At 34.9% G+C, this 121,260-nt stretch overlaps 5 protein-coding genes, 4 long non-coding RNA genes and 1 pseudogene across 10 annotated transcripts; 6 read left to right on the top strand and 4 right to left on the bottom strand.

Moving 5' to 3' along the window:
- Positions 1-2,400: 2,400 nt before the first annotated feature.
- On the top strand, positions 2,401-3,149 carry LOC146730100 (uncharacterized). The gene is made up of 2 exons (XR_014927940.1): positions 2,401-2,477; positions 2,778-3,149. It is a non-coding gene; the product is annotated as an uncharacterized LOC146730100 (long non-coding RNA).
- Positions 3,150-13,792: 10,643 nt separating this feature from the next.
- Positions 13,793-20,891, top strand: LOC100368662 (cytochrome P450 2C11-like). Its single transcript, XM_085494423.1, has 4 exons — positions 13,793-14,002; positions 15,622-16,036; positions 16,812-17,771; positions 20,483-20,891. Exons 1-4 carry the CDS (start codon positions 13,793-13,795, stop codon positions 20,653-20,655), a joined length of 1,758 nt encoding a protein of 585 aa, XP_085350549.1. The 3' UTR covers positions 20,656-20,891.
- Positions 20,892-25,526: 4,635 nt separating this feature from the next.
- Positions 25,527-26,283, top strand: LOC144359877 (uncharacterized). Its single transcript, XR_013422096.2, has 2 exons — positions 25,527-25,623; positions 25,953-26,283. It is a non-coding gene; the product is annotated as an uncharacterized LOC144359877 (long non-coding RNA).
- Positions 26,284-28,460: 2,177 nt separating this feature from the next.
- On the top strand, positions 28,461-31,913 carry LOC146730099 (cytochrome P450 2C8-like; annotated as a pseudogene). Its single transcript, XR_014927879.1, has 2 exons — positions 28,461-29,463; positions 30,901-31,913. The product of XR_014927879.1 is annotated as a cytochrome P450 2C8-like (transcript).
- A 3,510-nt stretch (positions 31,914-35,423) lies between these two features.
- On the top strand, positions 35,424-36,600 carry LOC144353290 (uncharacterized). The gene is made up of 3 exons (XR_013420771.2): positions 35,424-35,488; positions 35,855-35,945; positions 36,228-36,600. It is a non-coding gene; the product is annotated as an uncharacterized LOC144353290 (long non-coding RNA).
- Positions 36,601-38,354: 1,754 nt separating this feature from the next.
- Positions 38,355-55,266, top strand: LOC100368819 (uncharacterized). Its single transcript, XM_085494422.1, has 7 exons — positions 38,355-38,721; positions 39,998-40,975; positions 42,255-42,426; positions 46,049-46,090; positions 46,648-46,795; positions 49,852-49,949; positions 54,255-55,266. Exons 1-7 carry the CDS (start codon positions 38,355-38,357, stop codon positions 55,264-55,266), a joined length of 2,817 nt encoding a protein of 938 aa, XP_085350548.1.
- An 8,361-nt stretch (positions 55,267-63,627) lies between these two features.
- On the bottom strand, positions 63,628-72,710 carry LOC100368429 (cytochrome P450 2C20-like). Its single transcript, XM_002736216.1, has 5 exons — positions 72,589-72,710; positions 71,190-71,641; positions 69,778-70,755; positions 69,121-69,240; positions 63,628-63,770 (listed from the first exon to the last, which is right to left on the bottom strand). Exons 1-5 carry the CDS (start codon positions 72,708-72,710, stop codon positions 63,628-63,630), a joined length of 1,815 nt encoding a protein of 604 aa, XP_002736262.1.
- Positions 72,711-73,245: 535 nt separating this feature from the next.
- Positions 73,246-74,001, bottom strand: LOC144355122 (uncharacterized). Its single transcript, XR_013421144.2, has 2 exons — positions 73,896-74,001; positions 73,246-73,586 (listed from the first exon to the last, which is right to left on the bottom strand). It is a non-coding gene; the product is annotated as an uncharacterized LOC144355122 (long non-coding RNA).
- Positions 74,002-79,896: 5,895 nt separating this feature from the next.
- LOC100367527 (3-hydroxyisobutyryl-CoA hydrolase, mitochondrial-like) lies at positions 79,897-104,883 on the bottom strand. Its single transcript, XM_002736211.4, has 9 exons — positions 104,775-104,883; positions 101,761-101,941; positions 100,658-100,742; positions 98,334-98,467; positions 97,188-97,412; positions 96,179-96,265; positions 94,147-94,287; positions 92,168-92,287; positions 79,897-81,152 (listed from the first exon to the last, which is right to left on the bottom strand). The coding sequence occupies exons 1-9, from the start codon at positions 104,798-104,800 to the stop codon at positions 80,997-80,999; spliced, it is 1,155 nt and encodes a 384-aa protein (XP_002736257.1). The 5' UTR covers positions 104,801-104,883; the 3' UTR covers positions 79,897-80,996.
- A 5,563-nt stretch (positions 104,884-110,446) lies between these two features.
- LOC100368285 (cartilage intermediate layer protein 1-like) lies at positions 110,447-117,837 on the bottom strand. The gene is made up of 7 exons (XM_085494421.1): positions 117,657-117,837; positions 117,011-117,145; positions 115,166-115,327; positions 114,322-114,642; positions 114,069-114,177; positions 113,632-113,789; positions 110,447-113,101 (listed from the first exon to the last, which is right to left on the bottom strand). Exons 1-7 carry the CDS (start codon positions 117,835-117,837, stop codon positions 110,829-110,831), a joined length of 3,339 nt encoding a protein of 1,112 aa, XP_085350547.1. The 3' UTR covers positions 110,447-110,828.
- Positions 117,838-121,260: the final 3,423 nt, after the last annotated feature.

The raw sequence follows: 121,260 nt of genomic DNA, 5'->3' as shown, positions 1-121,260 counted from the left end.
ATACACCATAAAAGGGCTTCCCCAGAAGCATCCATCTGAGTTCACATGATTCACATTTATGAAAATGATCGACGAGTAACTGCAAATGTGTAGTTGTGTGGCTGTACATAATATAAGATGATAAACTATAAACAAGAATGATCACAAAAGAGCAAGTGTAGACGTACTGGAACATAAAACTCGTAATTATTTTAACTATTTGATATAGTAATAAGTGGACCTCTGATATTTGCGTTAAAAGGGAAGTGACTATATTCTTCAAGATGTGTAATTGGTAATTATGGCTGTGAGCAGTGTGAATTGTAAGCATATTAAAAGGTAGTTCACAAAGACATATACACTAACAATAGGTAGACAATGTTAGGTCAATTATATAACGTAACAATAACAATATATCAAGAGCAAATACAATTCCTGTATTTTGAAAGCAAAACGAAATATACCCCAGTATACTACTGATGCTAATATGTATTAATAATTAAAAAATATATGTAGTCTCATTAATCGCAAATGACTGCCGTGGTATGCTTGTGAACGAGGTCTACATAACTTGGTTTAGGCCCTCAAATGGTGTCCTATTCCTTGATGTCATTGAGTCAACTGTTTCGCTGATTCGTGTTATGGATTTGAAACAGTGGCCCGATGACACAAGAGAATGAAACTCTAGTGGAGAGGACAAAAACAAGTTTTTCAAGTCTGTCAAGAATTCTCGTTAACCACTTGTATCCAGGGTCTTTTCAAATAAAACTTCCCACGCAATTGTAGCATATACTTTGCCTGGTGTGATTAGATTTTGGGATATTGCTTTGCAAAGGCCACAGTCTAGTAAAAGTTAAATATAAAATTATCAAAGTTTTGCAAAGCTCTTTGGCCAAAAATATTTGCCAAAAACTGAAAGCCAATGTCAAGTGAAGGTCATATTTGTAATGTGCCCAACTTAATATAGACGATTCAAGCATGAATGCATGGTGACAAAGAATGATCAACAATAATGTAATGTAAGCTCAAGGCAGCGTCATAAGATGGACCTCTACTAGTAAGTTGTTGTTTTACATGTCAAAATCTGTTTACAATTAAACGTTTTAGTATTGACCAACAATAAAAGAAAGCATGTAAGGTCGTATACAGTGTCTGGCACCTTGGTGAACATAGTAGTAGTACACTTTTTACACAAATGACTCAACCCTGATTATTCCAAAATTTCACCTCAATACGATAACGTTTATTTTGTTTTAAACGTGATATCTAAAAATACACGCAAAAAGGTGACTTAAATATTGATACATGTATATATATGTAAATTCACCATATTTGAAAAAAGTTCCTACGAATAAACTTTACAAAAGCTAGTTTCTGTATGTATGTGACCTGTGCATTTATATAAGTAGTTCATAGGCGTAATGAACTATTTAGATATAAGGAATTGTTTTGGGCAGCAAAATCATAGATTCGACCAACATTTTACGGAGTGAACTCAGTTGGTGATTTTTCTCATGGATACATCATGTTGTTTCGTATAATATGTCAATGGTCTATTGTCCAATACAAACCGCAGACAACCACCCACATCTAGCAAAATCTGCTGTATCACTTTGTTAAATTACGCCATCTTAGACGCTAACGGTAGTTAACCGGCCTGGTTGAGGTCGAGGTTCCAGTACCCTTAGTATTCTCGTAGCTGTCCTTCAACTACCAGTTAAAATGTTATTATGGTTAAATATGGAACATCGTGTGCAAACACCTAAGCCCTTTACAAATTAAGTCGTAAATTTATTGAACTTTATTTTTGATTATCAAAATTATCATAATTTCAAAGAGGTGAAGATAAAAACATGTGCCCTTAACCATATTTCACAAACACAGGAAGTCATTTAACAACATTTTATAAAACGTCGCATTCCACGCGTTCCAATTAATGGATATTTCAACCCATCACGTACTGTAAAACATGTCTTTTTCGCGAGCATGTCTTTTTTCCGAATTTAGCGAGAGAACTGATTCGCTAATTCAAGATGTCGCTAATGACTTTATTATAAATTCAAAATGGCCGCCAAACAAAGAAATCAACAATGACATTAGAGATTCGCTAAATCAACATTTCGCTATTACGTCATTTTACCACAATTCGCTAAAATTGCATGCCGCTTTTTCAACATGTTTTACAGTATGTTTGTTGTGTGAGGATGAAATAATCAAAAAGCAGAAATTGCAGTTCATTTGATTTCCCAACCTAGCACATATGTCACGTATTTATGTTCCATATTGACGCAATGACATACTCCGAAATTGTAAATTACTCTATACGACTTTTTGTCTAAAGAGTATGTTATTTCCACATCTCTCTGTCATTGAGATAACCACCTGATGAATAAAACATGTCGACCATTAACATAATCCTGATTATCCAAGACGTATTTATAGCAACAACGTACCACACCATACCATTTTCTGTAATTTCAATCGCAATACAATAACAGGTAAGGCTGAATATTTCCGTTTTTTAAATAAAATACAATAGAAATGCTTCAGGTATTGTATTCAAGTAATATTCACTGTGAATAGCACTTTGAATATATATAAAGGTGTTATATAATGAACAGTAGTTCAATTAGATTAACTTGTTCCAATATCCCAGTATGAAGATTCCTGGGGTAATAAATCCTACTGTGAAAATTTTAATCACATCAATGTTTGATCAAATATCGGTTAACATCTCATTGCATTCCATTTTTTTGAAAGTTGGTGAATATGTTCAGCGTATTTCTTTCTATCAACAGTGAGTATTGATATATACCGTGTATTACCACGTAGAAATGGCAACAACTCGACTAGTAATGTTGCTGGTCTTGATAACACTGTCAATGAAACAAATACATATGGTAGTCGGAGGGCTTCTTAAGGAAATTGGAAGAGACACGATAGATTATGATCATGCGATCAAGAAACAGAATCAAGATAAAACCGAGAATTCCTCGGAAAAACGATTGGGTATCCCGGGATTAAAATGAAAATGAAGTAGTAATAGATGTCATGAACAACCATCATGGATGTCTCCCTTATAGACTGAGTTGTCTATGTATGAGTTAGCATATACACATTATCAATGTAGTAGTCTATATGATAAACTCAATAAATATAATAAAACACTATACTGATGTTTGTTGTTGTACTGAATTATGTTCTAGCTAAAAGATCCCCTAACTTATTTCGTCAAATCAGATGCAGAAAGTTAGCTTCATGTACAAGTTAGAATAAGAAAAATAATAATATATTTTTTTATCAGCTTTGAAAAAGTAGCTACATATGCCTTTGCATACACCAAAAAGGGCTTCCCCAGAAGCATCCATCTGAGTTCACATGAATGACCCTTGAACTTATAAAAATGATCGATGAGTAACTGCAAATGTGTAGTTGTGTGACTGTACAAAATATAAGATGATAAACTATAAACAAGACTGACCACAAAAGAGCAAGTGTAGACGTACTGGAACATAAACGTTACCGGTTACCTGAAAACTCGTAATTGGTATTTTAAATATTTGAAATAGTAATAAATGAACCTCTGATATTTGCGTTAAAGGGGAAGTGGCTATATTCTTCAAGATGAGTAATTGGTATTTATGGCTGTGAGCAGTGTGAATTGTAAGCATATTAAAAGGTAGTTCACAAAGACATATACACTAACAATAGGTAGACTATGTTAGGTCAATTATATAACGTAACAATAACAATATATCAAGAGCAAATACAATTCCTGTATTTTGAAAGCAAAACGAAATATACCCCAGTATACTACTGATGCTAATATGTATTAATAATTAAAAAATATATGTAGTCTCATTAATCGCAAATGACTGCCATGGTATGCTTGTGAACGAGGTCTACATAACTTGGTTTATGCCCATAAATGGTGTCCAATTACCTGATGTCATTGAGTCAACTGTTTCGCTGATTTATATTATGGATTTGAAACAGTGGCGCGATGACGCAGGAGAATCAAATTCTAATGGAGAGGACAGAAACAAGTCTTTCTCTTCAAGAATTCTCGTTAACCACTTGTATCCAAGGTCTTTTCAAATAAAACTTCCCACGCAATTGTATCATATACTTTGCCTGGTGTGATTAGATTTTGAGATATTGCTTTGCAAAGGCCACCGTCTAGTAAAAGTTAAATTTAAAATTATGAAAGTTTTGCAAAGCTCTTTGGCCAAAAATATTTGCCAAAAACTAAAAGCCAATGTCAAGTGAAGGTCATATTTGTAATGTGCCCGACTTAATATAGACGATTCAAGCATGAATGTATGGTGACAAAGAATGACCAACAATATTGTTAATGTAAGCTCAAGACAGCGTCATAAGATGGACGTCTACTAGTAAGTTGTTGTTGTTTTACATGTCAAAATCTGTTTACAATTAAACGTGTTAGTATTGACCAACAATAAAGGAACTTTTTTCGGTTAAAAATGGCATCATCTCGACTTGTAATTTTGCTGGTCAACCAGAGCGACGTATTCGGTTGACTGAGGTGCTGGTATGCCACACAGTTTTGTTAATGAAAGCAAATACATAGGATAAATATAACATCGAAATTCGTGATCCGGTTTACGATCAACTCACTATATCATTTCTGGAGAAGAAAGTTACAGCCTGATATATCTTGCTCGTAAAGCTGCTTGTTTTGATTCAAGTGGTAGCATGGGACATGGATTCGATGGAATAAATTTTCAAAGAAACATAGCGATGCCAATGACAGATAAATTTCTTCTTATTTTTCTGGATTTTAAATTTCTTTACTTTTTATACCTACCTTATACGCAAACATTGTTGTTTTGTTCATATATATAACTGTATGATATTTGTAAGAATGATTTGTGTTTAAAACCCAAATGGCACATTGGTGAACATAGTACACTATTTACACAAATGACTCAATTCTGATTATTCCAGAATTTCACCTAAATACTATGACGTTTATTTTGTTTTAAACGTGATATCTAAAATTAAACGCAAAAAGATGACTTAAATATTGATACATATATATATATATATATGTAAATTCACCATATTTGAAAAAAGTTCCTACGAATAAACTTTACAAAAGCTAGTTTCTGTATGTATGTGATCTGTGCATTTATATAAGTAGATCATAGGTGCAATAAACTATTTAGATATAAGCCATTGTTTTGGGCAGCAAAATCATAGATTCGACCAACATTTTACGGAGTGAACTAAGCTGGTGATTTTTATCTTGAATACATCATGTTGTTTTGTATGATATGTCAATGGTCTATTGTCCAACACACACTGCAGACAACCACCCACATCTAGCAAAATCTGATGTATCACTATGTTAAATTACGGCATTTTGGACGCTAGCGGTAGTTAACCGGCCTGGTTGAGGTCGAGGTTCCAGTACCCTTAGTATTATCGTAGCTGTCCTTCAACTACCAGTTAAAATGTTATTATTGTTAAATATGGAACATGCGTGTGCAAAGCCCTTTACTTACAAATTAAGTCGTTAAATTCATTGAACTTTATTTTTGATTATCAAAATTATGATAATTTCAAAGAGGTGAAAATATAAACAGGTGCCCTTAAACACATTTCACAAACACAGGAAGTCTTTAACAACATTTTTTATAGCGTAGCGTTCCAATTAATTGACATTTCAACCCATCAAGTATGCTTGTTGTGCGAGGATGAAATAATCAAAAAGCAGAAATCGCAGTTCATTTGATTTTCCAACCTAGCAGATATGTCACGTATTTATGTCCCATATTGACGTACGGACATACTCCGGAATTGTAAATAACCATATACGACTTTTTGTCTAAAGAGTATGATATTTCCACATCTCTCTGTCATTGAGATAACCACCTGATGAATAAAACATGTCGACTATTAACATAATCCTGATTATCCAAGACGTATTTATAGCAACAACGAACCATACCATACCATTTTCTGTAATTTCAATCGCAAAACAATAACAGGTAAGGCTGAATATTTCCGTTTTTTTAATAAAATACAATAGAAATGCTTCAGGTGTTGTATTCAAGTGATATTCACTGTGAATAACATTATGTACATAACGGTGTTATAGAATGAACAATAGTCCAATTAGATTAACTTGTTCCAATATAGCAGTATGAAGATTCCTGAGGAAATATTTCCTACTGTGAAAATTTTAATCACATCAATATTCGATCAAATATCGGTTAACATCTCGTTGAATTCCATTTTTATAAAAGTTAGTGAATATGTTCAGCGTATTTTTTTTTATCAGCAGTGAGTCTTGACATATACCGGGTAATTACACGAAGACATGGCATCAAGTCGAATTGTAATGTTGCTGGTCTTGATAATACTGTCTGTGATACAAGTACATATAGTAGTCGGAGGGCTTCTTAAAGAAATTGGCAGAGACATGAAAGATGGTGATAATGTGATCAAGAAACAGAATGAAGATAAAACCGAGAATTCATCGGAAAAACGATGGGGTATCCCGGGATTAAAATGAAAATGAAGTAGTAATAGACATCATGAACAATCATCATGTATTGTCACCCTAGTGGACTGCATTGTCTATGTATGAGTTAGCATATACACCTTATCTCTGTAGTAGTCTATATGATAAACTCAATAAATATAATAAAACACTGTACTGATGTTTGTTGTTGTACTGAATTATGTTCTAGATATAACACCCCCCTAAGTTATTTTGTCAAATCAGATGCAGAAATATAGCTTCATGTACAAGTTAAAGAAAATTAATAATATATTTTTATCAGCTTTGAAAAGGTAGCCACATATGCCTTTGCATAAACCAAAAAAGGGCTTCCCCAGAAGCTTCATCTGAGTTCACATGATTCACATTTATGAAAATGATCGACGAGTAACTGCAAATGTGTAGTTGTGTGGCTGTACATAATATAAGATGATAAACTATAAACAAGAATGATCACAAAAGAGCAAGTGTAGACGTACTGGAACATAAAACTCGTAATTATTTTAACTATTTGATATAGTAATAAGTGGACCTCTGATATTTGCGTTAAAGGGGAAGTGACTATATTCTTCAAGATGTGTAATTGGTAATTATGGCTGTGAGCAGTGTGAATTGTAAGTATATTAAAAGGTAGTCCACAAAGACATATACACTAACAATAGGTAGACTATGTTAGGTCAATTATATAACTTAACAATAACAATATATCAATAGCAAATACAATTCCTGTATTTTGAAAGCAAAACGAAATATACCCCAGTATACTACTGATGCTAATATGTATTAATAATTAAAAAGAATATGTAGTCTCATTAATCGCAAATGACTGCCATGGTATGCTTGTGAACGAGGTCTACATAACTTGGTTTAGGCCCTCAAATGGTGTCCAATTCCCTGATGTCATTGAGTCAACTGTTTCGCTGATTCGTGTTATGGATTTGAAACAGTGGCCCGATGACACAAGAGAATCAAACTCTAGTGGAGAGGACAAAAACAAGTCTTTCAAGTCTGTCAAGAATTCTCGTTAACCACTTGTATCCAGGGTTCTTTCAAATAAAACTTCCCAAGCAATTGTAGTATATTCTTTGGCTGATGTGATTAGATTTTGGTATATTGCTATTTCAAGGCCACAGTCTAGAAAAAGTTAAATTTAAAATTATCAAAGTATTGCAAAACTCTTTGGCTAAAAATATTTGCCAAAAACTAAAAGCCAATGTCAAGTGAAGGTCATATTTGTAATGTGCCCAACTCAATGTAGACGATTCAAGCATGAATGTATGGTGACAAAGAATGACCAACAATAATGTTAATGTAAGCTCAAGGTCGCGTCATAGGTTGGATTTCTACTAATAAGTTTTAATTTTACATGTCGAAATCTGTTTACGATTAATCGTTTTAGTATTGATCAATTGTAAAGGAACTTTTTTCGGTTGAGAAATGGCATCAACTCGACTTGTAATTTTGCTGGTCAACCAGAACGACTTATTCGGTTGACTATGGTGCTGGTATGTCATACAGATTTGTTAATGAAAGCAGATAAAAGGGATAAATATAGCATCAAAATTCGTGATCCGCGAAATTCGGTTTACGATCAACTCACTATATCATTTCTGGAGAAAAAAGTTACAGCCTGATATATCTTGCTCGTGAAGCTGCTTGATTCAAGTGACAGCACGGGACATACATTCCATGGAATAAATTTAAAAAAAAATGTAATTATGACAATGACATATAAATTTCATATATATATACGACACACAAATACAAATGCAGAAAATTTTTACATACCTTTACACACAACTGACCTCTGACCTAGGCTTACCCATACCTGCCACTAGAGGCGATGTTTGTTCACCGGGTTAAACTAATAATTACATACATAAAGTACACTAACTATTTTTGTGGCGATTAAACACAGTCTTAATAACAAACATAAATAACAATAAATAAATCTACATTTTGGCCATAACAAATATGGCTTTACATACAGCAGTTGAACCCTGCAGTAAAAATAATCTTGCCATGCCAAGCTCAATAGTTTGGTATTTAAAGTTTACACAAATTCGATGAAAAAGATAATTAATATATTGAACACAAATCAACAAGAAAGCAAAAACCGACGACATATATTTGAACGGTTACATTCACGGGACATTGAAAATGACACGGGAAATGATGACTGTTCAAAATTGACCTTGCAATCGCAATAAAAAACAGAGTAAGTAGCTGTATTTTCTCAAATTCGTCAACCTTATTTCAGCTATACTGTAGATTTGTCTAGGTTTTAGTTTCTTTGCATGCAATGTGATGAAAAAATGCTTCATTTTCTTGCAGTTATCCCTTCTACGATTTATTCCACAACATTGTAATATTGACTGCTGCATTCCAGCTGGCATGTTACATAACCCAGTACTATGATTTTTCTTGCAGTGTGAACTACTACTAGATTTTCTATCTCTGTGATGTTTGTAATAATCCTGAGAACCAACAACTATTTCAGACAGCAACAAATATTTAGATCAGTCACATGATTTGGTCGACATATTGGAAGTTGCGCAATTGTTTTTCATGAGTGCTTTAAGCAATCGTCTTGAAATTGTGCATGTAGTATATATAGCAAAAACATCTTTCGACAATATGTATGTGTATGTTCGTGCCGCTTGAGTTTAGCATAAAGCACTGACAATACTTGCTTGAACCACTGAACGTCATATTCCAAACTTGCAGCATTCCTACACTTATTGACTTCGGCTGTCATTTTGAACCTTGTCATATTATATTATAGACTATATAGATGATATAGATGATTTTACAAATAAAAATGGATTTTAAAAATTAAACGTATATTTAAAACTTGTATTCTGTATAGCGCCCTCTTGAGGTCTGGATTACATATGTGCAAACATTTGACAACTCCTGGGTACAAAATAAATAATTTTTTTTAATATCTGGATTTTAAATTTCTTTACTTTATATACCTACCTAATACGCAAACATTGTTGTTTTGTTCATATATATAACTGTATGATATTTGTTGTCACAAGAATGATTTGTGTTTAAAACCCAGATGGCACATTGGTGAACATAGTACACAATTTACACAAATAACTCAACCCTGATTATTGCATTTGTATAAGTAGTTCATAGGCGCAATAAACTATTTAGAATATAAGCCATTGTTTTGGGCAGCACAATCATAGATACGACCAACATTTTACGGAGTGAACTAAGCTGGTGATTTGTTTGATGGTTACATCATGTTGTTTTGTATGATATGTCAATGGTCTATTGTCTAACACACACCGCAGACAACCACCCACATCTCGCAAAATGTACTGTATCACTTTGTTAAATTACGGCATCTTGGACGCTAACGGTAGTTAACCGGCCTGGTTTAGGTCGAGGTCCCAGTACCCTTAGTATTCTCGTAGCTGTTCTTCAAGTACCAGTTAAAATGTTATTATGGTTAAATATGGAACATACGTGTGCAAACACCTAAGCCCTTTACTTACAAATTAAGTCGTTAAATTCATTGAACTTTATTTTTGATAATCAAAATTATGATAATTTCAAAGAGATGAATATAAAAACAGGTGCTTTTAACCATATTTCTCAAACACAGGAAGTCGTTTAATAACATTTTTATAAAACGCAGCGTTCCAATTAATGGATATTTCAACCCATCACATATGTTTGTTGTGCGAGGATGAAATAATCAAAAAGCAGAAATCGCAGTTCATTTGATTTCCCAACCTAGCAGATATGTCACGTATTTATGTTCCATATTGACGCACTGACACACTCCGGAATTGTAAATTGCCCTATACGACTTTTTGTCTGAAGAGTATGTTATTTCCCCATCCATATGTCATTGAGATAACCACCTGATGAATAAAACATGTCGACAATTAACATAATCCTGTTTATCCAAGACGTATTTATAGCAACAACGTACCATACCATACCATTTTCAGTAATTTCAATCACAATACAATAACAGGTAAGGCTGAATATTTCCGTTTTTTTAATAAAATAGAATAGAAATGCTTCAGGTATTGTATTCAAGTGATATTCGCTGTGAATAGCATTATATACATAACGGTGTTATAGAATGAACAATAGTCCAATTAGATTAACTTGTTCCAATATCGCAGTATGAAGATTCCTGGGGTAATAAATCCTACTGTGAAAATTGTAATCATATTAATGTTCGATCAAATATCGGTTAACATCTCGTTTAATTCCATTTTTATGAAAGTTGGTGAATATGTTCAGCGTATTTCTTTCTATCAACAGTGAGTATTGATGTATACCGAGTATTTCCACGTAGAAATGGCATCAACTCGACTTGTAATGTTGCTGGTATTGATATCACTGTCAGTGATATAAGTACATATGGTAGTCGGAGGGCTTCTTAAGAAAATTGGAAGAGACACGATAGATTATGATAATGCAATCAAGAAACAGAATCAAGATAAAACCGAGAATTCATCGGAAAAACGATGGGGTATCCCGGGATTAAAATGAAAATGAAGTAGTAATAGACATCATGAACAATCATCATGGATTGTCTCCCTTATAGACTGCATTGTCTATGTATGAGTTAGCATCTACACCATATCAATGTAGTAGCCTATATGATAAACTCAATAAATATAATAAAACACTATACTGATGTTTGTTGTTGTACTGAATTATGTTCTAGCTAAAACATCCCGTAAGTTATTTTGTCAAATCAGATGCAGCAAGTTAGCATCATGTACAAGTTAAAATAAGAAAAATAATAATATAAAGTTTTTATCAGCTTTGACAAAGTAGTTACATATGACTTTGCATACACCAAAACGGGTGATACAAGTACAGAAATTCCTAAAGTAAGCGACATAGGCAATGGAGATGGTGATAGTGTGATCAAAAACAGAATGAATATAAACCGTGAATGCATTGGAAAACGAGTGTGTGTTTTGGGTTACATTTTAAATTAAGTAGCCATCACGAATTGTCCTCCTGGTTGACTGCATTGTTAGTTAGTTAGTTAGTTAGTTAGTTAGTTAGTTAGAGTTAGTTTACCCACCCTAACACTGTGATAGTCCATATGAGAAAAGCAATAAATATAATTTGTTCGTTGTTGTATTAAATTGTGTTCCAGCTAAATGAACCACTGAACCCATTTTGTCAAAGCAGATGCACCATGGGTAATGTCTTGTTATGTTTTGTCATACTACCTTGTGTCTCATCTCTATTGTTCTAATAGTCCGTTAACTGATAGTTAAAGTATAGCTATGAGAACAATATTTAACAGTAGTCAGCCAAAACCCCAAACAACACCATCAATTGACGAGTTGCCGCACTTTACTTAAGGTAGAGATGCAGGTTTGTGGGCACTTGGGAGTGAATTTTTTTTTTTAGCTTTTTATTATCCAAACAGTCTTGGCTATAGACTGTTAACATTTCGTAGAATTGTGAATAGTGGAACATACTCAAAAAACGATTTTAAAATATAGATAACAGGTGCAAACATTATCTCTTTTGAATGCTTAGCAAGATTTAGCAAGGCTGTACATAAATAATAAAAAAGAAACATGGTGAAAAAAAGAAATGACGGGATCTCCATATTATGCACAATATTTAACTTTTAACAAAACGATAATACATTCAAATTTGGAGCTGTTGCAGCCGTTTTAATTATGAGCATTAGCAAACTTTTTACTGAGTGAATTGTTATGCAAATTAGCAATTATCTCAGCTTCTTTTTAGTGCACATCCCAGAACTTTAAAAAAAATAGCTCCTAGACGCTTTGACCTTTTGTTTTGAAATTTTCACAAATGATTGGCAATGTGTTTATCTTCAAAACGCCGTCGGGGCATTGTTTTTGGTTGAACAGTGTTAGAGCAATCGTACAGACAACTAGCCTGGGTGTTAATTTATGCATAAACTTGAAGTAGTGAAATTTTAGCTGCTGCCCTGCAAAATTGACAACTGGTAGACAGTTTTCAAGACGGCACTTTCTTCATAGTAAACAGATGTACCCATAAACCAATTTTGACAGGAAACAGAAGCATGGTTTAGAAGCTAATTTTTTTTAAATCACTTTTGACCAAAAAGCACATTTTTGTGCGTATTTCAGACTACAGTGTCCATAAAAAAAAATACTAACAAAATTGTAAAATTCATACAATAAGCTTTCCGAAAATATATAGTTTTGTGGACAAGGGAGGTCATCTTGGTGTCCTAATTAACTAATTAAAATACCTGTCACGTAAACTGCATCTCTAACTTAAGTAATACTGCGAGTTTCATAGGTGTTTTGTTTGCAGTTGTGATGTCACAGTTTACACGTGTTACGTAACTTTTTATACAGAAGAACAATGGGCCAAATGACCTGTAGTAATCGCAACCGACTCATAGTAAATTATATGTTGTTTTCAATCACAAAATATCTGCTAAACTTATTCGGTAGACTGACTGTGAATTCACACCTTGTCGGACCAGCGAAATTCGTTGTCTGTCTGTCTGTCTGTCAAAATGACTATTTTGAACTGTAGGCATTAATCTGCGGTTCAGCCAATGACGGAGAGAGAAATCTAGGTCAGGGGAAGCCCCATGACATCAAGATTTCCCCGTTACGTCACGAACCACGTGACCGCCGAGGTAATGAGGCGGCGCCATATTGCTCCCAAATCACTCTCGTTTTTCTTCGTACTGAGTGAGGTGCTCGATAAAAATGGTGTGATCAGTCATCAGATTTTTTCCTGTCCGAGTTTTTGGTCTGACTAGCTGTCACCTGCGTGGCAGCCGACGCTGTGGCTGGTAGGATAAGTCTTTCTTATTTTTTACCCTGTGTCGCCTTTTTGTGTGCATTGCCTTACAAGAAAGAAAAAAACTCGGGTGACGATGGCCACGATGTTGGATTCCTTTGTGTCAGCTTTTTAACTGTAATTCGTTCCTCTCATGCATGTCTTTTTCATTTTGTACCAACGTGTTTTTAGTAATGGATAGCAAGAAGGGTAACACGCCTGAGGCTCTTCACCTCCTTTTTTTGCCCAAATTGAGGCGATCGTTCGGTAGTTGCCACCAGGAATTACCAGCTTGCAACCCACATAGCAATGCTATTTGTGTTTAGACTGTGTGCGGGGCTTGGGGTTTTGCCTAGTGATTTTTTGGTAACAACTGGGGTTCCGAGGCCTGGGATGCTTTCCAAGGCCGCGTGCAAATTACCAAGACTGACCGCATCGCTCTAGTTTGTAGCAGTCGTGCGTACAGTAATGTGAGTGGTGTGTAGCATGCGCAGAAAGTCCTCCTACTTGTCTACTGGTGCCTCGTGTACCGTGGCGACGAGTGAGAGGCCCGACAGTGGATGTCCCGAGATTTCTCGCCCCCCTGCTGATCGGAGGGCTTCATCGCAGTCTGCTCCTGCAGGCAGCGGTTTGCCCGATCATACGTGCAAGGACGGGTCCACAGAGGGACCCGCAATGGGCCCCCCCCAGACTCCGGTCAGTCAAAATGACTATTTTGAACTGTAGGCATTAATCGATTCAGCCAATGACGGAGAAAGAAATCTAGGTCAGGGGAAGCCCCATGACCTCAAGATGTTCCCCTTACGTCACGAACCACGTGACCGAGGTAATGAGGTAATAAGTTTGTGTCAAACACAACCCCAGATTGGGCTGCAGTTCCGTTAGTGTTCACGTAGCTGTCTTTCAGTTATCATTTACAATGTGTAAATAGATTATGGTTAAACATGCGTATTCAAACACCTGACCCGCAGAATTGATATTTTATTTCCGTTTTATCTAAAGATTAAGTGGTTAAATATTCATTGAACCGTATTTATGGTTATTAAATATGGTAATTTAAATTTAAAGAAGAGAAAAAGTACCAACATTTTCCCGGACACATTTGCTAAAACGTAGCATTCAAAATAATTGATATTTCAACCAATACAATCACATATGTTATGTGGTTATATCCAATATTGCGGGGATGAATTAATCATTTGATCTTTCAACCCAGTACGTATGTATGTCTCTTATTAACGCACTGACATAGTCCGGCTAGTTAGATTGATGTTCATCGAGTTATATATTGCCCTATCCGTTTGTTGTCTAAAGATCTACATATAGTATGTTATTTCCACATCCCTCTGTCATTGAGATATCGACCTGATGAATAAAACATGACGACCATTACCATACTACAGATTAACGTGTTTATAGTAGCAACATAATCATACCATGACATTTTGCTAACAAATGTTTTGGTATTTTACATACATGTAAGGCCATGAATTTGCTTTTCTTTCTAAATTGAAATGCAATAAAAAGCCTTCAGCTAATGTGTTCAATTGATTATTCATTCTGAATCGCATTATGTACATAAACGTGTTATGAAAGAGAGCGTTAACGTGTCCCAGTATCGCGTTATGAAAATTCGGAATGCAATAATTCCGAGCATGAAAATTATAATTACATCAATGTTCGATCAGATATCGGTTTTTATCATCTCCTTGCTTTTCATTATTTATGAAAGTTAGTGAATATGCTCATCATAGTTCTTTCTATCAACAATTGTTGTAATTCGACATAGAAATGACATCAACTCGACTTGTAATTTTGCTCGTCAACCAGAATGACGTATTCGGTTGACTAAGGTGCTGATATGTCACACAGTTTTGTTAACGACAGCAATGGGATAATGTAAAATCGAAATTCGTGATCCGCGAAATTCGGTATACGGTCAACTCAGTCATTTTGATTGATAATTGTTAGAAAAGTCAGAACACACTTAGTAATATCACACTGAGAGTATAAAAATAATATATTATGTTAAGAATACAATATAAATATATGATGAATATTCATTACTGTCATTTGATATAAAGATAACCCTAATGTGTAAATAAATAAAACATATTTTTCCCATGACACCATAATCTTTTGATCGACACTATTTTGATTTGATCTTTTTTTACAAAGAAAATAAATCCGTTCTATAAATAATTTTCCCATGATACGGTAGTTTTTTTTCGATCGACCGTCTGTCACTACCACTTTAATCATGTGTGCCTTACGATACTCGTCTTGCTAGGGCAGTTAAGAAGAACATGTGTTAGTCATTCCGGCGTCTACAAATTGCTGCTACCATGAGTACAGTTAATATTGATGTTACAACCATCGTTCTAGGCATCACTATTTTTGTTCTCCTCTCCTGGATTATGCGACATTGTGGACCGGGGTCAAATTATCGATGTGGCAAAATACTACCACCTCGTCCACCTGTCCTGCCAATCATCGGAAACCTGCACATGATATGGAGTCGAAACCCTTGGCAGGACATGATGAACATTGCTAAAAGATACGGTAACGTGTACAGACTAAAGCTAGGGACAAAAGAAGTGGTTGTGCTGAATGGTTATGTTGCAATTAAACAAGCTCTGCTGAGACAGAACGAGAGTTTCAATGAAAGATCCGTCAACATTCAGATTGAGATTCTGGACAACCAAGGAAGAGGAGAAAAACATCTTACGGGCATTAAACATTGTTCTCAAATTCATCTTTCGACAAACTTATATTTAAAATTCGCCTATTTGCATGGAAAACTTTGAGAACCGTATTTTCGAGAGAAAAACAATTCAACTAACTTAATTATTAGGAGAAGGAGCGTGGAACAACTGGAAATTACAATTTTGAGTTACCGACCAAAGTGCAAAAATTTTACCAGCCAAATTTAAGAGAGACAGATTGTGGCGTTCAAAAGTACACCAATCACGTACTGCTCTAGATCTACTTTTCAAATTAACTAATTGAAAATGAATAGCGGTACCGGGGAAGCATATTGTCGGTTAAGTCAATGTGATGGAATACACCTGTCACGTTTTATATATATCCTTTATCATTATTTTCATTTCGTGCGCTTAATTCCCTAAATATCCGTGTTAACAAATTATTTTGACATAATTACTTGATTCTTTAAAATTGAGCAGAGTTATTATGTTCCAGAAATAACAATTCTTGGGATTCACAATAAATCAATAAAAATGGGGAAAAAATAATTTGGTATGAACTTTTTGTCGCGAGCGTGCGTTGTCCCAATTTGATATGTTTCGAGCTCTGAACTACCTACTATGGTTATGCCACTTTCAATATGACAAAAAGTTATAAAATCGCTGTATATATATTGTCGACTATTGCTCTATATTGACCTGGACAAGTAAGAAAAACGTGGAGAATGTGTTTCATATAATGGTTTGAGTGTATATAATGAAAGCTAATTATCTTTTTATAGGAATAGCCTATGCTAGAGGTGTACACTGGCAGGAGCATAGGAAGTTTACTAGAGTTTTAATCCGTGAGTTTGGTTGGGGAAAAACTGATGACTATTACAAGATGATTCAAACTGAGGTAAAATGTGTGATGAAGGAATTGATTGATACGAAAAAAGGCGAATCCTTTGATCCTGATATTCTCTACCACCATGCTGTCTGTAACATCCAGTGTCAATTTATTCTTGGTAAAAGATTCGACTATAATGACAAAAAGGCTATACAATTCTTTGACGCATTAGAAGGATTCTCCTTGGATACCAACCCAGCTGTCGTGATGACCATTTTTCCCTTATTTGCTAAAATCACATTTGGAAGCACTAAACGGGTACTCAGCCATATATTTGTAGCACGTACATTTATCAAAGATCAAATTGAGAACAGACTTGCACTGCGGAAGAAACTTGGAAACTGTTACAAACCAGCCAGGAAAAACTATATCGACTGTTATTTGGATGAGATTGAAGCGAGGTGTGATCAGCCCGAGTTAGAGTTCAGCAATGACTCTTTAATATTAGCCCTACTCGACATATTTTTCGGCAACCAGACAGTTGGTGATGTACTCACATGGACAACATTAATGATGGTGTATCACCCAGAAGTGCAGAAGAAGGTTAAAATAGAACTTGATCGTGTAATTGGTCCTGATAGAGATTCAGACGTTAATGACAGATACAACCTCCATTACCTAAATGCAGTTCTACTTGAATCTACTCGTATTCGCCCCATCTCACCATTCGGTATCCCTCGTATGACCAATGAAGACACATCGATCTGTGGTTATTTTATTCCCAAGAAAACTTATGTAGTGCCAAACTTGTGGTCCGTGCAGGGAGACGAAAAACACTGGCCCAATCCAATGAAGTTCGACCCTGAGAGAAATCTGGATAATAATGGAGTTTTCACTCCACAAAGCCGTGTTTACTTGCCATTTGGAATAGGTAAGTACACATATACACAACTAAAACAATTTCTTAAAGATTATGAACATTTCTGTTCTGTTCGAGGCTCTATAAATACATTTGGAAATCATGTGCGAGTGGGACATATTCTTTATCAATAGGAATTTCGAAATTCCCAAAAGAGACAAGCAGTTCAAAAAAAATGTAACATAGCAAATACTGAATATTATATCACCGTAACGCCATAAATTACAGAGTGTACCGGAATTTTGCGGTATTTTACGGGATATTTTTATTCTAACATAGAAGGAAATGCGAATTCCAAATATGGAATAATTACCCGCCTAAGCGTCCTCTAATAATAAAAACAAACATAGCTGCCACCAGAGTTTGAACGGATTCCACACAAAGTACTTTGCTGACTCTGTTCTGAACTTTTTTGATTCCGACATTCCCATGATGTATACCTCAAGGTATGCACGCAGACAGTAGGCTGCTGCGCGTCGGTCGATACTTCGCTGAACTGTCTTCATGCATACTTTGAGGTATCTTCGTAATAACCTCATATTGGCAATCCGCTCCGCTAGGATTGCCCTTATAATCACTTTTGTGGGTTTGTGTAATTTTCAGTGTTTTCGCGTATTATTTCTTCTGTTTTTTTTTTGGCTTTGCCGATTTCGATCAAACATGGCAGGTAGGTCACACCTTCACCCTAGTTATTAGGTTAGGAAAAATCTGAAAACAAATTTTGGTCCATCGTATTACCAACACAAGTTTGAACTTTGAATGAACTGTAAATGCTGCCTTCATTCTGGAAAATACTATCACAAAATAATAAATGTAACTGCAGAATACGTCCTAGTAATAAATGAGTGACCTATAAAGACTGAATGGTTTTTGCGAACTTCGTATACGGGGCCCATTTAGTTATAGACCGACGTTGGCTTCACGTTCATGTCCTACCATGGAAACATCCAAACACATTTCACTTGTTATTGAGCGGAGCGGATCGCCAACCAGCCTACTGGCTTGTTATTATTAACAATAGCCTCACAAAAGTAGTATATGTGTGACCTCTAGCATATTGGCATAATGGGAGACCAAGAAATAGCATATTCAATCGTGAATCATGTAGCGAATTTCCATTGAAAAAAATGATGTAAACACAACACAATGTACATAGACCACGGGGTATACATACAAAGAGTGACAGGTGTTTCGAAGTGAGTGGACATAAACTGTTTCTCGTGTGGAAAATTATGTTTTCTGCCAGCATAGTTATCATATTGTTTAATGTTTCGTACCTTTGTGCATAGTAAATGTTTTCACAATTTATATGGACAAGATGACTTTCTTTTTCATTAAAATACACTGTTTTAATTAAAAACACACTGTTTAAATTTAAAACATGTGTATTATATTCTAAAACATCTGTATTTTCTATCAAAACATAAGTGTGCAAAAGATCAGATACTCGACAATAACTTTGATACAAACTTCAATAACCAATCATTCAATCAGATACATCAATGACGCTTACCCGAAAAAGGCAAAATCCCTGTATATAAGACTTTATCTGATTGGTTTATTGATCTAAATTGAGCTAAATTTACCATCTATACAGATTGAGGGTTGTACCATTGTGCCAACAACATCTGCTCGTGATCTTGGCATTGAGTTCGACAAGCATATGACCATGGAAAATCGTGTGAATAGTATTTGTAAATCATCATACTTTCATATACGCAATATTAGTTCCATCAGGAAGTACCTAACTAATGTAACCACAAAACATTTAGTACATTCATTTGTTCAAGGATTGACCATGGAAACAGTCTCCTCTTCGGCATTGCCCAGACGAACATTCGTAAGCTCCAACTCGTTCAAAATACTGCGGCACGCCTCATTACAAGGACCAAGAAATTTGACCATATCACTGAAGTTCTTTACAACTTACACTGGCTTCCTGTTCAACAACGCATTAATTTCAAGATCATGTTAATCGCCTTTCGTGCAATTCACAACACCCTACCATCATACATTTGTGAACTGTTTGCATCTTACAAACCTACCCGCAGTCTACGCTCCACTAATAATCTTCTCCTCAACGTTCCGAAAATTAATACTAAATCTTACGGTCCACGCGCCATCTGCCATGCTGCACCTGCCTTATGGAATGAACTACCTTTACATATCAAACTATCTGACAATATTGACATTTTTAAGAAGAAACTTAAAACTCATCTTTTTAAACAGACTTTTGAAACTCAGTAGTTTTTCTTTGTTGTTGCTATTAATGTTTTATTCATGAATTAATATTTTTATTATTTTTTGTCTTGTAAAGCGCCTATGAACATTTATTTTGGATATATGGCGCTATATAAGTGCATACTTATTATTATTATTTATCTAGTTATGTGTAATCCTACGTATGGATAATTTATTTGGATTGTTCAGATCTTCAGGTTTTCGTAGTCATAAAATTAAGAAAAGAAAGTGAAACGACTGAAAGAATAAAAAAAAGAAAAAGCCCAGTAAGATTTGATATTTAAGTAAGTTGATAGATAGTAGTTATCCACTGCTTGGGACGTTTTAGTAAATATAATAGCAATTTGAAAATGAAAAGTAAACATAAAGAAAAGTTAGGTTGTGGCAACCACTGGTTACCATAAGTATATTGGTGAAAAACAGAGCGATCAGCGTGTTCGAAAAACTGATAATGCATTTATTTATGTATTCATTTATTACAGGTCCACGTGCCTGTCTCGGTCAACAGTTAGCTAAAATGGAGTTGTTTATTTTATTTTCAAATTTACTGCAGCGTTACAATATCCATCTCATCAAGGACGCTGACATGAAACAGTCACTTGGTATGACGAAAACCATGCCTTTCTACATCCGATTTGAGAAGCGAAAAGATTAGTGTTGAATATAAGACTGTCAGAGATGGTTTTAATGGAATCATGCAATGTTTTTCATTGTTATGTTCTAGAGTATTTTAGTCTGTGTTGGTTAATTGTAAGTGTCGGTGTTTAGAGATATATTATGTAAACCAGAGACTAAATGTGTTATATAATTATGGGAAATGTGGTATAAATAGTTACGTACATTAAATGTAACATGGTTATCACTAAGATCAAAAGAAAGAAAGAAATAGTTTGTAATTTGTATTCACTGGTTTTGGAAGCATGGAGACACAGGTCTTAAGGAGATATAGATTCTTTGCATTTAAAAATCAAATGCCACTGCATACACGTGGAGTAATAGAAACAATAATCAATAAACATAATCGTTGACAAATAAATAATAATGTGGTTTGTTTGAGTTGATTTTATAGCAACTTTGTAAGTCAGTAACGCTGCAGAATAATACCATAACGACGTCTTGTCATTTCAAAAGATCCAATTATATGCAGATAAACAAAACATATTCTAGATATTTCAAGATGGATTGTTACCCTCACAAATACACTGACGAATACTGATCTTGCAATGTAAATCGAAATTGATTATCATTCAATTATTCATACAATTTCTACTTATGTTTTTGTCCAGAATGGCTTAATTACCTGGTTAGTCTCTCACTGCAACTTTTGTTTGATTTCAAAAACATGTTTTCGACACTTTGGGCGATAAAGTTTATAATGCGTTTCAAACAGGTTTATTATATTGATCCATATTTGTTTGAAAATAAATGCGTGTAAAATGCATTTTACTATGCAAGGCTTAGTGTAAATGATTTTTAAGCGTATTTATAAAAAAAGCGTTTAAAATGCATCTATAAATAGATGCGTTTAAAATGAATTTCTCTAGGTATCGCTTAGTGTAAATACATTTTGAACATAATCATCATCAGTCACTGGATTGTGATTTAGAATCAAAGGTATCTGAAAATAATGAACATACATTGCTAAAAAAAAGCGTTATTCCCAGTCCGCTGTATTACAAATTAAATATTATTATAAAAATAAATGAGTTTATTAAAAATTAAATTGTTGTCGTGTCATAAACGCGCTGGGTGTATAAGTACAGCCATATCCTATGAAGCACAAAATCAAAAACATAAACGTATACAGTGAAACAGTAAACATATTTCAAGCCTCCCAAAATCTTCTCGATCAATCGGTGGTTATGGTATATCATGTCCATTGTGTAAATACAAAAAAGTCACTGGATTGTGATTGAGAATCAAAGATTTCTGCAAATAATGAACATACATTGCTAAAAAAAACATTATTCACAATACGCTTTCTTACAAATTTAAAATTATTATAAAAATAAATGAGTTTATTACAAACTAAATTGTTGTCGTGTCATAAACGCGCTGGGTGTATAAGTACAGCCATATCCTATGAAGCACAAAATCAAAAACATAAACGTATACAGTGAAACAGTAAACATATTTCAAGCCTCCCAAAATCTTCTCGATCAATCGGTGGTTATGGTATATCATGTCCATTGTGTAAATACAAAAAAGTCACTGGATTGTGATTGAGAATCAAAGATTTCTGCAAATAATGAACATACATTGCTAAAAAAAACATTATTCACAATACGCTTTCTTACAAATTTAAAATTATTATAAAAATAAATGAGTTTATTACAAACTAAATTGTTGTCTTGTCATAAATGCACTGGGTGTATAAGTACAGCCATATCGTATGAAGCACAAACTCAAAGTATCAACAATTGGTAGTAAAAAACATGAAACACTAAACATATTTTAAGCCTCCCAAAATCTGACTTGTCGATCAATCGGTGGTTATGGTATATCATGTCCATTGTGTAAATACAAGAAACAAAAACGGGAATATTTTTTCCACTGCCATACTAAATTACATTATTATTGTTTATGTATACGACATAATGTAGTTAAAGAATCTTTTATTTTATAATCTAAGTACTTTCCAACGTCTCCATCGCCTCTACAAATAAAAACGTACATACAGTCAGCTATTGATGGTGTTTATAATTGAACAGTCGCTCATCTGAAATATTTTCTCAGAAAAGCGATAGGCAATTGTCTCAATGACCCACCCCTTGGTGCTCTTCAATGTTCACTGCCCAGTTTCAATGAAGTATTTTCTTTAAATATTGTTCCTCGAAAAAAGTGTCCCCACAATTCCAAAGATTATTAGCCCTGCTTATAATTTGTTGTGCATACTATTGCTGTGTATACTGTCCATTGTTTCCCATTTATTAGATTTTCTTACAGGAATTCTACAAAGAAAACAAATATAGTCCTATCAATACAAACATTTGCCCAACATGGCAGAAACAAATATTTTTAATTAAGGACAAAGAAAAAACACATGAACTCATTATTCTTCAAGCACCATGACTAATCACTTAGGTAATTAGTAATTTAAGTTCACAATTTAAAAATGTATTTGCATTAAAAATGGCAGTGATTTTAGCCATATGTATTTCTTCAATAAAACAAAAAAATTATCGATAAATTCTTTCCCATTTAATGAGTATTTTACACACCTTGTTGAAAACAGTGTAGCACAAATAACATTCTAATGCATTCATACAATACTATGAACAGTGTAGCGAACTATGAACAAACTCCAAAATTCCTGTGGTCCAATATAAGTGTCATGTGACTCATGAAAATGATCACTGCTACTAGAATGTCAGCTGAGAATCTCTCGCCAATGTGTTCCTTGCCAACGGATGAAACAAATCAATATACACAAATATTACTTGCAACTAATTTATTACAGTCCCAATATCGCCTGACAAGCAACGATTGACTGCAAACAAACAAAAATAAAAGGAAAAATTGCTGTACACAATAATTCATACAGTAAAATACAGCACACGATAAACTACATGACATGGGAAACAGCGCCCCCGAGAGGGTAAATTCACATTCACTGAATTCTTGCAGTAAATATTCACGCAGAGCTATAATCTAACAGAAACAAAACAGCGAATTGCAAGAAATAATATTCTCACCGTATTTATAGATTGACCCAGCAAACACAATTATGTGGTTTTCAATCAGTCAGGATTAGAAGTGCTGGACGGCAGTAATGCAGACAACTTTTACATACTTTACACACAACTGACCTCTTACCTAGGCTTACTCAAACCTGTCATTAGAGGCGCTGTTTGTTCACCAGGTTAAATTAATAATTACATATATATGCATGCTGTATAATAAAGTACACTAACTATTTTTTTAGGCGATTAAACATAGTCTCAATAACAAACATAAATAACAATAAATAAGTCTACATTTTGTCCATAACAAATATGACTTGACTTACAGCAGTTGAACCCTATAGCTTAGTAATTACAGTTTACACAAATTCAAAGTTTCGATGAAAATGATAATTAATATATTGAACACAAAATAACAAGAAAGCAAAACCGGTGACAAATATTTGAACGGTTACATTCACGGAACAAATGACAAGGGAAATAGTGACTGTTCTAAATCGACTTCGCAATCGCGATAAAAAACAGAGTTAGTAACTGTATTTTCTCAAATTCGTCAACCTTATTTTCAGCTATACTGTAGATTTGTATACGTTTAGGTTTTCATAGTTAAGCATAAAAACACTGTCAATACTTTCTTTAACAACTGTACATCATACTTCCAAACTTGCAACATCCCTGTACTTATTGACTTCGGCTGTCATTTTGAACCTTGTCATATTATATTATAGTCTATGTAGATGATTTTACAAATAATAACGTCAGCGGTTACGTGCCTCTTCTAGCCATATTGGATTTAAAAATTAAACGTATATTTGATACTTTTATTCAGTATAGCGCCCTCTTGAGGTCTGGGTTACCAATGTGCAAACATTTGACAACTTCTGGATACAAAATATCTGGATTTAAAATTTCTTCACTTTTTATATTTTTTATACGCAAACTGAATACATATAACTGAATAATATTTGTTGTCACGAGAAAGATTTCTGGCACCTTGGTGAACATAGTACACTATTTACACAAATGATTCAACCCTGATTATTCCAGAATTTCACCTCAATACGATGACATTTTTATTTTGTTTTAAATGTGATATCTAAAAATACACGCAAAATGGTGACTTAAATATTGATACATGTATATATATATATATATGTAAATTCACCATATTTGAAAAAAAGGTTCCCACGAATGAACTTTACATCATGGATACATCATGTTGTTTCGTATGATATATCATTGGTCTATTGTCCAACACACACCGCAGACAACCGCCTACATCTCGCAAAATCTGCTGTAATAATTACGGCATCTTGGACGCTAACGGTAGTTTACCGGCCTGGTTGAGGTCGAGGTTCCAGTACCCTTAGTATTATCGTAGCTGTCCTTCAACTACCAGTTAATCTGTTATTATTGTTAAATATGGAACATGCGTGTGCAAAGCCCTTTACTTACAAATTAAGTCGTTAAATTCATTGAACTTTATTTTTGATTATCAAAATTATATTAATTTCAAAGAGGTGAAGATAAAAACAGGTGCTTTTAACCATATTTCTCAAACACAGGAAGTCGTTTAATAACATTTTTATAAAACGCAGCGTTCCAATTAATGGATATTTCAACCCATCACATATGTTTGTTGTGCGAGGATGAAATAATCAAAAAGCAGAAATCGCAGTTCATTTGATTTCCCAACCTAGCAGATATGTCACGTATTTATGTTCCATATTGACGCACTGACATACTCCGGAATTGTAAATTGCCCTATACGACTTTTTGTCTGAAGAGTATGTTATTTCCACATCCCTCTGTCATTAAGATAACCACCATCTGATGAATAAACATGCCGACCTTTAACATAATCCTGATTATCCAAGACGTATTTATAGCAACAACGTACCATACCATTTCCAGTAATTTCAGTCGCAATACAATAACAGGTAAGGCTGAATATTTCCGTTTTTTTAATAAAATACAATAGAAAGGCTTCAGGTATTGTATTCAAGTGATATTCAATGTGACTAACATTATGTACATAACGGTGTTATAGAATGAACAATAGTCCAAATAGATTAACTTGTTCCAATATCGCAGTATGAAGATTCCTGAAGAAATAATTCCTACTGTGAAAATTTTAATCGCATCAATGTTTGTTCAAATATCGGTTAACATCTCTTTGAATTTCATTTTTTTGAATGTTGGTGAATATGTTCAGCGTATTTTTGTTATGAGCTGTGAGTATTGATATATACTGTGTATTTTCACGTAGAAATGGCATCAACTCGACTTGTAATGTTGCTGTTCTTGGCAACACTGTCAGTGATACAAGTACATAGAGTATTCGGAGTCCTTCTTAAAGAAATTGGAAGAGAGATGAAAGATGATGATAATGCGATCAAGAAACAGAATGAAGATAAAACCGAGAATTCCTCGGAAAAACGATTCGGTATTGAGGGATTAAAATGAAAATGAAGTATTAATAGACGTCATAAACAACCACCATGGATTGTCTCCCTGCATTGTATATGTATGAGTTAGCATCTACACATTATCAATGTAGTAACCTATATGATAAACTCAATAAATATAATAAAACACTATACTGATGTTTGTTGTCGTACTGAATTATGTTCTAGCTAAAACATCCCTAAATTATTTTGTCTAATCAGATGCAGCAAGTTAGCTTCATGTACAAGTTAAAATAAGAAAAATAATAATATATTTTTTATCAAATTTTACAAAGTAGTTACATATGCCTTTGCATACACCAAAAAAGGGCTTTCCCAGATTCACACACAGGAAACGATGAGCAGATTTATGAAAATGATCGATGAGTAAATGCAAAATTTTTAATGTGTAGTTGTGTGACTGTACATAATATAAGATGATAAACTATAAACAAGAGTGACCACAAAAGAACAAGTGTAGACGTACTGGAACATAAACGTTACATTTTACCTAAAAACTCGTAATTGGTATTTTAAATATTTGAAATAGTAATAAATGAGCCTCTGATATTTGGGTTGAAGAGGAAGTGACTATATTATTCAAGATGTGTAATTGGTATTTATGGCTGTGAGCAGTGTGAATTGTAAGCATATTAAAAGGTTGTTCACAAAGACATAAACACTAACAATGGGTAGGCTATGTTAGGTTAATTATATAACGTAACAATAACAATATATCAAGAGCAAATACAAGTCCTGTATTTTGAAAGCAAAACGAAATATACCCCAGTATACTACTGATGCTAATATGTATTAATAATTAAACAATATATGGAGTATCATTAATCGCAAATGACTGCCATGATATGCTTGCGAACGAGGTCTACAGAACTTGGTTCATGCCCACAAATGGTGTCCAATTTCCTGATGTCATTGAGTCAACTGTTTCGCTGATTTATATTATGGATTTGAAACAGTGCCGGGATGACGCAGGGGAATCAAACTCTAATGAAGAGAACAAAAAAACAAGTCTTTCTCTTCAAGAATTCTCGTTAACCACTTGTATCCTGGGTCTTTTCAAATAAAACTTCCCACGCTATTGTAACATATACTTTGCCTGGTGTGATTAGATTTTGAGATATTGCTTTGCAAAGGCCACAGTCTAGTAAAAGTTAAATTCAAAATTATGAAAATTGCCAAAAACTAAAAGCCAATGTCAAGTAAAGGTCATATTTGTAATGTGTCCAACTTAATAAAGACGATTCAAGCATGAATGTATGGTGACAAAGAATGACCAACAATATTGTTATATAAGCTCAAGGCAGCGTCATAAGATGGACTTCTACTAGTGAGTTGTTGTTTTACATGTCAATATCTGTTTACAATTAAACGTTTTAGTATTGACCAACAATATAGAAACTTTTCGGTTAAAAATTGGATCAACTCGACTTGTAATTTTTGACAACCAAGGGAGAGGTGAGAAACATCTTACAGGCATTAAATATTGTTCTCAAATTCATCTTTCGACAAACTTATATTTAAAATTCGCCTATTTGCATGGAAAACTTTGAGAACCGTATTTGCGAGAGAAAAACAATTCAACTAACCTAATTATTAGGAGAAGGAGCGTGGAACAACTGGAAATTACAATTTTGAGTTACCGACCAAAGTGCAAAATTTTACCAACCAAATTTAAGAGAGACAGATTGTGGCGTTCAAAAGTACACCAATCACGTATTGCTCTAGATCTACTTTTCAAATTAACTAATTGAAAATGAATAGCGGTACCGGGGAAGCATATTGTCGGTTAAGTCAATGTGATGGAATACACCTGTCACGTTTTATATATACTCTTCATCATTATTTTCATTTCGTGTGCCTAGTTCCCTAAATATCCGTGTTAACAAATTATTATAATAGTAATGAGCATTATTTTGACATAATTACTCGATTCTTTGAAATTGAGCAGATTTATTGTTCCAGAAATAACAATTCTCAGGATTCATAATAAATCAATGAAAAAGGGAAAAAAGTAATTTGGTATGAACTTTTTGTCGCTAGCGTGCGTTGTCCCAATTTGATGTGTTTCGAGCTCTGAACAACCTACTATCATAATGGTTATGCCACTTTCAATATTACGAAACGTTACAAAATCGCTGTATATATATATATATATATATATATATATATATATATATATATATATATATATATATATATATATATATATATATATATATATATATATTGGCAACTATTGCTCTAAATCGACCTGGACAAGTAGGGAAAACGTGGAGAATGTGTTTCATATAACGGGTTGAGTGTATATAATGAAAGCTAATTATCTTTTTATAGGAATAGCTTACGCTAGAGGTGTACACTGGCAGGAGCATAGGAAGTTTACTAGAGTTTTAATCCGTGAGTTTGGTTGGGGAAAAACGGATGACTATTACAAGATAATTCAAACAGAGGTAAAATGTGTGATTAGGGAATTGATTGGTACTAAAAAAGGCGAATCCTTTGATCCTGATATATTCTACCATCATGCTGTCTGTAACATCCAGTGTCAATTTATTTTTGGTAAAAGATTCGACTATAATGACAAAAAGGCTATACAATTTTTTGATGCATTAGAAGGATTCTCCTTGGATACCAACCCAGCTGTCGTGATGACCATTTTTCCCTTATTGACCAAAATCCCATTTGGAAGCACTAAACGGGTACTCAGCCATATATTTGTAGAACGTACATAAATCAAAAATCAAATTGAGAACAGACTTGCACTGCGGAAGAAACTTGGAAACTCTTACAAACTAGCCAGGAAAAACTATATCGACTGCTATTTGGATGAGATTGAAGCGAGGCGTGATCAGCCCGAGTTGGAGTTCAACAATGACTCTTTAATATTAGCCCTACTCGACATGATTTTCGGCAACCAGACAGTTGGTGATGTACTCACATGGACAACATTAATGATGGTGTATCACCCAGAAGTGCAGAAGAAGGTGAAAATAGAACTTGATCGTGTAATTGGTCCTGATAGAGATTCAGATGTAAATGACAGATATAACCTCCATTACCTAAATGCAGTTCTACTTGAATCTACTCGTATTCGCCCCATCTCACCATTCGGCATCCCTCGTATAACCAATGAAGACACATCGATCTGTGGTTATTTTATTCGCAAGAAAACTTATGTAGTGCCAAACTTGTGGTCCGTGCAGGGAGACGAAAAATACTGGCCCAATCCAATAAAATTCGATCCTGAGAGAAATCTGGATAATAATGGAGTTTACACTCCACAAAGCCGTGTTTACTTGCTATTTGGAATAGGTAAGTACATATATACATAACTAAAACAGTTGCAAGTGGGACATATTCTTTATCAATAGGAATTTCGAAATTACCAAAAGAGACAAGCAGTTCAAAAAGAATGTAACATAGCAAATACTGAATATTATATCACCGTAACGCCATAAATTACAGAGTGTCCCGGAATTTTGCGGTATTTTACGGGATATTTTCTTCCTATCATAGAAGGAAATGTGAATTCCAAATATGGAATAATTACGCGCCTAAGCGTCGTTTAATAATAAAAAAACAAACATAGTTGCCACCAGAGTCTGAACGGATTCGACAAAAATTAGTTTGCTGATTCTGCTCTAAACTTTTTTGATTTCGACATTCCCATAATGTATCCTTGGAAGGAAAAGATGTATAATAATAATGTTATTTCGAGGATACCTCAAAGTATGCACGCAGACAGTACGCTGCTGTGCGTCGATCGATTCTCCGCTGTACTGTCTTCCTGCATACTTTGATGTATCCTCGTAATTACCTCACATTATTATTAAGAATAACCTCACAAAAGTACTAGATGCGTGACCTCTAACATATTGGCATAATCGGCGACCCAGAAATAGCATTTTCAATCATAGATCATCAAGCAAATTTCCATTGAAAAAATAAATGTAAACACAACACAATATACATAGACCACGGAGTATACATACAATGGCTGTCGGGTGTTTCGAAGTGAGTGGACATAAACTGTTTCACATTTGGAATATTATGTTTCTGCCAGCATAGTTATCATATTAATTAATGTTTCGTACCTTTGTGCATAGTAAATGTTTTCATAATTTATATAAACAAGATGACTTTCGTTTTTTTATTAAAATACACTGTTTCAATTAAAAGCACACTGTTTAAATTAAAAACATGTGTATTATATTCTAAAACATCTGTATTTTCTATCAAATCATTAGTGTGACAAATACACAGATACACCACAATACCTTCAAACTTCAATAACCAATCACCCAAACATATACATGAAGGACGCTTACCCGAAAAAGGCAAAATTCCTGTATACAAGACTTTCTCTGATTGGTTTATTGATATAGCATGTGTAATGCTGCATACGGATAATTTATTTGGGTTGTTCAGATTTTCAGGTTTTCGTAGTCAGAAAATTAAGAAAAGAAAGTGAAACGACTGAAAGAATAAAAAAAAAGAAAAAGCCCAGTAAGATTTGATATTTAAGTAAGTTGATAGATAATAGTTATCCACTGCTTGGGGCGTTTTAGTAAATATGATAGCAAGCTAAGAGCAATTTGAAAATGTGAATGTCAACTAAAATGAAAAGTAAACATAAGGTAGGTTATGGCAACCATTGATTACCATAAGTATATTGGTGAAAAACAGAGCGATCAGCGTGTTCGAAAAACTGATAATGTATTTATTTATTTATGTATTCATCTATTACAGGTCCACGTGCCTGTCTCGGTCAACAGTTAGCGAAAATGGAGTTGTTTATTTTCTTTGCAAATTTACTACAGCGTTACAATATCCATATCGTCAATGACACTAACATCAAGCAGACCATTGGTATGACGAAAATCATGCCTTTCTTCATCCGATTTGAGAAGCGAAAAAGATTAGTGTTGAATATGTGACTGTCAGAGATGGTTTTAATGGAATCATGCAATGTTTTTCATTGTTATGTTCTAGAGTATTTTAGTCTGTGTTGGTTAATTGTAAGTGTCGGTGTTTAGAGATATATTATGTAAACAAGAGACTAAATGTGTTATATGATTATGGGAAATGTGGTATAAATAGTTAGGTACATTAAATGCAACATGGTTATCACTAATATCAAAAAAAGAAAAAAATATTTTGTAATTTGGAGTGTGAAAATTCGTCTTGTATTCACTGTTTTTGGAAGTATGGAGACACAAGTCAAGAGATAGACTTGTTGCTAAACATCAAATGCCACTCCTTGCACGTGGAGTAATATAACAAATAATCAATAAACATAAACGTTGACAAACAAATAACAATTGTATATTAAACAAAAAATGTGGTTAGTTCAAATTGACTTTATAGCAAATTTGAAAGTCAGTTTCGCTGTAAAATAATACAATATCTCGCTCAACATAATATTCATTATTCATGGAATACATGTACTCTTTTATTGGCTTTTATTCTTTTACCTAAATGAAGAGTTCTGTGTGAAACTTTAAAAAAACAATAGAAGCAAAATCATGCAATTCTCCGGAAGGTTCATTCATTCATATTTGATTATTATTATATTATTCATACAATTTCGTTTTTGCCCAGAATGCTAGTTAGTCTCTCACTGCAACTTTAGTTTGACTTCAAAAGCATAACATTAAACTGCCATGTTCTCAACATTTGGGGCAATAAAGTTTAAAATTCGTTTTAAACATGTTTATTATATTGAACCATATTTGTTTGAAAATAAATGCGCGTAAAATGCATTTTACTATGTATGGCTTTGTGTAAATGCTTTTTAAGCGTATTTATAAAAAAAAAAGCGTTTAAAATGCATCTATAAATAAATGCGTTTAAAATGCATTTCTCTAGGTATGGCTTAGTGTAAGTACTTTTTGAACAGAATCACCATCAGTCACTGGATTGTGAGTATAAATATATATTTAAAAAAAACAATGAACATACATTGCTAAAAAAACATTATTCACAATCCACTTCATTCCAAATTAAAATTATTATAAAAATAAATGAGTTTATTAAAAATTAAATTGTTGTCTTGTCATAAAAGCACTGGGTGTACAAGTACAGCCATATCCCATGAAGCACAAAATCAAAGTATCAAAAATTGGTAGTAAAAAACATAAAACGTATAAAGTATGAAACACTAAACATATTTCAAGCCTCCCAAAATCTTCTCGATCAATCGGTGGTTATGGTATATCATGTCCATTGTGTAAACACAAGAAAAAAAAAAGGAATATTTTTTCCACTGCCATACTAAATTACATTATTATTATTTTTAAAAAATGTGTTGCTTACAAGTATACGACATAATGAAGTCAAAGAATCTTTAATTTTATAATCTATGTTGTTTCTAAGGTCTCCATTACCTCTACAAATAAAAACGTACATACAGTCAGCTATTGATGATGTTTATAATTGAACAGTCGCTCATCTGAATTTTTTTCTCTGAAAAGCGACAGGCAATTGCCTCAATGTCCCACCCATTGGCGCTCTTTAATGTTCACTGCACAGTTTCAATAAAGTATTCTCTTTAAATATTGTTCTTCGAAAAAAAGCGCCCTCACAGTTCCAAAAGATCATTAGCCCTGCTTATAATTCGGCATGCATACTATTGCTGTGTATAATGTCCATTGTTTCCCATTTATCAGATTTTCTTACAGGAATTCTATAAAGAAAACAAATATAGTCCTATCAATACAAACGTTTACCCAACATGGTAGAAACAAATATTTTTAATTAAGGACAAAGAAAAACACGTGAACTCATTATTCTTCAAACACCCTGACTAATCACTTAGATAATTAGTAATTTAAGTTCACAATTTAAAAATGTATTTGCATTAAAAATGGCAGTGATTTTAGCCATATGTATATTAATTTAAATAAAGCAACAAATTTACCGATAACTTCTCTCCCATCTAATGAGTATTTTACACACCTTGTTGAAACCAGTGTAGCAAAAATAACATTCTAATGCATTCGTACAATACCATGAACAGTGTAGAGAACAATGAACAAACTCCAAAATTCCTAGGGTCCAATATAAGTGTCATGTGACCCATGAACATGCTCACTGCTACTAGAATGTCAGCTGAGAGTCTCTTGCCAATGCGTCCCCTGCCAACGGATGAAAGAAGGTAAATTCACATTCACTGAATTCTTACTGTTAATATTCATGCAGAGCTATAATCTGATATACACAACACAGCGAATTGCAAGAAATAATATTCTCACCGTATTTATAGATTGACCCAGCAAGCACAATTATTTGGTTTTCAATCAGTTAGGATTACGAGTGCTCCAAGGCAGTAATGCAGACAACTTTTACATACCTTTACACACAACTGACCTCTGATCTAGGCTTACTCTAATCTGCCACTAGAGGCGCTGTTTGTCTATCAGGTTAAACTAATAATTACGTACATGTGCATGCTGTATAATAAAAAACACAAACTTTTTTTGTGACGATTAAACATAGTCTCAATAACTAACATAAATAAAAATAAATAAATCTAAATTTCGTTCATAACAAATATGGCTCGACATACAGCAGCTGAACCCTGAAGTCAAATACAAATTTGTACCATACAAAAGTCACTACAGAGCTGTACAAGTATTCAAAATATTCAAGAGTACAACATCGTCAGATACAATGTTGCAGTTATAACGTACTGAATTTCACTTAACGTAGCACTCCAATTCCGGAAGGATATAACAGTTGATGATTCCAAGTTATTGTATCAATGTTATACATTCCCTTATTTGTCGAAAAGTGTTCATAATTCTCCTGAACCACTCAAGATAATCAATTGATTTCCACACAAGTTATTGGTAGTAACACGCAGGCGACATTATTGCAGTGCTGGACTAGTTGTCTGTAACATGAACTGACGGCCCGTCACGTGATGCTTACTCATTTACATAGAGTCATAGGTCAAATGTAGACTCGACAGTTCAACTGTAATGGGGTTTCTACGTTTATGCCTTGTAGATAAACAGATTACTTATCATTTTCTTGAGTCCAGTTAATTTTCTCTGGATTGTAAATGCATAAACATGAAGTTGATCAAAATAGATAACATATTTTCTATGATATAAATTTATTTTCACTATTTTTTCAACATATTTTTCGAATAGGTTTGCATTTTTTTGCTTTCAAATTTATTCATCTTGTGCTTGCATACCTTTACTGTGCTGAGAAATGTTAGCTACGACGCAAGTAAATTGGGCTGTGAATAGCCTAAGCTTGTAGCAGCATGAAGATAAGCTAAAATGAGTAGTATCCTAGACACTCACGTACATGCAGATACGCCACTTGCGTTTTGAGATGAACATCACTCGCTGTCTCATGGGGTTAGTTTTTTCTTATTGGTTCACACTTCCACCAATCAGTCAACGAATTTCTGCATTTCATTTACAACTATTGGTTTAGACATTTTCATTACTGAATTTACATTTGCATTGCTTGGATGCGCTGATATCCGTGACAAGTTTTAGTTATGATGGTAGCTTTTTCAAAGTATCGCCTTTTACCATTTACCATTTCCATTTACTAGACTATTATCAGCTAATATCAACTATGGATTTCACAATATGCTGTATAATTCTGCTGCCAAAAAGGGATGTACCTTTTCCGTATAATATTTGTTGTCACGAGAAAGATTTGTGTTTAAAACCGTCGAAAGCACGTGCAGGTCGTATACTGTGGCTGACACCTTGGTGAACATAGTACACTATTTACACAAATGACTCAACCATGTATATAGATTTACACTCACCATATTTGAAATAAAGTTCCCGCGAATGAACTATATACTACAAAAGCTAGTTTCTGTGTGTTTGTAATCTGTGCATTTATATAGTAGTAGTTCATAAGAGCAATAAACTATTTAGATATAAACCAATGTTTTGGGCAGCAAAATCATAGATTCGACCAACATTTTACGGAGTGAACTAAGCTGGTAAATTGTTTCATGGATACATCATGTTGTTTCGTATGATATGTCAATGGTATATTGTCCAACACACACCGCCTACATCTCGCAAAATATGCTGTATCACTTTATTAAATTACGGCATCTTGGACACTAACGGTAGTTAACAGGCCTGGTTGAGGTCGAGTTTCCAGTACCCTTATTTTTGTTAGTATCCTCGTAGCTGTCCTTCAACTGCCAGTTAAACTGTTATTATGGTTAAATATGGAACATGCGTGTACAAACACCTAAGCCCTTTACTTACAAATTAAGTCGTTACATCCATTGAGCAGTATCTTTGGTTATCAAAATATGACAATTTCAAAGAAAGGAAGATAAAAACAGGTGCGTTTAACCGTATTTCACGAACACAGGAAGTCATTTAACGACGTTTGCTGAGCCGTAACTCTCAAATTATTGGATATTTCAACCTGTCACGTATGGTATTTGATTGCATGCATTATTGCGGGGATAAAAAAATGGGAAAAATTGGAGTTCATTTATTTTTTCAACCAAGCACATATGTCACTTATTTATGTACCATATTGACGCAATGACATACTCCGGGTATTTTAATATTTCATGGAATTGTAGATTTCCCTATACGAATTTTGTCTAAAGATTTACAATATAATGTGTTATTTTCACATCGCTCTGCCATTGAGATATCGATCTGATGAATAAAACATGATGACGATTACCATATTACAGATTAACCTTGACGTATTTATAGTAGCAACAATCATACCATACGTTAATTTCAAACTTCGAATAACGGTTTTGGTATTCTGACCAAATACAGGTAAGACCGCGACTTTCCGTTTCTTTTTTTTTAAATAAAATACATTAGAAAAGGTTCAGCTAATGTATTCAAGTGATATTCATTGTGAATAAAATTATATACATAAAGCTGTTATAAAATGAGCAATAATCCAATAACGCGTCATGAAGACTCGGGGCAATAATTCATACTGTGAAAATTATAATCACAACAATGTTCGATCAAACAAATCTTAACATTCTACTAAATTCCATTTTTATGAAAGTCAGTGAACATGCTCAGCGTAGTTATTTCTATCAACAGTGAGTCTTGACATATACCGTGTAATTCCACGTAGCAATGGCATCAACTCGAATTGTAATGTTGCTGATTTTGATAACACTCTCTGTGATACAAGTACATATGGTAGTCGGAGGGCTTCTTAAAGAAATTGGAAGAGACATGGAAGATGGTGATAATGCGATCAAGAAACAGAATGAAGATAAAACCGAGATTTCATCGGAAAAACGGTGGGGTGTCGAAGGATTAAATTGAAAATGAATTATTAATAGACGTCATGAACAACCACCATGGATTGTCTACCTAATGGACTGCATTGTCTATGTATGAGTTAGCATATACACATTATCAATGTAGTAGTCTATATGATAAACTCAATAAATTTAATAAAACACTATACTGATGTTTGTTGTTGTACTGAATTATGTTCTAGCTAAAAGATCCCCCTAAGTTACTTTGTCAGTTCAGATGCAGAAAGTTAGCTTCATGTACAAGTTAAAATGGGGATAATAATAACATAATGTTTTTATCAGATTTGAAAAAGTAGTTACAAATGCCTTTGCATACACCAAACACAGGTGATACAAGTACAGATGATAGTCAGCCAAATTCTTAAAGTAAGCGACAGAGGCAATGGATATGATGATAGTGTGATCAGAAACAGAATGAATATAAACCGTGAATGCAATCGAAAACGATTGTGTGTTCTGGGATTACATTTTAAATTGAGTAGCAATATGACCAGCCATCACGAATTGTCCTCCTGGTTGACTGCATTGTCTACTAACACTGTGATAGTCAGTATGAGAAAAACAATAAATATAATTTGGTAATGTCTTGTTATGTTTTGTCATACTACCCTGTGTCTCATCTCTATTGTTCTAATAGTCTAATATTTCCCGAACACATTTGATAAAACGTAGCGTTCAAAATAATTGATATTTCAACCAATCACATATGTTATGTGGCTATATCCAATATTGCGGGGATGAATTAATCAGAGTGCAGAAATCAGAGTTCATTTGATTTCAACCCAGTACGAATTTCTGTCTCTTATTAACGCACCGACAAAGTCTGGATAGTGTAATATTCATGAAATTGTATATTGCCCTCTACTACTTTTTCTAAAGGTCTACAGTAGAGTATGTTATTTCCGCATCCCTCTGTCATTGAGATATCGACCTGATGAATAAACCATGACGACCATTACCATACTATAGATTAACGTGTTTATGGTAGCAACATAATCATACCATGATATTTTGCAAACAAATGTTTTGGTATTTTATACACATACATGTAAGACCATGAATTTGCTTTTCTTTCTAAATTGAAATGCAATAAAAAACCTTCAGCTAATGTGTTCAAATAATTATCCATTCTGAATCGCATTATGTACATAAACGTGTTATGAAAGAGAGCGTTAACGTGTTCCAATATCGCGTTATGAAAATTCGGAATGCAATAATTCCGAGCTTGAAAATTCTAATTACATCAATGTTCGATCAGATATCGGTTTTTATCATCTTCATGCTTTTCATTATTTATGAAAGTTAGTGAATATCCTCATCATAGTTCTTTCTATCAACAATTTGTGTAATTCCACATAGAAATGACATCAACTCGACTTGTAATTTTGCTGGTCAACCAGAACGACGTATTCGGTTGACTAAGGTGCTGGTATGTCACAGAGTTTTGTTAACGAAAGCAGATAAATGGGATAAATATAAAATCCAAATTCGTGATCCGTGAAATTTGGTATACGGTCAACTCAGTCATTTTGATTGATAATTGTTAGAACAGTCAGAACACACTTACTAATATCACACTGAGAGTATAAAAATAATATATTACGTTAAAAGTACAATATAATTATATGATGAAAATTCATTACTGTCAGTTGATAAAAAGATAACTCTAATGTGTAAATATATAAAACATATTTTTCCCATAACACTATCATCTTTTGATCTTTTTTTACAAAGGAAATAAACCCGTTCTATAAATAATTCTCCCATGATACCGTAGTTTGTTTTCGATCGACCGTATGTCACTACCACTTTAATCACGTGTGCCTTATGATACTCGTCTTGCTAGGGTAGTTAGGAAGAACATGTGTAAGTCATTCGGCGTCTACGAATTGCTGCCACTATGAGTACAGTTAATATTGATGTTACAACCATCGTTCTAGGCACCACCATTTTTATATTCCTTTCCTGGATTATACGATATTATGGACCGGGGTCAAGTTATCGATGTGGCAAAATACTACCACCTCGTCCACCTGTCCTGCCCATCATCGGAAACCTACACATGATATGGAGTCGAAACCCTTGGCAAGATTTGATGAACATTGCCAAAAGATACGGTAACGTGTATAGACTAAAGCTAGGCACAAAAGAAGTGGTTGTGTTGAATGGTTATGATGCAATTAAACAAGCTCTGCTGAGACAGAACGAGAGTTTCAATGAAAGACCCGTCAACATTCAGACAGAGATTCTGGACAACCAAGGGAGAGGTGAGAAACATCTCATTCGCATTGAACATTGTTCTCACTTTCTTCCTTCGACAAGCTAATATTTAACATCCGTCTATTTGCATGGAAAACGTTGAGAACCGTATTTTGAGCGAATAAAAAAACAATTCAACTAACTTAATTATTAGAAGAAGGAGAGTGGAACAATTAGAAATTAACCACAAAAGAAGACCTTGAACTAGATTTTCAAATTTGATATATTGTTGGTGACAAGGAAATCACTATAATTGTTCCAGCTTCCAAAACAGTATCACATTCTTTTCCGTCATTAAGTCTGTTGTTACAAATACCTTGATAAATAAGGAGAACATTCAAATGGTTGGCCAAAAAAGCAATGATATCATTTTATTACGATGTGTGTTAGGGCTATACAGTTAAATGATGCCGTAAGAAACAGTTCACATTAAACTGAGGTAATCTACTTTATCCTTCAGCAAAATGAACAATTTTAAAGAAAATTCTGTGTCATATAAGCATCGAAATTACATTCAAATTTACAAAGATATAAAAATGAAACAGGAGATTAGAAATTGCAACTCTGCAAATCTGTCTCTCCACTATAAGAAGACACGTTTTTCGTTGCGCCATATCGTACTACTAGTACCCCAAATAAGAAACCGCGTGCAGTGAATGTCCATTTATAGTGACTAAATGGACATGCGTAATTCGATTCTATTACGTCACAAAGAACATGCATAATACAATTTTACACAGAACAAATGCTCAGTATAATCCTGGTGAGAAAATATATATGCATATGAATATTATGAACGTAAACTTACCAGCATAACAGTGGAATACCGAACAAAATTTGAGAGAAAAGATTATAGCGTTCAAAAAGGGACCAGTTACGTACTGCTCTACAAATACTAATAAACTAATTGAAAATGAATAGCGGTACCAGGGAAGCATATTGCCGGTTAAGACAATGTGATGAAAGATATTAGTCACGTCATGTATTATATATAATATATACAACCACCATCGTTATTTTCATTTCGTGTTCCTAGTTCATAAATAAATAATTATAATAGTAATAATAGGTATTATTTTGACATAATTAATTGATACTTTGAAATTGAGCAGTTATTGTGATTCACAACAAATCACTGAAAAAGTGAAAAAAGTAATTCGATATGAACTTTTTTTCACAAGTGACTATTTTTCTAAACCAACTTGATCAAGGGTGGAAAGCATAGAGAATGTATTCATATAAATGTTTGAATGTATATAATGAAAGCTAATTATATTTTTATAGGAATCGCCCACGCTGAAGGTATACACTGGCAAGGTCATAGGAAGTTTACTAGAGTTTTAATCCGTGAGTTTGGTTGGGGAAAAACTGATGACTATTACAAGATGATTCAAACTGAGGTAAAATGTGTGATTAGGGAATTGATTGATACGAAAACAGACGAATCCTTTGATCCTGATATTCTCTACCACCATGCTGTCTGTAACATCCAGTGTCAATTTATTTTTGGTAAAAGATTCGACTATAATGACAAAAAGGCTATACAATTCTTTGACGCATTAGAAGGATTCTCCTTGGATACCAACCCAGCTGTCGTGATGACCATTTTTCCCTTATTGGCCAAAATCCCATTTGGAAGCACTAAACGATTACTCAGCCATATATTCGTAGCACGTACATTTATCAGAGATCAAATTGAGAACAAACTTGCTCTGCGGAAGAAACTTGGAAACTCTTACAAACCAGCCAGGAAAAACTATATCGACTGCTATTTGGATGAGATTGAAGCGAGGCGTGATCAGCCTGAGTTGGAGTTCAGCAATGACTCTTTAATATTATCCATACTCGACATATTTTTCGGTAACCAGACAGTCGGTGATGTACTCACATGGACAACATTAATGATGGTGTATCACCCAGAAGTGCAGAAGAAGGCTCAACAAGAACTTGATCGTGTAATTGGTCCTGATAGAGATTCAGACGTTAATGACAGATACAACCTCCATTACCTAAATGCAGTTCTACTTGAATCTACTCGTATTCGCCCCATCTCACCATTCGGTATCCCTCGTATGACCAATGAAGACGCATCGATCTGTGGTTTCTTTATTCCCAAGAAAACCTACGTAGTGCCAAACTTGTGGTCCGTACAAGGCGACAGAAAATACTGGCCCAATCCAATGAAGTTCGACCCTGGGAGAAATCTGGATAATAATGGAATTTACACTCCACAAAGCCGTGTTTACTTGCCATTTGGAATAGGTAAGTACAAATTTATATAGCTAAAACAAATACTTAAAAATTATAAAGATTATTGTTCTGTTCGGACTCCATACATACATCCGGAAATCATGTGCGAGTGGAACATGTTTTTTATCAATAAAAATTTCGAAACTTCAAAAAGAGAAAAGCAGTCTTTATTGAATTTCAAAAAGAATGTAGCATAGCGGGCATTGATGTAAATTAATGAATATTTTATTAACAATACCCCAAAAAGGTAGTAGAGGCGTGACCTCTAGCATATTGGCATAATCCGTGACCAGAAAATTCATATTCAATCGTAGATCATCAAGCAAATTTCCATTGAAAACATAAATGTACACAAAACACAAAACAGTACACTAGACCACGGGGTATAGATACAAGAGGTGTCGGGTGTTTCGAAGTGAGTGGACATAATCTATGTCACATTTGGAGTATCATGTTTCTGCCATCATATATAGCTATCATATTGTTTAATGTTTCATTATTTATATAGACAAGATGGCGTTCTGTTTTTTCATTAAAATACACTGTTTCAATTAAAAGCACACTGTTTCAATTAAAAACATGTTTATTTTCTATTAAATCATTAGTGTGTCAGAAACAATAACTTTGATAAAAACTTCAATAACCAATCATCCAACCATATACATCAATGACGCTTACCAGAAAAGTCAGAATCCCTGTATATAAGACTTGCTCTGATTGGTTTATTGATATAGTTATGTGTAATACTATGTACGGATAATTTATTTGAATTGTTCAGATCTTTGGGCTTTCGTAGTCAGAAAATTAAAATAAATTGAAAGAATAAAAAAAGAAAAAGCCCAGTAAGATTTGAGTTTAATTAGTTTGATAGATTTTATTTATTTATTTATTTATTTATTTATTTATTTATTTATTTATTTATTTATTTATTTATTTACTTATTTACTTATTTACTTATTTACTTATTTACTTATTTATTTATTTATTTATTTATTTATTTATTTATTTATTTATTTATTTATTTATTTATTTATTTATTTATTTATTTATTTATTTATTTATTTATTTATTTATTTATTTATTTATTTATTTATTTATTTATTTATTTATTTATTTATTTATTTATTTATTTATTTATTTATTTATTTATTTATTTATTTATTTATTTATTTATTTATTTATTTATTTATTTATTTATTTATTTATTTATTTATTTATTTATTTATTTATTTATTTATTTATTTATTTATTTATTTATTTATTTATTTATTTATTTATTTATTTATCTTAGGTCCACGTGCCTGTCTCGGTCAACAGATAGCTAAAATGGAGTTGTTTATTTTCTTTGCAAATTTACTGCAGCATTACAATATCCATCTCGTCAATGACACTAACATTAAGCAGTCCATTGGTATGGCGAAAATCATGCCTTTCTTCATCCGATTTGAGAAGCGAAAAGCCAAGTGTTGAATATGTGACTGTCAGTGATAGTTTTAATGGTATCAGGCATGCTTCTCATTGTCATGTTCTAAAGTATGTTAGACCGTGTTGGTTAATTGCAAGGGTTGGTAAGTTGTCAGTACCCCTTACCCTAACCATATATATATATATATATATATAAATTATGTAAACTAGAGACTAAATGGCTTATATAATTATCGGTATTTTGGTATAAAAAGTTGCGTACATTAAATGCAACATGGTTATCACTAAGATCAAAAGAAAGAAATAATTTGAAATTTGGATTGTGAAAATTCATCTTGTATTCAAGCATGGAGACACAAGTCTCAAGGAGAGATATATTGGTTTAATTTAAAACTCAAATGCCACTCAATGCACATGGGAAATATGTTTTTCACATTGTACATATTAAAAAATAGTAATAAACATAAACGTTGACAAATATAATAATAACTGCGAATAAAACAGAATATGTGGTTTGTTTGTGTTGATCCCTGTTGAAGGTGTATTTTAATACAACCTTGAAAGTCAGTAACGCTGCAAAATGATACCAACATCCTCGATGTCTTGCACATTTCAAAAGATCTTAATATCTGCAGATGGACCAAACATATTCAAGATATTTTGTTATGGTTTGTTACCATGACAATTACACTGACGAATACTATTCTTGCAATGTAAATCGAACACCATATGGTCAATCCTGTCCAAATAAATTTGCGATATAATTTTAAACTGATCAATTCTTTTCAAGAAAATGCCAATAAATGGACTAAGGTATTGCATTCCGTAATTCGGCCTACAAACTACATTCAACAATGATAACATTCAGGTTATGCACAAAAAATATGATATTAGATATTTTCATTCGGATTTAAATATTTTTAATGATAAACATGTACACACAGATGATAATATCGTCAGTATGTTTGAACATTTGCTTGACAACATATTCATGGGATTTGATGGCCATGTCTTTCAACAAAGTATTGGCATTTCAATGAGAACCATATGTACTCTTTTATTGGCCAATTTATTATTTTACCTAGATGAGGAATTGTGTGAGAACACAGCCATGTTTTCGACACTTGGGTCGATAAAGTTTAAAATACGTTTTAAACATGTTTATTATATTAATCCGTATTTGTCTGAAAATAAATGTCTGTAAAATGCATTTTACTATGTATGGCTTAGTATAAATGCTTTTTAAGGCTATTTATTAAAAAAACACGTTTAAATGGACCTATAAATAATTGCGTTTAAAATGCATTTCTCTAGGTATGATGTTGGTAACAAACGTATCTGTTGTAGCATACAAAGGTCACTACAGGGCTGTATAACTATTCAAAATATTCAAGAGCACAACATCGTCAGATACAAGGTTGAAGTACTGAATTTCACTTACCGTAGCTCTCCAAATTCGGGAGGAAATAACAGTTGATGATTCCAAGTTATTGTATCTATGTTATACATTCCCTTCTTTATCGGAAAGTGTTTATAATTCTCCTGAACCACTCAAGTTAATCATTTTGGATGAAGACAATGGGATTATCAATAGATTTCCACACACGTTATTGGTAGTAACACGCAGACGACATTTTATTATTAATTACATGACCTGACAGCCCCGTCACGTGATGCTTGTTCATTTACATTGGGTTAAATGTAGACTCGATATATACCTGTAATGGGGGTTCATTTGTAATTGTTATCATTTTCTTAAGTACAGTTCATTTTCTTTGGATTTTAAATACATAAACATTAAGTTGACGAGAATAGATAATATATTTTCTACGATATAAATTTATGTTCACTATTTTTTCACCATTTCGCGCAAAATGATTGAATGTTTTGCTTTCAAATTTATTTTAAGACATTTTTTTTCAAAATATTTTGTGTTGGCTGCTCATCCAAGTCTATTCTCCGTAAATTTGAAATGGTTGGCTTCTAATTATGATCATGCAAGTTTGAAAATTAATACAATTTCTACCAGTCACTTTTGGAAACATGAAATCATGAAACTAGTTGCGTTATTTTATTTTGAAATAATTTTGTCGGAGACTTACTGCACATTAATATACATAGCTACTGTTGCATATTTACACATTACAATTGTTTTTTATTCACATATGCTGAATGCAGATAACATGAAATAAAAATGATAGTTCTTGAATAGTGTGTTGTGGATTTCAAATGTATATTTGTGATGTTATACAACTGGTCATGAGATTCAGACGAGGAATGAAATGAATGTATTATAAATGCATTTATATTGATAACCTTTTTATTTTAGTCAACAAGTGCTATTCCATCGAAGATAGAAAGTATTGCCGATGTTTAATGCTGTTAATCTCAAATTACCAGTCATTTGTTGTGGTATAAGGCGCCCTCAGGGTTCCTATATATATATATATATATATCGCTATCCCATACTCGAGTAAAATTATCCGAACGCTCACAAGCGTACTCCTATACATAAACTGCTTGTGGGAAAGAATTTTCAAGTTGTCTCACATCATGAATTTTATAATATATGTGTCAACACCTTTACATTGTTGGTAGTGTTGCACGCTTCGTTTTACACATCATGGATCAACTGATTTTGGAAAATTATGGCGATCATAAGCGCGGTGTAAATATATTGTCTGATTCGCATAACCACATACTGCGATAAGGTATCACTTTACCACGTGAGATAACTTAAACGCCACCAAGCGGGCACAAATTTCAATTTGAATAAACAAATAGCTATTGAGGGCGTACTCCCGGAAAGTCGTCACAAACACACTACAACTGCATTGACAGTTAATTTATGTCACATGTCGTTAAAGGTCACACAATTTTTGAGCTAGGGTAGAGTTATTTGTCTACACAAACACGCGCGCAAAACGCCAGGCTAGTTACACAAGGAATTTAAATTGATTTTGCGCGTAATCAGATGCAATAAACGAAAATACAACTAGACAGCACTCACAACTCAGAACGAGGAGATGCCAACCTGCGCTAGATTTCTTCAAAATGTATTCCAACACTCATAGACGAGTTTTAGGCCTTATACACGTATACCTTGACATTTGACCTTAAACTGTAAATTTTGGGATCACAAATTGCCAAGCTTAATGATGATTCGATGTTCTTTAGATTGCCATCCTCTCCCACTTCTACTAGTGCTTGAAGAAGTCTTTTTTGGCAAGTCGTCCTTTAAATTTTGCTCTGTACAACACGTCGGCCGGGATAAACCTGAAACATAATTCTTAAAAATCAGGACAAGTGACTTGTCTGCATTTCATACACAGTAAGATATAGCAGCCCAGAATGTCACTATAATTTATTAATTTACCGTTACTGCACTGCTGGTTCCACGTATATATCCTCTTCAATTCGAGATTAGAGATTATTACCATTTCGAATGTTGGCTCACATGGCCTAATACCTTGAGATCAATCCTTTCTTCAGTTGTACGAGTTACGTCATTAATTAGTTCATGATTATTCATAATGGCATCATCGGTTCACTGCACTTGTATAATGCATAATGGAGTCGTTCACTCTCACTGAAGACGATGTGCCCGGGCGAAACTGATCTATTCTCTAATTGACAATTGTCCATATGGTTCAAATGCAGGGATCTTAAAACAAGTGGAAAGAAGAGCGATCTCATAGAACGGTAAGTTTTTGTCAGTTTTTTAGCGGCCAGCATACGCTGTGTCGGCAGCCTGCCGTTACACTTCCGGGGTCTGTCTCAGACTGCAATCGTTGTATTTTTGACTATTTATTCATCAAAGCGTTCTTTGTTATTATAGAAAAACATTTTCACACAGCATTTGCGGTAATCCAATATCTACATGACTAATTTCCATTCAATTGTCAGTCGACGGCGCGTGTCAGTAAGGGGTCGATCACTCAAATCGCCGAACGTAAACAGTAACCCAGAGCCCGTGATTATGTTTTTGATAAACATTTTACCTGTGTTTTGAATGTGGAAAATATTTAAAATATACAATTTACTTATTTGTTTTTATTTCCGGGTTACATGCAGGTGAAATATATTGAAATAAAAACATTTCCATAGCCATGAAATGACCAGTGATCAATTATAAAAAATATTCCATTCTATATTTCGTGTTACCCAGAATTCCAAAAAATTTTTTGAGTAAATCAAATAAATAATATTATAGATTTTTCTTGTATTATAATTTTTCATATTTTTTTTTAATATTTCAGTTGCAAAAGTTGCATTAACAGTGGAGGATCAGTGAATATTGATACTGCTATAAGGGGCACTGGTTGCAAATCAAGGAGAAGCAAGTTCGCTTATGTTGTTAATATCTTGTCAGTTACTGGTTGGAGGCACCATCCCGGTGGCTGTATCGTGAGTCACTACAACACCTGCCATAACAGCAATGTTTAGCTACCATGGTGTGTAAGCAAAACTGAAACTAATATGCCTACGGTGCACTGAAATCATAGAAGATTACGGCGAAACAGCTTACAACAACAAGGCAGCCATGCAATGTTTGACCGCTTGAAATCGCGCATGCGCATACAAAATCTATTTTTAGCTCGGTCAAACCGCGATCAAACAAAACGGAAAGGATTTAATTTTCGCACATTCTGCCCTCAAAAGTAAATAAACATATTCAATGAGACACGTAGCTACTAAGCATTTTTATACCTGACCAAAACATCAAATGTTCCCTATATGTTTCTGTAAATATGTCTGGTAAGTGTATTTATTTATTTATTTTATTTATTTCCCATGCTTGTATCTATGCACTCAGAGTTCGCCGTTCACAATGCGGAATGTTTTTCCATAATTTTGCAACAGCATCCGCCGCTTTGCTTTATTAAATTAATATAATGTTTGATGTTATATTGCTATGTTTTGCCTGACTACTGTATTCGGACTTCATGACAAAATCTCAGACGTGTACATTGTTTATGTTTTAGCTCGATAAGCAATATGTTTTTTTATTTTTTTTTTAAATACATTGATTCAGAATTATGTGTGTTGAGAAAGAGTCTGGGTTGTAACGTATTGCGAGGTGTACATGAAAGATTTATTTATGTATTTATTTGATTGAAATTGTAGCCCGAAAGTAAACGCATTTAACACTACACGTACAATATGTAAGTCGTGCTACGTGTCCCAGGTGTCGTTCTCAATGGCTTTCTGAGCTTCCATTTCGTAATCCAATTAACGACTGATACAAAAGACTGTCCAACGGCATGGCTGGTATCTGGATATACTGGAATGGCTATATTGGCTACATATATTATTATACGCATTTGCAATAGACCATTTTCCGTTCACTGCGAGAATCACGCGTTATGCGTGAAATCGAACGTAAAAACAGGACAAACAAAGGTCATAGCGTCGTAGTGGCGTCAAACATCGCGTGGGATTCCACAAACGCGAAAGTATTTTGGGGACATTTCCATGCTTAATAATGTGCTGTACACATTTGATGATAGACAATTTCGATTAGGTAAGAGTATTTGGAAGCAATATTCCTCTGTCGAAGACCGGCTGGTCGATGTGAGCTACGAAATAAAAAAATTCTAGTTCAAAATCAAATCGTTCGATTTTCGCGGCAGACGTTCGACGCGCGTCTTTCAGGCATCTCCCGAGATCTCGCAATTGTACGGAAAATCGCCTATTGCATGCCACAAAATTTGAGATTTCAAGACAATTTACGGACCGATTCGAGAATCATTTGACACAGTGCTTAAACATGCCGGATGATGTGCATACGGCAGAAGTGATGAATGATTTGCTTTTGTGCAAAGGCTATTATAGTTTCTAGCCCTGATATTGTTGGTGTTTTTAGGGGAAATCATGTCCAGTGTCAAGACTCGTGCGAAGTAACGAAATGTGCATGCCACTATACCCAAACTGTGAATAATGAACAGAAAGCGATTGTCCTACGAGACACACGGTATTCCGGTGTTGTTATCCGAATATTTTTAGCATATACCCCACAGCTGACGTCACGGTTTAGGATGCAATTGACGTCAAATTGTCGGCATGATGGTACATAAATTGAAGGTGCAGCTCTTTGTGATGCAAATGTCAAACAATGGTCGCCGCCGGCCTCTAAGACCGCAGCTCATTCCATTTCAGTTTGACGTATTTAACACTACGTGTAGATATGACAGGTAGTAAGTCGTGCTTGCGCTCCCTATCTCATTCTGAAGCGTCCAGGTGCTGAATGTACAGGTATCATAAACCAATTATTCATCTATACAATAGACAAGTATGACGTCATAGTTGGCACTTAGGGTTCGGCTGCCTGTTTCTTGTGGGTTTCTGTCCAAGACAGACTGTGAGAGCACACACTTTGGGCGACCCCGAAATCCGGTGAACGGATCCCTGTACCGGCATGGCCAAAACAGGCATTGACATCTTAAGTCCAACAAGAAAGGAAATATGGTGATACAGTTGTGAAGGGAAATTTGTCGATCATCCATTGGATGAACTCGGTCGCCGGTTAAATGCTATTCACCTGGCTGACAAACAATGGTGGTTGCTGTATTGTTTTATCCCACCTATGACTTGACGCTCATTGTAAAATTCAGGTACTGACTCAAGTTACTATGGTGTTCGTATTACATGTTTTCATCTCATTCACCCCTTTCTAGTTTGTATCGACATTGATTCGCGTTGTGAAGGCCGCGTTTAGCACTGCTGCAGAGGCGACGATATTGACATACAAGGCATAGTTGTACCTAATAAACCATAGTTCATATATGTGACGTCGTATGTGTAAGTGAGCATTACATTCTCTATTTATATATGCATAAAAATCTATTGAACTAAATTGTCTTAGTGTTACACGAATTGTGTCACTTTAACTTTAATTGTAGCATGGAAAATTTTCGCGTGTAAGCAAATTTTGTTTAATTCGCACATTTATTATTCGCGTTCTACTTGCAGATGAATCACTATTATTTCAACTTTGGCGTTTTATTACACGTGTTTTTCAATAAATTGTAAACAGAATCATAACAAATAAGAACATTTATTATTATGTTACTAATTAACACACTAAAAACTAGTCTTATACACTTCCACTAGCCAACATACGTTCGAGGATTATCGCTATTATTACCACAGTTCAAACTTAGCGCGATAGTCATTTTGCCAAGTAAAAAAAAAGAAAAAAACAATGCATCGGTATTCAGGCACTTCTATCATTTCGTATGTAACATCGACACGCCAGAATCTGGGGTTACCCATAGAACAAAAGAACAAAAAGTCCTAGTAATAGCACATTGATGTGAAAATGTTTTGAAAAAAATCTACATGACAAAACATCGCCACTGTGTTTGTTCCGGCATGTTGTACCGTTCGGCTGCAAGTCCTTGATCTTGCCATCAAACAAACGTTTCAAGAACTCGCTGAAATCTAATTTTCATTCGTGGTAGAATGACCGTATTTTGAAAGAACTGCAGACGGGAGCTGATATTTCCGTTGTCAAAGTCAATCTTCGTCTTTCGGAATTAAAACCACTTCATGCTAAATGGTTAGTTGAAGCCGTGCTGTCCATTTAAAATCGTCTGGAATAGTGTACACAGGTGGGAGGTACACCTATATGCTAAAAATGTCGCTGAACGATTTGAACCGGATACAAATAGCAGGCGAAAATGTGTTTACAAAATAAAAATAGTTCGGTTGCCAATGGAAACAAGTCGGTAGGCTGTTTGGCGATCCGCTCCGCTCAAAAACAAGCAACATGTTTTCGGTTGTTGCCATGGTAGGACATGAACGTGAAGCTAACGTCGGTTTGTATAACTAAAACCGGGCACCGTAAACGAAGTTTGCAAAAAAATATTAAGTCTTTAGAGGTCACTTTATTGTACTAAGTTGCTGGACGTATTCTGCTGCTGAATTTATTATTTCCAACCGTTTTGCGATAGTATTTTCTAGATTGGAGGCAACATTTCATTCAAAGTTGCGTTGGGATTACGTTGATACAGTTTAACAATGTCGACGCTAGTGATATCTTACCAGTGCGCAAGTCAAAATAAAAAAGCATGATCATTTGAACACTGCTATTACAAGACTGGTATCACCGTATGAGGCAATACATTTAGGGCGAAAGTATTCAAAAAACACTGTTTGGCTGTTGCCATAGTAGCGGTTGGCCAGGATTTTTTTCCAATTAGTGACGGTACGACCTACCTGTCAAGTATGAACAAAATCAACCAAGCCAAAAAAATCACAGAGGAGTTAAAAGTCGATGCTGGTGAAAACTTTGAGGTCAAAAACAGTAAATATTTTTGCCCACACTCAAGCTTAGTAGAATGTGCTCTGTCCGTCCTTTTTAATCATAGAAATGTAGGGTGTGATACATTTGGCGCGAAGGTATTCACAAAAATCAGGTAGACCAGAATTTGTTTTCAGATTTCACAACCTAACTACAGTGAAGGTGTGACTTGCCTGCCAAGTTTGAACCAAATCGACCCAGTCGAAAAAATAACAGAGTTAAAATGCCATCCCTGCTGAACAGTTACCCCAACGTTGGGGGTCAAATTTCTCATTAATGAAAGAAAAAGATATCAAAAATTCAAATAGTAACTTTGTGCCCACACTCAAACTGAGTAGAATGAGCTATGTCTAATGTGTTGTATTCTAAATTTATAGGAGATAAATTTGGCCATTTGGAGATACATTTGCAAATTAGTTTTAGTCAAAATAAGTGACTGTCTAAAAGTACCATTACTGTTGTTCAAATGTCATTTCACTCAGGAAGTATATTCATGTATCCCAAGGGAAAAATATTGTACTTCTAAATATTGTTTATTTCTCTTATGTTTCGAAAAACGTTACTCCTGAACGGACTACTTTGTTTGCTCTCAGACCTCATTTGCATATGGGGTGTGGAAATACCGATTTTGATTTCAGGGACGAATCAAAATAAACTGCAGTACATATGTAATAATGTGGAATACTTCATTTTCACTGAAAACATTTCCCTCATACTCTATTGAGACTTGACACAGCACATTGAACATTGAATTCACACGTAATGCTTGAAAACTTTTCAGCGAAAATAAATTAAGTGAAATTCTATGTGACTTCAGGAGAAATTGAAATAAATAAATTATATGACAATACAGGTAATCATAATTTCAGCCTCTAGTTCAGCACTGATTAAATAAACTACCTGGTCTTTTTGCCAACTTGAAGTTATTCATTGCCTACACCAGTGACTTCAAACTCTATGTTTTAATCCCAGGAATTTCACTTGCTATTAATTGCATGGGAGTGCCAGTCTTTTATTTATCAGAACATGAAGCTGTAACCACAGACCGTCTAGGTGCTGTTACTAAATCCTGGTATAAGCACCGGTTAGGCAGGCTTGAACTATGTGTCACCCGATTCACGTCCACACATAATATGTGTGAGGGCGTGAATCTGGTGGTTATGCGTCAATTGCGCAACTGATTTGAATGAAAATGACAAAGGGATCGCGGAACGGATTAAAAGCCCAGTTTGGGAGGAAAAAGTGAAGACGGGCGGCAGAGGGTGGAGTGGAAGAAGACACGGCAAACGAAGAGCTCCCCTAGCCCCTTTTAGTTATTTTGAATAGGGAACTTAGTAGTAATGGTGATTTATTGATCTTATTTACTAAATGTTTGAAACGTCATAACTCGATGTACTCACTGTCTTGCGTGATTGGAGTGTGTGTATATATCCACAAATACCTCTTGCAAGCGAATGTAATTCCCGGAATTATCCTCACATAATATTCCCCAATCAGATTCCTCAAATTAACCCATTTGATAGCGAAAGTCCACAGTACGGACGACAGTCCGGTCACATATGCATGTGAAGTCAGCTGAGAGGTATATTCAATCCTATAGATTTCTCATTGTTTGGTAAATATTTGCTGCAAATGCAACAAAAATCAATATAAAAATATTACCCACACAGCATTCTACAGGTTACTTGTGTATATATGAATTTAATTACCACTGTGTTAGTGAATGCATATACTATGAGGTTATTACTAAGATGCATCATGTATGCACGAAGAAAGTACAGCGCGAGTATCGACCTACGCGATGGTGTACTGTCTGAGTGCATACTTTGAGGTATTCTCGTAATAACCTTATTATAATACATCTTTTCCTTTTAAAGATACATCATGGAAATGCCGAAATCCAAAAGGTTTAGAACAGAATCAGCTAACTTCTTTGTGTGGAGTCCGGTCAAACCCTGGTGGCAGCCATGTTTGTTTTCATTATTAGAGGACGCTTTATGAGCTTAATCATTCCATATTTGGAATTCGCATTTCCTAATATGGTAGGATGAAAATACCCCGTAAAATACCGCACAATTACAACACGCTGCATGTAACTTATATCGTTACTGTAACAGATGTAAAATAAGACTTTATATGTTGACATAGAAAGCGACATTTAATAGCATGAGGCGGAATAATATACGACGTAATATTGTGTTAAGTTGATGCCAGTCTCTCAATATTCATGAACCAACTTACATATTCCTACATCAGCACTGATATTATCGTTTGTTTATTTAGTTCTTTGTCAATTATGTTAAAGGAACGAAAACGATTGGCTTTGCTGTTGTGATTATCTGTGCTCTGTTGTTGTTAATCGCATATTATGTTGGATTCAAATTCAACCGATCAATTACCGAACATCATAAAGTGTGAGTATAATTTGGTTGGAATTCTGAATACTTTTAATACGTTGTGCGAAAAGCATTTCATTTCATCACTTACTTAAATAAGTTTTTCACAAGCCATTACATGATTAAGTAAGACTGGTACATTTTTAACCTTTCGATTTTAAGGGACATATTTATCGATATAGGTAACTGACAAGGAAAAAATAACGTCACCCATTCTCCTTCCGAGAATTCCTTGCGTTTAGATCACCGAAAGTATCTCTGCCACCACTTTTTGATATTAGATGGGCGTCGTGTTAATTTCTTTTTACTCTTAAAACAATTTTAAAATATGTTATCGATAGCTGGTGAAATATAAACAAGAAATATAAACAAACAAAAGCACTTCGTGGTATTGACAGCTAGCTAACTCTTTCTATTGCCACTCCGTTTTTGCTACGGAAAATAAAAAAAAAAGTTCCTCACTTTGAAAACAACCAGAAACTACAAAAATCGCGCACGCGTTTGTTGCGTTCCATTGTCGCCTGCATGGCATTGTCTTTGAAAGTAGTACCACCGGACCCATCAACTAATCAACGATGAGCACAAAATCGCGTGGTGGCAGAGATATATTCGTAGATTGAAATAGAACTCTTCCTGGGAGATTAAACGTCACAACATCTCAAATAACCACATCAAAAAATCAACGACTACTTTATGATTGCTTGATAACATGAATTCTTCATTTTTTTGTTTTCTGCAATCGTTTGGCACAATATAATCGATAGCAATTTAATTACTTAATATCATATTTATAAATACCATAATCGTAGGTACTTGCATACAGATTAATATTAGTACCATAAAAACATCCCGGCTGGTTTAGGGTCGTCGTGTTCTAGGTAATGCTTAGTAGTGTACACTTTTCCCTGAAAACAATTCACTTTCAACGCAAGGAAATCACAGAACAAAAGCGCAGGAAATAGTTGAGGGGGATATTCACATATAAATAGAGTTCATCAATGGCGTGGTCAAATCTTTGATGGTGTACGTTGAGGGCGCTTATTCAGTAAACAACTCCTGAGTAATTTGTCAGCAAAACATGCCATGTATGAAATATATATAATTATGAATAACGAATTATTCCTATTCACTGTAGTAATGTGGAAATATATATGGCATTTTACAGGTGGAAACCTCAACCTAAGCAGATTTATGGTGGGAACTATCCATTTAAAAAAACTACAGCTCTGACAAACCATCACCTGGACAAGATCGACCATCCAGACCATGATGATCAATCACGCATTTGCAGACCAATACAAAAGTTCATTTTTGTCAAAACGACCAAGACAGCAGGATCCACAGTTGGTTCAATATTTTTAAAATATATGATCACACACAATTTAGTAGCCGCACTTCCGTCGTCTAAATCTCAAACTGAAATAAGAATACTAAATGGCAAGGTTATGACACATATTTATACCTGTAATACGACAGTTCAAGATTATGACGGCTTAGCAAACCACCTGAGTTGGTACAATCACACAGCTTTACAGAGGTTGATCCCGAAATCTAAATTCATAACAATACTTTGTAATCCTTATACACAAATTCGATCTGCATTTTATTACTACAAGGCATATAACAAGCTTAATCTGCAGAATTATACTAACCCATTCAATGAGTTTTTGACTCAACAGTATTATAAATTAGAGAACAATGGCATGTCTCACCAATGGAGAAATGGTCAACTTGTGCGGCTTGGTTACACTAGGCTTGCTTATGAAACCCATGACAACTTAACTGCAGTTATTCGCAAAATAGAAGAACTTGACAAGGAATTAGATCTAGTATTGATCACTGAATACCTGGATGAGTCTTTGGTAATCTTAAAAAACATGATGTGTTGGGATAACAATGATGCCATGTATCATTCATCCAAAGTCAATATTAAAACGTTACCACCAATCACAAACACACAAAAGGCAATAATAGCCACATGGAATGCAGCAGATATTATGCTGTATCAACATTTCAACAAAACACTATGGCGAAAAATAGAAAACTACAATGGAAACTTCACAGAGGATCTGCGTGTTTTGCGCATGAATCAAAATAGTACGCATCTTAAATTCGATTTCCCGTACTACAGAAGTAAATTAATTACAGAACAAGAGAAACGTTTTTGTGGAGCTTAAACAACCATGGAGTAACCTGATAAAGGAAACAGAAACTAGGATTATGTGAGAGTTAGGGGTGATCCATGGCAGTTGTATCAAAATCACTGAGGTTTTGATGGTACATTTGATATCATGTTGATTGATCACCATTAGCCAAACAAAAGCAGTCAGGAATAATTCACTACAGCTAGGTTTGGTCAGGATCATCAACTGTCACTTGAAGACACTATCTAGAAATTTCGAGGAATTATTTGTGTGGGGGATGGTGATGATCATGATTTAGTTATGATCTGGTATAAACCATGAAAGGTTTGCTCATTCAATTCAAATTGCTGCTTGGTTGTTTTTCTGAGGTATGTTTATTGTCCAGATGTGAAACTTTTCTTTGTTATGAGTAAGAGTGTATTTGTACTTCTAAAATCTGTCATATATTTATATATATTTATTATTTATATTTCCATGTATTTAGACGTGAGCCCGCTTTTGGCAATTATAACGACATTCACTGATTACCCCTGGACAGTTGGTATCTGATCTGACATCTGGACGATGTCAGTCCGCACCTTCTCATAACTTGTCATGATCAGGTTCATACGCGTATTGGGGGGGGGGGTGGTGGGATCGGTGAGTGGAAAAATGGCGGATATAAATGTCAACTATGGAATGTTGTTTTAGTCCTTGTGGCGCCCATGAGTATAAACTAACGGTTTCAATGTAGAAGTTCTTTCTTAATATAGGGGGCAATTAATCAAATATATTATGGCGCATTAAATACTTCGTGTGTTTGGCTATATGAGTAGAATGTGTGGAGGCCACGCCTCGAGCTCTTGAACTTCCATGTAAGGTGCGATGGTTTTGGAAAGGCAAATAAAGGAGTCTCAGGCAGTCCCCGCATGGCGCTGAGACGACAAGTTGACACAAATTCTAGATCTGTGTGTGTCTATGTTTGGTAAAAGGTTGCGAACGTAACGAACCTGGTATCTCAGATGAAGGTTTAATAGCACGATAATTAAGCCATCATAGATCAGTGCAGATTTTATGATGTACATCGATAATTGGTTAATTTTAACTGTCCCGTTTTGGATTGTTGTTGTTATGCTTCTGTCAAGACTATCACGCACATACAGTGTGTTATGTTGCAAATATTTCTGAACTCACGACTGGCCTAGGCCGGGACATCAAGATGCTATATTAAGTTCTTGAGGGCTCTGTAATCGCTGAGTTGGTGTCATAGCACACTAGTGCGAAAAGTGTGCTTTCGAGTGGTTTTTTTCATGATAATGCATTGCATAGACTATATAGGAATTCAAAATCATTTTTGGTTATTTTTGACCGATTCTAACACAACTCCGTCAATCATAAAGCACGTCATCTCGTGTAACATCACATCAATCCCACAATGCATTGAAATTGAGTATTGCGATATGGTATGTAGTCAGAACAATGTATGCAGAACAAAGTATAACGTTCCTATAATAAGCAAGAATATGTAAAAATTGTACTTGAATATATCACCGAATGATCAACGTAGAATATGGCATTGTAGACCGATCATGCGTTCTGGGTTTGCTATTTAGAAACAATCATCTGTATATTTTCTCATTCATTTATTCATTGATTGGACTTTTTTTGGTCGCCATGCAACTACATGCTATTAGGTCTTGCATTGCAGTGGGGATTTACATATTGTTTACTTACGTCTATCTACTTATCAGGTAATGTTTTATATAATTGAATAGCATTATCGAGTGCGTTCAATAATAAGAAATTTTGACCGCAAAATAAGAGTACTATTTATTGGTTAAACTAGCAGCACCAAGTCAATCACCAAATATTTGGCTGATAGATTCAGTTGCAGAAACAAAACCAGAAACGAATAAATAATTACCAACATACATTGTTATTCACATTGTAGCGGCCTAAATACTTAAAAGTCATGCTTAATTTCATCCAGTATTAGGAAGTGCTGACACTTCCAAAATCAATATTGTTCCAGGGTATTCTATATACCAATATTAATCTTTAGTGTAAACAATTTACTCCTGTACTCTTTGTTACATTGTTTGGATTGTAGTGGATACTGACTGGATTAATAAGGCTAACATCTGCACAGTATGTCACTTTGTTGGTGACACTGAAGTGAGAAGGGTTCTATTATAGGTTAAATGTAATAGATGAAATGTTACTGGGCATTGCAGGGTGGTATATGTGTTCTGTTATCACGAGGGTACTGTGGAACAGCCTGTTATTGTACCTAGTTTTATTGGATTATCCTTGATCATTAATTAACAGTGTTTAGAAAATGTTCCTATTCACCCAGTAATCTGGGTACGCAATTACTAATCTCTGGTGTAAATCAACTCAGTTGAACTCCCATAATACAGGTGTAGCGGCCTAAATCCAGCGTTATTACCTTTTAGTATTTTATTATTAATGTTTTCTGTATACCATTATTGTCACTTCATTTAAGACAACTTTCACTTGTATTGTAATAGCATGATATCTGATTTAGTTGGGCATTTGACAATTTAGCGCCATCTATAGACGGGTTTTGACTATGTCAATATTGGAGTTGAGAAACCGGCAGTAACAAACAGATGGACAGTTCTGGAGCCGGCATGGTTGCCGTAACATGCCAGTGTTTTGAGGCCAGAAACGTAGATATATCACCGTTATTTACTTCATCGTAGTGCTCGATGTGCTGGGTTGATCTATAAATTTCGGTAAGAACGACTATATGACTTAACTAAGTTTAGTTCCCCTTTTTGAGCTTGTTTATTATGTGTTCGGGTGATGCTATTCAGTGAAGTCGTCAGAAATACTTTATTCAGTGGTGATGCAATCGTTCATACTGTACTTTCTACGACATTGTTTATCTCGTGTTATTTGGCGAGGCGTGTTTCTGCCTGCTTTCAAAGTTTGTGATGAAATATTGTTAATGTTTTTCGCTTTGTTTGAGCCTGTAATTTATGCGACCATTTGTTGTGTATTTAGACGTTACTTATCTACATGTAGTGTGGCACTCGCGTAATCTTGTGTGCCGTATTTGTATACAAACTCATTTATTGTACTTTGTCTATTCGATTTACAGTCAATCGTTCTATCTGAATTCATCACCTTGTGATTGATGTATTTTACTGTGGCTCGAGTGAGATGTTATGGTACAACATATACTACTTGGTTGTATTACGATAAATAAAGGTCAAGGAATTTATATACTGAAATATACGTCTTTTTATGAAGTTTTATGAAGAACGCATTGGCGAGGCTGAAATCCAGCTGTGGACAGTGTTTATAAACATTTCTATGAGTCATTGATAATACGGGACTCAACATAGATTTCGAGAAACGTGTTTATAGCCACTACATTCATTGACGAAATTTGGTACAGCGACATCCTTCACGGTCATAATTCAGTCTTATCACTGATGTTGTTAACATTACATCTGAATTTGATCAGTGTTTTCAAGATAGAAGCAAGTATCTAAAGATGAATGAACAACTTGACAAACTAAATGCATCCACTGATGAAATGATGAAAGGCATGGAAGCCCTGTTAAGCCGAAGGAGGGTAAGAAACCCAACTGACAAAAGAAGAGCATATTTCCGAGAGGTTAAATACAAGAACCACACTGCATTGTGCAAACAGCTTAATGAAAGGTCAGATCTTTTGATATCCCTAATAACAAACACAGAGACAGATTTGAGATCACTGAGAGAGGTATTCAAACATTGGATGGTATTATATGAGGACTTTTTGGACAGTCACGATCAATACAAACAATATCTTTCATCTGATGAACAATGTTTAGACTATGTTGAGTGGTATGCTCCACATAACAAGTTCTATCAAGATGTCAAGGCTAAAACAACAAAGTGGATACGTGATGAAGAACGTGAGGCAAGAAATCTGCTCGCCGCTAATGTAAAATCAGGGGACAGTGTTTCTCAGTTTAGTAGAGCTACTTCGTCTCGTTCCAGAAAGTGACATGCAAGTTCTATTCAATTCCATGTTAGTTCATTAACAATGGCAAGAGCCATGGAAGATCAAAAGAGCGCCGAACTCTTAGCCAGATCCACCAACCTTAAACGGAAAATGTGATTGTGTGTGATGGTGGTGACATGGGCGTCCCCTGTGTGCGCGATGTGCGTGGTATGTGCTCTCGTGGTGGTACCCTTGGTGATGCTCATCATGGTTTCTCTGTGACGAGTGGTGGGTCAACTGAGAAGGGCTTGCTAGCAGTTGTCAGGGAATTAAAAAAAGCCTCAGTCTGATATAAAGAAGTTTGGTGTAAATTCCATGGAATATAAAAGATTTGTCCGTCAATTCAATGCCTGAATGTTGTCAGTTATGGACGTTATGGAGGAAAAGAATTATTTGGAGCAATACACAGTAGGCGAAGCTAACAAAATAGTGATTGGTTTACAGCTACCTGGATGCTGAGATTGGCTATCCGGCTGCCATGAAGTAACGTGAGGAAAGGTATGGTAATGTAGAGATGATCACCAACGCATATCTGAGGAAAGCCAAAGAATGGCCAGTCATCAAAGCCGATAATGCAAAATCACTGGATGAATTCGCCATATTCCTATGCGAGTGTGAGCATGCCACACAGAGCATTGATGCCTTAAAAACAATGGAGATCCACAATCACCTGAAAGCCCTGGTACAAAAGGCTGCCATATTATATGGAGAAGTAAAGTCCACGATGCTAAACAGAAAGGGAAGTCTGTCACATTTGAGCTATTGGTGGAATTCGTGAAAGCAGAGTCTAAAACGGTGAATGACCCCATGTTTGGAAAACAAGCTATGCATATCGAAAATACAACTGGTGCTGGTAATAAATCTTGTGCATACTCCAATAAAGCGAAGGGAAGTTATGCGGCTGTCAAAACATAGAATAAAGGAGCTCCCAACCAGCCAGATCAGTGTAGCTAAGTAAGAGACCAACCCCAAGGTGAAACCAATGCTCAAAGCCAACCAGCAAGGCTATCGTTCGAAAGACCCTGTGCTTTCTGCAAAGATGTTCAACATGCCATGGAGAAATGTGATAAATTATGTAAGGAACCTCGAGAAGTCAAGTTGAATTTCTTAATGTCAAAAGGCATCTGTTTCACCTGTCTAAGACCAGGGTATTTCAGTAAAAATTGCAGAAATAGAGCAGTCTGTACCCAGTGTCAAGCTCGTCACCCAACCATCCTTCATGATCCCAACTACAAAAAGAAAAAATTTAGTTGGGCATTTGACAATCTAGCGCCATTTATAGACGGGTTCTGACTATGTCATTATTGGAGTTGAGAAACCGGAAGTAAGAAACAGAAGGGAAGTTCTGGAGCCGGCATGGTTGCCGTGACATGCCAGTGTTTTGAGGCCAGAAACTTAGATATATCATCGTTATTAACTTCATCGTAGTGGTCGATGTGCTGGGTTGATCTATAAATTTCAGTAAGAACGACTTTATGACTTAACTAAGTTTAGTTCCTCCTTTTTGAGCTTGTTTATTATGTGTTCGGGTGATGCTATCCAGTGAATTCGTCAGAAATACTTTATTTAGTGGTGATGCAATCGTTCACACTGTACTTCCTACGACATTGTTCATCTCGTGTTATTCAGCGAGGAGTGTTTCTGCCTGTTTTCAAAGTTATGATGAAATATTGTTAATGTTTTTCGCTTTGTTTGAGCCTGTAATTTATGCGACCATTTGTTGTGTATTTAGACGTTACTAATCTACATGTATTGAACGTGTTTGGTATTGTTACATTGATGTTGCATGTTCTGTTGTCTTATGTTTGTGTGCTTACGTTTGTATTGTTGTGATTTGAGCCGTATCTCAAGAGAAATAGGTAATCTATTTAGACAATTTAAATATTATGGCGATCAAGTTGGAAATATTGACACTCAAAACCTAAGATCTGGTGAATTATTTTGAAAATATTCACCTGAATTTAAAATAAAAATTACAATTTTTTTTTTCTTTTCGGGAACCCATAATACCCATTGGTCTAGTCAAACTAGATAATGCTGCGTTCAATCCCATGGTACTAGAAGTAGTAATAATGAACTTACTATTATACACAAACCTTGCCCTGGATCGCCGTTGGGGTAGTATCCGTGTCTAGATGACAGTTTTGTAGTTTTAGAGATAAATATGATATAGTGGACATTTGGAGAATACATAATTGTACTGCTCTACCTAGAGAAGAGGCATTTCGGAACCAGTTCAAAGGATAGGATGTTGTTCTTAAGTCTGACTCAATGCAACATATTGTTAGTAGAGTGCCATTGTAGCTGTCTCTTTCAATATTTATCACAATATTCAATTCAAGGACTATCATAATTTCAAAGTTTAATTCCAGCATATAAATTCCATGCACAATGTATTACAGTATCGGTTATATGACATTATACTATTTTGACGTAATCTTATTTCAAAATATAAAATTCACATTTACCATATCGTCAAACTAAAAAAATAACAGAAATATGAACGAATGTTACTCAAAAATACTTTCAAACATTTAGATATATTGTGTGAAAAAATTATGTTCTGGAGTTGAAGAAACGTAATTATCATATATCCCACTTATTTTTAGTCCCGATAATATTGTTCATGCAATGCTTTCTACAATTCTGTCTGAAATAAGACTAGTTTATGAAGCGCTGTATGAGTCTAAATATAAAATACGATTATTACATTTTCAGTGATTAAATACAAGGTGAAATTATGGTGGTAAGGAAGATTATTTACAACAAAATAGTCTATAAATCATCTATCTCCGAGGATTTTTCTTTCGTTGCACCACTGTGTGGCGTTTCGATTTTTTGAGTGACCTATCTACTATCCCCGTGAGTATGCACATTATTGCAAGAGACGTTAGTGTCTCTCACAAATAACCCTGTACATAATCTCTATCGATAACCAGTACTTATGGTACTCACCAGTGAGTACTTACCAGCTGATACCATTGAATGTGTATATATTACAGCGTTTTGGTAATGTTGTCAGTTAATCCTGTTTTGGTAATCAATTAATTGAATTTCATCGCAAATAACGAACATGAATCTACATGTGTAACAAAAGGGAATCGAGTTTGTTTAAGATTATGTGTTGATGAGGTATAAACCGAAGCTATCCCATAATTATCATTATTAAACAATTGAAAGATAAGATAAGATATAGTCTTTCCTTGAACACAATTACCCTCTAATGTAATATATTTCAAGGAAGGAAGTGGTGTTCATGTGTACTGTTTGACTTTACAGATAGTATTGATAATGAAGTATTCATGTTCGGCGAGAAAGTTGAAAATTATTAAGACAAACAGTAATACATTGAAGCCAGGTGCAATTAACACATGACCCTTCATGTTACAGCACGTTTGGTATTCATTCTGTTGCCATACATTAGATAGGAATATGTAAATACATATTATCTTCTATCTTAATGTTGAATCGCGGTAGCTCCATCTTCGATGCATTGTCTTATGCTGTCCGTCGAGTAAGGTCATTAGTTGTTGTATATTTGACTTGAATTGTTATCAACCCCCAAGAATCAGAAATATCGCAGGTTTTTCGATCGACCACGTTAACATAAACGACGCCATTCTGACAAGATTTGTTTAGCGATGTCAGCATGTTGGTACACGAAGTTTTTCCCTATTAAAACTAGAAGATGTACATAATCTCACGATATTAATCTATACATGGCAGGAACTGGGTGTTTATGAGTTGGTAGGTTGGTTTTGATGCGTATAAGGGTTCAGAAACCCCAAATTTCATAGTGCTAATTTTGTTTACACGTTTTGTTTCCTTTGCGGTTGCCCGAATTTGAAGTCAAAGTGAAGACATACAATGAGGTATCGCTTTGCATGACGGCAAATTTGCCGATTTTAATATTGACGGTATTGTAATCTGTCTGACTTCCTGACTCCCCCGGCCCGGGTGTGAACGGCTTGTCTACCCGCAACGCTGTTTGAGACAAAAGAACGCTAGTCGTTTCCAGACCGGGATAGAGGGACTGTGCTATAATATAATATAATATAATTTTTTAGCTAGTTAGTTTCAAACACGTACTGCTGAAATCGTAATTCAATAGTATTAATACAAAAATTACATGATATTTACTGTGTTTTCTGCGTCCTCTTTGACAAAATAAATTAGGAACACAGTTTAATACATGAAACAACGTCGGAATTCTGTTAAATTATATTTATTGATATCATCATATGGAGTAACTCATGAAATTGCAGTCCATATTGATGCAGACAAGCAGTGTGATAATTCATGATGACTGTTCATATTATCTGTTTTTACCTCATCCTCCCTATTTCATTTCCCACCTACTGGGTCGTTTTTCCAAAACAACATCGGGTTTATCTTTATTCAGGTTTACTGGTCACACTATAACCATCTTCATTGATTTTACCACTTTCATCAGAATGTTCGCCAACTACCATATTACTGACAGTGTTATTAGCAAAATTACAAATTTTCACAATGCTCTGTAGTTTGAGATGTCCACCTGATAAATAAAAAATGACGACGATTACCATACGATAATAATTTCAGTAATATCAATCTGCGAGCTGATGCCATTTCTATGTGACATTTCAGGATATACTGTATATTAAACAATCGATGTTGATAAACACCGAGTATGTTCAATGACTTCAGTGATATGTTACCGACATACTGTTATCGATCATTAATGTGATTATATTTGCATGGTAGGATTACTACATTCCGCGTTACTGGAACAGGTAATTAATTTGAAATTATGTTAATTTCATAAACATGTGTTCATTTTATACTATTCGGAATGAACAATTATTTGAACACATTATCTGAAGCCTTTCTACTGCATTTGTGTTTCAAAAAAAAAATAATAAATCCCGGAACGTTGCGGCCTTACCTTTACAGGTATGTGATACCAAAACCTTTGTTCGCAGATTGAAATCACAGAAAATGTTCTGGTATGATAATGTTGCTGCTATAAATACGTCTAGGTTGATCTGTAGTGTGGTAAAAGTTGTTATGTTTTATTTATCAGGACGGTATCTCAATGATGAAGGAATAGAGAAATACCGTACGTATATGGCAATTTACAAATTCAAGAACTGAACAATATACTGTAGACCACCTTGAAATACCTGCATGGAATGACACGCTCTGTGGGAATATATCTTCTGTTAAATTAGCTGCATCTTAAATTAGTTAAATAAATAAATAGCGCCTGTGGATGGTTTGTATATTTTTGGCTAATTAACTTGCTTTACTAAATATTGCTTGAAACTTGCTCCTTGCGTCTTATTTGCTCGAGGCTCGTTACGTGGTATTAATGTTTGACCCCAATCCTGTATAATTAATTGGCGATATTGTTACTAAATTTGGCTTCCCTGTGTAAGCATGTTGGAGAAATGTTAATAACCGCTTCACACAGATTATCTAAAATAACATGCTAGCTAAAAAGATATGTTTTACAGTATATTCTGCCTGGCCAGTCTACAGGTTATTGGTCTATTGTCATTCTATGCAACATGAGTTTTTTAACACAAGTACACTATAAAAAAAAAACAACAACAATTGGGATGTCAAATACACCAAATTCGCAGTATTGCTGTATTAAAGTCTCAGGTCTCAGTTGACACTGTTAGCGCCATTGTAGCTGTACCTTGAAATTCTCCTTAATATTACAAAATTAGATTCCCAAATTAGAATAACAAATTAACACAACATTTACTATGCTTTTTGCATCTGTTTTAAAGAAAATACTTGAGTATCACAATTGAATACACAACAAACTTCAGTATTCTTTTTGAATATTTTTGTTGATTTTATCATATGATCTACCACACTGTGACAGTAATAGATTGTGTAAGTCAACTAATTAAGTTGCAGTCCATCGGGGAGACAATCTGTGATAGATGAAAATGTTATCTACTTTTACTTAATTCTTATTATTTTAATCCCGGGACATCAAATCGTTTTTCTATTGCGTTCTCGGTTTTGTATTCATCGTGCTTTTTGGTCGCGCTATCACCATTTCCATTGCCTTCATCAATTTCGCTGACCACTATATTTATTGTATCAGTGTGATCAAAACCAGCAACATTACAAGTCGAATTGAAGCCATTTCGATGTAAAATTACAATGTAAAAATCAATACTCATTGTTGATATCAACAAATTACGCTGAATATATTCACTAACTTTCATAAAATTGGAATTCATTGAGATGTGAACCGATTTATGATCGACCATTGACGTGACTTTTTCACAGTAGTATCATTTCATCACTTATCTTCATAACCGATATTGGAACAGATAATCAAATTGGGAAAATGTTCATTTCGTGGACATTTCTGTATATAATGCTAATTAGAATAGGTAATCAGTTGAATACATTAGCTGAATTCATTCTATCGCATTTCTATTTCAACTGGAAAACCGAAAGTCGCGGCCTTACTTTTTATATGTATAGAATACCAAAATCGTTGTTCGCAGATTGATATTAATGTTATGGTATGGTAATATTGCTACTATAAATACTTCTAGGTTTATCTGTAGTAATCGTAGTAATGTTTTATTCAACATGTCGGCATCTCAACGATAGAGGGATGTGGGAATAGCGTACAAAAAGGCAATTCACAATTTTGCAAAGGAAACTGATTGTCAGCCTAGTTTTTTTTCTCTTTAAACTGTGGTCAAATCCTATCTTTGTCACATTATATCGATGTTGCTCGAATGAATAACATGAAGCCCAACGAAGCACAAGAACAAAAGTACACGAATGTACACCGGTAATTGGGTGGTGCGACAACTTTTCAATCATATACATGATTTTGCGAGAGAGCTACACCCATATTTCCAACAATTTTAGCAACTAAGTCGCCAACAAATTTCGAAAAAACGAGTTCGAATAAAATAAAGCTAGCGATTGGTGAGAATGATTATGAATATATCACCAGTTTTTACCATTTCACTGGAACAATAGTTTGGTGATGAAAAATAGTTTTTGCTTGAATTATTGGGGTTTTCAGGCCTCAAATCACAGAACATAATTCTCATGAATCACGGCGAGTGTTTGTTCTGTCTCGGCTTGAATGACAGACATTGACAACGAGGCATCCTAAACTCAGCATTGAGAAACCAACGACGATCGACATTCCAAATATATTCGAATTTTTGAAGAATATTCAACGTATGTAGAAACCAGAATAGTATAGGTACGTGTATACAATAGCGATATGATTGAGATATCATCTTCATTAGTGACGTCATCATCCAGCGTTCCCAAAAGGCAAAATTATGCCAGCAAAAAAAAATGACCTTTGTCGTCTACTTCACAGCCCGTTTTATACCAAATATTTAGGGTATTTCGCAGCACATACAAGTTGTTTTTATCGCCAAAAATTAATGTGATGAAAGCAAGACCTCTGCTCGCCTTTAAAGATTGTAACCCAAAAACTACTCCCCTATGTACCAAGTTTCATGAAATATGTGTTCAATGGTACTTGGTATTGATCAATGAATATGCAAATTAGATAATTAATAGTCAATGATTCAAGCAAAAAGTATGTGTGAATTATTCCAGAGCATGTACAAAGTTTCATTGAAATTTGTTAAATGATAACAAGTATTGGCCAATTAATATGCACACAGGGGTCAAAAACAGGGCAATCTTCTTAGAATAAGATCTGAAGTTTTGACACTCTATTCTGAGAAATCTCCTAACCAATCTGTAGGGTGCATATACATTATGTAAAACATCCCTTCTTGGTTGCAAAACATCCCTTCTTGGTTGAGTAAAAAGCAAGCACGTGAACAATGTTTTTTTTATTGAAGTTCGTTGAATATTGATCGACAGTTTCATCTCTATTTCAGGAATAATGCAACACTATGTATTTTCTCATAATAAACAGATTCTGTCTTTGGTCTGTCATTCGATCAGTGTGTATGCGCGCCTATATTATAGGAGAGTATACATATTTATAACTCTTAGAGTTCATATTAAAAAGAGAGTTCATTAAGGATAAGCGCTCATTGAAAAAAATAAAATCAATTTTCTTGGATAGAAACTTTGTTATCTCCACTCATAGAACTGCTCATACCATACAACGTCTAAGCGTCGACAATATTAGTGACAAGTTCTCGTAAATTGCCAGTCAGTTCGTAATTCACGAACGCCGTACGGTTTCACTGCTATTACGTTTTGCAAGACCATTTAAATAAACATACATACGTGTAAATGAAATTAGGAAATTATACAGAATCGATCTACCAAACTGAAGATCCTATGACTTGGAAAAAACGAGAATGTTTTAAGACATATAATATGAAATGCAATCATTTGCGATGTTAGTGAAAAGGGCGATATGTTAGTGTAGTGTAGTGTGGTGTGGTGTGGTGTGGTGTGGTGTGGTGTACGCCCTCCACGGATAAATTGGAGAGTGCTTTCAGATCATTATGGTAAATGCTATTTCTAGCTGTCTTCTCTGAATAATTAGTTGCCAATGATACACAGTGGGTTGGTAATTATTCATGAAACCAAACAATGGGGCACTGAGTAAATTGAACAGAGGAAATAATACAATTGTGTGTATAAGTTAATAACATACTTCATTATATTTTTTGCGAAGGTAGTAATATGTATATACAATAATTTGATTTGTTCGGAGACATACAAGTAAGGACTTGTAGTTGCAAGTATTTTAAAATGTTAAAATATAACTCGTTCATCAACTTACTAACAATTTTTTATGAACAAATTAAGCCTATGTATACCGTACATGTGTAGATTAAGTTGAATAAACAAAAATAATAATGAATGTTATGTTATGTTATGATGTTATTATATTATGAAGTTCTGATGCATAACTCCAGAATGAAATGTGCAGGCATTGGGGCATTCCACGATTGTATTTAGAATAGTTTTGGGGAGGTAAGCCATCACAGACAGGTGATGATGCAGACACTGCAGCAGAAACATTTATTTAACAGGATTAATCCCTGTTAACACATGATCTTCGATTTACGTTGCAAGAGTAATATCGCTTGTGACGTTGAAAGTAAAATACTACATTGCATAGTTACCAGAGTTTCTTGTAACCGATATGTTGTATATATGACACTAATTTTTATGAGAAGTCAGGATAAATGAAATTAGCGAGTGTTTCGAGTTGATGGATATCTGTGATGGTGACAATCCATAACAAAATACATCGTAGATGTTGTGTTTATCAACATATAATGAATCATAGAAGATGTGGATTGAGTTACAAAGTTACTGACTTTCAAAGTTGTAATAAGTTGTAATGAACATTTATGCCAACGTTTATGTTTATTGTCCATTGGGTACAATATATATATATATATAAGTTATTACTCCACGTGCTGGGCATTTGCGTCTTCAATACAACCAGTCTATCTCTCCTTGAAAACATAGTGTGCCCCATCTCTTTATCTGACTTGTATTTCCATGCTGCTCCTCTGTTCTAAACACATTGATGAATTTTCACACTAAAAATTACAAACTTGTCTATTTTATTTTGATCGTAATGTTAACTAGGTTGTACTTAATGTAAATAACTATTTATACCAAATTGATAATGATAAGTATTTAACGTTTAGTTCACCCTAAAACCCTCTTAACACTTGCAATAAAATAGTCTAAAATAGTCTAAAACAAAACAATGAAATGTATTGCCTGACTCAATTAAAACCATTTACATGCTATGAAGTAAATCTGTACGCCTATTGTCACTTCATGAATATACAAATAAGCATGCGACTGTTTTGAGATTACATATGTTCACGGCACTTATTATTTTCGCTTCTCAAATCGGATGAAGAAAGGCATGATTTTCGTCATACCAATGGCATGCTTGATGTCAGCGTCCTTGATGAGATGGATATTGTAACGCTGCAGTAAGTTTTCAAAGAAAATAAGCATTTCCATATTGGCTAACTTTTGACCAAAACAGGTACGTGGACCTGAAATAAATAAACAAATAATTAAGTAAATAAATAAATAATTAAGTAAATAAATTAAATAAATAAATAAATAAATAAATAAAGAATTAAATGACTAAACAAATATATAAATAAATAAATGAATTAATTAATTAATTAATCCTCAGACTTATATATGAGAAACAGGTTGTTGTCACTTATTTCGAAACGCATGACATCACCTCTGTCTGTGTTCCTTATCGCCTGCAGAGATTATGCCTAATATACTAACTAACACACGTTCTGACAACACACGTCCTGGCAACACACGTCCTGACAATTTCCGGGCTATTGTTAATAATAAAACTGAATAGTTTACATTAATATTCGCTATGTTACATTCTTTTTTAAATTCTATCAAAGGTGAGTCACTTTTTTGAGTTTCGAATTGATAAAGATTAGGTCTCACTTGCACAAGATTTCCGTATGTATGCATAGCTACTATATTTCAAATAAACGCAAAATGTTTATCATCTAAGGGCATTCCTTTCAGTTTCATAAAAACAAATGTGTACTTACCTATTCCAAATAACAAGTGAACACGGCTTTGTGGAGTGAAAACTCCATTATTATCCAGATTTCTCTCAGGGTCGAACTTCATTGGATTGGGCCAGTATTTTCCGTCACCTTGCACGGACCACAAGTTTGGCACTACATAAGTTTTCTTTGGAATAAAGAAACCGCAGATTGATGTGTCTTCATTGGTTATACGAGGGATACCGAATGGTGAGATGGGGCGAATGCGAATAGACTCAAATAGAACTGCATTTAGGTAATGGAGGTTATATTTGTCATTTACATCTAAATGTCTATCAGGACCAATTACACGATCAAGTTCTGTTTGTACCTTCTTCTGCACTTCTGGGTGAGACACCATCATTAATGTTGTCCATGCGAGCACATCGCCTAGTGCCTGGTTGCCGAAAAAGATGTCGAGTATGGATAATATTAAAGAGTCATTGCTGAACTCCAACTCGGGCTGATCACGTCTCGCTTCAATCTCATCCAAGTAGCAGTCGATATAGTTTTTCCTGGCTGGTTTGTAAGTGTTTCCAAGTTTCTTCCGCAGCGCGAGTTTGTTCTCAATTTGACCTCTGATAAAAGTGCGTGCTACGAATACATGGCTTAGTAATCGTTTAGTGCTTCCAAGTGGGATTTTTGCTAATAAGGGGAAAATGGTCATCACGACAGCTGGGTTGGTATCCAAGGCAAATCCTCTTAATGCGTCAAAAAATTGTATAGCCTTTTTGTCATTATAGTCGAATCTTTTACCAAAAATAAATTGACACTGGATGTTGTAGACAGCATGATGGTAGAGAATGCTTGGATCACAGGATTCACCCTTTTTCGTATCAATCAATTCCTTCATCACACATTTTACCTCTGTTTGAATTAACTTGTGAAAGTCCTCTGGTTTTCCCCAACCAAACTCATGGATTAAGACGTTAGTAAACTTTCTATGTTCCCGCCAGTGTATACCTCCAGCGTGGCCTACTCCTATAAAAAGATAATTAGATTCTTTTATAGACTATATGATAGTTATATGCAACACAACGTCTACATTGTCGTTTAGGCCAATATCTGCTAACATCATTTGTAACTATGAAAATATCTTTCGAAAAACCACAGAAACTAGTTCAGAACGTTAGGGTTAAACACTTGGGGTAAATATGGAACACTATTTGAGAAGCTTAAATAATTCTTTAGGACATTTCACAAAATTGGGAAATTTGTTGCAAAATTTGTTTCGTGGTTAGGTTCCAGTTGTTGCTCTCCCTTCTCTAAAATTACAAATAGGAGAGTTATTTTTTGTCAACTCAAAATGACATTCGTCCTGAAAAGTTATTCATGTAAATAAGCGAATTTTAAATATTAGCTTGTCAAAGGATGGAATTACGAACAATGTTCAATGACAGTGAGATGTTTCTTACCTCTCCCCTGGTTGCCCAGAAACTCTGCCTGAATGTTGACGGGTCTTTCATTGAAACTCTCGTTCTGTCTCAGCAGAGCTTGCTTAATTGCATCATAACCATTCAACACAACCACTTCTTTTGTGCCTAGCTGTAGTCTATACACGTTGCCGTATCTGTTGGCAATGTTCTTCAAATCCTGCCAACCGTTTCGACTCCATATCATGTGTAGGTTTCCGATGATGGGCAGGACAGGTGGACGAGGTGGTAGTATTTTGCCACATCGATAATTTGACCCCGGTCCATAATGTCGTATAAACCAGGAGAGGAATATGAAAATGATGGTGCTTAAAACGATGGTTGTTAGAACTGCATTCATAGTAACAGCAGTTTGTGGAAGCCGGAGAACAACTGACTGACAGATGTACTGCTTAAATGCCCTAGCAAGACGACCACTAGAAACGCTCGTGATACTGAACAATCAGTGAGATCGTGAGAGATAGTCAACGGTATCATTTTTAAAGTGGATTTATGTAGATTAAAGATGAGGCCGATTTAAATTGTTTTTTACTTTGTAAAAATATGATTTAATTGTTTACATAGTAAGGTTATTGCTGAAAACCTTGAATTGTATCAAAATTGAATGACAAGACAAAAGTCTCTGACCTTGAAAAAAGACACGGTATGGTACAATTAATATGGTAATGAATATTCGTCATATGATGTCATCCCTGTTTTTTACATATTCTACATGGTTTCCCGGGTGTGCTATTAATAAATGTGTTCTGTGTAAAAGCTATCATCACAACATTTACTATGCTTTTTGCATCTGCTTTGAAAAAAAAAGTGGTTGAAGAGTTATTTTAACTACAACGCAATTGAAAACAACAACCAACTTCAGTATACTTTTGAATATTTTTATTGATTTTATCATATGATCTACCACACAGTTACAGTAATATATTGTGTAAGACAACTAATTCAGTTGTAGTCCACCGAGGAGGCAACCAATGATGGATAAACATGTCATCTATTTTAAAATCGTTTTTGCATTACATTCTCGGTTTTGTATTCATCGTGTTCTGTTCCGACGTGTCAAAACAAAATTGATGGTACTGCTAAAACCATAATTCAATAGTAGTAATACAAAAATAACATGATAATTACTATGTTTTCTGCGTTCTCTTTGACAAAATAAGTTAGGGGGTTCTTTAAGCTAGAATACAATTTAATACATGAAAAAACGTCGGAATTCTTTTAAATTATATTTATCGACATTATGATATGGAGTACCACATTCATATCATGTGTGAACTAACTCAAATTGCAGTCCATGATTATGCAGACAAGCAGTGTGATAATTCATGATGACTGTTCATTATATCTATTTTTACCTCATCCTCCCTATTTCATTTCCCACATACTGGGTCGTTTTTCCAAAACAACATCGGGGTTATCTTTATCAGGTTTCCTGGTCACACTATAACCATCTTCATTGCTTTTACCACTTTCTTTAGAAAGTTCGCCAACTACGTATACCATATGTACTTGTATCACTGACAGTGTTATTAGTGTTATTAAAGCTGGCCAAATTACAAATTTCTACATTCCTCTGTTGTTGAGATGTCGACCTGATAAATAAAACATGACGACGATTACCATACCATAATAATTTCAGTAATTTCAATCTGCGAGATGATGTCATTTCTCTGTGACATCTGAGGTATTATTAAACGTCGTTGTTGATATACAGTGATCATGTTCACCGACTTCAGTGAGACGGTGAAAACGAACATACTGTAGAATACTTTATTTTCACTTAGAATTAATTTTCGCTATTTTCGCTGAAGGAATGATTCAGTGAAAATAAAATCCAGCGAATATATTTTTTTCCTATGTTTTACATTCAACTTGTCAAAAATCAGTGAAAATAAATTCCATACAAAGCACCAAAAATGTCTTTTCACTCTAACAAATTAACACAACATTTACTATGCTTTTTACATCTGTTTTAAAGAAAATGTTTGGGTGGTTATTTTAACTATAACACAATTGAATACAACAACAAACTTCAGTATTCTTTTTAAATATTTTTATTGATTTTATCATATGATCTACCACACTGTGACAGTAATAGATTGTGTAAGTCAACTAATTAAATTGCAGTCCATCGGGGAGACAATCTGTGATGGATGAAAATGTCATCTATTTTTACTTAATTCTTATTATTTTAATCCCGGGACATCAAATCGTTTTTCTATTGCATTCTCGGTTTTGTATTCATCCTGTTTTTTGATCGCGTTATCACCATTTCCATTGCCTTTACCACTTTCTTTAGAAATTTCGCTGACCACCATATTTAATTGTATCAGTGTGACCAAAACCAGCAAAATTACAAGTCGAATTGAAGCCATTTCTCTGTAAAATTACAATGCAAATATCAATACTCATTGTTGATTACGCTGAATATATTCACTAACTTTCATAAAAATGGGATTCAAAGAGATGTGAACCATTAATGATCGAACATTGATGTGACTTTAATTTTCACAGTAGTATCATTTCATCACGTATCTTCATACCCGATATTAGAACAGGTAATCAAATTGGGATAATGTTCATTTCATGGACATTTCTGTATATCATGCTAGTTAGAATAGGTTGAACACATTAGCTAAATTCTTTCTATTGCATTTCAAGAGTAAAAACCGAAAGTTGCGGCCTTACCTTTACACGTATAGAATGCCAAAACCGTTGTTCGCAGGTTGATATTAATATTATGGTATGATAATGCTGCTACTATAAATACTTGTAGGTTTATCAGTAGTAATCGTCATCATGTTTTATACACCAGGTCGGCATCTCAACGACTGAGGGATGTGGAAATAACGTACAAAAAGAGAATTTAAAATTTTGCAAGGAAAACTAATTCTCAGCCTAGTTTTTTTTTCCTTTTAAACTAAGGTCAAATCATATCTTGTCAAAATATACCGATGTTACTCGAGTGAATAATCATGAAGCCTAACGAAGCACAAGGACAAAAGTACACGAATGTATACCGGTAATTGGGTGGTGCGACAACCATTCAATGTGCGTCAAATACGTTTTGTTACAACATAATTGATTGGCTGAAATTCATCTGATCGAATCACGACCTGGGTCACAGAACCATATATGTCCGCATCATCTACATGATTTTGCGAGAGAGGTACACTCATATTTTCAACCATTTTACCACCGTCGTTGCCAACGAAAAAAACGAGTTCGAATAAAATAAAGCTAGCGATTGATGAAAATGATTATTAATAAATTACCAGTTTTTACCATTTCACCGGGACAATAGTTTGGCGATGAAAAATAACAAATATATGTAATAAATAGTTTTTGCTTGAATTATTGGGGTTTTCATGCCTCAAATTACTGAACATGATTCTCATGAATTACGGCAAATGTTTGTTCTGTCTCGGCTTGAATGACAGACGCCCGACAACGACGCATCCTAAACTATCCTGTACTACATTGGAGCATGAAAATAAAGAAATCAGATGTGTCAATGAAGATCTTCAGAGAAGAGTTGTTGAATTGGGAAGATCAGTAGAGGAACAGAACCAATATAGTAGTCGTGAGAATATCGAGATTCATGGTATCCCTGAGAGTGCTGATACATCACTACCAGAAAACACAGATGTAATTACTCTTAAAGTGTTGCGAAAGATTGACCCTGAACTTACTGGAATGGATGTTGAAATAACTCATCGTTTAGGAAAGAAACCAACTGAAAACTATCAGGCTTTTCCAAGACCCATAATTGTAAAATTTTCAGGGAGGAAGAAACGAGAAAGTATATACCGCTGTCACGAAGTGATATTTATATTGTACTAGTAATGGTGAATGTCATGCCAATTTCAATGAGATGTATCAATACATATATATATATTTATATTTTATTAAGTTATTAGTACAATAGTACAACTGTAAACACATTGTTTATTTACACTTGTGATATTATAATGAACAAACTTAAGAAGACCCAGGAAATATTCGGGATGCCGGTATATTACATACAGACGATATTAGAGCAGTGTAACACAGCAAGACCGTCGCGAATGCACCTGGAACATTGCGACGCCCTAATATGTAAATTGTCAACTGGTTATATATATCGCAGTGCGAATACAACGGCGAGCACATTTATCATCAGTCGTGTCACCAGAGTCCAGATTAAAGAAATGGTGCGAAGATTGCAAGTGTTATAGTCTTCGTCTTAAGACATTGCTACGACATGGTGCAAGTTGGAAACCAAGTTGGACGACTGGGACAAATACGGCGACAACCAACATCGCGTGTTTCTGTCGAGCCGGATCAGAAGGAAATTTCTAAGGACATGCCACGTGTAGCCCGGTAAGCCTTTGCCAATCTGTGCTCCACACGCTTCGTTCGCTTCCTTAGAGACGTCGTTCGGCCGCTAAGCTTATCGGACTCTAGTCAGTAATTTCATTGTTATTTCTGTAATATTTTGGTGATGAGTTGTATACGTTCATATCAGCGAATGTTGTAATATTCGCTGTACCTGCTCACTGGTGTGCAGAGCTTATAGATTAATTTATTCGGTATTTATGCTGGCGCCTGGGGTTGGTTTGTATATTTTTTGGTTGATTAACTTGCTTTATTAGATATTGCTTGAAACCTACTACTTGCGTCCTTTTCACTTGAGACTAGTCACATGCTATTAATGCTTGACCCCAATCCTGTACAATTAATTGGCGATATTGTTAAAGAACCCAAACAAGAGGTCGATGTTACCCAATTTGGCTTGCCTGTGTACGCCTGTTGGAGAAATGTTAATATAACCTCTTGACAACCGCAATAAAAAGAAGCTCGCAAATATTACTGTTAGAAGCCTAGGATTTCCAGGCCGGAATCTAATCTACATAAATGAGAACCTAACACCTAATGCACGAAAGCTTCTGAAACTGGCCAACGCGAAGCGTAAACAGGTAATTTATGAATTCCTCTGGACTAGAAATGGACAGATATTTGTACGCAAGGCTGAGAATTCACAATCTCTTAACATAAAGGATGAGCATGATCTTGCAAAGATATTGTAGTATTCCATATCCTTTTGTAGACATATATTCATAGATATTTTTACACATTTTAATGTTGGATGATAATGTAAATAACACTTGTTATAGTAATTGTAAATCTTATTCTTCTTCCCAGTTCTTTAATCTGATAGGTAACACACCTAAGTCTACCTTTTCAATTTCACATTGTAATATTCGGTCTCTCAGTCGAAATTTTCAAGATTTCAAATTATTCTACGAATCGCTTATAAAATCAAAAATCAAAGTCATTGCAGTATCTGAAATTTGGCAGATACAAAACAGAAAGTTGTACTGTTTAGATGGGTATCATTTGGAAACTAAATATCGAAATGACCAGCGAGGTTGGGGGAGTGGGGGCGTATATTCAGACATCTTTAAAGTTCACAACTATAGAAGCAAATGTCAGTCATTCTGAATCACTATGGCTGAAAATGTATATGTGCAGAAATAAATCACTCATAGTTGGTATAATATACAGAAAACCAAACACAAATGTGGACGGGTTTCTTGAAAGCCTTGAATCCGTGTTAATTGATATTGATCATAAAAATTCAGTGGATACTTGTTGGTGACATCAATATAAATACTTATAATGTCCATGCAGATGAACAATCAATCTAACCAATAGTATGTCTTCCCTAAATTTATTTCAAATGATTACCATGCCAACACGGATATCAAATCACTCGCGTACGGTTATTGATCATATTTATACGAATACACTTACTAATTATGTTAATTGTGGTACAGTGGAGGTTGATCTTTCTGATCATTTGTCTATTTTTGCCATCTTTGATGATCTCTGTGTTTATTTTCAAGAACCAAAAAATGTAACCTTCAGGGACTACTCCAATTTAAATGTAAGCTCATTTCAAGACGACTTGTGTAGTGACAACTGGAACTGTGTTTATGAGAGTGTTGACGTCAATGTAGCATATGAATCATTTTTGCACAAGTATTTGTAATGAGCATGCGCCCCTAGTTACTAAAACTTTAACCCAAAAAAGAAAAACTAGGAAACCTTGGATAACTGCAGGAATTAGGAAGTCAATTGATTGTAAACAGAAACTATATTCAAAAGTATTAAAAAGTAACTACCATCCAGATATCCTGGCAAACTATAAACACTATCGGAACATGCTTACAAATATTTTTAAATGAGCTAAGCAGAATTTTTATGCTGACCAGTTCACATGTTGTCAAGGAGATAATAATAAGACTTAGAAAGTTATTAAGGATATTCTTGGTGGCAGGAATAATGTAAATTTGCCAAGTACACTACATATGTCTTCTACACACAATGGTTTAAAGACCGATCTTGTTAACCAACATGACATTGTTAATGGCTTTAACCATTTTTTGTCTCAGTTGGGGAGGCACTTGCTAATAACTCAAATCATTGCACTAAATCCTATCATTCCTATCTACCAAAATCCTTGCCACAATCTTTCTTTCTTCACGCAACCTCTGAACAAGAAATATTTCAACTACTAAAAGCACTTGATAAAAATAAGGCTGTGGGTTATGATTACATTAGTCCAAAACTGTTAATTTATGCCGCAGAGTACATTTCCCGACCTCTCAATCATATAATTAATTTATCGTTTTCAACAGGTGTATTCCCAAATTCTTTAAAAATAGCTAAAGTGACTCCAATTTTCAAAAAAGGAGTACCTAGTGATCCAGGCAATCACAGACCAGTATCAGTATTACCACAGATTAGCAAAATATTTGAGAAAATAATTAACAAACAAATGATCTCATATCTTAACAGTGATCTATTGTACAATCATCAGTATGGGTTCCGAGAGAGATACAGTACTAAGGTAGCAATTGCGGACATAGCACAGACAATTCTGGGGGAAATTGATATGGGTAATGGCGTGATTGGTATATTTTTGGACTTTAAAAAAACATTTGACACTGTGAATCATGATATTCTAATTAGCAAACATGACAATTACGGTTTACAGGGGATCCCTAAAAATCTCTTCAGAAATTACTTAACAAACAGGAATCAACATGTCAATATTAATGGGATGCAGTCAAATGAACTACCAATTACTTGCGGAGTTCCACAGGGCTCTGTGCTAGGTCCAACACTCTTTCTGATTTACGTCAATGATATTGCAAGTGCCACGGAATATTTCGACACCCGTTTATTTGCAGACGACACCAGCCTATTTCATACCTTCAATTCAAAAAACACAATAGATCTTTCAAATGTAAATTCTCATTTAAAGAATGTTATAGACTGGTGCGATACAAATAAATTAACAATAAATTCCAAAAAAACTGAATACATTATATTTAGAGGTAAACAGGCATCAACACATTCAACGGGTACAATTAATATAAAAGGGATGAAGTTGAAACAACTAGGTACATTGGTGTTGAATTGGACAATAACCTTGACTGGAAGAACCATATACAGAAAGTAAACAAAACAATAAGTAGTAAAACAGATATTCTTTTCAAGTTGAGGGACATTATTCCACCATCTATTCTTTTACTATTATATAACTGTTTCATCCTGCCACATATTTCCTATGCACTAGAAGTTTGGGGGAACACGTACTCAACTTACCTGAAACCCATACATCTCACACAGAAAAGAATTGTACGCATAATAACAGGATCAGATCGCCACTCACACACTTCTTCACTTTTTAATCAGCTCCATGTACTAGATATCTATAAACAACATGATTTGCAAATGTCTTTGTTTGTTCATGGTAATCTCAATGGCAAGTTACCACCAGGGTTTCCTCAATATTTCTCTTCCATCCAACACTCTTATCACACAAAATCAAAAGCATTAGGTAATCTTATTATTCCAAAATACCATACTAATTCGGGACAACATTCAATCAAATATGCTGGGGCTAAACTCTGGAATAAACTTCCAGAAGAAATTCGTTCCATGAGCTCAAAAAATTCATTCAAAAAAGAAATGAAAAGATTTTTACATTATGCATAATTGAGTTGTATGTAATTTTTTTTTAGCGTCCACTTATTATTGTAGTTTGTATTTCACCTAGAAAAGGGGGTGGATTCGACTAGTGTTTTACACTATTTTCCAGCTTCCTGTTCACGATGTATTTCAGTTTGTATTGTATTCTTTTATCAATATATCCTGTAAATTAAGTGAATACATTCAATTCAATTCAAACTCAGCATGGAGAAACCAACGACGATCGACATTCCAAATATATTCGAATTGTTAACAGGTATTCAACGTATGTAGAAACCAGAATAGTATAGGTACGTGTATACAATAGCGATATGGCTGAGACATGATGTCCATTAGCGACGTCATCACCAGCACCCCCAAAAGGCAAAATGACGACAGTAAAAATAGGACGTTTGTCGTCTGCTTCACAGCCCGTTTTATACCCGATATTTAGGGTATTTCACAGCACATACAAGTTGTATTTATCGGCAGAATTCTCCATAGATCTCAAATTTAATGTGATAAAAGTCAGACCTCGGGTCTATGCATTATCCCAGAGCCCCTATGTACCAAGTTTCATGAAATCTGTTAAATGGCCCTTGGTATTGGTCAATGAATATGCAAATTAGATAATTAATATTCAAGGATGCAACCAAAACTATTCAAGTCTGTGAATTATCCCAGAGCATGACTGTACAAAGTTTTATTGAAATATGTTAAATACATGAGAAACTAATGAAAAACCTTACATTCACTAAGTAATATGCATTTTAGGTACTTAATATGTACGGATTTTAACCCAAAACTTCTGAGGTCTTAGTATTATCCCAGAGCATATTTGAATGGTACATGAGAAACAAGTGAAAATGCTTAAATTAGCTAATTAATAAGCCTGGATTTCAACCCAAAACTACTCGGATCTGAGCATTATCCCAGATCATGTATGTACCAAGTTTCATTGAAATCTGATAATTAGTTCTTGCCATATCAATGGAACAAACGCACACACTTCGCACACAGGAGCCAATGCATACATTATGTAAAACATCCTTCTTGATTGAGTAAAAAATCAAGCATGTGAACAATATTTTTTCATTGGAGTTGATATATAAGCGAGTTAATTATAAACAATTTAGGACTGTGCAAAACGCTCATACATCTTTCTCATACTTATTTGACTATGCCGTGTAATGTACTTGTCAGTTAATTGTTTTGTTTTTGTAGATCTTAATATTCTTTTCCATTCAATAAAAAATAAAACACAAATATGTTGTTCTCATTCAGCATCAGGTCATTTCATATTATTTTTCATATTAGTTTTAATATATAATTTCAGATTACAATACAGTTCTGTAAGTCGTACCAATTCTGAAATGATTTTCGAATTGTGAGTTTAAATTGAATCCCATGAATCAGCTTAGTGACTACTGAGAGAGAAGTTTTTCAACTTGACCGTAGGAACATTCTAAAGGTTTATAAATAATGTGGTAGCTATTAAATGTATAAAAGATCACCATGTCAATGTTATAAGTTTGTGTTGCATCATTACCACACCAAGGAATAATCATGAGTAACACCACAACAGATTTGGTATGCTTCAGTGACACTTCATATCAGGTTAGAGGACACACAGTTCAACACCAATAGTGAAAACTAACAATGTACAGCCATAACAAGAATACTTTTCGAATGAGAATTGGCTTAAATTCTGTTATATTTGCTTATAACACTGATATGACACTTTCTGTACAGCTGATACAAGATGTTCTAGTTTATGATAAGTTCATTGGCAGAGTCCAGGGGCTTGAAATGTGCATCAACAATTTCCGACGTAACTTCATTTATGGTAGCAGGATTCCATTTCGGTGAATTGTCTTTATCTACCAATACAGCACGGACGCCTTCATAGAAGTCATGGCCAGCCTATAAAAAAAAACATTGTATGATCTCTGAATTGTTTATTTTTGATATATAGACCTGTGTTTTTTTAAATACTGTCAATCTATATTGTTGATTTTTCTGTGAATTATCAGAATGGTAAGCACTTAGTCAGGTCGAGCAAACTCTGAACCAGGATGCTAAGCATAACTAGGTGTTAACAAGGGTGATGTTCTCAGAACAAAAATTACATGCATATACAGAAAATCTATGAAAATTGTGCAACAATATGCAGAACATGTTTTAGGAAAGGTACAGAAATATGCAGGGCATTTCCTGGAACAACGCAGCAATATGCAGGATATGCAGGACATGTCTAAGAACGTGTAGTGATATGTAGAACATTTCCAAGAACGGGTCAGCAATATGAAAATCATGTCTAGGAACTTGGGCAGAGGGTACTCAGAACCCGCCTATTCACATAGTCCATACCCACCATAGACTCCGGTCAGTCAAAATGACTATTTTGAACCTGGATATACCCTCTCTACCTAGTTGAGACCAGTGAAGTAATGGTGTCTATCTTGCCAGTGCCATCCCCGGAACAAAGCCAAGTGCTGAACGGTGACGGGGTTCAGTATGCTCGAAAACGCTTGACCCAAACTCTTGGACAACTTCTCCGCACAAATCTGTAGCAGAGAGTCCTCTATCTCCTATGAGCAGGGATTCCTGAGATCGTCCGGGTAGGGTCAGTAACCAAAGCCTGACCCACTATGACGGAACCCTCCTTAAAAAGACCCTTCTCAATGGATTGGGTATCTTTTAGGTTAAAGTGGTAAAGACATTTGCATTCTCCAGAAGCCTGCCCTCTGCACATGCTCGAGGGGGGCACTTGACGCAAGAGCTAATGAGTTAGCAATCGTACTCGGTGGATCTTAAACCCTGTGTTGAGAAAGCCTGACAGCTTACCCTGGCCATAACACATAAACCTGTGCTTGATGCCATGCCATGACTCCTTAGTACGGCTCTCGTAGCAACTCAGCGCTCGAACCGGGCAGAGAAACAACTCCTCGTGATCCTCCGGGTTGGCAATGTTGCCAGCCAGGGAATGACGATCGGTTGTGGATCGCGTCCCCGGATTTGATTCATGACGAGAAACCCAATTCGTGTCTTTATCACGACTTGATTGTCCATAAAGGTGGTACACCCATCCGAGAAGGACAGTGCGCCTAGCTCTGACCGGCGCCTACCTGAGGCGAGTAGGAAGACTATTTTCCACGTCAAAAGTATGAGTGGTGCTGATCGGAGAGGCTCAAAGGGCAGCCTGCTTAGAGCAGCCAACACAACCGATACCAGTTACCAATTGGTTGATTCCCTCATTCAGGGTCTAGGCCTTTGATCAAACAGTAAACAGTCTCCTAATGGAATGACAACCGGCTAGCCTCGTTCCCAGAGAATTCTCAATGGTGGGGGACAAGGCTGACCTATAGGCAACAATCACTGAAAGGACAAGTTCATTTCGTCTAAATGATGGACGAGAAGTCAGCTGTCTGGCCAACAGAGTGATGAACGGATCTCCCTTCCGCTACACCAATCAGTGTATGCACGGGAGAAACCAAAGGATCTGATCGGGCGCGAGATTGGACTCCAGACTCTGCTGGCTCCAGTCTCAACCACCGCTCGATCAGGTAGCGCTTGGTCCAGCGGAAAGGGTTGACCATACACAAATAGCATTGCTATGTGGGTAGCAGGCTGGCAATTCCCGAAGAAGAGCCTTGGTGTGTTACCGTTCTTGCTATCCATTTCCTACAACACATTGGTAAAAAAAAATGAACAAGACATGCATGAGAGAAACGAATTACAGTTCAAAATAGTCATTTCGACTGACCGGAGTCTATGGTGAGTAATTGAACTTAGTGAATTGTGCAGCAATATGCAGAACATTTAGCTAGCTTCAACCTAACCTAGTTATATTTCAGCTTGTGTTTAAAACTGTTATGTGTATTATGCATGGTAATCTGCATAAATAATTTGGAAGGTATACTAGAAGGTATACTAGAAGGTATACTAGAAGGTATACTAGAATGTATACTAGAATGTATACTAGAAGGTATACTAGAATGTATACTAGAATGTATACTAGAATGTATACTAGAATGTATACTAGAATGTATACTAGAATGTATACTAGAATGTATACTAGAATGTATACTAGAATGTATACTAGAAGGTATACTAGAAGGTATACTAGAAGGTATACTAGAAGGTATACTAGGTATACTAGGTATACTAGAAGGTATACTAGAAGGTATACTAGGTATACTAGAAGGTATACTAGAAGGTATACTAGAAGGTATACTAGAAGGTATACTAGGTATACTAGAAGGAACACTAGAAGGAATACTAGAAGGAATACTAGAAGGTATACTAGAAGGTACACTAGAAGGTACACTAGAAGGTACACTAGAAGGTATACTAGAAGGTATACTAGGTATATTAGAAGGTATACTAGAATGTATACTAGAAGGTATACTAGAAGGTATACTAGAATGTATACTAGAAGGTATACTAGAAGGTATACTAGAATGTATACTAGAATGTATACTAGAATGTATACTAGAATGTATACTAGAATGTATACTAGAAGGTATACTAGAAGGTATACTAGGTATACTAGGTATACTAGAAGGTATACTAGGTATACTAGAAGGTATACTAGAAGGTATACTAGGTATACTAGAAGGAATACTAGAAGGAATACTAGAAGGAATACTAGAAGGTACACTAGAAGGTACACTAGAAGGTATACTAGAAGGTATACTAGGTATATTAGAAGGTATACTAGAATGTATACTAGGTATACTAGAAGGTATACTAGAAGGTATACTAGGTGGTATACTAGGTATATTAGAAGGTATACTAGAAGGTATACTAGAATGTATACTAGGTATACTAGAATGTATACTAGAAGGTATACTAGGTATACTAGAAGGTATACTAGGTATACTAGAAGGTATACTAGAAGGTATACTAGAATGTATACTAGAAGGTATACTAGAATGTATACTAGAATGTATACTAGAATGTATACTAGAAGGTACACTAGAAGGTACACTAGAAGGTACACTAGAAGGTACACTAGAATGTATACTAGAATGTATACTAGAAGGTATATTAGAAGGTATACTAAAAGGTATACTAGGTATACTAAAAGGTATACTAGGTATACTAGAAGGTAAACTAGAAGGTATACTAGGTATACTAGAAGGTATACTAGAAGGTATACTAGGTATACTAGAAGGTATACTAGAAGGTATACTAGGTATACTAGAAGGTATACTAGAAGGTACACTAGAAGGTACACTAGAAGGTACACTAGAAGGTATACTAGAAGGTATACTAGAAGGTATACTAGGTATATTAGAAGGTATACTAGAATGTATACTAGGTATACTAGAAGGTATACTAGAAGGTATACTAGGTGGTATACTAGGTATATTAGAAGGTATACTAGAATGTATACTAGGTATACTAGAATGTATACTAGAAGGTATACTAGGTGGTATACTAGGTATATTAGAAGGTATACTAGAAGGTATACTAGAATGTATACTAGGTATACTAGAATGTATACTAGAAGGTATACTAGGTATACTAGAAGGTATACTAGGTATACTAGAAGGTATACTAGAAGGTATACTAGAATGTATACTAGAAGGTATACTAGAATGTATACTAGAATGTATACTAGAATGTATACTAGAAGGTACACTAGAAGGTACACTAGAAGGTACACTAGAAGGTACACTAGAAGGTACACTAGAATGTATACTAGAATGTATACTAGAAGGTATATTAGAAGGTATACTAAAAGGTATACTAGGTATACTAAAAGGTATACTAGGTATACTAGAAGGTAAACTAGAAGGTATACTAGGTATACTAGAAGGTATACTAGAAGGTATACTAGGTATACTAGAAGGTATACTAGAAGGTATACTAGGTATACTAGAAGGTACACTAGAAGGTACACTAGAAGGTACACTAGAAGGTACACTAGAAGGTATACTAGAAGGTATACTAGAAGGTATACTAGGTATATTAGAAGGTATACTAGAATGTATACTAGGTATACTAGAAGGTATACTAGAAGGTATACTAGGTGGTATACTAGGTATATTAGAAGGTATACTAGAATGTATACTAGGTATACTAGAATGTATACTAGATATACTAGAAGGTATACTAGGTATACTAGAAGGTATACTAGGTATACTAGGTATACTAGAAGGTATACTAGAATGTATACTAGGTATACTAGAATGTATACTAGAAGGTACACTAGAATGTATACTAGAAGGTATACTAGAAGGTACACTAGAAGGTACACTAGAAGGTATACTAGAAGGTATACTAGAAGGTATACTAAAAGGCATACTAGAAGGTATACTAGAATGTATACTAGGTATACTAGGTATACTAGAAGGTATACTAAAAGGTATACTAAAAGGTATACTAGAAGGTATACTAGAAGGTATACTAGAAGGTATACTAAAAGGCATACTAAAAGGCATACTAGAAGGTATACTAGAAGGTATACTAGAAGGTATACTAGAAGGTATACTAGAAGGTATACTAAAAGGCATACTAGAAGGTATACTAGAAGGTATACTAAAAGGCATACTAGAAGGTATACTAGAATGTATACTAGAATGTATACTAGGTATACTAGAAGGTATACTAGAAGGTATACTAGAAGGTATACTAAAAGGCATACTAGAAGGTATACTAGAATGTATACTAGAATGTATACTAGGTATACTAGGTATACTAGAAGGTATACTAAAAGGTATACTAAAAGGTATACTAGAAGGTATACTAGAAGGTATACTAGAAGGTATACTAAAAGGCATACTAGAAGGTATACTAAAAGGCATACTAAAAGGCATACTAGAAGGTATACTAGAAGGTATACTAAAAGGCATACTAGAAGGCATACTAGAAGGTATACTAGAAGGTATACTAAAAGGCATACTAGAAGGTATACTAGAATGTATACTAGAATGTATACTAGGTATACTAGAAGGTATACTAGAAGGTATACTAGAAGGTATACTAGAATGTATACTAGAAGGTATACTAGAATGTATACTAGAAGGTATACTAGAATGTATACTAGAAGGTATACTAGAATGTATACTAGAAGGTATACTAGAATGTATACTAGAAGATATACTAGAAGGTATATTAGAAGGTATACTAGAAGATATACTAGAAAGTATACTAGAAGGTATACTAAAAGATATACTAGAAGGTATACTACATCGTCCGCCTGCACGGTGTTGTTCCGTTCGGACATTCCTCCTTCTACAACACCGTGCGGTAATACCATTCATAATCGTGTATGTCACGTGGTTGTAGAATGTATACTAGAAGGTACACTAGAAGGTATACTAGAATGTATACTAGAAGGTATATTAGAAGGTATACTAAAAGGTATACTAGGTATACTAGAAGGTATACTAGAAGGTATACTAGAAGGTATACTAGAAGGTATACTAGAATGTATACTAGAAGGTATACTAGAATGTATACTAGAATGTATACTAGAAGGTATACTAGAAGGTATACTAGAATGTATACTAGAAGGTATACTAAAAGGTATACTAGAAGGTATACTAGGTATACTAGAAGGTATACTAGAAGGTATACTAGAAGGTATACTAGAAGGTATACTAGGTATACTAGAAGGTATACTAGGTATACTAGAAGGTATACTAGGTATACTAGAAGGTATACTAGAAGGTATACTAGAAGGTATACTAGAAGGTATACTAGAAGGTATACTAGAAGGTATACTAGAAGGTATACTAGAAGGTACACTAGAAGGTATACTAGAAGGTATACTAGAATGTATACTAGGTATACTAGAAGGTATACTAGAAGGTATACTAGGTATATTAGAAGGTATACTAGAATGTATACTAGGTATACTAGAAGGTATACTAGAAGGTATACTAGGTGGTATACTAGGTATATTAGAAGGTATACTAGAATGTATACTAGGTATACTAGAATGTATACTAGATATACTAGAAGGTATACTAGGTATACTAGAAGGTATACTAGGTATACTAGGTATACTAGAAGGTATACTAGAATGTATACTAGGTATACTAGAATGTATACTAGAAGGTACACTAGAATGTATACTAGAAGGTATACTAGAAGGTACACTAGAAGGTACACTAGAAGGTATACTAGAAGGTATACTAGAAGGTATACTAGAAGGCATACTAGAAGGTATACTAGAATGTATACTAGGTATACTAGGTATACTAGAAGGTATACTAAAAGGTATACTAAAAGGTATACTAGAAGGTATACTAGAAGGTATACTAGAAGGTATACTAAAAGGCATACTAGAAGGTATACTAGAAGGTATACTAGAAGGTATACTAGAAGGTATACTAGAAGGTATACTAAAAGGCATACTAGAAGGTATACTAGAAGGTATACTAAAAGGCATACTAGAAGGTATACTAGAATGTATACTAGAATGTATACTAGGTATACTAGAAGGTATACTAGAAGGTATACTAGAAGGTATACTAAAAGGCATACTAGAAGGTATACTAGAATGTATACTAGAATGTATACTAGGTATACTAGGTATACTAGAAGGTATACTAAAAGGTATACTAAAAGGTATACTAGAAGGTATACTAGAAGGTATACTAGAAGGTATACTAAAAGGCATACTAGAAGGTATACTAAAAGGCATACTAAAAGGCATACTAGAAGGTATACTAGAAGGTATACTAAAAGGCATACTAGAAGGCATACTAGAAGGTATACTAGAAGGTATACTAAAAGGCATACTAGAAGGTATACTAGAATGTATACTAGAATGTATACTAGAAGGTATACTAGAAGGTATACTAGAATGTATACTAGAAGGTATACTAGAATGTATACTAGAAGGTATACTAGAATGTATACTAGAAGGTATACTAGAATGTATACTAGAAGATATACTAGAAGGTATATTAGAAGGTATACTAGAAGATATACTAGAAAGTATACTAGAAGGTATACTAAAAGATATACTAGAAGGTATACTACATCGTCCGCCTGCACGGTGTTGTTCCGTTCGGACATTCCTCCTTCTACAACACCGTGCGGTAATACCATTCATAATCGTGTATGTCACGTGGTTGTAGAATGTATACTAGAAGGTACACTAGAAGGTATACTAGAATGTATACTAGAAGGTATATTAGAAGGTATACTAAAAGGTATACTAGGTATACTAGAAGTTATACTAGAAGGTATACTAGAAGGTATACTAGAAGGTATACTAGAATGTATACTAGAAGGTATACTAGAATGTATACTAGAATGTATACTAGAAGGTATACTAGAAGGTATACTAGAATGTATACTAGAAGGTATACTAAAAGGTATACTAGAAGGTATACTAGGTATACTAGAAGGTATACTAGAAGGTATACTAGAAGGTATACTAGAAGGTATACTAGGTATACTAGAAGGTATACTAGGTATACTAGAAGGTATACTAGGTATACTAGAAGGTATACTAGAAGGTATACTAGAAGGTATACTAGAAGGTATACTAGAAGGTATACTAGAAGGTATACTAGAAGGTATACTAGAAGGTACACTAGAAGGTATACTAGAAGGTATACTAGAATGTATACTAGGTATACTAGAAGGTATACTAGAAGGTATACTAGGTATATTAGAAGGTATACTAGAATGTATACTAGGTATACTAGAAGGTATACTAGAAGGTATACTAGGTGGTATACTAGGTATATTAGAAGGTATACTAGAAGGTATACTAGGTATACTAGGTATACTAGAAGGTATACTAGGTATACTAGGTATACTAGAAGGTATACTAGAATGTATACTAGGTATACTAGAATGTATACTAGGTATACTAGAAGGTATACTAGAATGTATACTAGAAGGTATACTAGAAGGTATACTAGAAGGTATACTAGAAGGTATACTAAAAGGCATACTAGAAGGTATACTAGAATGTATACTAGGTATACTAGGTATACTAGAAGGTATACTAAAAGGTATACTAGAAGGTATACTAAAAGGCATACTAGAAGGTATACTAGAATGTATACTAGGTATACTAGAAGGTATACTAAAAGGTATACTAGAAGGTATACTAGAAGGTATACTAGAATGTATACTAGAAGGTATACTAGAATGTATACTAGAAGGTATACTAGAATGTATACTAGAAGGTATATTAGAAGGTATACTAGAAGATATACTAGAAAGTATACTAGAAGGTATACTAAAAGATATACTAGAAGGTATACTACATCGTCCGCCTGCACGGTGTTGTTCCGTTCGGACATTCCTCCCTCTACAACACCGTGCGGTAATACCATTCATAATCGTGTATGTCACGTGGTTGCGCGATAGAAAGTTTACCTACCAATAGAATGCTTTGTTACAAAATAGTAGTTTATAAATAAATAAACTCTGCTCGGACTGATAAATATGATATATTGAAGATAATATTTGGTAATCGTAGTCCTAAATAACTATTAAAAATAGCTATCAGTGAGTTGCATGATGTATGGATATTGTCGCTGTATCGCCTCGACATCCAAGCGTTGTTACAAAGACTGCCAGAAAGCGCTCGGAGCTCTGCATTTCTGATATTTTTGGCTTCATTACTGCCGATATGTGTTGCAGTGATATCACGAGCTTTGGGGTATAACACCTACTCTTCTATAATAGTCAACAGTGGTGACAACACTATTACCACTATTATTAAGTAAAGCTTGAATAGCTTTGGTCTGAATATCAGTGAGTTGCATGATGTATGGATATTGTCGCTGTATCGCCTCGACATCCAAGCAAACACAGCTTTAGCTGTGCTCAGCGACATTTATTCTCGGGTCAGGCATTTTCACCGCCTGGCAACCATCATGGTGAAACAAAGACCAATAAATTCTCAGAAAACGGTATTTTGGGATGGTTGTTGTCACCCCCTACATATGCAAACTATTTAAATTTGGTTGGATTTCTTCAAAGTTAAGTTTGTGCTGTTTTCTCGATTTTTTCACCAGTGTACAGCAGCTCGCGCAGAGTCCATAGAAATACATGGTAGAGTGGTGCGCGTCTTAAATAGCAACGTGGGGCGTTTAGTGACTTAGCTCCGCCTCGAAGATTTTGATAGCTTGGCCAAGCGCGTTGAAGAAAGAAGTTATATGATTGGCTGTCGTTAAACTGATTCTAAACTGTGAGGGCATTGTCACATACACATAGTCCTAATGAAATACTTCAAGGTGATATAGAGTGGGGTGCTTCGCCGGAACATTCACCTTGAAAATTCAAGATGGTATACTAGAAGGTATACTAGAAGGTATACTAGAAGATATACTAGAAGATATACTAGAAGATATACTAGAAGATATACTAGACGGTATACTAGAAGGTATACTAGAAGGAATACTAGAAGGTATACTAGAAGGTATACTAGAAGATATACTAGAAGATATACTAGAAGGAATACTAGAAGATATACTAGAAGGAATACTAGAAGGTATACTAGAATGTATACTAGGTATACTAGAAGGTATACTAGAAGGTATACTAGAAGGTATACTAGAAGGTATACTAGAAGATATACTAGAAGATATACTAGAAGGTATACTAGAAGGTATACTAGAAGGTATACTAGAAGGAATACTAGAAGGAATACTAGAAGGAATACTAGAAGGAATACTAGAAGGTGTACTAGAAGGTGTACTAGAATGTATACTAGAAGGTATACTAGAAGGTATACTAGAAGGTATACTAGAAGGTATACTAGAAGGTATACTAAAAGGTGTACTAAAAGGTGTACTAAAAGGTGTACTAGAAGGTATACTAGAAGGTATACTAAAAGGTATACTAGAAGGTATACTAGAAGGTATACTAGAAGGAATACTAGAAGGTATACTAGAAGGTATACTAGAAGGTATACTAGAAGGTGTACTAGAAGGTGTACTAGAAGGTACACTAGAAGGTACACTAGAAGGTACACTAGAAGGTACACTAGAAGGTACACTAGAAGGTACACTAGAAGGTATACTAGAAGGTATACTAGAAGATATACTAGAAGGTATACTAGAAGGTATACTAGAATGTATACTAGAAGGTATACAAGAAGGTATACTAGAAGGTATACTAGAAGGTATACTAGAAGGTATACTAGAAGGTATATTAGAAGGTATAAGGGATGACGTCAAAAGATTGATGTCGGATAAAAAAACTTATTTGCTTTAGTTTGGGGTGGGGGGGGGGTTGACCTCAGAAAGTTTCCATCCTACAAAAACGATTTTATTTTATTAATGAAGTCAAAAAAAATTTGGAGTATTTGTAGATCGTTTTTTCTATCCAATCATAGACAAAATAACAGAAAACGAAAAAAAAACATCCAAGACGAGAAAATGGTTTGGTCCGAAAACCCAGAATAGTAGTTTGTGAATGCGTATATTCCGCTTCATTATTACAACCAACTGCTATGCCATACTACTGTCCGACTATCAATTTGAATTCAATGGTGAATGCAGTCTGATGCCATGATCAATATTTATCAATTAAGTTTCAGTGGGGGGTGGGGGGTTTTGGGGAAAAACTAAAAGAATTAAGTTTTTATCCGACATCGATCTTTTGACGTCGTCCCTAAGTTTAAATTATTGATAGCTATACTGTATGATACTTTATTTTAGCTGGAAATAATTTTTCGTATGGAATTTATTTCTACTGTTTTTTGATGAGTTGAATGTGAAATATAGAAAAAAAAGGTATATTTGCTGGATTTTATTTTCAATCAATCATTCCTTCAGCAAAAATAGGGAAAACAAATTCCAAGCAGAAATATTTTACAGTAATACTTTATATGAAGTTTTTATGAAAAGGCAAAACCAACTGATAGACAACATGAACGTTGAGTTATGCTCAGACTGTTTGTGAAAAAACACATTGATATTATTAATATCAAAAAAACATTAATTTACCAGACATCCACTGCATATCCTGAACTCCATTGTAAAACAGTCATTAAAACTCATCTTAGCACCTTCTCGTAACTGACGTAGCGTAACCTTCATAGATGTTGGTGACATACGCTTAAGAATCTGATAATACAAAATTAATAAGAATCTCATATTACAAAATATGATATTAAGAAAGATAAAATAAGATATTAAGAAAGATAAAATAAGATATTAGGAAAGATAAAATAAGATATTAGGAAAGATAAAATAAGATATTAAGAAAGATAAAATAAGATATTAAGAAAGATAAAATAAGATATTAGGAAAGATAAAATAAGATATTAAGAAAGATAAAATAAGATATTAAGAAAGATAAAATAAGATAATACGGTGTGATATGATAAAATCATATTAAAGTAAAATTAATACAATTAAAAATCTCTCCATAATTACGCATGTGTTGCAAAGTTGTGCGTTTAATATGTAGGATACAATTTTTAGGTTTCCTATCTTCAAGTCTTTCCTGTTTAGCAGCAAACTGACTATCTACAAAATTCTCTTCACCAAGGTTAACTTTTGTTAGGGCCTTTAGGCACGGGAAATTTTGACCATTTCATTCAAAAGTAATAATTTAAAAAAAATTCCATAAACGTTTGTGACTGCAAACTATTTTACCTTCTTAGTCCTTGTTGGTTATCAAATTTAAGCTATATAGTTTTGCTTACAGTAATATAGTTGGAACATAAACATGTCAGAGATATGGATCCAAAAGCTAATGCTTGATTATGATGATTTAACATTAAAATGACCAACATTCAGTCATTTTGTATCTGATCATCAAACAAGTACTTGTCCATACTAGAAGATATTGCTCTGGAACAGCATTAATTAAAACAAAATGGCCACCAACCATTTGAACCAGATCGTCAAATCAATTCATCTATATATCTATTACATGATGTTTAATGAATATATAAAATATGAACATAATTAGTCAAAGCATGTCAGAGATATGACTTTAGAACTGCATTCTTTAAAAATGGACACCAGTCAGCCAATTTAAATCTAATCTGAAAACCAAGGTCCCATAATGTCCAATGTATGTACCAAGTTTGAACAAAATCCATCTGCAAACAGCAAAGATCCAGTTCTGGAATGCCAGAGTTTGATGATTTTTCATCACAAAAAAAAGGTGCCATTTGGCCATCTAGAATCAGTTTGTGAAACAAATTGATGTGCATACAATGTACATGTATGTAGAATATTATGTATGATGTATGTGTGAAGTTTGAATGTAAGGCATGTCTAAGATATAGGGGTGGATGCACATATGCATGCACGCACGGATGTTGTCCAACAGGGACTGAAAATGCTATTGAGGGCTCATACCACTAATTGAATTTCCATAGACGACAATGTTAACATATGACGAGATTGCTATATGAAAATGACGAAGAAAGTTGAAAATATGGCTCAAAAATGGGAAATCAACATGCCAGTCATCAACCATATGAAAAAAACTAACATGTTGGCCAGCTCAAACTCTTGCAAATCTCAGGTAAACAAGACACACCTACTGTATTTGGATTGCACCAAGAGAAATCACTGGAAAAACACCAAGATTAGAACATCCATTAACACACAGAATAAACCCACAGGTACACAGTCGCTAAGTAGTAAACAAAAGACCACATGTTGGTCTCACCTCTGACCCAGGTGATTACGCCCTCAAACAGGGAGCACCTGAGAAAAATAATATTTAAAAAATTTCATTGGTTCTTGCTAGGCATTTAAATGGCTACGAGCAGCCATTGGTTAATTAGTGACATGTGACATTGAGAAAACTACAACAGGGCTAAACATGATTGTCGTCACTTTTTCTGTGCATTAATTTGCTAAAATATCATATCATGCCATACCCAACTACACAAACTACAACACAACTGTACATGAATATGCAAGTTGTCTGCCCTTATTTTATCCAGCCTTGCTTGCCTTACCTCCAGCTGTTTCAAAGCCCATTCACTGCCGTCTTTCTCCAAGTTTTCAAATATTTCTTCTAAAGTGTTTCCGCCGAACAGTCTATCAATTTTCTCTAAGTGAGGTTTCAAGCTGAATTCTTTATCTGCATCCAACGTACACTGTGAAAATTATAGAAATTAATAGACCATTTTCCGTTCACTGCGAGAATCATGCGTTATGCGTGAAATCGAACATAAAAACAGGACAAACAAAGGTCATAGCGTCGTAGTGGCATCAAACATCGCGTGGGATTCGACAAACGCGAAAGTATTTTGGGGGACATTTCCATGCTTAACAATGTGCTGTACACATTTGATGATAGGCAATTTCGATTAGGTGACGGTATTCGGAAGCAATATTCCTCTGTCGAAGATCGGCCGGTCGATGTGAGCTACGAAATAAAGAAATTCTAGTTCAAAATCAAATCGTTCGATTTTTGCGGCAGACGTTCGATGTGCATCTTTCATGCATCTCGCGAGATCTTGAATGTTGTATTCAACTTTGACAAAAAAATTCCAATTTTTTTCAAATATTTTATTAAAAGTCTTTATCAGGCTTCTTAGCCTATTCTTTGCAGAATTTATTTATGTTTATTTATTTACTAATATGAGACATATTTAGGTAGATTACTCTACACAATTTATATATTTAACAGTTTTGAAACAGGCTAAGCTAGCGAGTTAAAAGCTAGCTAAATGTTATGTTATACCCTGGTTATATTGTACTGACCTCAGCAACAATTCCTTCCTGGAGGGTCATTAAAAATTAATATTGACAGACACCAAGATAACTATGTTTTTGATACCAACAAAATAAACACAACACATGCAATAACTACTTGAACTGGGCATTTATTTATTTATTTGTTTTGTTACTGTAAACACTATTGATATACATCTGTCATCATAACTCCTAAAGTTACAGCATGCCGTAATTTTGCAGAATTTGATGGGGTATTTTCATCCTACCATATTAGGAAATGCGAATTCCAAATAAGGAATGATTAAGCAACTAAAGCATAATAAAAACAAATATGGCTGCCACCAGGGTTTGACCGGACTCCACACAAAGAAGTTCGCTGATTCTGTTCTAAACTTTTTGGATTTCGGTATCCATGATGTATCCTTGAGGAAAAGATGTATAATAATAAGGTTATTACGAGGATATTTCATATGCACTCAGACAGTATGTGTCACATCGACCTTCGCTGCGTGACGGACGATACTCCCACTACATTGTCTTTGTGCATACTTTGAGGTATCCTTGTAATAACCTTATATTAATTATTATTATACATCTGCCACTGTAAAGTTTTACGATATTGCACTGGGTATATTAGGAAATGCGAATTTCAAATATAAAATGATTATGTGCTGTGCATTAGCGTCCTCTAATAATAAAAAAAAAACAATAACAGCCCCTTTGCTACTTTTCTTTTTCACGAAAAAGGCATGAAAGTTTTTAGATTTCTGCATTCCCATGATGTATCATTGAGATTAAAGATAATAATGTTATTGTGAGGATACTGCAAAGTATGAACTCAGACAGTAAACCATCACATCGATCTCAGCTGCCTGTCGGCCGATGTCTTCATGCATCCTTTGCGGTGTCCTCGTAATAACATTATATGAATACAAATGCACATGTGAAATAAAAAAACGAATGCCATTATTCATTGAAATTGAAAGAAAAACATTTATGGATGCCTATATGTGTCTTGAAGCAAATTCTAAAGTGTACTTGTGCACTTAAAATACAGTCTGAGCATTACAATTAGCTAGCTTTGTGCTGGCTATCAGTTTGGCTAGTTTGCTTTAAAAACTACCACATATCTAAATTGTGCAGGATAATCTGCAACAATATGTCTCATATTTGTAACTGTGGTGAACGCCATGAAGAAGAATTTGAAATTATTTCCACATGGGCTGTACTGTATAACCTCACAGGATATTTAGCTCTGTATGCATTGCAAAAACATTAGTCACCAACAAGAAATATAAGCACATCTACCTTGTTATGATAACTATCCAGTACATCTAATACTTTATTTTCATTTGCATTTTCTAAATTAATTAAAGATTTCTCCAAGTCACCAAGCTGAAAAGAAAATTTTAGAAAATAGTTATAATTGTTATGAAGCAACAAATAAAGATTAAAACCTTAAAAGTATAAATAAAATCAAAAGAACTGCCTTGTGCTGAAGATATTGAAGGCATGAAGTTAGAACATGTGCTTCTATCAGAGCAAAATACAGCATTTAAAAATATAACTGTAAGCAATTATCAGAGTGTTTCAAAGTAACTATGGTTTAATAATTAAATAAATATTTAATGAAATAATGACCATATATGGTGACTTGATATTTTGGTCATATATCTTGTCATATTACAATTATACATATTAATTAATTATTGAAGTTACATGGCCATATATAATCATCTGAAATAATAATCTTATCACATTGATTTCAACCAAAAACTAATCAGGATTGCACATTATCCCAAAATCTAAGTATTCATTGAAATTTGTTGAATGGTACTTGAGAAACAAATTAAAGTTGGTCAATAATACTCCAGGATTTCAATCAAAAACAATGTGCAATATCGCAGGTCATCTGCGTTCATTGAAATATGTTGAATAATGCATGAGAAACAAATAAAAATGCTTGAAGTTTCTAATTAATATGCTAATTAGTTTATTAATATGCACCAGAACATCTATGTACCAACTGTCATCAAAATCCAATTATCAGTTCTGATATCAGTGGAACAGATGGACAGACACACACACATAGAGACACACTAACTGTGAAGACTCTCATTTGCACATGGGAGACAAAAAATAATTGTTTCTGGTTATTTCTTGTATCAGGTTGTAATTTACTGGTCACAACTTTTATATACAAGCTGCTCTCTGATTGGTCTGAATATTAGGTGATAGGGCTGGATAGCCAATCAGACACAATCTTGTAAGTAGCTTTGATTTTAAAAATTATGACTTTAAGAATAAAGTCTCCTACCTGCTCAGTTTCCACAAAGTGTGTTGCCACGCCAGCCCTCTGGACATCTCTTCCTTTCAAACGAACACCAGTTAATGCTAAATATATTCCTAAATTTCCACCAAGACGAGACAAGAAATAACTACCACCTACGTCTGGGAAAAGACCAACAGCAGTTTCAGGCATGGCAAATAATGTACGTTGTGTAGCAACACGAAAGTGTCCATGAACCGATAAACCGACACCCTGATAACAAAAATAAATTAAGAATATGAATATGCAGTTGCAGAATCTTTCATTTGACATCACAAAGCCGCCATTTTAAGATGTTCCATATTTACAGTACGGTCCGACTGTAACCTAACTTCTAACTTGCTTTAAGGTAGAAGCCTACTCATAATTTTTCATTCATGTTCATTGGTTTATTATGTAAAATCATGAAGCTAATGTCTCGGTCACCCTCTTGAAAAAAATATTGCCCCTTTAAACTAAAGCTGAAAAAAACCTTTGTGTCAGCAAAATTTGCACCTCAAAAATGCAGGAAATAGCATTTGAGAGGGTCTAGATTTTTTTTTTTTTTATTTCTTAGAAGATAACTAGATAAATACATAAGGATATGGATTTTTAAAGGGGAGCATGTCGCTGGACCCCCTAGTAAAGTTGCACCTTCAACGCAGATCTCGCAAAATTCCGTGGCGCCACCTCTGCATAATATAGTAATTTTGTGTGTGTTATAATGACGTGTTTTGAGAATCCTGCATGAATATTTTTCAAAAATCAACAATTTCTTGGAGCACAATGTTAAAGAAAAATTAAATTTTTGAAACTTTTTAAGACCCATCATTCAAAATATATAATTTTTTCAGCCTAGATCACCAAGTTACAATTCGAGATATGGCATAATAAAGCCATAGAAACCTATCGATTAACAGGTGACCCACAACTTTTAACTCTGGAGTGCAATTTATTGCAAAATGAATAAACTGTGAGTGTCTTGAGACCTGATTAAATTTATATTCAGATTCTACAATTAATTTTTTATTTGTGTTCAGGGGGAAATATCTAACATATTTGCAACAAAAATTTGCATTGGTTATCAATCAAATATGTTGTAGTTAACCCACATCAAACAGGGGCAGTTTTGATAGCTATAACCTCCATACTTACCCCACCCATAGTAATACCATTTATCAGGGCTACATAGGGTATTCTAAGAGTTCCTATGGCATGGTTTAAAATGTATTCTTCTTTAAAAAAATTATGACCATGTGGTTCGCCAGCTCTAGCTGCATCTGTAATTGCTGTAATTGTCATCAGAACATTGTCAGAAGAAGGAATTGTTAATTAAATCCTTTGAATGCTAAAGTCAACTTTTAGTTGCAAAATAAAACCAAAAAAAATTGTTTCACATTTTTTTTTTTTAATTTTTATCATGACTGTTTAAGAATTAGATCCATCTGGTCAAAATTCAGACTATACTGTAAAATCTGTATTAAAAGCTGCGGCTTCTATTGAAATGGTACAATGCAACAGAGGAGATGCGGCTTCTATTACTAATTTAGCTAGAGCATCTACATATATGAGGAATTTTGAATTTTGGTTCTCAGTTGTTTAAAAAGAATGGATGTGGCTTCTATTAGGGATGCGGCTTCTAATACAGATTTTATGGTAGACATTGTAGAAAAAAAACAGGCAAAATGTTAGTTGCATCAAACATTATTAAACAGTATACTGTAAAATACTATATTTTAGCTGGAATTAATTTTCGCTGAAAATAATTTTTCTATGATTTTAATGGAATTTATTTTCATAAATTGTTTTAAAATTGTTGACAAGTTGAACGTAAAATATAGGAAAAAAGGTATATTCACTGAATTTTATATTTTACACATTCATTTCTTCAGTGTAAATAGCAAAAATTAGTTGCAAGTGAAAATAAAGTATTTTACAGTAGTCCAAACGTAAATTAACATTTACCGTACTTGACTGGCTTAGCGCCCATGCTTGGCTAAGCTCCCACCCCCACTTATGGGACATTTCTGTTTTTCGTTTCATGTTCGGCTAAGCACCCATCCCCTCCAAAATGCTGGCTGTTTAATCAATAAACCTAGTCTTTGATTATTGTTTGACTTCTGAATACTGGTATTCATACAATGAAGCATGTATATCGGCTGCCAGGAATATCGTGCGAATGCGTATACCACGGTAACTGTGTGTAAACAATGCTTCAACAATGACCTGTTAACAACCACGAAATGCAGTAAATAGTTCATTCTATATTTTGTTAACCTTTCAAAAATTACTTATTACCAGTTTTTTAAAAAAATCATGTTGTTTTTTTGGCCAAAAATCAATTCTAACAGCCATCCTTCAACGTTGAGAATACACTTCCGTATTATGTTACCAGAATGCCTTTGAGAATTCCCAGAGAATTACGCCGGTACAACACAGCATCCTGATTGGTTAATAACAGACTTGATCTATCAGGTCAAAGGGCATTGTTGCAGGTCAAATTGTACAAGAAAACATCATGGCGGGAAAATGCTTTGCATCAAGAGTTTGCATACTCTTGATTTTGGTGGTATGTAATTAATAATGTAATAAAATTTGAGTAATTTTTGTGACCATTCATGTTTCTTTAATATAAAAATAAAATCATTGACGATGCAATTTTTAATTTTATTTAACCGAAGGACATAACATTTCCCCCACAATCTGTCACATGGCGAACTAAAATTTGTCATTTGCTTTCTTTTTCAAGGGAGTGCTCGGTTAAACACCAACCACGTTAAAACACATGATTTTTCAGGTACCCTAGGCACTAAGTTGGACAAGTATGGTATAATGACTGTTTGGTACACAAACATTGGTAAGGCATATAGACTGATGTATACACTTATATCTAAGCTTTCAGAAGATGTATAGGTTGTTATAGTAGCATGTTTAGTAATTTTTAGAGAATTTCTGAATCAAAAATAAAATCTCCTTTGCTACCTTAAGGTTGAAAAATTGCTCCTCAAAAAAAGAAGTGCATTGTGGAACAATCATTAGGCTAGTAGCGAAAGAATTGAAGTTTAAATATTCTCGGGGCGGAGCTACATGTACGTCATAAGACATTCCACGTAGCTAAGACGCGTACCACTGTACCATGTATTTTTATGGGCTCTGCGCACACTGCCGTGGAACACCGAGTGAAGAGCCGGTGAAAATTCGGGAAAACAACACAAACTCAACTTTGAAGTAATCCTGAACAACCGAATTTATATATGTTGCACACGCAGGGGTAATCTTGTTACACTGTTCAGGGAAGTCTCAACAACCATCCCATAGTACCGTTTTCTGAGAGTTTTTGGCTTTTGTTTTCACCGCAAGGTTGCCATGCGATGAAAATGCCCGGATATCCGCCCCTGAGAATATGTAACCCGACTGGTATTATTCTATGTAGTGCGCCCTCTACCCTGGGACCCGGTATTAAGACCGGTCACACATACCTTTAATATCACCTCCCGCACAGAATGCTTTGTCTCCAGTTGCCTTGATGATCACCAGTGATGTACTACCATCAGACTCCCATTCCTAATGAACAATTAAAACACTGTCTTCAAAGAGTAAAAAACGTAAAAACTTATCTTAACTTGTACAGACTACACTACAGTTTTGGTGTAACTTAATTTCCAAGCTGGCTTTCTCTTTCATACAAACTTACAATTTTTAAGTATCATTAATCAATAATTTCAATTCTGTGTAGTAATTACCTAGTTTAGAATATGAGACATACTGTGAAGTACTTTATTTTAGCTGGAATTAATTTTCGCTGAAAAGGCATTTTGGGTGTTTTGTATGGAAATTATTTTCACTGATTTTTGACGAGTTGAATGTGGAATATAGGGAAAAAAGTATATTCGCTGGATTTTATTTTCACGGAATCATCCTTTCAGCGAAAATAGCGAAAATAAATTCCAAGCAAAAATAAAGTATTCTACAGTATTTAGGTAGATTACTGTGGTTTTGAAAAAAAAGCTAAATTTGCAGCTGAAACATTTATAACTCTAAGCCAACTAAATCAGGGGGGATTGGCACAAGAGGGGCCGTCCAATATACATGTAGGCAGAATAAACAAGCCATAGATATGAGTGGAATAGTATCTTCAAGTATTGTAATGGTGGACACTACATTTATTCATAGAGAGTATGTTTCGTACCAGTTTTATCATAATCTGACATCCATGTTTGGACATGTTAGAAACTGTTAATGTGCTCAAATATCTTCCTTATTTGGAAAATATGCGTCACATTATATATAACAAACGAAAACTTTTAGAAGCTATAGCACATGACAGAAATAGTCGCGTCACTAAACGAAGACATTTGGATAGAGCAAAAAGGGTTTTCGTAGCCATTTCAGGCAGTTATCTCTCATTCAATTATGATTACAAGCACAAAAATATGTAATATAATATGGTTAACACAAGATTACCAGAAAGTATGCACTCAGGCAGTATGGGAACACATCCGCCTTCATGCATACTTTACGGTATTCACGCAATAACCTAATATCATTCCACTTACACAATTGTCCTTTTATTTCCACTTACTTTGAGTTTGGGATATATTTTTCTAACCATGCTTAAATTCAAAGTGTTCAGCGCTTTTGGTCTATTCATTGTTATCACGGCAGTGTTCTTCACTTTCTCCAAGATGACGTCATCTTGACTTGCGGCAGATGACATACTTCGGACATGCTGTAACACAACCGACAAGCGTCGAAGTGGAGATCTGCAAGAATAAATTAATTGCTCTCAGACGTTTCGATTTTTATTTCGTCCCAAATAGTGTTGATTTATAGGCCATGAGCTGTTTTTCTTTTCTTTATTTTTTTGGCAATTTTATATTTTTTAATTCTCATAATTATTGTGCAGTAGAATGAAAATCACACACCGATCTTAGGTCTAATATTTCATTTTTTGAAATAAAATGAAGATACATGTACATCATCACCGGCCAAGGTTTTTTCATTCGGCCATCACCCAACCATTACTACATTGGCAAAGCCTATTCCGTGAGGGTGCATTAAAGTGCACCCTCTATGGCATTTATAACTTACCACCATTTTTTTTAAGCGAGAAGCCTACTCATGAATGCAAATACCCAGAATTTATTCATTTTGCAATAAATTGTACTCCGGGAAATATTATGATGTTGACCTCAAAAAAAGTTAGGGGTCACCACTCTAATTTTTGTGAAAATTATGGTTGTATTTTAGAGGATACTGTAAAATCTGTATTCGAAACCGCGGCTTCTATTAAAATGGTACAATGCAATAGAGGGGATGAGGCTTCTTTTAGAGCATCTACACATATGAGAAATCATGATTTTTTGCTTCTCAATTATTCAAAAAGAATGGGTGCGACTTCTTTTAGGGATGCGGCTTCTAATACAGATTTTACAGTAGTTGTCATTTTGTCAGTATTATAGTGCTTTTATCCTATGGTTCCTATGCACCATCTCAAATTGTAGGCTTGTATCACATATTGTAAATGATAGAGTACTATATTAAACTATATGAAACTATATATATGAAATTATTTCAATAATCTGGGTTTTGAAAAGTGCAAATTTTTCTTTCTACAATGTGTTCTGTGGAATTGTTTTTTAAGAAGCTATTTTTAATAAATACATCAATTAAAACAAGTTTCTCAAAACACAATACTGTAACACACATTAAAATGCTAATCAATGGGACAAAAGCTTCATAGTTTTACATCATAAACCAATTAATGAACATGTGGTTTGTGACCTACTTTCTCAAATATTGGGAGCAGGCATCTACCTTAAGTACTTAAATCTTTTACCATAAACACGCAAAGCTTTGAGTGCAGTATAGTTAGATTCAGACAAAATAATCTGGGTTTTGAAAAGAGCAAGTTTTCTTTCAATGTTGTGTTCTGTAGAATTGTTATTAAAGTAAATATTTTTAATAAATACATGATTTAAAACAAGTTTCTCAAAACACAACACTGTAACACAGTCTAAAATGCTATGCGATGGGACAAAAGCTTCATAATTTAAAATAATAAACCAATGAACATTGTCATGTGGTTTATGACCTACTTTCTCAAATATTGGGAGCATCTACCTTAAGTACTTAAGCCTTTTACTATAATCACGCATAGCTTTGAGTGCAGTATAACCTGGTAGTTAGATTTAGACAAAATCCTGTTCGTGCTGGGTTTTTTTTTATCAATTTTGTATTAACTAATTTAAATAAATATTTCGCATTACACTGTATGGAATAAGGGTTAAAACATGACTCAATTCATAAATAAAACTTCTAGAACTTCTAGATATTTAGACCCTGTATATGTTCATTGAGTTATTTTTACGTTTACTGATTATTTAAATAGTAGGGCTGGCATTTACGAAAATAATATTAGATGTTTTATGGTCAACAAATGTATTTAAATTATTTGGCATATAACAATGTGATTTATTATGGTGAACCTCACAAGATTCATGTACAAAGAAAAACCAAATCATAGAACAACATTTTTATCGCAGCCACGCGAGAATTCCGGACTGTATAAGAACAATTACTCGCATAGTGCCCTATAAAAAATCAGCTTTTTTTTAAAATAAGACTACCAGTATAAAATATTTTTTTATAAAATATTTATGCTAAAATATTTCATGGCAACAGAGGGCGCTATGTAGTGGCAATATAAGTGTAAAATAAATATTTGCCCACAATTTGTTTTTTTCTTTTTTTTTTTTTTTGTGCACACTGACTAAAAACCTACTTTTAATTAGGTTATTATACATCCACAAATTAATGCATTGTGTTTCAGGGCATTTGACATTATGAAGTCTATAATGGAGTATGGTATTTTAGGTGAATATGGTTTATCGAATGGTGGGGCAACATCGGGTAGCGGGTTAGTCGGGACGAACTGATCGTCTGTCCATATTACAATACTAAGCCACCGACACAGCCGCAGGAAGGTTCTCTGAATAAAATAAGCTACGCAAGCTGAAGTAAAAAAAAATGCGTAAAGGGGGTGTTATTTAGTTATTTGACACGGGTACCGTACCATGTTTAGGATCGAATATTTTAAAATTTATAAATAAAGCGTGAAAAAGGGAATCTCATGTTACCTCAACTTGGAAACAGTATGATTTTAGTTTGTATTTTAGTATCTATTTTAAGTTTCTGCACTTGGAAAGGGGTATAATTTTATAAGTACATGTTTCCAGGCTTTTTGAAAAGCTATACTTCAGCATGGGTACCAGGTCTGACTTGCAGTACACCCCCACCCCCCTGGGGACACTGCCAAAGTACACAGGGATAGTAGCGGGTAGTCGACACGACAAACAAGTACAGTGCACGTTTAAATCTACATGCAATAGGCTGAATACCGTAGATCAAGACTGATCGAATGACTTCAGCTGTCGAACTTTGATACCTCGTCCCGGGCGGATGAGTCGTTCATTGAATCAGCCATGGTTTACAGTTCCATGCCGGATCAGCTGACGTCGGATCTTGAGCGTCCCGACAAAACACACTGTTTACAAAGTCCCTTCCCTCTCCCAGTGCAAAACACATCTCACTCACCTGTTCAAGAGCGCCTGCAGTGTCATTTGTTATATTTCGGTGATCGCAGATGGGAACTTAGTTGGCCTACTTCTTCCTAACCGATTCGCCTGCTTGGTGCATTGGTTCAAAGGTCAAACGGCTATTGGTGACGCGCAGCGCCCTCTTTGATGGATCGACGCTTAACAATTGTGGTATTAGGTTTGTTTTTATTTCGATAACCACTTTTGATCTAAACAGCGGGGAAAGTTTCCCACGTTTTTCGTGCAATGAGGTGTTCGTATACAAGGGATTTCAATGCAAAATTGTATTACCGATTGGCTCAATGGTAACCAAGCGGATCGTTTGGCTGCAAAAGTTTGTTATTTTTCTGAAAAACCCGTTTTTTCAACTTGTCTCTTTATTTAGGATAGAATATTGTATTTGAAATCGACACAAAAACAAAACTTATGCAAAGTTGAAAGCGCAGCTAAAATTAATCCAAGTCAAGAATAAAAATCTCTAATATGCTAGAAATATGTCATTCCTAAAAAAAACCCACAAAAGTGAATAACTCCTTAACAAAATAACTGCAAGGAATGCCTTTGTTTAGTTTCAAGCAGTGCTCAAGATGACTGTCACCTTATAGTAAATATCGAACTTGTATAGTTAATCACATATTATAATATCTTATCATCACTTGTACGCTTCCCCAATACATCTGAGACTTGCTGTAAATCTACCTGGAGTTAATGATGAAGATTTTGACTTCAACTATGTTCCAATAATACTTTAAACCCCGTAAATTAAGGTGGTACGTAATTATATTGTAATGAAATGTGCATATTTGTTGTGACCATTTCTGTTTCTTCATTGTAAAAGTCATTGACGACGCAAATAATTTCGTAATTTCATTTCCCTTCAAAGACGTAATAACCCTCTCAATCTGCCACATGGTGAATTAAATTGTCATCATGTTCGTACTCTTTTCCAAGGGGGATGCTCGCGTAAGCGTCCACTCCTAAAAAAATCACGATTTTCTGAGTTCGGGACACTGGGCGCTAACGCGGTCTAACGGTAGTTTCGTAAACGAGTTTCGTTTTCGATAATTTTTGTGGGAAATGGACGAGCTACATGAACATATCAAATATATTTCGACGCATAATTTTGGAGCAAAACGTTTGGAGCAACGTTTTAGCACATATGTCAGAATACACGTAAAAACTGTTCACAAATTAATTTACTACACGATTATAACAAGGGCGCCCGACACAAATATGCTACCTTAACTTTTATAGAAATATGCGTAAATTCAATGCCCCTTAATTAGTCGAACGGGTTTACGCTACGGGGGTCATTTAAGGGTCGTACACGGACTAAAAATGTTACTGCACATCAGTTGAAACGATAACTTGAAATCCACAATTTGTTTGTTAATCCAGTGTCAATGATTGTTCGTTTTATTGCATTTGCTGAAATGTATCGATGTTTATATGCCCTGGGTAGATCTCGTTACAATGGGACACCTGCCTGCGTCGACCGTGCGTGTTATGCGTTTAAACCGCCTCATGACAATACATTGAATCGTACGAAACAGTTGAGAATAAGTTTATACGTACATTGGATAGGCTAGCCCGATAATATTTCTTCAGCTCGTAACAAAATATTTTTCTTCTTTTTTGAACTTCTAATATTTGTTGCGAATGGTGTGAACGTGTGTGAATGAAAAGTCATTTTGCTTATGTTATGTCCCCGAACATTCGAATAAACAGCTACGTGTGATCAATTCGCAAACACTCCGCCGACGACATTTTTTGTAATGAATTGGAGGCAGTAGATAGTGTTGTACAAGGTCGTTTTTACAGTACAGGCATTCAAAATTGTTCAATACTTCATTTTTAGCCACAACAACGCCTTAGCTAATGTCTAACTTGATGGCATGTAAATCAGGGATATATAGTATGATTGTATCTCAATTTACATAACCTACGAGTGGAGTATTTCGGTTGAATTGGTTTCACATTCATTGCGTTTAATTATAACTGACCTTTAGCAGTTGATGAAATAAAGTGAGGCGTACATAGTACATGAATAAATTAACGGTATAAATAAAACTATGCAATCACCGTGTTGCCCTGCGAAATAAATTACACGTATTGTACAGGTAAAAAAGTGCAAAAGGGCATAGAAATGTCGGGAAAACATACATCCTGAGATGTATTTGATATTTTTAGTATAGTACATTCAGTTTGTGAGAGCTTATATACATTATGAAAACTAAAACTAGTTTGACTGAAAACGTAGGCATTGCAATACGTATATTCTATGACATGTGTGCTATCACGGGGAATTCTTCTCTTCTCAGGGTTCTCCGCACGTGTCAGGGGGAATCTCGTCTCGTCTCTCTATCGCGTCCCCTTGAGGTACGGGATCGGGAAAGTCACTTAAACTTTACAGTCAAATAGACGCACACAACAAAATACGTTTCAACTCTCGTCTTAGTCGGTCAGTCGAGCACTCTATAAGACACGGCGCCCTGGGGAGAAGTCCCCAAGACTATCGCAAGGCTGACCTAAGACTAGCCCAAGACTAGACTCTAGACTCGTCAAGACTCTCTCTAGACTGCGTCTGTCCTGGTGTACTCGCCAAGACCAACTAAAACAACTTTATTCACTTTCAAAACCTTAACCAATTACAAAGCAGTATAAAGACTATAGGGCGTAACCTTCAATCATACAGCCAATCACACTAAGTACTGAACACGTCATATCTTTTGATTAATCGTTCACTACATCAATGACTGCGAATACTAACTGTCGGAAATAGTAGTCCGAATAGCGACGGTTATCTCGTAATTAGTTCAAAATCACTGAGTCGAGTTGCGTCCAGAACCTCGCCTAAACAATGACAGACATAACACAGCCATTCACTCGTAGTCAACTAATTAAGTCGATTAACAGATACGCAAAAACAAATTCATCACAGTGCTAACAACGCGCTTACTGGCGCCAAAGAGACCCCCAAAGCATTTTGTCGGGATATATTGGATATTTTCGCATAGTTCATCCATTTGTGAACATTTCCCAGCACATATTATCGAAAACAAAACTAGTTTGCAAAACTAACAACTTTTGTGTCTAAAAATCTACTCTAATAAATCATTGTGGTGGAACAATGTTAGTGTTTTAAATATAATTTTACTTAGAAACATTTCCAAAATTAACTCAAATTTCTCAAGTCATACATATTTTAATAAACTCTTCGCTACTTTCCCCAGCATCCACTGAAAATAACAATTGTTAGAGCTTCGTCCTAGTTGCAATTGACTTCCACGGCGAAGTAAAAAAATTGCAACGCTAATTGATATGGGCAATGTTAGTGGTAAAATTATAGAGGGGAGGCCCACTTTGCGTCTCTGCTTACCCTCAAATTGAATCCATATGTAACTAAATATTACAGAAACGATTCTAGGCTACAACTATGACAATGATATGTTTACGTGTGCAAATTCCGTTCATTTGGGTCCACAAAACAAAATCTTGTTCCTGTGATTTGTGTCTGAAAACCTTAGACAACTTTCGTTTTGCCTGAAGGGTGGAACCGAAGACCGAAAACTTTTTTTTTGTCAAAAAGCTAAAACGTTTATGCTCATCTGTCCTTATTAGTCCTTTAAACGCATTTATAGTACAGAAACTTGAAAGAAAATATTGCTGTGGGTGCGGTTTGGTATAGATACAGTAACAATTCTCTGCTCGAAATCTCGCGGTGTGCGAAAAAGTAACCCAACCTGATTGTTCGAGTTGTAAAGTTATAACAACCGGTGAGATCGTTATAAGTCAGTTAACTGCAACCCTCTATCCGTCAGCATCAGGTATTCTAGGGAGTATGCCGACACAATGCTAATTGGAGCGAGTTAATATTTGTTGTAGGTTACACTCGAAAATAGTACTTTCTGGGAGCTGACACTACTTTTAAATTTGGGCTTGTGAATTATGCTACGAGTTAGTTTGTAATATTGAGAAAATTATCGAAAAACTTGTAAATCACTGATTATTGACAATTTGATTTTTCGACCATAAAGTACTTGCTGACTGAAAGGTCATTTGCTCTCGAGAGTCGTTAACACAACATTAGACTATGATAAACTAAAAAGATAAATGTTATGGCCAAAACATACTTATTTGACATTCATGCTGCACATTAGAGTGCCACCTATGGTTGCATTAGAGGCAAGACAGAAAGTAGATACCGAACAAACAAACAGCACACCAGGTGTTGATGTAAACACTTCAAAAGACTGGAAAGTTTACAGTTTACAAGCAATCGGAAGTGTGTTTGATAACCGGGTAGATCTTCAAGTACGGTGAGAATCAATTTACTCAGATTAATCTTGTTTTATTTTAAAGTCGCCGATCATAATCTCATTGACGATGCAAAAAAATGTTGCAAGCAACGTTAGGTGACCACGCTTTCACTTAGCAATCACAGCCAGATGCCTAGCTGTGGAATCATAGCCCCCTGAGAACAGTTTTTGGTTGTCGGTATCTGGCTGGCCCGCAGTGGGCTATGGAGCCGATGTATCTGAAATGTGTTTAAAATCCACGGTCCAAATCTGGTCGTCGCGAAAACTAAGTTCTAAGCCATTCTTTCAACATTAAAAGTTGAGATAGCTGTTCGCCTCGAACAAACACTGGAGGTAGCCATTTTTACTTATCTCGTTTGTTTGTCACGTGGCGCATTTCATTCCAGTGTGGCTAAGAATTGTGGGATATTAATGGCTGCCGTCATCTCATCAAACACTGTTGTTTCCTCCAGAGTTCAAGTTCAAGACGAACATCCCTTCTTTCTCCCAACGCTCCCTCCGAGACTAGAAATCATGTGATATAAGAGTCTTTACTGGGAAGGTCCCTTAGTTAGGCATGGGTATGGATGGTGGAAGGGAAGAACTAATTCCAATTAGTTCCAATATTTGACTAATCCAATCTATAAAGTGTTCTATAGGGCTGATTTCACATGTGTAGTTCCTACCAATGATAGTCAACTTGGTTTCCCCATTAGTGTTCTCTGTGCACAATGCAGGTTTTCCAGTTATCTTATGCTTTGCGGTACTACTCATGTTACCTAAAGTAGAAACCTTATTAAGTATGTCATGGGAGCTCGGAATAACAGGGATATTTTAGGAAGGATAACGAGGGACCTCCGTGCATCCAGCACTCTGATTCAACAGTGGGACATCAGCCTCCCTCCTTGTGAAATTCAAAACACAAAACCCAGTTTATGGGTAATAGTTGTCTTCTGTAGTATATTGTAATGCACGCAAGTACAACGTTTACATAAATCTAAGGACTTCTCCAAAGTCAGAGTTTCATGTTGGTCCAGCCTGTAGTGCTCCTCTGCGTGCTTCCTTTTTTATAGGTTTTTCCCCTAACTTCGCATATTAAGTCTTGCCAAGGCAAATCACGTTTTCCATACCCAGAAACAACTGCCTTTTCGGAGGTGAATCTAATTTTTCACACACACATACTGGGGCCAAGGCTCTACTTCAATTCTGCTACAACAGCACTTTCTACAACAGTATGTCAACACACAAAGCACATTCAATGACTTATCCATTAACTTGATTCAATAACACAGAGGTACCAGAAATGCAACAAACAATTATCCCAATGGCCTTATGTGATATGGTGCTGATGATCAATCACTGGATGACATACTTTTGTATGCATCAATGTCATTTATTCTGTATATAGTATCAAACAATATTACAACAAACTACTCACTTAAAATGGTGAGAACTACATTGAAGTTGAATATAAAGACAATAAGAAAACAAGCACACTTAAGAAGTATATACTATTCACTACATACTCTCCAAATGACAATTCATATTACATATACGTCATCACAGGCTAAATGGCCGATACCAGAACAGAGCAGGAAACCTAGTAAAGTTTAACTGGTAAACATAATTTGAAAGAAAACTAAGACATATGTATATATAATGTAATTTCCATTTCTGAATATGTAATGCAGTTAATGTTATTGACGCATACAAACCATGCTGGTTGCGATAATTATAAGCGTGTTTTCCTTTACTTATGGACATTCATAATGCAAGGCCCAATTGAGCTCTGGATTGTAATCACTCTCGCTTCCATCTCCTCCTGCATTACAATTTGAGTATGCGTCATCCAAGCCTGTAGTGCCTCCACCACATGTTTCATATACACCTGCAATTTGCCCCCATATTCCAAAATTGGTAATATAATCAGTAAAATGAACGACTGATGTTCCTTTGTACGTCACATCAACTAAGTTCAAGCCTTCCAAATTTGGATTAACACCATTAGGTTTCAAAAAGCAGTTTCTTGAATTTTCATCTGGAATTACCTTCACACTTGTCATATCATGTCCTTTAGATCCTTCGTCTTGTATGTCAGGGTCGGCAATCTTACTCTCCCGAACAGTACCACTGCACTTAAATTCTATGCAAACTGCTGACTTATTATTATTATCAACATGGTGTTCTGGTGTCGATGCAACCCGGAATCCATATTCATCACAGTTAACATTGACATTACTGCCTTTTGCACTGACGACTCTGAATCTATTGGTGTTAGGTCCATCAACCAAAATCTTAATGAAACACACACACTTGCGTGTTCCTTCATATGGATACCACGAGCATGGAACCCTCGGCTGTTCATAGCGACTTTCCGATGAGTATGGATGAGTGTTGTATTCATAACGATCATTTAAGTTCTCGGTTTGCGGGTGTCGGAAGATTAAATGATTGTGTTTGTTGTTGGCAGCATTGCATCGTCTTTGTGCGTCATACACATAAGACCAGTATGGTAGAGTAGCAGAATAAATTGGACCATCTTTATTTGGCTTCTTTCTTCCAGACATTGTGATGAATCCCGTATCATCCCACTTATCCGGAGGCGAATACGACTCTAAAATTTCATTTGGCCACGAGTTTGGATGGACAGTTGAGGAAACATTGTTTGGATTTACTGGAATGAAAGCTCTTCCATCATACTTAGCACGAATATTGAGGGAATACTTAGTGCCATCATCATTACAAAATACTCGTGGACAAGTTTGACCAGAACTAGTTAAAATTTGTTCAAAAAAGTTAAACTTTCCCCCTTGAAGTCTGCCTGTGGTTCTTATATCCAAGTCTTTGCTTATTGCAGTGACTTCGACGTCATTCATGGGAACTGTGAGCTGTTCATCCTTGTATACTCTCACTTTAACAAAGCATACTTCGTCTGCACCTTGTATACGATCAAGATTGTACCATTCATTCAAATTTCTACCAGTGACTTCAATGTCTCCAACGACTAAAATTTCGTCACTGGTAGCACGTTTTCGTCGTTTCCCACTCTCGAAACGTAGCCCACCGATGTCTTCCCATTCGCCACTCTCTGAATTCAGAAACCATAATCTCGGGAGCATATCCTCGTCTAACTCTTTTATGTTCAAGTTTGCATTTTCTGCATCAACATATAATTTGATGCTTCCATTGACTTCGAGGGGCTCACCACCATCGTCTTCAAAGTTCATTGATACCATACCAAACGTTTGCAGATTTCTAACATTTCCTTCAACATCACGTGTACTAAGGTCACTTTGAATGGTATCAATAATCTGTGGGTCTCTAGGGTCAATGAAATTGACACTGGCTGTAACGTTACCTACGTAAATACTGCCATTTCTTGAACGAATTGACATTGGTGGAATCTCTATTTCAACAGAAGGCTGACTGGCATTACCAAGTTGGATAGTCGCAGTTTCTGATGCATTGAATGACACAGATGGTGCACGACGTTGAAGAGCAACTTCTATATGGTAAATAGTATTGTCCGATACTGTAATCACGTTGGTGGCATCAACCAGGTTCTTGTTAGTGTCATGGAATGTTACTGGGATGCGTTGCCTACCAATGGGGACATCAAAGATAAACTCTCCATTCGATGAAGTTGTCATAATCAACTCCGATCCTATGAATATTTTCCCAAACTGTAATGGTTCTCGATTATCAGCGGCAACTGCTCGTCCTGTAATCACTTTTGTAGGTTCGACACATACACCACAGTCACATCCGGTGACGACAATTACAGATATGTTAAAGTCCATACATGTAAGCATCCTTTGTTCAGTGCTTGACTCAGCACAACAATGTCTTTCATTATCCATACACTGATTGTCACTGTTGATGACATTACCCGGGCATTTTGATCGGCTACACTTCCCTACGTCATAGCGATTTGTTCCATTCAATCCATACTCTATGCATTCATCTGGTAGTTCAATATAGTTTGAGATTAGGCTGTTATTGCACGAGTGAGCTGTATCTGAAATAACTAAATATAACACAAATTCAAACAATTATTCTAATACCACACGTCACAAAACTATTTTACAATAAATATATCGTTCAAGCAAATAAGAAGAAGAGAAATTCCATTCCATTATAAAACTTGGATACGGTTACATATATAAAAAGGGTGAGTTTCAGATGAAGGCAATCAAGTATGGCATTTTAAAACTGACTTATACTAAAAACACAATTTATTGAGTAGCTTTTGGAATACTAAATTAAATGCTACCCATGTATGTCGAATTTACAAGGAACATTTGTTTTAACATAGATGTGAGATCACTATCTAAATTAAATACGGTACAATTAAAATCCCTGCTGGGACAGGCTGAATAAATCTCAATATAACCATCGCAGCTATGAATTCGATTTAAAAACACGAGTTGAAACTTCTAATGCCTGTCATCTTTCATTATTTGTAACAAGGCTTAATTAGTTGAGGCCAACGTTCGACGAATCAGGAGGTGAAAAGTACTAAAGACACGAGAATATAAACAAAAGTTCCAATCTTACCATATATATCAAGTACAGCTGGGATTGAATACACTGCCCCTGCATCACTGTTTACTCTACACGTGTATGACCCTGCATCCTCCAGAGTCAAGTTATTCAAAACTAAGGAATTGCTCAATCCATACGACCAATTATCGAGGACTACATCATCTTTAAACCTTGAATAAAAATAAGGTTATGGGTTTTGCATCCGTATAAGTTTGTCAAGCATAAACATTAAAGAGACAGTAGGGTATATAATACACATCGTATTCACCTGTAATACGCACCCGTACGCAATCGAATAATGGAAGATTCACTTTTTTTTCGTGAACAAAGCTCAATTCCTCGCTACATTAACAGTCGCCTCGCAAATTGGTGAAAGATGTTATATCTTGTCCAAATTCTTTAATCGATGACGCCAACATCATAATATATTTATCAGTATCTATACTTACCATTCATAATAGCTTGGGTCTGGAGTACCATAGCCATCACAACAAAATTTTACACTCTGTCCAACGTATCTAATTTTGTTCTCAGGATTTACTGTGATTATTGGTGGAGCTATATGTACATACAATCACAAATACAAAATTCATTGCACTGACATACAATGTGTTGAATCTAGATCATTGGACAGCGTTTAGATGTAAAATCCGATTAATATTTGTTAAAATGCCGATCATAAATCACATAGAAACATCTTACCGGGTTTTACCAGCACAATTCTGACATTTGAATAATTGGTCACACTCTCAGGCATAGCTTGTAGTGTGTAGGTTTTTGGTGTAAACTTGGACTTGTGAATAATCAGCACTGAACTACGGATACATACACCTTTGACACTGAAACTCCCATCGACGTCAGTTATTGCGATTGGCTTTAAAGGGTTCTCCTCCCGAGCAATTGAAGCATTGTATAGTGGTCTGCCAGCAACATCAACCACGACGCCATCAACGACATCATTTTCGCAAACACAAAATAAGCATTCATTGTCTATGTTACCATATTCACATGATTTTGAGCAATCTATTGGGAAGAAAAACATCACATTATTAGACAACCTTGGTTTGACAAATCTTGTAGTGAATTAAGAAAAGAGCTTATTAAAGCTTCAAAACTGCTTTCCAAAGAACCGAAGAACCCATTTATGAAGCATAACTTTTATTTTATTAAAAAGATTTATAAACGTTCAATAACTAATAAGAAAAAAGAAATGATGATTAATCAATTGGAAATATCAGGAAAAAAAAGAAGGAGTACTGGTCAATATTGAAACAACTACGCTGTCAAAAAAACAATAACGTGGAACAGTCCATTTCAAGTTCTACTTCGCTAACTCATTTTAAAAAATTGTATAATTTAAAAAATGTTAGTAACAATGAAATTAAACAAAAACTGTGGACCAAAAAGAAATCAACACAGGACAACCCTGTTCTGAGTTTAGATATTACAGAAAAAGAAATTTTGGTTTCAATAAAAAAATTAAAAAATAAATAATTAAATAATGCAACTTACAGAGTATTTTAGTATAAGTTTGAATAATACCTACCTGGGCAATCCCAATGTGCACATGTCCGAGACTGGCTAGAACTTCCGATGCACGACTGAGTGATGTCAGACGTATAGCAAACACGTGATCTTATCTGATTACCAATACCACACGTGACGTGGCAAGGTGCCCAATCACCCCAAGTAAGCCAAGATGTTTGCGCTGTAAATGAAGTAGGTGTACATGAGAATAAATTAGAAAATGCGCCATCACGGGTTGTTTAAACTCATTTTTTTCCAATTAATCGAATCGGAAATCGGTCATCCATATTGACGCCAGGTTATATACAATAGACGAGTTGTGAGTTCGCTAACTGCTGTATGTGGATTTCCTTTACATATTCAGGTTGTTCTACTTTGGTCACAGATACGTATTTTATGCATAGTTTTACTAAATGAGATGAAAGTTTTTTTACCGGACAAAAAGCTATTCTGTGCTTTAAATCATAATGTCAGCAACACAATTTGATTTAGTTTGTGGTGTGTTTTTTTATGTCTCAGTACGCAATGTCACGCTACTTTTTTTAGATTATTGGCAACTCGGTGTCACGGTCGCCGATAAATCTTGGCCATTTCACCGTGACACAATCGCATTCACTACTGCTATATCGGTCCAGACTTTACAAAAAACTTCAGTGTGCTTATATTAAACCATGAAAAATGTGTCAACTCTTGGAGGGAATATATCATACAATCCGCGACGTTTAATAATAAACGTTGTTTCGCAAAACAATTAACATAGTAATTGGTATACAATCCCAATGTCCGAGATTGCCAAATCAGCAAGCTACGCACATGGAGCTCCATGTCACATACAACACCCCAAATAACTTACTGAACCAACCAACATCGTTCTGTACACAGGCAGTAGTGGGGAATATGTTCACAAATATTCAACATTAAATAAACCGAAATTACGAGTGACTAAGACATTTTTAAATCGTTTTCCATCGACCATTCAACGTAAACTTCTATAATTTATAGCACGCATGGTACAAAGAGCATATATTCATTCACAATTGTGATTAAGGATTTCATTGCAAAAATTATAGTTTAGATATATTTGAGGACTGAATTTTAGTTTTATTTCACTAATAAAATGAGAATTTTGTTTAGGTTTAAGTTAACACCATGATAGAGAGCAAGCAGAGAAACAAACAAATTTCACATTTTGCTCTGTTTTTGGAGTAACTCGCTGTTTTATGTGACTTTTTCGCCTGCAACATATCCATGAACATATCATCTTGCCTGTGTGTGTGTGTAAAACATTTTGTGTTCCTGGTGGAAGTCAGTTGATTAGAATGTTGAGGGGATTGTGCACTGATCGAAGGTTCAGTAGTGAATGATTTGTTTGTTTGGTATTATGATTCTGGACATTGCCATTAATTATGTCAGACGTATAACAAACACGTGATTGATTACCTACGCCACACGTGCGTGACGTAGAAAAGTGCCCATTCACCCCAGGTAAGTCAAGATGTTTGCGCTGTAAATAAACTATTTGTACATGAGAATAAATTCGAAAATGCGTCATCACGGGTTTTTGTACCGGACAAATAGCTGTTTTAAGCTCCAAATTTTCTATTGTGACCAGCACAATCAGATTTAGTTTGTGATGTTTGCTGTGTCTCGGTACGCAAGGTCACGCCACTTTTAACCGATAAATCATGGCCATTTCACACAATCGCATTCACTACTGTTACATCGGTCCAGACTTTACAAAAAACCTCATGTGGATGTGCTCATATTTAACCATGAAAATTGGAAGGGATATATCATACAATTCGCAATGTTTAATAATAAAGATTGTTTCATAAAATAATTAACATAATATACATTAATTTACCTCTGAGGTACGGGGGTGGCGGCATTTCTGATGTGTGTACAATTTCAGTCGCAGAAGGAACAGCTGTTGTAATAATCTTCGTTGTTTGCGTGGTCGCTGTAGCGGGCGTACTGAGAGGAAGTGGAAGAAGAGTGTCTACGTAATTGAAAAAAAAAAACAATCAATGTATAACTGATCTCACTGTGATGAATATTACAATCAAGTGTTAGACTGTGGTTGAATACAATTAAATCCAGCGACATCTCATATGTTTAAGCTTTTACCAGTCCGAGCCAACTTATGCTACAATCTTCTCCTGGGCACAATGAAGTGTTAAAGAGACAGCACCAGTATGCAAAACGCATAAATATTGAGCTGTTTTAACGTGATTGTAACTGCGCCATAAATTGCAAATATTAATAAAGCAAACAGTCGCAACACACTATCGAAATTTCTAAACAGTTACTCATTCATCAAGTTGAAACGTTTTGGTTAAGTGTGATACTTTTTTGTATAAACAGTTGATGAGAGCATTTTACACATTTCATATGATATAAATCACTAATTTTCGAATATAGAAATGAATAGCAAGATGGTACGAGTATTTAACTAGCGATGCACACAAATACTGAGATTAGAATATATATAAAAAAACGAGTTTACACACCTTGCTCTGAATTGTTCACAAAGAAATATGCCAGAGCAGCAATACCTGACAATGAAAATATACCTATTATCACGCAGACCAAGACATAGCGCATGTGTGCAACTCGTTTGGTGCCGGTTATTCTGTGACGAATAGATACAGCTTGCTTCTCTGGAGCGTTCACTATGTATTTCACGGTCATTTTAACCACATTAGTTGAATGGGTCAATGAGGCGCCTTTTTATACCACCACGACCATGTCACATTTCATTAGCAAACAGGGTACTTTGAAAACTACCACACTTTGTTAAGTTAAATCAAAACTTGTTACGTCTGTCATATATTTGTTTCACTCAATACACTAGATGTACAAAACTTAGGTAGCCGTTAGACTTATTGTAACCAACAGCTGAACGGAAAAAATATATATACACGCCATCAGCAACATGCATACACCCACCCCCGGGATTAGTGGATGTGTCCAGGCTTGAACAGAGTTCATAAACAACGTTCACAGAAGACGATAACAACACAGGTATGAACTTTATCAAAATCAAGTTCAAGATCACGTTGGGCCATAAAAGTTATGTCTGTGATGTCATAGGTATGTTGTGCCGCCCTAAAGTTCCGATGTTATTCATACTCGCCATTTAATATTGTTTGATCACTCAGTAAAATGTCCAGAACAGGTGTAAGTTCATTACAAATGTTAAATGTGTACGTAATAAAAAACGTAATTTAAAAGTCCGTACAAGTCGAATTACTGTATATTGTAATTTTCCAATAATTATAAACATGTAAATTATGTACTGTGTTAATGTTCGCCCACCAAACTAATTAATATTTTGTTTTGAAGTAATTCATTCATTTGCCTAAATGCAGTTGTCTATATCAAGAAGAAACATTATTTAACCACGATAAAGTTGACACACTCAATGAGAAAGATGGCACACTAAATGACTACGTTGTGCACTCAATGACAAAGTTCACACACTCTGTAGCAAAGTTGGCACACTCAATGAAAAAGTTGGCACACCTAATGACACAGATGGCGAACTCATTGACAAAGTTCGCACACTCGGTGAAAAAGAAGGCAAACTCAATGACAAATATGGCACACTCAGTGACAAAGGTAGTAAGTACACTCTGTGACAAAAAATAACACAATCAATGACAAAGTCGGCACACTAAATGACAAAGATAACAGTGTGAAATTCAAGTTTTATATGTATAATCATTTCCCGGTCAATTTAAAACAAAATAGATGATGTTATGTCAAGATCTCGTTCAGATGAATATTATCCGTCGCACTAAAATTGGATATTAATCAATGGAAACCTATAAGATTGCGCCCTCTTCTGGGCATGTCTGCGTTCTTTGTTGCGGCATCACATGAAATTTCACTGACTGATCGAGGCTGATATTATTGGTTGTATCGGTACGCGTGCCCCCAACTATATGTTTTAGTTGAAATCCGTGAAAAACTTGGTTTATACATCCACTTCGGAACGGTTGGCACGTAGTTTTTATTCGCGAACTGCTCTATTGGGCGTATTCCAGGTCAGCAGAAACAGAATAGCAAACTGCATGTCGGAAATGCCCTGCTAAATCATTGTACTGATCACTAGAGGAGGAGAAAGAAAAAAATCAACTATGCGGACGTTGCAGACGATGATTGTTGCCCTTATCGATACAAAAATAGTTTCTGGCGTGTCACACATAGAGTAATTATTAAAGGGCGGTGGTCGTCGCGCAGTGCGTGCTCGAATTCCTTATAAACTAACAATAGTATTTCACGCGCGTTGTGTACGTCGCTATGAGTCCCATATCGAACAGGATGCGACGCGACGACCACCGCTTTTTCGATCTGTGATAACCTAATGCGATTGCGATGATGAGTTAACGAAACCAAAATATAAAGAAAAACAAACAAAAAAAGAAAAAAACAACAACAAACAAGGAATTACAATCGTAAAATCTACGTACCTTTTCTCAGTCATGATGATAACGTATTGTAACAAGTCTTGGCAATGTATAGAACAGACCGTGTGGTGTAGTACTCGACAGAGAAAGCACACTGTACGACCTCCTGCTAAACTGTGAATGACAGTGTTGTCGTACAAACGTCTGGTATCAATGACAAAAAATATTCTTTATTTTCCAAACAGACAAACGTGACACAAAACGTGAATGGCAGATCATTACAAAACGCTCACATGATCCTAACAGTCCAGATGTCTTAGCGGAATGACCACAATTCTATATGATATTGACAGTGAACGCGTCTGCTTATTTCCATGGTAACAAGAGCGAGAGTCATTCAAGGTAGCAACAAATACACATTGAGTATATTTTATTAGTTGTTTTAAAAATAGATTCAACAACCTTTTCTTGAACTTGGTAATATTTATACAACGTTCGGATTATAACAAACGACAAATATTTTGAAATTAAATTTTAAATTTAATTGAAAACATATATACTAAGTTTTCATTGTGTTTTTTATATGTATTTAATTACATATTTTCACATACTTTTATTTTATTTTATTTTAGTTTAGTTTAGTTTAGTTTAGTTTAGTTTAGTTTAGTTTAGTTTAGTTTAGTTTAGTTTAGTTTAGTTTAGTTTAGTTTAGTTTAGTTTAGTTTAGTTTAGTTTAGTTTAGTTTAGTTTAGTTTAGTTTAGTTTAGTTTAGTTTAGTTTAGTTTAGTTTAGTTTAGTTTAGTTTAGTTTAGTTTAGTTTAGTTTATTATCAGCCAGTTTTAAATGTTTTGGTAATTGCAAAAGCCCACGAGTTAAAATACAAAATAATAAAAATATACGAACATTGTTTTCGTCCAATAATAATAATAATAATAATAATAATAATAATAATAATAATAATAATAATAATAATAATAATAATAATAATAATAATAATAATAATAATAATGGTTTGAAAGATTCACTATATTCCAAATTGCGAATTACTTCATAACCAAATACAGATGTCGATACGAACTACAATGGTTTCACCTGTTTATGACGATAGAGGACGCGCATTTTAGAAATGGTGTATTATTTGTGTAAAAGAGACTGTTCCACACGAAGGGACTTTGACGGGGAACCACCTTTCCCAGAATGCCTTACAGTGGGGCTACAACGTGGCGTCTCATGTATACGACTGCCTAGCAGTAGCGAAGTTGTTCACCAGGTCTATACGTTGAAGGAGTTCAGTTAGAGGTCAAACAGAGGCTTAGCTATAACTAGAGAGTATCGTATAATTGCTTACAATTGCAAGCTGTCTATAGTGTAGTCAATATAGCGAATTAGTGTTAACATGATAAATCCGTATTGATTGATTGGTAAATAAGACACACAGTGTTGTACTTGTTGTTGTTCTTAGATGGTCAGGATAATATAGAATTACAGCAGTCTAGATACTAGTATAACAATGTACATGCAATTACACGAGTCGGGATACATTTAGTCATGAATTATTAAGATGATTGATTGAACTGATGTTTTTTTAAAGCATGTATGTCCCTCGGCATATGACTGTATACGTTGGTACGAGGTAAGATTGTAGTTTCGATTTCCAATGCAAAGTGGTGCTTTTCGTCTGGATATGTCATCATATCCGCCA

This window comes from Saccoglossus kowalevskii, chromosome 20 (assembly GCF_978046115.1).
Source record: "Saccoglossus kowalevskii chromosome 20, keSacKowa6.1, whole genome shotgun sequence".
In the NCBI taxonomy this organism is placed as follows: Eukaryota; Metazoa; Hemichordata; class Enteropneusta; family Harrimaniidae; genus Saccoglossus; species Saccoglossus kowalevskii.
Note: the sequence above shows the minus strand (reverse complement) of the source record. Positions and strands in the feature narration are given on the sequence as shown.

Bases quoted from the DNA above. Each gene is read 5' to 3' on its own strand.
- LOC100368285 (XM_085494421.1), bottom strand. From the start codon at position 117,837: ATGACCGTGAAATACATAGTGAACGCTCCAGAGAAGCAAGCTGTATCT. The intron at 114,643-115,165 runs GTAGGTATTATT...TCTTCCCAATAG, and splicing joins TGCACATTGGGATTGCCCAG to ATTGCTCAAAATCATGTGAA. The intron at 114,178-114,321 runs GTAAGATGTTTC...ATGTACATATAG, and splicing joins AATTGTGCTGGTAAAACCCG to CTCCACCAATAATCACAGTA.
- LOC100368819 (XM_085494422.1), top strand. From the start codon at position 38,355: ATGAGTACAGTTAATATTGATGTTACAACCATCGTTCTAGGCACCACC. The intron at 46,091-46,647 runs GTAAGTTTTTGT...TTAATATTTCAG, and splicing joins AAGAGCGATCTCATAGAACG to TTGCAAAAGTTGCATTAACA. The intron at 46,796-49,851 runs GTGAGTCACTAC...CATTCGTGGTAG, and splicing joins ACCATCCCGGTGGCTGTATC to AATGACCGTATTTTGAAAGA.
- LOC100368662 (XM_085494423.1), top strand. From the start codon at position 13,793: ATGCGCAGAAAGTCCTCCTACTTGTCTACTGGTGCCTCGTGTACCGTG. The intron at 14,003-15,621 runs GTCAGTCAAAAT...AACATGTGTTAG, and splicing joins TGGGCCCCCCCCAGACTCCG to TCATTCCGGCGTCTACAAAT. The intron at 17,772-20,482 runs GTAAGTACACAT...CATTTATTACAG, and splicing joins TTACTTGCCATTTGGAATAG to GTCCACGTGCCTGTCTCGGT.
- LOC100367527 (XM_002736211.4), bottom strand. From the start codon at position 104,800: ATGACACTGCAGGCGCTCTTGAACAG. The intron at 100,743-101,760 runs GTAAGTGGAAAT...ATTGTTCATTAG, and splicing joins AAATATATCCCAAACTCAAA to GAATGGGAGTCTGATGGTAG. The intron at 81,153-92,167 runs GTAAATTAATGT...TTTTTTTTATAG, and splicing joins GGATATGCAGTGGATGTCTG to GCTGGCCATGACTTCTATGA.
- LOC100368429 (XM_002736216.1), bottom strand. From the start codon at position 72,710: ATGGTATACGTAGTTGGCGAACTTTCTAAAGAAAGTGGTAAAAGCAAT. The intron at 71,642-72,588 runs GTGGGAAATGAA...CTGATTGTTCAG, and splicing joins TTGGAAAAACGACCCAGTAT to TATCACGAGCGTTTCTAGTG. The intron at 63,771-69,120 runs GTATGACGAAAA...TTTATTTATCAG, and splicing joins TGACATCAAGCATGCCATTG to GTGGACATCTCAAACTACAG.